The sequence below is a fragment of the Prionailurus viverrinus genome, chromosome A1 (assembly GCF_022837055.1).
Source record: "Prionailurus viverrinus isolate Anna chromosome A1, UM_Priviv_1.0, whole genome shotgun sequence".
Classification (NCBI taxonomy): domain Eukaryota; kingdom Metazoa; phylum Chordata; class Mammalia; order Carnivora; family Felidae; genus Prionailurus; species Prionailurus viverrinus.
Genome location: NC_062561.1, coordinates 86,471,674 through 86,615,852, shown reverse-complemented (window position 1 = coordinate 86,615,852; position 144,179 = coordinate 86,471,674). Strand labels below are relative to the sequence as shown.

Sequence of the window (144,179 nt, the reverse complement as noted above, 5' to 3'; positions counted from 1 at the left end):
GGTGTCCCCAGAGACTGGGTTCTGGACACTATGTTTGAATAGAAGTAATAACTACCAAGCACTTGCAAATCCACAGTTAATACTCCACTTGAGGAATCTCCTGATATAACTGGTATCTTCCTGGACTATGAGGCTGGAAGGGTGTCCTTTTATAATGTGACCAACCTGTCTCACATGTAAACCTATAGAAAGTTCTTCACAAAGCCCCTCAGGCCATCCTTTTGTCCTGGCCCCCTCTACAATGGTCAACAGGGACATCCACTCACCATTCTGCCACTAAGTAATATTGAAAATCCAGGAAGAAGATGTTCTTTGTGACTGAGGAAGAGTTGCTCTATTTTGAAAATTTGAGAATTTATATATGTAGTTTATAGTTTTATATATATATATATATATATAGTTATATGTATAGTTATATATATAGTTATATATATAATTATATATATAGTTATACACATAGTTATATACATAGTTATATATATATAGTTATATACAGTTTTATATATATAGTTATATAATATATAAATATTTTATTTTAGAATGACTAGAAGTATGAACTTCTTCCATCAAATAAATCTAAAAATCATTTTGGTGTCATAATTTATACATTTTTTATTATTCCAGTTCCCAATATGTCCATTTGCTAATAGACAGGAATTATTTGATTTGAATTACATGCTGTTGAATTTACTTGATGACAATTCAAGTTCATAGAACATAAATACAAAAGCAAAAGCAAGTATCTTACTTGTGCAATTGGTGAAAGAGAGTTAAAACTCAGGTGTTCCCTGATGGGTATGATTTCTCCTTCATTAATGTTTTGACATGGAAGAGGACATGGAGTCTATTCTGCATCATCAGGAAATTGGCTGGAGCCCATACCTTTTTAATTTTGCCTAAGCCTAGAAGAGCATGATGACTATGATAAGAGATTTATCAACCTGGCCTATTTACTCTTTACTACAAAAATATCTTCAAGTGAATATGACTTCCAGCCACTTTTTTCTTTACCTTTTCACCTCTACACTGTTTTGAAGTTTAAATGACCTCATCTCCAACTTAATTTGGTATAACAGTATCATTTATTTGTCTACTCAACAAATGCCTATTAGGTATTGCATATGTGTTTTAGATATCCACTGACTACAACAGTGTAAATTGTCTATCTGTAACTGTAACTATGTATCTGGTACTGACAATAAACAGATAAACACTGACAAATAGTTACTAATTTCAAAATAGTGTGTGGGAAAGGCTAAATGTATTCAGATACAGAATGATAGTGAGTGGGTTCACTTCAATCTTGTCATCAGGAAAACTCTCACTGAGAAAGTGATGCATAAAAAATGGACATTTCCACATGCACAGCTGGAAAGATTCAATTCAAGACAACATTCAAAATGCAGAAAGAGTGGGCCTGGGTGAGAGAGTAGAAGACCTATGGGGCTCAGATGATGTTGGGACAGAATGGTTTTAAATTAGGTAGAGGCAATTAGCTGAAGCAACACGACAGGCTGAACTGAGATAGATTTTCTTTCTACCACAGATTTTTTGGGTTTCTTATATTTAAATGTTATTTAAATATTTAACATATAAGTAAAGAAATGTTAAAATGAAAATGTTCAGCAAAAAATAAAATTTAGTAAAATACTCCAAAAGAATAGCAATCTTATTGTCAAAGGTTATTTAATTTATTATATATACACATATATTGAAACAGAGAGAGTGAATGGGGGAGAGTAAAGGAGAGACGGAGCAAGAGGAGATCCCAAGCAAGTTCCACACCAGCAACATGGACCCGATGTGGGGTTTGAACTCACAAACTCACAGATCATGACCTGAGCTGAAACCAAGTGTTGGACACTTAACTCACTGAGGCAACCAGGTGCCCCGTGTCATAGGTTATTTTAGAAGAGGTGCACTAAATCTAGTTACATGAATCTAACTGCTCATGGGCATGGAATATTTAATAGAGTCAAGAGAGAACATGGAAGTTTAGGGAAAGTTCTGTATGTATATTCTAAGTTATTGTCCCAGAAAATTGAGGGGATGGTATGGTTGCCTGCACCTCACTTAAAACATATGGGAAAAAGTTAAGAGGTTGATCTGCCTCGAGAAATGTAAAAAACTCAGTGGACCTATGCTTCCTTCTTTCTTAGATATTGAAAGTGAGAGAAGGGCCAGTAGTTACTCTGTAGTGTGATGGAGGAGTGCGGCATTGCATGACATGTGCACTTAGGGCCTTTCTGGGTGAAGATCTCTTGTTTTCTGAAGGCTAGACTATGGTTCATGCAAAAGAACTCCTCTGGGATGCTGCCTGCAGTAGAAAATACATATTAATGGAAATCAGATTGCATATCACAAGATGCCTGCTGGCTCAGAAAGGATCATGACAAGCCAAAATACAGACATGTTTCACCTTCAAGTTAACAGTAGGAAAAAGATCCTTAGCTATTTGAGGGCCTTTGAAGAACTAAGGAGGGGAAAATGAGCTTGAAATGCCTTCTCCATGTAGCTCATTTCAGTAATGATGAAGTAAAAACTTTCTCATTCTTGTTACAAAATAATTAATAATAATAATAATAATAATAATAATAATAATAAATGTAGCTCATAACAGTAATAACTAAGTAAGAATATTCTCATTCCTGTTATCTTCATTTCCTCCTTATTCAGACACTCCATAATTCTCTACAATGTATACTTTACCTTACTGCATTGAGTAACATACCAACTCATTCAATCACAAGTGTTTTCCTGGTAACTTTACATAGATGGTATTGATAAATGTTAAGGAGAATAGACATCTATCATATTGAGGCATCTTTCCACCTACATTAAACTTTCTTGTAGAATAAGGTTTAGAGAATGGATAATTTAGACCAAAGGGGACATTCATGACAAAAGTAATTTGCCAAACTACCTATTCCAGTTGCACAAGACACAATACAATCTCATCATACTGGAATGCCTGAAATTCTGCTTTAATTAAAAATAAGAGAATGAGAGAGGAGTGAATGGTGGAAGAGTAAGGAGACTTCTCTAAGTTTGCTTCAGCCTTCAAACACAGCAAGATAAATAACAAATCATTATGAACAATTAAGAAATAGATCTGAAGACTGAGAGAACAAAACTGCACATCTACAAGTAGAAACATGACCATATCATGGTAGGTAGGAACTGCAGAATTTTAATATGGGAGAGAAAAGAACTGTGAGTGCTTCAAAAGGGAAAGAGCCTTGATTACAGAGAGAAGAGTGAGCTATCAAGCAAGAGAGAGAGAGACAGAAAGAGTGAAGCAGCAGGCAGAGGATTACATCAGGAAAATTCTTCCTGTAATGTACTGATTGGAAAAAGGGGCTGACTGTTGCAAGTCATAAGCAGCAAACACAAGTCTGAAGTTTTAGAAAAATATGCCATTGACTGGGGTCATGGCTGGTGGGCTTAGTGGTGTTCCTGTTAGGAAGGAGAGTGAAGACATGGGATTGGGCAGCCAGGTGTGAGGATCACCGGGGTCACATAGGTGAAAGCACTTCCTCTTTTTGGAGTGCATTTGAGGGTGGTGGCGCAGCCTCTCTGGGTCAAAAGGACTGGTGGTGTCAAAGTGTTGCCCTCTGAGGGCAACAAATCTTTGTGTTGACCGTTTTCTGAGTTTTACCATAAACTCTAAATAAATGTGGGGTCATACAACTACTTTTCTGGGACAAACCAGAAAATTGCAAAAGCACAGTGAGACCCTTTACCCCAGAAGAGCTGTGTAAGTCTGTGCTGTGTGCGTTCATAAAATTTGAAGTTTTGAAACCAGACACATACCTGAGATAAAACACAGGAGTTCTGTCCCCCCTTGCAGGTAGGAAACTCAGACACAGACAAAGTTAAGGCAGGGATCCCACAAGAGTGCCATTCTGTAGCAGCCACCCTGTACCCTGAAACTACATGTTCACTACACCAGTTAACCTGAGAATCAGTGCAGCAGGACACTTGCCCAAAAGACCAGCAAAAAACCTCTAGCCCCAAGTCCACTGATCATAGAGTGCTCCAAAGCTTCAGCACTCTGGGACATAGGATCTAGCTTATTTTTTATTGTTTTGTTTTATTATTTTATTTTATTTTATTTTATTTTATTTTATTTTATGTTGATCTGGTTTATTTCACAAGCATACCAAAAGACACATAATGTTAAAACTTACCACAAAGTGTACAATGTCCAAACACCCCCCACTGTAGGCAAGGAGAAACTCTTCAGAGAACTGAAGTGAGGGTATAAACAACCAAAACACAACAGCAGAGTACATATAGGAGCTCCCCTTTTTTATGGACCTCTTCTTAGTTTAGGCATTACTCTCAGGAACAGGAATAACAGGCTTTCCTAACAATCACACACACACACACACACACACACACACAAAGTGAACTAGACAAAATGACAAGATGGAGGAATTCACCCCAAAAGAAAGACAGGAGATCTCTGAAACAGAATTAAAAAAAAACATTATAAGGATATGAACTGGGCTTCGGAAAAAGCATAGAAGGCAACTAAAGAATCCCTCACTGCAGAGATAAAAGAACTAAAAACTGGTGAGCCTTAAATTAAAAATGCTATAACCAAGATACGAACCTGACTAGATCCCATGACAGCAAGGATGGATGAAACAGAAAAAAAAATAATGATATAGAGGATAAAATTATGGAAAATAATGATTCTGAAAAGAAAAGGGAGAGAAAGGCATTGTATCAAAAGGCAGACTTAGCAAACTCACGACTCCATAAAGTGTAACAAAATCTGTGATAGGAGTCCTAGAAGAAGAGAGAGTAAAAGGGACAGGAGGTTTATTTTAGTATTTGGGATTTTTTGTGGTTCCATTCTAATATTAGGACTGTTTGATCTTGCTCTGCAAAGAATGCTGATGGTACTTTGGTGAGAATTGCATTATATGTGTAGATATCTTGGGTAGTATAGACATGTTAACAATGTTTATTCTTCCAATCTATGAGCATGGAATGCTTTTCTATTTCTTTGTGTCTTCTTCAATTTCTTTCATATACCCTCTATAGTTTTTTGTGTATAGTTCTTTTACTTCTTTAGTTAGGTTTATTCCTAGTATCTTATGGGTTTTGGTGCAATTATAAATGGGATTTATTCTCTGATCTTTTTCTGCTGCTTCATTATAGGTGCATGGGAATGTAACAGCAACAGGTTTCTGCACTTGATTTTATATCTTATGGCATTTCTGAATTCTGAGTATTAGTATTAGTTCTGAGAATTTCTTGGAGTCTTTTGGGTTTTCTACATAGAGTATCATGTCATCTGCACCAGTGAAGTTTTGACTTCTTCCTTACTGAATTGGATGCTCCTTATTTCCTTTTGTTGTGCCTGATTGCTGAGGCTAAGACTTTCAATGTGATATGAAATAGTAGTCGTAAGGGTGGGCATCCTTGTCTTCTTCCTGACCATAGGAAAAAGGATCTCAGTTTTTCCCCATTAAGGATGTTATTAACAGTGGGTCTTTCTTATATAACCTTTATGATGCTGAACTATGTTCCATATATCCCTATCTTGTTGATGATTTTTATCAAGAAAGGTTGCATTTTATCAAGAAAATGCTTTTTCTACATCTATTGACAGGATCATATTTTTATTATCCTTTTTTAAATATGGTTTATCACATTGATTGATTTGTGAATATTTAACTAGACTTGCATCCCAGTAAAAAATCCCACTTAGTTATGTTGAATAATTCTTTAATCTACTGTTGAATTAAATTGCTAGTATCTTGATGAGAATTTTGCATCCATATTCACCAGGGATATTGGCCTATAATTTCCCTTTTTAATGGGTTCTTTGTCTGGCTTTGGAATCTTTGAAAAAAGGAAAACAAAACTGGAGGCATTACAATTATGGATTCCAAGTTATACTACAAAAATGTAGTTATCAAGAAAATATGCTACTGGCACAAAAACAGACACACAAAGCAATAGAACAGAATAGGACACCCATAAATATACCCACAACTATATGGTCAAGTAATTTTCAACAAATCAAGAAAGAATATCCAATATATAAAAGACACTCTGTTCAGCAAATGGTGTTAGAAAAACTGGATGGTGACATGCAGAAGAATGAAACTGGGCCACCCTCTTGCACCAAACACAAAAATTAATTCAAAATGGAAGAGAGACATAAATGTGAGGCAGGAAACCATCAAAATCCTTGAGAATACAGGCAGCAACGTCTTTGACATCAGCCCTAGAAACTTCTTACTAGACACATTGCTGAAGGCAAGGGAAACAGAAGCCAACACTAACCATTGAGATAAAAACCTTCTTCACAGAGAAGGAAACAATCAAGAAAACTAAAAGGCAGCCTATGGAATGGGAAAATGTATCCTGCAATTGCACTACTAGGTATTTACCCAAAGGGTACAGAAAAAAAAGATTCAAAGGGGTACATGAACCCTGATGTTTATAGCTGTATTATCAACAATAGCCAAACTATCCAATATCCATAAAATAATGAATGGATAGAGGAGATGTTATTATATATAACGGAATATTGTTCACCATCAAAAAGAATGAATTTGTGCCCTTCACAATGACATGGATGGAGAATAAGTGTATCATGCTAAGCGAAATAAACCAGATAAATAAAAATCCTATATGATTTTCATGTGTGGAATTTAAGAAACAAACAGATGAATATATGAGAAAGGGGAAGAAAAGAGAGAGAGTGGAAAACATGAATAAACCTCTTATAAGAGACTATTAACTGTGGAGAACAAACTGAGGGTTGATAGACAGAGGTCAGTGGAATATTTGATAAAATATAAAATTTTCTTTGTTGCTTCATGGACTGGTGTATTTTTAAATAAAATATTTTAAAAAGGATCAAATTCATTGACAACAACAACAAAAGAGGATATAAAGGTTTTAGGCTCTCTAGGTCCTGAAGTCTGGGAAGATAGCACAGTTGGAGGATCTTAAGCTCACATCATTCCATGGGCACACTGAGATAACAGCCACATCACTGCACCTAACTAAAATAATAATAATAATACTGAAAAACTGGTATATTCCAGAGTTAATCATGGAGAAAAGCCACAAAAAAAAAAGACATGTGGAGATATGGTTGGGAGCCAAAACTTTTGCTAGACTAAAGATAAATGTGGGGAGGGGGGCACTACAAGCATGGAGAAGTGAAAGGATTGGACCCCACACCATGTACCCCAGTCACAGGGACTGACACTGGAAAGATAAGTCCTTATCACACTTTGCTTGGAAAAACAGTGGGACTTAACTTTGTGGGTTTTAACAGTCAGCAGAGATTAACTCTCGGCACCTTAAAACTCAGTGTCACTCTGGGTGAGTTGGAGGGCAATAGGAAACTGAGTCCCTGCTCTTAAGGAGACAGTATAACAAATAACACCCCCAATATATCACATAGAAGCAGCAGTGGGATAAGAGTGTGGGGTATTCATAAAGGAGATTTATTTACTAATCTCAGAATATGTACTGGAGATGCAGGAAGTTTTAGAAGATTTCTTCAAGAAGAAAAGACCTTATGGGTTACATTTATCTCCCTTTCCCTTCAGCTTAAATAGCCAGACACTTGTGGGAAAAAACATGAACACTCCCCACCTATCTTGCTACAACACATGCCCCACCCAATTAATTTTCTGTTTATTCACCCCATCCAACCTGCCCCACTCAATAACATCCCTCCAAAGAAACTCCAACCCCAAAACACACTGAAAGCAACATTGGCAGGTACCAGTGCCACTACAAAGTGATTCCTGTCAAATTGCCATGGCAGCTAAGGGAAGATGGCAGCTAGGAGGACGCTGGGTTCACCGTGAGTCCTGCTGATCACTTAGATTCCACCTACACCTGCCTAAATAACCCAGAAAATCGCCAGAGGATTAGCAGAACGGAGTCTCCAGAGCCAAGCACAGATGAGAGGCCCACAGAAGAGGGTAGGAAGGGCAGAGAGGCCGTGCATGCTCCACGGACTGGCGGGAGGGAGCCAGGGCGGAGGGGCGGCTGGCTGGCCAAGCAGAGCCCGCTGAGTCTGGCTGGCAAAAGCGGAGGGGCCTGACTGTGTTCCCACAGCAGTGCGACTTAGCGTCTGGAAGGTCATAAGTTAACAGCTCTGCTCGGAAAGCAGGAAGGCTGGAGGACAAAGGGAGGGAGAGCTGCTGAGCCCCCGGACGACAGAGCTCAGTTTGGTGGGGAACAAAGGCGCTTGCCAGCACAATCTCCCCTGCCCATCCCCCAGCCAAAATCCCAAAGAGAACCAGTTCCTGCCAGGGAACTTGCTTGCTCCCTGCAAACACCCAACTCTGTGCTTCTGCGGAGCCAAACCTCCCGCAGTGGATCTGACTCCCTCCTGCTGCCACAGGGCCCCTCCTGAAGTGGATCACCTAAGGAGAAGTAAGCTAAGCCTGCCCCTCGTGCCCCCATGCACCTTGCCTACCCACCCCAGCTAATACGCCAGATCCCCAGCATCACAAGCCTGGAAGTGTGCAAGTAGCCCAGACCCGCCACGCCACCCCACAGTGAATCCAGTCCCTAAGAGAGGGGAAGAGAAGGCACACACCAGTCTGACTGTGGCCCCAGCAGTGGGCTGGGGGCAGACATCAGGGCGGACTGCAGCCCTGCCCACCAACTCCAGTTATACACCACAGCACAGGGGAAGTGCCCTGCAGGTCCTCACCACTCCAGGGACTATCCAAAATGACCAAGCGGAAGAATTCCCCTCAGAAGAATCTCCAGGAAATAACAACAGCTAATGAACTGATCAAAAAGGATTTAAATAATATAACAGAAAGTGAATTTAGAATAATTGTCATAAAATTAATCGCTGGGCTTGAAAACAGTATAGAGGACAGCAGAGAATGTCTTGCTACAGACATCAAGGGACTAAGGAACAGTCACGAGGAGCTGAAAAGCGCTTTAAATGAAATGCAAAACAAAATGGAAACCACCACAGCTCGGCTTGAAGAGGCAGAGGAGAGAAAAGGTGAACTAGAAGATAAAGTTATGGAAAAAGAGGAAGCTAAGAAAAAGAGAGATAAAAAAATCCAGGAGTATGAGGGGAAAATTAGAGAACTAAGTGATACACTAAAAAGAAATAATATACGCATAATTGGTATCCCAGAAGAGGAAGAGAGAGGGAAAGGTGCTGAAGGGGTACTTGAAGAAATTATAGCTGAGAACTTCCCTGAACTGGGGAAGGAAAAAGGCATTGAAATCCAAGAGGCACAGAGAACTCCCTCCAGATGTAACTTGAATCGATCTTCTGCACGACATATCATAGTGAAACTGGCAAAATACAAGGATAAAGAGAAAATTCTGAAAGCAGCAAGGGATAAACATATAAAGGGAGACCTATAAGACTCGTGACTGATCTCTCTTTTGAAACTTGGCAGGCCAGAAAGAATTGGCACCATATCTTCAGTGTGCTAAACAGGAAAAATATGCAGCTGAGAATCCTTTATCCAGCAAGTCTGTCATTTAGAATAGAAGGAGAGATAAAGGTCTTCCCAAACAAACAAAAACTGAAGGAATTTGTCACCATTAAACCAGCCCTACAAGAGATCCTAAGGGGGATCCTGTGAGACAAAGTACCAGAGACATCACTACAAGCATAAAACATACAGACATCACAATGACTCTAAACCCGTATCTTTCTATAATAACACTGAATGTAAATGGATTAAAAGCACCAACCAAAAGACATAGGGTATCAGAATGGATAAAAAAACAAGACCCATCTATTTGCTGTCTACAAGAGACTCATTTTAGACCTGAGGACACCTTTAGATTGAGAGTGAGGGGATGGAGAACTATTTATCATGCGACTGGAAGCCAAAAGAAAGCTGGAGTAGCCATACTTATATCAGAAAACCTAGACTTCAAATTAAAGGCTGTAACAAGAGATGAAAAAGGGCATTATAGAATAATTACAGGGTCTATCCATCAGGAAGAGCTAACAATTATAAATGTCTATGCGCCGAATACCGGAGCCCCCAAATATATAAAACAATTACTCATAAACATAAGCAACCTTATTCATAAGAATGTGGTAATTGCAGGGGACTCTAACACCCCACTTACAGAAATGGATAGATCATCTAGACACACGGTCAATAAAGAAACAAGGTCCCTGAATGAGACATTGGATCAGATGGACTTGACAGATCTATTTAGAACTCTGCATCCCAAAGCAACAGAATATACTTTCTTCTCCAGTGCACATCAACATTCTCCAAGATAGATCATATACTGGGTAACAAAACACCCCTTCATAAGTTTACAAGAATTGAAATTATACCATGCATACATTCAGACCACAATGAATGGGTCAACCAGGCAATTAGAGAAGAAATTAAAAAATATATGGAAACAAACGAAAATGAAAATACAACAATCCAAACGCTTTGGGACGCAGCAAAGGCAGTCCTGAGAGGAAAATACATTGCAATCCAGGCCTATCTCAAGAAACAAGAAAAATCCCAAATACAAAATCTAACAGCACACCTAAAGGAAATAGAAGCAGAACAGCAAAGGCAGCCTAAACCCAGCAGCAGAAGAGAAATAATAAAGATCAGAGCAGAAATAAACAATATGGAATCTAAAAAAACTGTAGCGCAGATCAACAAAACCAAGAGTTGGTTTTTTGAAAAAATAAACAAAATTGACAAACCTCTAGCCAGGCTTCTCAAAAAGAAAAGGGAGATGACCCAAATAGATAAAATCATGATAGAAAATGGAATTATTACAACCAATCCCTCAGAGATACAAACAATTATCAGAGAATACTATGGAAAATTATATGCCAACAAATTGGACAACCTGGAAGAAATGGACAAATTCCTAAACACCCACACGCTTCCAAAACTCAATCAGGAGGAAATAGAAAGCTTGAACAGACCCATAACCAGCGAAGAAATTGAATCGGTTATCAAAAATCTCCCAACAAATAAGAGTCCAGGACCAGATGGCTTCCCAGGGGAGTTCCACCAGACGTTTAAAGCAGAGATAATACCTATCCTTCTCAAGCTATTCCAAGAAATAGAAAGGGAAGGAAAACTTCCAGACTCATTCTATGAAGCCAGTATTACTTTGATTCCTAAACCAGACAGAGACCCAGTAAAAAAAGAGAACTACAGGCCAATATCCCTGATGAAGATGGATGCAAAAATTCTCAATAAGATACTAGCAAATCGAATTCAACAGCATATAAAAAGAATTATTCACCATGATCAAGTGGGATTCATTCCTGGGATGCAGGGCTGGTTCAACATTCGCAAATCAATCAACGTGATACATCACATTAACAAAAAAAAAGAGAAGAACCATATGATCCTGTCAATCGATGCAGAAAAGGCCTTCGACAAAATCCAGCACCGTTTCTTCATAAAAACCCTTGAGAAAGTCGGGATAGAAGGAACATACTTAAACATCATAAAAGCCATTTATGAAAAGCCCACAGCGAACATCATCCTCAACGGGGAAAAACTGAGCGCTTTTCCCCTGAGATCAGGAACACGACAGGGATGCCCACTCTCACCACTGTTGTTTAACATAGTGCTGGAAGTTCTAGCATCAGAAACCAGACAATAAAAGGAAATCAAAGGCATCAAAATTGACAAAGATGAAGTCAAGCTTTCGCTTTGCAGATGACATGATATTATACATGGAAAATCCGATAGACTCCACCAAAAGTCTGCTAGAACTGATACATGAATTCAGCAAAGTTGCAGGATACAAAATCAATGTACAGAAATCAGTTGCATTCTTATACACTAACAATGAACAACAGAAAGACAAATAAAGAAACTGGTCCCTTTCACAATTGGACAAAGAACCATAAAATACCTAGGAATACATCTAACCAAAGATGTAAAAAATCTGTTTTCTGAAAACTATAGAAAACTTATGAAGGAAATTGAAGAAGTTTAAAGAAATGGAAAGACATTCCCTGCTCATGGATTGGAAAAATAAATATTGTCAAAATGTCAATACTACCCAAAGCTATCTACACATTCAATGCAATCCCAATCAAAATTGCACCAGCATTCTTCTCGAAACGAGAACAAGCAATCCTAAAATTCATATGGAACCACAAAAGTCCCCGAATAGCCAAAGGAATTTTGAAGAAGAAGACCAAAGCAGGAGGCATCACAATCCCAGACTTTAGCCTCTACTACAAAGCTGTAATCATCAGGACAGCATGGTATTGGCACAAAAACAGACACATAGACCAATGGAATAGAATAGAAACCCCAAAACTAGACCCACAAACGTATGGCCAACTCATCTTTGACAAAGCAGGAAAGAACATCCTATGGAAAAAAGACAGTCTCTTTAACAAATGGTGCTGGGAGAACTGGACAGCAACATGCAGAAGGTTGAAACTAGACCACTTTCTCACACCATTCACAAAAATAAACTCAAAATGGATAAAGGACCTGAGTGTGAGACAGGAAACCATCAAAACCCTAGAGGAGAAAGCAGGAAAAGACCTCTCTGACCTCAGCCGTAGCAATCTCTTACTCGACACATCCCCAAAAGCAAGGGAATTAAAAGCAAAAGTGAATTACTGGGACCTTATGAAGATAAAAAGCTTCTGCACAGCAAAGGAAACAACCAACAAAACTAAAAGTCAACCAATGGAATGGGAAAATATATTTGCAAATGACATATCGGACAAAGGGCTAGTATCCAAAATCTATAAAGAGCTCACCAAACTCCACAACTGAAAAACAAATAACCCAGTGAAGAAATGGGCAGAACACATGAATAGACACTTCTCTAAAGAAGACATCCGGATGGCCAACAGGCACATGAAAAGATGTTCAACGTCACTCCTTATCAGGGAAATACAAATCAAAACCACACTCAGATGTAACCTCATGCCAGTCAGAGTGGCCAAAATGAACAAATCAGGAGACTATAGATGCTGGAGAGGATGTGGAGAAACGGGAACCCTCTTGCACTGTTGGTGGGAATGCAAATTGGTGCAGCCGCTCTGGAAAGCAGTGTGGAGGTTCCTCAGAAAATTAAAAATAGACCTACCCTATGACCCAGCAATAGCACTGCTAGGAATTTACCCAAGGGATACAGGGGTACTGATGCATAGGGGCACTTTTACCCCAATGTTCATAGCAGCACTCTCAACAATATCCAAATTATGGAAAGAGCCTAAATGTCCATCAACTGATGAATGGATAAAGAAATTGTGGTTTATATATACAATGGAGTACTGCATGGCAATAAGAAAGAATGAAATATGGCCTTTTGTAGCAACGTGGATGGAACTGGAGAGTGTGATGCTAAGTGAAATAAGCCATACAGAGAAAGACAGGTACCATATGTTTTCACTCTTATGTGGATCCTGAGAAACTTAACAGAAACCCATGGGGGAGGGGAAGGGAAAAAAAAGAGGTTAGGTTGGGAGAGACCCAAAGCATAAGAGACTGTTAAAAACTGAGAACAAACTGAGGGTTGATGGGGGGTCGGAGGGAGGGGAAGGTGGGTGATGGGTATTGAGGAGGGCACCTTTTGGGATGAGCACTGGGTGTTGTATGGAAACCAATTTGATAATAAATTTCATATATTAAAAAAAAAGTGATTCCTGTCCTGGGGAGAGAAGAAAATAAGCCCCAGTGTGCTTGGAGTCCCACCAGACAAAAGTTCTAGCTGGCAGTGCTAAGAATTTCCTGCCAATCAAGGCAACTGGAGCTCCAGAAGACAGATGAGGGAGAGGGATCTAGTCTGGCTGCATGCCTGCTCAACAACAAAAACCTCTCAGAAGGCAGCACGGGATGTGGGGAACCCTGAAATTCACTATGACTACAGCTTCAACAGACAGATTAGGGGTAGGCATCTGTCTGATGACAGGCCCAGCCCACCAGTGAAAATTTCCCAGGAGACAGCACAGGTACAGAGCCCTGAGGCTAGCATGACTACAGTTCTAGCAGATGGCTTGAAGGCATTCATCTGGCCCCAGACTGTCTGTCTCCTTAATAGAACAGGGAAGAAACTTGGCTTGCTGCACCATACCAGACAAAGTGCACCAAATGGACCAAAACACAGACACTCACCTGTAGCTAAGTTGGGTGCATAGCACGTACAAGAGACACCTCTGAAACACCTCATTATGGAACACTAAAGTGCACCACAAGGTCTCTACATCATAATGGCACAACTTGCAAGATCCGGAGACATGCCTGACTTTCCTAAAGCATAGAAAAAAACACAGAGTTACGAAATGAGCAGAAAGAGTAACATGTCCCAAATAAATGATCAGAAGCAAAACATATCATATTAGCTACCTAAAACAGTGATGAACAATATGCTTGATAAAGAATCCAAAGTAATGGTCACACATTGGACTTCAAAAAAGAGTGGAGAATCTCAGACATTCAACAAAGGTACGTCTCCTTGTTGAATATCTAACTGAGATTCTCCACTCTTTTTTGATTCTCCACTAGCTGAGAGAGAGAGAAAGAGAGAGAAAGGGAGAGAGAGAGAGGGAGAAAATGGATCAACAACCTGAAAGAGATAGTAATAAAAAGCAACCAAACTGTACAACAGAAAGAATGAAAGAATAATACAAATGACAGCATGTTAGGGGAATTCAGTGACATCATCAGTGACATCATGAAGCCTAGTAGCATTCACATTATAGAGAATCCAGAGGGAGAAGGGTGTGTGGGGAGTGCTGGTGGTGTAGGAAATACTTTGATGAAATAACAGCTGAATTTTTTCTAATCTCAGCAAGAAAGCAGACATCCAGATACAAGAGACACAAAGATCCCCTAACGAAATTAACCCAAGGAAAGAACAAATTTTCACTGGTAAATGCCAACATAATATGAAAGCATTATAATTTATATTTGTAAAATTGGGCAAAATATTCACAGAATAAAAAGGATGTAAATGATGACATCATGTACATAAAATGTGAGGACAGAAGTAAAAATTTAATGATTTTAGAATGGTTTCAAATTTAAGTAACCATCAACTTGATACAATCTATTGCATGCTTATCCAAGATTTGAGAACCTCTCTTGACCAAGTACAGGGGATTGAGAAGTACTGAGTGTCCCAATTATTTTTTGCAAACAGCTTTCAGAGCACAAATTCTAAGCATTTGGAAGTGCATGGCTTTCTCAGGAGTAGAGCTGTTGTGTGTGCTCCTGGGGAGGAAGGTCCTGGTCTTGGGGTACATACTGTGGTGGAGTTATCTCTGGGGTGCACAGGGAGACAAGAGTCAACTTCCTGGAGTACTTTTGGAAGAGGGTTTATTGCCTCTCCAAGAACAAAAGGCCTTTTTGTGACAGCAAAGGACTTTCATCATTAGGGTGGAGAGTACTGTGGAGGAGGGGAACGGATACACACCTTGCTGGTCTATTAAGACTTTGGGTTTTGAACCCAAGAAATGTGCCAAGTGCTGGGTCTTTTAAGATTTTGGGTTTTGGGGGCGTCTGGGTGGCGCAGTCGGTTAAGCGTCCGACTTCAGCCAGGTCACGATCTCGCTGTCCGGGAGTTCGAGCCCGCGTCAGGCTCTGGGCTGATGGCTCAGAGCCTGGAGCCTGTTTCCGATTCTGTGTCTCCCTCTCTCTCTGCCCCTCCCCCGTTCATGCTCTGTCTCTCTCTGTCCCAAAAATAAATAAACGTTGAAAAAAAAAATTAAAAAAGATTTTGGGTTTTGAAACACCAAAGAAACAACACAGCAGAGTTTGGGGGCAGGGCAAGCTGGCTTCCCTTGCTATTCCACGAGGTCTGCCTGAACAGCAGGGGTTGAGATCCCTAGTCTTAGAATGAAAGATAGGGGTGGCACCATTTTCCCCTCAACATCAACATGGTAGGACTTCAGAGAGCAACACAGCAGCCTCCAATGGAGTCAAGACTTACCTACATAAAACCCTGCCCTTCGATACCTGCAATAAGTGGCAATTTGCTGAGGAAAGAGTGACCCTGAGCCAACATAACCGGCCTCTCTTCCAGACCAGCACAGCCACCAGCTAGCACCCAGCCACCAAATGACAACTTTTTTAACCTCTTTTTTTTTTCTTTTGAAATCAGGCTCATAGTGTCTGATTTGATTTTTGTCATTCCCTTTCTACTTCTTTTTTTTTTTTAAATCAGGCTTTTTCTATTCTTTTTTTCCCTCCTTTTCCCTTTTCTTCTGTTTTTTTTTTCCTTTTTGTTCCCCCTTTCTTTTTCCTTAAAAGCAGCCTTATAGTATTAGTGTTTTGATTCTCTGGTTTTTCTTTTTTTGTTGTTTTTAGGGTGTATGGTTTTCTTGTTTGTTTGTTTGCTTTGTCCCTATTCTTTTTCTTTTTTTATGGATCAAGCTATACCACTCTTTCTTTTCTTTTCTTTCTTTCTTGCTTTCTTCCTTTCTTTTCTTTCTTTTTTCTTTCTTTTTAAGGATCACATCAACAAATCCTAGTTAAAGGTCCAAAACATCACCACTGCAAGCAAGAGGAACTCTGCAGAGAACTGACAAGTGGGAAAGAGCAGCCCCAAATGAACATCATAGTTCACACAGCATATACCAGAAACACTTCCTGGAGTGCCAGGCCAGGAACAGTGTATGACCACTTTTTCATGTAGTAGTAACCTCAGGTGCAGGAGCAGAATAAGCTTTTAAAACATGCAAAAGACAGAATATTAGCCAATATAGCAACATGGAGGAATTCTCTCTGAAAGAAAGGTCAAATCACCGCCAGGAACGTGCTCAAAACAGATATAAACAATATATCTGAATAAGAATTTTTAACAGCAGTCATAAGGATACTAGCTTGGCTTGAAAAAAGCATAGAAGACACCAGATACACCTTTGCTGCAGAGATCAAAGACCTAAGAACTACTCAGGATGATTTTAAAACTTCTATAACTGTGATGCAAAACAAACTAGATACAAGGACAGTCAGGATTATATGAAGCCAACATTACCTTGGTTCTAAAACCAGACAATAACCCCAGTAAAAATGATAATTATAGGCCAATATTCCTGATGAACTTGGCTGCAAAAATTCTCAGTAAAATACTCGCAAATCTAATTCAGGAGTACATTATAAGAATTATTCACCATGGTCAAGCATAGTTTATTCCTGGACTGCAGATCCAGATCAATATTCACAAATCAACCAAAGTGATATATCACATTAATAAAAGAAAGGATAGGAAACATTTAATCCTTTCAGTAGATGCAGAATAAACATTTGACAAAACATAGCATCGTTTCTTGATAAGAAGACTAAAGGAAGTAGGGATAGAAGTAAAATACCTCAACATCATAAAAGCCATATATGAAAGGCCCACAAGAACTATCATCCTCAATGGGGAAAAACTGAGATGTTACCCTCTTAAGTCAGAAACACAACAGTGATGTACACTTTCACCACTGTTGTTCAACATAGTACTGGCAGTCCTAACCTCAGCAATCAGAAAACAAAAATAATTAAAGGCATACAAATTGGCAAAGAGGAAGTCAAATTTTCACTTTTTACATATGACAAGATACTTTGTATGCAAAACCAAAAGAACTGCATCAAAAAACAAAACAAAACAAAACAAAACACCCAAAAACTGTTAGAACTGATACATAAATTTATCAAAGTAACAGAATATAAAAATCAACATAGAGAAACCAGTTGCTATTCTATACACCAATAATTAAGCAACAGAAAGAGAAATCAAGGAATCGATCCCATTTACAACTACACCAAAAAACATAAGATACTTAGATATAAACCTAACCAAAGAGGCAAAAGATATGCATGCTGAAAATTATAAAAAGCTCATGAATTAAATTGAAGAAATCACAAAGAAATGAAAAAAAATCCATGTTCATGGATTGGAAGAATTAATACTGTTAAAATGTCATACTACCCAAAGCAATTTACATATTCAATGCAATCCCTATCAAAATAACATCAACATTCTTTACAGAGCCAGAAAAAACTATTCTTAAAAAAAGTATGGAACCAGAAAATACCTTAAAAAGCCAAAGCCATTTTGAAAAAGAAAAGAAAAGCTGAAGGCATCACAATTTCAGACTTTAAGCTGCATTACAATCTTGTAATCATCAAGAGAGTATGACATTGGTACAAAAAGGCACATAGATCAGTTGAACAGAATATAGAACCCAGAAATGGACCTGCAAATGTATGGCAGGTCTCAACTAATCTCAACAAAGCAGGCAAAAGTATCCAATGGAAAAGTCAGTCTCTTCAGCAAATGGTACTGGGAAAAATGGACAGCCACATGCCAAAGAATGAAACTGGACCACTTTATTACACCATACACAATAATTAATTCAAAATAGATGAAAAACCTACATTTAAGAAAGGAAACCACCAAAATCTTACAGGACAAAACAGGCAGAAACTTCCTTGACTTCGGCCACAATAACTTGTTAACAGACATGTCTCCAGAGGCAAGGGAAATAAAAATAAAAATGATCTGTTGGGACAACATGAAGATAAAAAAGATCTACACAGTGAAAGAATCAAGAAAACTAAAAGGCAACTGACAGAATTGGAGAAGATATTTGTAAATGACATAATTGATAAAGGGTTAGTATCCAAAATCTATAAATAACTTATCAAACTCAACACCCAAAAAAACCAAATAACCAGGGCTGAAGACATGAATAGACAGTGTTCCAAAGAATACATCCAGATGGCTAACAGACACATAAAAAAATTCTTAATATCGCTCTTCATCAAACTACAATGAGATACCACTTCACACCAGTTAGAATGGATAAAATTAACAACTCAGGCAACAACAGATGTTGGCGAGGATGCATAGAAAGACGATCTCTTTTGAACTGCTGGTGGAAATGAAAATTGGTGCAGACACTCTGGAAAACAGAATGGAGGTTCCTCACAAAGTTAGAAATAGAGCTACCTTACAACCCAGCAATTGCACTACTAGGTATATATCCAAGGGATACAGGTGTGTGGCTTCAAAGGGGCAGATGCACCCCGATATTTACAGCACTGCAATAGATAATAGCCTAAATATGGAAAGAGCCCAAATGTCCATCAAAAGATGAATGGATAAAGATACACACACACACACACACACACACACACACACACACACACATATATATACATATATACACACACAATGGAGTATTACACTGAAATCAAAAAGAATGAAAGCTTGTCATATGCAACAACATGGATGGAACTAGGGTGTATTATGCTAAGGAAAATTAGTCAGAGAAAAACAAATATCACAAGACTTCACTCATAAGTAAAATTCAAGATACAAATCAGATGAACATAAAGGAAGGGAAGCAAAAATAATATAAAAACAAGGAGGAGGACAAAACATAAGAGACAAATACAGAGGAACAAACTGAAAGTTGCTGGAGGGATTGTAGGTGGGGGATGCGCTAAATCAGTTAGGGGCATTAAGAAAGACACTTGTTGGAATGAGCACAGGGTGTTATACATAGGGGAGGAATCACTGGAGTCTATTACTGAAATCATTATTTCACTATATGCTAATTAACCTGGATGTAAATTAAAAATTAATTAATTAAGAAAAGAGAAAGAATATTGTTCAAATCTCTACACTACACAAACTCCTCTACAGATGTAAGCAATCCCTGTTAATATAGCAACAACATTCACAGAACTAAAACAAAATATTCTGAAATTTGTATGGAACCACAAAAGACCCTGAATAGCCACGGCAATATTGAAAAAGATAAACAATACTAAATGTGTCACAATTGATGAAATCAGATTATATTACAAAGCTATAGTAATCAAAACAGTATGGTACTGTAAAAAAATAGACACATAAATCAATGTGAAAGTGTAGAAAGCTCAGAAATAAATCCATGATTAATCGTCAATGAAAGTTGATTAATCTTCAATGAAAGAGGCAAAAAAGGCAATGGGAAAAGGAAAGTCCCTTCAACAAATGGTATTGGGAACACTGGACAGTTGCATGCAAAGGAATGAAACTGGATTTCTTTCTTACTCCATACATAAACATAAATTTAAGATGTACTAAGGACCTAAATATGACAAGTGAAACCATAAAATCCTGAATTAGAGAACAGGAAGTAATATCTTCATCATTGGCTGTAACAACAGGTTTCTAGATATGCCCCCCTAGGTAAGAGGAACAAAGAAAATATAAACTATTGGTACTTCATCAAAATGAAAGATTCTTCCACAGCAAAGAAAACAACCAACAATACTAAAAGGCAACCTACTGAATAGGAGGAGATATTTGCAAATGCCATATCTGATGAATGGTTATTTTCTAAAGTATATAAAGAACTTGTACAACACAACACCATAAATTCTAGCAATACAATTAAAAAACGGGCAGAGAACAAGAACAGGCATTTCTCCAAAGAAGACATCCAGGTGTCATATCAAAAGACATCCAGAGACATATCAAAAGATTCTCCACATCTTTCAGCGTGAGGGAAATGCAAATAAAAACTAAAATGAGATATCATCTCGTATCTCCCACAATGGCTAAAATGGAAAACACAAGAAACAAGTGTTGGCTAGCATGTGGAGAAAAAGAAACCCTTGTGCTAGTGCTGGTAGGATAGAAACTGGTTCGGCACCTGTGGAAGAGAGTATGGAGGTTCTTCAAAACATTAAAAGCTATCCAGTGGTTGCACTACTGGGTATTTACCCAAAGAATACAAAATGATTAATTTAGGAGGATATATGCACGCCTATGTTTATTGCAGAATTAATTACAATAGCCAAATTGTGGGAGCGGTCCAAATCCATCAATAGATAAATGGATTGCAGTAGGGTCCCCTCCCTAAGAAATGAAAAAAAAAAACAAAACAAAAAACTCAAGGCCACCTGGCCACATGACATCCCTCACAACCTTGTAATGTGAAACCACTTAATCAGACTGCATATTTGTGTGTTACCATATATGGGAAACAAAAAAGTAGAAAATATATAAAACACTATGTCACGTGGTTTTGGGCCTCAGTTCCTTGGGTAGAAACCAAACTGAGTGTGTTGAAAAAAACCAAAAAACAGAACAAAAGTTGCTTCCTGGAAAGAAAAACCATGGTGTCACTACTCTGTGTGCAAATCCTGCTACAGGATAAGGGAAGAATGGAATGCATATACAATGGAATATTATTTTTTCATAAAAAGAATAAAAGCTTTCTTTTTATAACATTGATGGATCTAGAGAATACAATACTAAGTGAAATATGACAGTCAGAGAAAGGAAATACCATACGATTTCAGTCCCATGTGGAATTTCAGAAACAAAACAAACACAGGATAAAAGGGACATACCCACCAACATATGTTTAGCTATAGAGAAGAAACTGATGGTTACCAGAAGGGAGGTGGGTGTGGGAAAGGGTGAAAGGGTGAAAGTGATTAAGAGTACACTTATGTTGGTGAGCACTGTGTAGTATACAGAACAGCTGCATCACTACATCATACAATGAACACTAATATAATACAGTATGTTAACTACACTGGAATTAACATATAATGAAATACAAAAAAAATAAAAATTGGAAAAAAATAATTCCATCTGCTAAAAGTACTACTTCATTTATTTCTTCATTATTTATTTCATTTATTTTCAAAAATCACATTGCATGGTAATATGTATTGAGTTTGGGAATTTACCTGATAATGATGTTAAATACATCAAAATCCTGATAAGTGGTAATACTGTGTTGCACCTGGTTTTAGTGGGAAAGCTGTGTTTACCCAGTACATATTGACACTACATGATTACTGAATACTTCTTAGAAAGATGCTTATTCTTTTATTTTAATACTTTATTTTTTTTTGAGAGAGAGAGAAAGAGAGTGAGCGACGGGGGGGGGGGGGGGGACAGAGAGAGAGGGAGACAGAATCTGAAGCAGCCTCCAGGGTCTGAGCTATCAAAACATTGCCAGATACGGGACTTGAACTCACAAACCTGATCATGATCTGAGCTGAAGTTGGTCGCTTAACAGTCTGAGCCACCCAGGTGCCCAGAAAGGTGCTCATTCTCTAAAACAATCCCATTAGATATACCTTAACAATTGTATTTTGCATATGAAGAAATTAAAAATAACTCCATTCTCCTTTATAATATGGAAGCTATGTAACCAAAAAAATTTTGACTCATATTCTGTCCATATAGTCCACAATCATTCACTGTGGTATTATAGCAGTCTTTATATCCCAGTTGGATAAATAATCATTTTTGTCAAGCCCCCATGCATCTTTTCCATTTACATTTTTCTTGCTATTATTATTCTATTTGGGTTAAAATTGCTTTATTTATATCCTTTATACTGACACATGATGATTCTTAGTACCAAGCTCTATGTACATTCTAGTCACAACATGTTGATTAACTTTCCATGATTGAGTGTGAAGAATTAGCAGCGGGTATTCATTCTGATTTTGTCTATTAATCATTATAAAGAGGCTTTACAGCCTTATCTGGAATGCTGATTGCTTTGGGTCAAATTCCACTGAATATCCTGATTAGGGAAATTTAGTTTTACTTCTGTGTAATTACACCCATTTCCATTAGCAGGAACCTCAGAGAAACTTTTCAGAGATGGATTTACTCAAGTAACATTCAAACCCTATCTAGTTAGAATACCAAGAATACCAAGATACCAAATATTAGCTCCAGTTTCCATTCTTTGTCAGTATTTACTGATTGAATGATTTGAAATAATCTCTAAGTAATAGGGTAAAAGTACTTTATAAAAATTTCAAGTTAAAATTGTGCAAGGACCAGAGATTGAATGTGATGGATTAGGACTTTTAGTCCCTGTGTTTTCACTATATGGGAGACCACAAATGTTATTAGCTTTTGATAGAATAAACTGGGTTTTTAGCATATCCAGAATACAAGAACTGTATTGCAGGGAATTTCTTCAGTATTAGAATTACCTTGATTCCTGAGTTAAAGCATTTTGAGAAATTGCAATTGATACTGAAGAATTCTCTCAAGAGTCATGATAAGATTAAAGGTGCAGTACTTACAGTATTTTTATGATCTTTATAAAACTCTAAAGCATAGTCAAATAACAATTCCTAAATTATACATCACAAAACACACATAATTAGAAGCAGGACACTTGCTTGCAAAAGGAACTTGTAAAATAATGAGTATGCCCAGATGGAGGGAAAAGAACAATGTAAGGCTTAATAATCACCGTGGAAATAAAATAATGAGATTTAAAAATAGTGAAGTCACCTAGAACTGGGTGGTAAGGGAAGGATTCTTGAGGAAGTCTTTTCAAATTACCCTCAACTTACTGTATATCTGGGAGCAGCCTGGGAGTCAGACACAAGACTTAACACAAATACAGAAACCAACAACAATTCTCTTCAGTGATTGGGGAGGCTAAGAGATGTATTTATTTGTTATCCCTCTGTCCTATTCCAGGCTGCCAGTATCTTACAGAAAAAACACCTTGTGCACACATCTTGCATCCCAGCATTTGTGGCTGCTTCCCAGGGGACACATCCCTTGATAGTCTAGCTCTGGATTCCGGTAGGGCTTGGTTCATAGGTTCAAAGGGGTGGAAGAAAGCAAAGAAACAGACTATGCCCTCATGACTCAGTGAAAAGCTAGTAAACAGAATTTCCCATTCCCATTTTCCTGAGAGAAGCTGATCTGCAGATCTTAAAAGCTGGAGGCTGAAATTGAGACTACTAACATAACACACATCAAGGAGCTGAATCAAATCTCTGGAAACTGGGGATGCTCATTTGTGCAGTAACTGTGTTATCCACCTGCTATACTCCAAGTTGCTGGCATCTCCCTGGGAAGATTTTGTGCATTCTCAGGTACCTCAGATATTGTGGCCATGAACCAAAGAGCACATTCTATGGTTGCCTAGCTCTGGTGACCCACAGGGTTACATTCCCAGATCCCAAGGGACTGTAACAACAACTTCAACAACAACAACAACAACAACAACAACAACAAGAATCTTAATTATCTATTATCTCAGGACTCAACAAATATGGAAAAGACAGAAACACCAATATCCCAGTCTTACCCTGAAAGAACCCTATTTTCATACTTTAAACCCTGCTACCCTAAGGTCTCACCTCCCTATTAGACTGCATCTCAACTAGTAATCTCTAGTGATGTTCAGATAACTAAGTACTTAATAAAGAACTCAGAAAAGGAGTTCAAGGAGATCCTAGGTGGCTCAGTCTGTTGAGCTTCTGACTTTGGCTCAGGTCATAATCTCACGGTTTGTGAGTTTGAGCCCTGCATTGGGCTTTGTGCTAACAGCTCAGAGCCTGGAGTCTGCTTCGGATTCTGTCTCTCCCTCTCCCTCTGCCCCTCCCCTGCTTTCTCTCTCTCTCTCTCTCTCTCTCTCTCTCTCTCTCTCTCTCTTTCTCTCTCAAAAAGAAATAAACGTAAAAAAAAGAGTTCAAAATAATAATCATAAGGATGCCTTCTGAGGTAAGAAACAAAATGCATGAGCAAAGAGAATTTCAACAGAGATAGAAAATATTACAGAATACTAAACTGAACTCACAGAGCTGAAGAATACAATAACTGAATTGCAAATCCTAATAGAGGGATTAAACAGTAGGAACAAAATGAAGCAGGAAAAAGTATCAACAGAATAGTTGACAGAGCAGTGGGATTCATTGAATAATTGGACCAAATTGCCTTCAGTATGATGAACAGCATTTGGGAAGCCATTGAGAAATAGAAAGTTCATTTTGGAAGATGGAATAATATGGGTTGAGACTGAAGAAAAATATGACATAGTATACATTGTCTCATATTTACTGAGTGTCTTGTATGGGCCACACATTGGGATATTTACTGGATTTACACACATAAATATGAAAAGATATTTTCAGTATAGAAAGAAAAAGTCAGGTACTGAGGGCATTTGCTGGGAAATGAGGATTCAGGCCTAAGTAGAATGGATAAAGCATTTTGGGAAACAGGAAGGAAGATAAAAAAGAAAAGAACATCCCTTAGTATCCACATGCTAATAGAACTTGGAAATTAGCATTGTGAAATAAAACTAAGATTTTATTAAGGGCTTTTGATACAGGAAGTGGTTTGCTAAGTGTTCTTTTAAAGAAATCCCTCTGGCTGAAATATCACTGATAAATTGTGCTGATTACTTAATACAAAAGATCAGCCAGAGTCTCCTCTGACAAACACACAAACAGAAAAAATAAAGACAACCACACTAGTTTATTCTCAATGGAAACTGGACAGAAAAGTTGGGCTCTGGGAACTATTTTAAGTAAATAAGTGAGGGGTAATAGGTGAGTAAATGGAAATGCTGAATGAATGCTGTTTAGCATCTTTCATTGCAGAAAATTTGGCTCTATTACATTTCATATTCAACCCCATAACCATAAAGTAGGTAGTGTTATTAAAAGAAAATTTGAAATACTAAATGCCAAAAGATAATTCTGATCCTAATTTCCTATGCTTCCATCTTTTACCCTGTTGCTCTCACTCTAGCAATTATTCTAATTAAACACTAACCAAGAAAATTCCTATCCCTTGACTCTTTGACTATGTCTACTGTCACATTCATTAAGCCATGAAATCCCTGTCACTTCAAACATGGTGTTATAAAAATTGTCAATCCCCCTTCAGTTTATTTAGAATGGAAGGCAAATCCCTAATCCTGTAATTATTTAAACCTGCTATTCTATTTTTATATGTTTATTTATTTATTTTGAAAGAGAGAGAGACACAGAGAGAGAGAGAGAGAGACAACAAGTGGGAGGGGAAAGAGGGCAAGATAAAGAGAGATTTCCAAGTGGACTGGATGCTTTCAGTATGGAACCCATTTGGGGTTCAATCCCATGAATTTTGAGACCATGATTTGAGCTGAAATCAAGAGTCCGATGCTTAAATGACTGAGCCACACGGACATCCCTTAATCTGCTGTTCTTTTTTCTCAAAAGTAGATGGTTATATACAAAAGACAAATGGTTACACTGCAGGGTTTTAATTTCAACAATATCTGTCTGGGTTGTCAGTTATTCCCATCAATAATCCAAAATTTTCTTTCCCAGCATTCTTTTCCGCCACTCACCACCTGAAACTATATCAAAGTTTGACTAATCTCCTCATTCCTTTATATCACTCTAACATTTAATATGGTGAGATAATTTCATCTGCTCCTTCAGACTCTGTGAAATGGATTACTGTCCTTTTGTATTTCATTTGTTCGTGGAATAGGTTGTGCACTTCCCACTGATCATTTTCCTATTCCTCCTTTGATACTATCTCATTCTACCTCTTCTTGTGGCAATATTTCATGTCATGGCTTACTTTCTTTCACTTGGCATTTGCCCCTCATATTATTAAATAAGCTCTCAAATCACACTTTCTTATCCATATATCCTTACAATATAATTCTAGAAAACCTCCTGGGTATGTCTTGCATACCACGACACCTTCCCTAGTTTACTGTAGTCCGGTCATAAGCAACCATTTTGTTGCCAAATCCAATCTGTATATCCAAGATAAAAATAAAAATCTTTGATTTTCATTATTTGTGCAGTGTGAGGGTTTCTAAACACAGAACCCAAGGTCGGAAACCCCATGACCAAATCTGAATGTGGGTCTTCTCTGTTTCTCATATTGACATAGGCTGTGCCTTTGGCCTATGGTGCCTTTTCAACCCCTTTCCTTGTGTTAAAATCACAATGCAAAGCTCTTACTGGGTTTTATGCAGTTTATTCATTTCTTCTTCACCTACTTATCCTACAGCGAGGCACTAAGTTGAGTGACTTTTATAGTAAGTTTTTCATGCTGTTTTTCAGGCTACTTTGCCTTCACTTCAGCTTCTATACATTTAATCCATATTTATGGTACAGAGCTTAGAAAACTCTCACATAATCATATTCTGTTTATGTTCTCTCACTAAATAGAAATACCCTTGATTGTACGTATATGTTTATATAGATAATGTCCATAGAATGTGTTTTATCGGTGAATTGACAAACATACCATGACTTAAAACAATCACGTTGACTAATGAAGGAGAAAAAAGAACCCAGAAATAAATCTACACATATGCAATCAATTAATTTTTATAAGGATGCCAACAACACATGATGGATAAATTATAGTTTCTTCAATAAATGTTGCTAGGAAAAGTGGATATTTACATGTAAACAATGGGGTATTGGGTTTAACATGGAGGTGATGCAAGATCTTCAACTCACTTCCTCCCACAGGCACAAAACACCTACAACTACACATGGAATAATATCTCCGATAGGAACCTGAAAATTGAAGGCACAGAGTCTCCACAAAGGATTAAATGACTCTTTGAGATGGGAAAGAGGGATGAGATATTGGCTTACGAGGGAAGAAAGTGCACCTTATTGTGATGTGTCACAATCAGGAGGGATGTCACACATATAGACCTTTTGTTGAGAGTGAGGGATTCAAGCTCCACATCACAACCCCCAATCCTTATATCCTGCACAGAAAAGATAAGAACCCCCCAAACCGCGTATTTAAAATTAATGGGGATTGAGACACCTGGGTGGCTTAGTCAGTTAAGCTTGGAGTCTCCTTTTCGCCTCAGGTCATGATCTCAAGGTTCATGAGACTGAGCCCCACATAGGGCTCTGTGCTGACAGCCTGGAGCCTGCTTGGAAATCACTGTCTTCCTCTTTCTCTGTCTTCCCTCCCTGTGTGCTTGCTCATTCTCTCTCTCTCCCTCTTGAAATAAATACATAAACTTTAACAAAATAAAATAAAATGGGGATTTCATTCAGGAAAACTGTATAACTATAGATTTTGGAAAACATGCCCTTAAGGGCCATGCATACAGCACTCAAATGAAAGCAAGCACAAAATCACTGCTTTGAACAGTGGATAGAGCATAGGTCAAGGAGACGCACTTGCTAACCTTAAAGTCCTGGAAATAGGAAACAGCAGGGACTCTCCTGGGAGCTGAGACAGCAGAAGGAACCATATTGTGATCTCGTTCAACCTTACTGATCCTGCCACTTGACTTCTGCCTCCCACCTGCTAACACCAGTGGTTATGCTCTGCTGAGAGCCCCAACCACCAATATAGCACAGCAGCCAGAGACATCCATCACACTAAGCAGTGAACCATCCCTACCCTCCCTGCAGAGTGGGAATCATGCAAATGTCCTATAGTCAGGCTGAGGCCATCCTTGCCCCCAACATGTCACAGCATCTGAAGCCTCATCCTGCAGCCAAACTGTGTTCCAATCCCACCACCATCATGTCACACCGCTCCCCTGCCTTAAGAAGAGTGTGCAAACATCCCACAAATGGACAACACCAACACCTGATTCTGGAGGCCAAGAGACATTGTGCTTCTGGGCCCCAGAGGACATCTCCTACATAACGCCACTGCTTGAAGACTGAGAAAGGGACCCCTTGGGAGACTCATTCAGTTGAGCATTAATTTCCTGTATAATAAAAGGTGTTTTTCATCCCTGATGGCTTATTTCAAGGTTTCTTTTTTTATTTGTCTTTATTTTCAGCAGTTTGAATGTCAAGTGCCTAGGTGCAATTTTTAAGACACTTATCTTTTCTATATTCTCTGAGTTTCTTTTATCTGTGGTTTGGTGTCTGCCATTAATTTTGGGATTCTCAGCCATTATTTCTACAAATGTTTCTTATATACTTTTACCTCTTCCTTCTCCTTCTGGTATTCTTATCACATGTATATAACACCTTTATGTAATTGTCTCATAGTCCTTAGCTATTCATAAGGTTTACATTAAGTTTCAGTTTTGAAAATTTCTATTAATTTTTTGTCAAATTCACTAGTATTTCCTCAGCCATGTCAAATTTATTGATGAGCCTATCAAAGGCATTTTATATTTGTGTTACTGTGTTTTTTTTTTATTTCTAGCATCTTTTTTTAATTCTTTCTTAGAGTTTCTATCTCTCTCCTTACATTATCCATTTCTTTTTGTGTGTTGTAGAATATTTCCGTTAGAAACTCTATCCCATTAATTTCATTTTTATTTCCTAGTCTTATAATTTATACACCTCTTCTTTTTTAACATGATTATATTAATTCTTAGTATATTTATATTTGCTTATATTAATATGTGTGATTTTTTTTGAAATCTGACACCATGCCTCCAGTTTTCTCTCCTAAGCATTAACATGTTTTTTCAATGAACTTTTCTTATTTTATTGATAACTTCTATTTTTTCTTACTATTTTAAATAATTCAAATTTATATAAAGCTAATTTATTGAATCACACCATACATTACAGTGTTTCTAATCATGTAACAACATTTCTTTTCTATATATAAATTCAACCTATTATTTAGTATCTTTGATTTTACTATGACTTTGTCTTTCTTAAATTTTACACTTTTTTTTAAATTTTTAAATAACTGTAGATTTAATGAAAAGGAGCAAACTTAATACAGAGAATTCCCTTCTCCTGTTTTTTTTTTTTAATTTTTTTTTCAACGTTTATTTATTTTTTTTGGGACAGAGAGAGACAGAGCATGAACGGGGGAGGGGCAGAGAGAGAGGGAGACACAGAATCTGGGCCATCAGCTGGCTGAAGTCGGATGCTTAACCGACTGCGCCACCCAGGCGCCCCATCCCTTCTCCTGTTTTGATATGACTATACTCCACAAAAATTATTCAGATGTTACAGTGTTACAGTTGTTACACACACTTCATGTGTGTGTTTGTGTGTGTGAGAGAGTAGTTTTATACAATTTTACTCCATGATTAAATATGGGTAACAACTTCAACCAAGAAGTAGAAAAGTATGATCACCACAAAGATCTCTTGCGTTACTCCTTTAGAGTCACATTTGCCTTTCGCCCCACACCTCAACCCTATTCTCAGTCTCTAACCCCTGTGAACCACTAATCTATTCTCCACTTATATAATTCCATAAAGAACATTATGTGAATAGACACATGCAATCTTTGTCACTGGTGTTTCACAGTGTAATTCCACTGAGATCCATTCAAGTTCATTTGTGTACCAATACTTCCTTTTTAATACGAGTAGTAAACCGCAGTACAGATGTGCCACAGTTTGTTTAACTACTCACCCACTGAAGGACATTTGGATTACTTCAAATTTTTGACTATTACCAAATAGCTTTATAAACATCTTTACACATTTTATATGAATAAAATTTTTATATTTCTGTGAATATGGTCAACACTTACAATTATTGTGTCATGTGGCATTTGGATATTTATTTTAATAGAAATTACAAAATTATTTTTTTAGAGTTTGTGTACCATTTCACATTCTCATTAGCATTGTACGATTGATCCATTTTATCTGTTATCTTTACAAGTATTGGCATTGTCACTTAAAAAAACAAAAAAAAATGTTAATTTGTTAAAATAATTGTGTAGTGATATCTCATCATGTTTTATTTCATATTTTTTATGGGTAATGATTTTGTACATATTTTTATAAAAATATTTATGCACCTATGTATACTCTATGACTAACATAGAGTAACCACGCCAGGCCTGTTTATGTTGTTTCACCCAGTTTTCTAACTAGATTATTTTTTTCATTTTTGCTCTTGATTTATGATGTTTGTGTATAAATTATAGCTAAAATATGTAGAACAGGTGCTCCCATGTTTACTCCCAAAAGTAAGATGAAAGAAGGAAAAGAATCCTTCTATAGAAACTCACCCTCTCTCTTGGGATATTGAGATCTAGGCATCTCACAACCTCTGTACCTGTACACAGAACTTCTCGCTGCTTTATGTGACACTGTTCATGCTTGCCTTCTGCCAATTAAGACGAGTTGAATGTCACTAATTTTGTTTTCCTTGAAAGAGTAAAAAAGTGGTTTAAATTCTAATTCAGAAAACCAATGTCCTTACTGAAATGAAGGGTTAAAGTTTTCTTCATTCTGTCAGGTGATTGTTTCATCCTATAATCAATAACCTTGCTTTAACTTTCTTCCTTAATTAGTCCTTTCCTGTATACAAGCAATAGTCAGTTTGTTTAGAGTCCACTTCCTGCTTTCACTCTTCCTTATGTGAGTGGCCTAACAAGTTAGTTTTTTGTGAATCATATTCACAGTGTTCTAGAAACAGTGTGAATGTAAGTGAACCAGATCTTAGGACTGTGACCCTTGATAGCTCAAGGGAGGACAGAGGTCTGACCTTCTAGCACTGAGACCACCAACTGGGATGCAGCTTTTCTGTGTGAGCATCAAGACCCTTCTTCTCTCAGTTCTGCTTCCCTGGCCAGGTGCAGGTAAGTAGGACAGAGGAACAGATGTGTTTTTCTTTACCTTGGAACTAAGCTTAGAAGTCATTTTTTTTTTTCCATAGAACACTCTCAGGGCTTCAGCTCTTTTCCCATTATCTGGACCTGAAGACCTGAGAATTGTTCTCATTTCAGTCTCTCTCCTCTCTCTCTCTCTCTCTCTCTCTCTCTCTCTCTCTCTCCCTCTGCCTTACTGTGTACCTTTCCTTTTCTGTACCTTTTGGGATAAAATCATGTAATTTTGTCAAAGCGACTTGTAAACTGTAAATAAGAGGAATATTTCAAAATGCTCTGTTTTTAATGTTCTACCTAGTTTATATGACACATTTTCTAAGCTTAGCCTAAAAGAGAAAAGTCAATTTTCAGCCCTAAGGGATGTTCTCTACCACTGCTGCCAGAACCTAGAGCCAAGAGCTTTGGGATTCCATTGTCATGTTGCACCCTTCTTCTGCATGCCCGTGGCAGGGTTATTAAATACTTTGGCTGTAATAAATCCCCTTATGTTAATGTGAGTGCTCTTGAGCTAAGACTGAATATTATTTCCAATAAGTAAAGTTTATGTTTAAATAAGGTTGTGAGGAAATTGGTTCAATTAAGAAAACATGCAATTGCCAGACAGCAGGTTAATTGAAAGAAGTACACAATATACCATTTCCTAGCAAATGTAAATAGTGAAATATCAACAAATTTTGATAGAGCTAGTTCATATTGATTTTAATGAAAGATTTTGTATTAAACAGTAAGGCAAATACACATACTTTTCAAAGAAATATAAAGGAAAATTTCAAGTTCTAAAATGTATCTGAATCCCCTACCTCAGAAACATAATCTAATAAAAATATAAGAAATCAATTAGTAAAGGGGCACCTGGGTGGCACAGTCTATTAAGTGTCTGCCCCGTGATTTCAGGTCAGGTCTTGATCTCATGGTTATTGAGATTGAGCCTTGTGACAGGCTCTGTACTGACAGCATGGATCCTGCTTGAAATTCTCTTTCTCCCTCTCTCTCCCCCCCTCATGCTCTCTCTCTCAAAATAAATAAATACACTTCAAAAATAAATCAATGAGTACATTAGAAAATAAATTTGGTAAATAAATACATAAATAAATAAATACATTTGAGATATAACTATAAAACATAACTTATATCTCTGAAGTTTTATTTTTAAATTTAGTTTTATTGAGGTAAAATTTATATACAAAAATGCACATACTTAATATATACAATTTGTGAATTTGGAGATTTGCTGTTTTGTTTTGTTTCATTAGATGATCAATCAGGCGCAACTGCCAGAGGGAATACAAGAGAGGGTCAGGAAAACACAACTTGTTTCTCTCCAATGTCCTAGGGAAACAGTGATATTCCATGAAGGGGGTTACATGGAGAAAGACAAAGGAAGTGCCAGGAGGGGTGGTCAGCTAAGCGGTTTGAGAGTCTAGACAGTGGAAGGCTCATGGGCAAGTATCTTATTGGGGTGAGGTGGGATACATAAATAAAAGGCACAAATAAATTTCTTCATTTGAATGTCAAAAGAACTCATATTCTGTAACTTTTCCAACCTGCAAACTGATGGGGGTTGTATAGATGTCCCTATATGGACTTCAATTGGTCACTATCTGTCCTACAAGTAACTATTACAGAAGGTCATTGTTGTAGGGTCCTGAGTGGTCATCAGGGTCAATTTGTTTCAAGTAAAAGGACCAGATGTTGACCGGGCAAAGGACACAGGAAATAGTTGCATGTGTCTCAACCAAAGGAAATAAATAATGTGAAAGGGACAATATATCAGGATTATTACTATAATAAAAATAAAAGGTGTGATAAGAATACCTTTTAGCATGGACCATAGTCCACCTCCCAACCATGATCTCAGCCAATCTTTAAGTGACAATGTAGGGTCTTTAAGAGCACCAATTTGGTTATTTGTATCAGTATGTAATCCTGTTATAGTTTTGTTATAGTGTGTATTGTAGATGCAACATTCCACTTTAATAATGGCATAGGTTCCTCTTGTGCTGCTATTATCTAAGTTATCTAATGCCATTCTGTTGTGTAGAATTTGTTTATTCATGTGAGTTACTTTAGTGTTTAACAATGTAAAGCTGTTTTGTGAGTTAAGGCATTAATTTTGTATTTATCAAGGAGCTCCGTGTGCTACATGACATCTCCTAAACCTGCTGAAATGAGAAAAATACATGTCAGATGGTCATACCAGTGAAACATGGATCTTATGTATGATTGTTTTAGATATAGAAAGTAAGATGGACTTGTGATACACTCAGTGCTACAACCATATATCCAGGCATAACCTATAGTGCATCTTCTAGTTCAGCTGGGTGAAAGTCATGACCATTAATTTGCCCCACATAGCAATTGTATTCCATTAGAAGTTAGCCATATGATGTCTCTGGTACCCTTGTCCAGGAAGTAGCAAACCAATTGGTTGCCTGTAAAATAATGGTATGGTCACAGGCTTCCTGGGGGGAGACATTTCTTTGGTGAGTACTATAGTGTCATGAATCAAGTGTATGGTTTCTCTGTTCCCAGCAGAAAAGACCCTATTGACTTAGTTGTGTTATTGTAGGAGTAAGCCACATATATCCATCCCATATTTGATATAATCCTTCCTGAGTGTATTGATAAGAAGGACTATGTAGATGGGGAAGGTGTGGTAATGAGCCTATCTATTGGTTGGCATATTCAGTTAAAATTTTGATAATTCAAAGGCAAGAGAAAGGCCCCCTATGTCCTGGAGTGTTTGTTTCATGTAATATTTAGCATAGATCAGTAAGAAATATTATATTTAGTGATATAAATATTCCTATGTGTGCTGGTATTGGGGTGACTTTGTGTTGGGTTTGGTTAAAGGTGGCCACTGTATACGTGGCTAAGCCTTTACTTGCAATTTTACATTAAAAGAGGTGGGTCCTATAATAAATATGACTAAGGGATAAAAGTATTAAGAAGGCTTCTTTGCCTGATGTCTAGCCTTAACCATATCATACTTGCAAGGAATCACTGGTAAGTAGGACATGAATTGTTCTGGGAGATAAGGGCATCCCCAAGTTCATTCTCCAATCAAATGATAAGGAATGTGGGGCCATCCATTATATTCACAAGTTCAAAACTAAACCTATAGAGTGGGATATGCTCTGACTTTTAAGGAGATATTTTATTATCCAAGTCACATGAATTGATCAAGGTGACAACTGAGTTACACAGTTGTTTTGGGAGTCCAAACCATTGTCCAGATGTTTAAATAAGCATGTGTCCATGGGGCTCCTTTCATTAGCTATAGAGTAATAAGCATGAAGATTGTCTATATGTGGGGTCTTATGACAGTCTCTCTGAAGTTTACCGCAAGTTGTCCATCTTAGGCAAATAACCAATTCTTAAACACAATTAACCAAAATTAGAATTTAACATCAAAAAAGATATATTATTGAAACATATAATATTTCTCTACATTCACCTTTATTTCCAGAGATGGTCAAACCAGGACGAATTTGTTTGTAAAATAAGTATAATTTTAACAGAATTGGCATAATTATTTACATAAACTCACCAAGAATAGTGATTGATCTTATGGATCCTTTAAAATCTTCTTGCTGGAACTTCTTATAAAGAATCACTAGATTGAACTTTTATTAGCTTCTTGAGACCAGAGACAAGCAAATATTTGTCATCAGGCTTGTCTGCAATAGCTGTAGATTTGGGTGTATTCCTCTTCTCAATGTCTCCAATATATCTGGGAAATATATTTCCTCCAACATCTGCAGAAATCCTACACCCGCCAGTAAGATACATTGTCAGCTGGTAAGGCTGCTGGGAACTCTGTAAGCAACGTATCAGGCCAACATTCTCAAGGGGTTTATTGCTTTCCAAAACTCAACCTTAATTCCTTAAAGCTATCTGGTCATGTCTGAGTCTATGAATGTTTCTTTCAAATATGACATTCCATTCAAAGCCTTGGTAATGTAACCAATGTTTCCAATGGTGCCCTGTTACAAGGAGAACAGGTTCTCATGGAACTTATGCAAATAATTATAAATACCATGGAAGAAAGAACACTTACTGAGAGTTTCTGAATTCTGGAGATTTCAGGTAGGGAGAAATTTTAAATGCTTCCATTGGTTCACAAAGTAATATTCTATCATTGTCCTCAATACATTTAGTTCTATGTATTTAATTTTGTTCATCTTAAGTGCAACTTTCCCATTAGTTAAATTCTTACCCAGGTTGATTTTATGTTTTTAAAGATACAGAAAACTATTTTCCCAAAAATCATTTTTATGAATCTCCTTGAAGATGAAATACATTTTGCAAGAGCATTAGAATAGTAACTATAAATGACAATAATAATAATAATAAGTAAAAAAATAAAATTAAAAAAATCCTCAGAAATGGTTAAAGATCTGATATGAGAGTTTATTATAATGCAATTGATAAGGAATTCTGATTATTTCTGTGACATACAACATTTCAATAATTCAAGTAATGACTCTCTATGAGGACATATTATAAATTTTGTTAATTTCATATATTTTCTAGATACTTATAGATTTACCTGTAAAATACAACCTAAACATTTCATTCTTGGTTTGACATTGTTGTCCAGGTAACTTCACATACAAAATAAGGAACATAATTATTAAAAATAATATTTCATTTATGATTTAAAACTTGTAAATCTTGTTAAAACACTCAGAAAGCTTGAAAACACATGCCTAAAACATATTATAGGTTATTATAAGTGTAATATTTATATTTAACCAAGATGACAGTAAGGGATTCCACAGGAAATTACATATTGTTTAGCAATATTTAGCTCCTTCAACATCGAGAAGTTTTAAGTTTCACTCTTTTTCATTTTTTCTTTTTTTTTTCATTTTAATAGGCTCCACACCAAATGTGGCTTCTGAACTCACAACCTTGAGTTAAGAGTCCCATGTCCTATCTCCTGACCCAACCAGGCACTTTCTTAAGTAATCAAAGTCCTGATAAAGACAAAACACACAAGCTATGGTTTTCTGGGAAGATAAAGTAAAACACTGGTTTTCTGGTTGGTAAAAAGAGAAAAAAAAACAACTTTGATTGCATTTTATTATAAAGAGCAAACAAAATAAAAAAAAAAAACTTTGTCTTTTTAACAAAGATGAAAATAAAGTTTCAAACTTAATGCCGTGTACTTTCAAATCCCATTCATTTCAAACTTACTACTAACCACATATAAAATTATTTTCCAAGGATTCCCCTTCACAAACCTTCCACAGCTTTCTTTTCATTCAGATTTTGTCCTAAGCCTATCCTCTTCAAACAATATGTCTCATTTTAGGACAAAATTACTTCGTTTTTCCTTCAACAATATGCATTCACATTCCTTATACCTTTTGTATTAAAAACAAATATTTTCTTGTATGCAGAGTTGCTTCCCTTATTTCCATCAGTTTTAATTATATTTAGCATAATTTTAACTCTTAGAAACTTTATTCTCCAGTGAAAATTAAGTAGTGAAAAAATGTGAACTGCTTCCTACACCAGAATTCTTGAGATATGAATACAGTGTATATGAATACATTGCATAATTCTAAAACCATGTTTTTCTGCCGTACAGTCTTTCAATAAAGCATAACACATGTTTACCAACAGACCCAAGTATCTTCAGCTTCTCTTCAATAAAAAACCAAAGGCATGAAACTATGTTCAGCCATCAATGCTTCACTACTTTACTCTTTTGACAAAACTTAGATATCCAATGTATCCATTCCAATTTATCATTTACCTTAACAAGACTTCCAAGTTTGAGGTGACCAAAGATTTTGAAACCTATGAAAACATTTATATATAAACCTCTTAATTTATTTAGCCTACTTGTTTTTTCTATTTTTTTATTTTTATTTTCTACTTTTTTAATATGAAATTTATTGTCAAATTGGTTTCCATACAACACCCAGTGCTCATCCCAAAATGTGCACTCCTCAATACCCATCACCCACTTGTTTTTTTAAAACTACCCATGAAAAGTTTGAAGGAAATGAAAGTGGTATCATTTTAGGTCATCTTTTTGCTGACAAATGACAACAGAGATAGCATGGGCTTATTTCACCTTTAGTAAACCTTGGTAGAAGAAACGTTTTATATTTAATGCTGATAACTCTAAAGACAAGTCTTCCTTAATTAAACTAACAAACTTAAATTAGCTTAAATACTGAATGTGTTGCACTTCGGTTGACTTAAGAGACAATCCACTTATTCCCACTGTCCATGTTGACCTGGGGCACTTGTAGGGAAAGAAATTGGGCAGTTTAAGTCCAAGAGAACCCTTGGGCCCTTTCGTATTGATTAGGGAAGGGTCCAGTTTGAACCTCATAAGAAGGTGTTGCAACAGCTGGAGGTGCTCTTTGCTCCTAGATACCAAGAATAGAAGGAGCAGGAGCCACTGGCAGTGGAGGCATGAAGACTGGTGCAGGAGCCAGTTATGCTTGCTGCACCCATGGTGGTGCAGAAACAGAAGGAGGGGTAGGTAGAGGCAGAAGAGGTGAGGTACAGCCAGGAAGTCTGGATGGAGAAAAAAAGCCCAGAGTGAAGACAAACAAGACTCCCAGTTCTAAAGCTCATCAGTTTGGACAGAGGAACAGACGCACATTTCTTTCCTCCAACAAAAAGCAAAAATAGGCAGTCCATGTGGAGCTGGAGAAGTCAGGGAACTGTCTGAAACAAAAGAAGTTTTGGCCATTGCTTGGGAATATTTCTTACAGTCCCTGTGCAGAGGTAGCTGAACCAGATAATTGGCTCCAATTAGGATATCCATTAACCTTGTTAATATATGAGGGAGAAAAATTCACATAGAACAATACTCAGGCAATATTCCTCCAGGACTCTCAAAATCTATACCAGAACCAACACACAAAGAAGAAACAAGGGGCGCCTGTGTGGCTCAGTTGGTTAAGTGTCCAACTTGGGCTTAGGTCATTATCTCAGGGTTTGTGGGTTCGAGTCCCACGTCAGTCTATGTGCTGACAGTTCTGAGCCTGGAGCCTGCTTCGATTTCTATATCTCCCTCTCTCTGCCCCTCCGTTGTGCGCTCTCTCTCTCTCTCTCTCTCTCTCTCTCAAAAATAAATAAGCATTAAAAAAAAAGAAAAAGAGGAAACAAACAAACAGGGGACCAGTGACTCAGAAAAGATACAGGAGGCATGCATATTATCTTGGCAGTCAAGTGTTTATAACAGAGATAAGGGGAGCTCATAAGCTTAAAACTACACTAAAATTGTTGTGGGCCCCTGCATTAATCTACTCTCTCACCATCAGTGCAGAAATATGCCAGTTGCTTCTCAACCTCCCAATTTTTATGTTTGTGGGTTTTGTTTTTAGTTTTGGGGGGATAGAAACAAACTTGTGCATGCAAAGTTATATCACATTTCCCTAATTACCAGTGTGATCGTCCTCTTTTATGTTGGGGTGTCCTTTTCTATGTTGTGTCTCTATGCCTTCTGATAGTTTGTCTATTAGCCTGCTTGCATTTTTCTTTGTTTATAGACATTTTAAAACCTGAATACTTGAATAATACCCCTATGCTAGTTACATGTGCTGTAAGTCTCATCAACCAAATGAGTTCTTGACTCTTCCTTTACTTATTTTGAGAAAGAGATGGATTGAGAGACCAAGAGAGCAGGAGAAAGAGAATCAGTGTTGACAGCATGGATCCTGACACAGGGTTGTATCTCATGAACCTTGAACACACCAAAATTTCATAGCAAGCTAATCATTGCCCCTAAACTGAAAACTTTCATCATCCATTTTAGAAAAGTTTCTTCAAGATGAGACTCATCCACAAATGAGAAAATTCCACATAACTACTGTTTTTGATAACTTCTATTTTTGCCTTCCTTTCCCATATGGATTGTCTGCGGCATTCCTCTTGTCCCAGAATATTTGGAGTAGGGTTTGAGGCTAATAAAAAATGTCAGACTAAATTCTGAGTTTATTCCAGCATCAAGTTCTGACCTACCATTATTTTTAATTTCAGTAGCTATTGCAAAAACAAATTGATTACATATTTTGCTTTTTTCCTAATTGATTTCCACATCTTTAAGTGCCCAGTGAACCAATTCCCAGAAGTAAGATTCATCATTTCTTAATTCCTTTTATGCCTTTTATCCTTTATATTTTCAAACCACGTGTTTCTAATCAATTTTCCAATGCCAGTGGGTTGTCTAATAATTTAATAAAATTCTTACACTATTTACTCCAAACTATGTTGCTCCCTGAAGTTAAGACTTAGTCCCACAAGACTATCCCCACTTCAGACACCAGCCACCAATGAGACCTTGAGGCTATTCACATTCTGCGAGGAAGACTAAAAGTTCAGGGGTTCCCCAAACTCCCCTCATTTGTGGTAATTGTTGAGAATGACTCAAAAAACTCAGGAAGGGAATATATGTACGCTCACAGTTTTATTACAAAGGTTACAACTCAGGAATAGTTAAATGGAAAAGATAAGTGGAGCATAGAGTAGAGTAGGGATATAGAGCTTTCATGTATCTCTAAGCAGGTCATTTTCCTATCACTTCAGTATGTGCACTGACATGAGGTTCTCTTAGCTTCATTGTTTTATAAGGTTTGTGGAAGTTTCAAAATATAGGCATGAGTGGTTATATCATTGGTAACTGATAATTGGACAACTCTATCCCACTCATCTCCATGGGGTAAGGTACATAGTTTTAATCCTCCAATAACATTTTTTGTTCTTTTAGGGACAAATCCCTACCCTGTAGCTATCTAGGGGCCCCACCTTGAGTGACCTCAATAGCAAAAACTCAGGTATAGTAAAAAGGGCTTGTATAAATATCAAGATATTTGTATCACTCAGAAAATCCTAAAGTTTTAGGAGTCTGTTGTATTTCTATACTCAAATAATAAAGCAGAAGAAAGAGAAATTAAGAAATCAATCCCACTTACAATTGCATCAAAACCCATAGGATACTGAAGGATAAACCTAACTAAAGATGTAAAACAAACAAACAAAAACCTTTATTCTGAAAACTATATTTCAGTGATGCAAGTAATTGAAGATGACACAAAAATAGAACAACAGTCCCTGTTTGTGGATTGGAAGAACAAATATTGTTATTTAATCTTTGCCAGGTATATTTCCAAGCAGATTTCATTAAACTATCTCCTGAATTGTTAGGAAGGTAGGAAGATTAGGTCCTCTCAATAGATGCAGAGAAAGCATTTGACAAAATACAGCATCCTTTCTTGATAAAAACCCTCAAGAAAGTAGGGATAGAAGGAGCAAACCTCGAGATCATAAAAGCCATCTATGAATGACCCAATGATAATATCACCTTCAGTGGGGAAACACTGAGAGCTTTCCCCCTAAGGTCAGGAACAAGACAGGCATGTCCACTCTTTCCACTGTTATTCAACATAGTATTGGAAAGCTTAGCCTCTGCAATCAGACAACACAAAGAAATAAAAGGCATGAAAATCTGCCAGGAGGAGGTCAAACTTTCACTCTTCACAGATTACATGATAGTCTATATGGTACACCCAAAAGAGTCCACTAAAAAATTGCTAGAACTGATTCATGAATTCAGCAAAGGTGCAGGATATAAAATCAATGCACAGAAATCAATTGCATTCCTATACACCAACAATGAAACAAGAAAAAGAGAAAGCAAGGAATTGATCCCATTTGCAATTACATACACATACACAAAAACCCATAAAATACCTAGGAATAAGTCTAACCAAAGAGGTGAAAAATCTATGTACCGAAAACTATACAAACCTTATGAAAGAAATTGAAGAAGACACAACAAATGGAAAAAGATTCCATGCTCCTGGATAGGAAGAACAAATATTGTTAAAATGTTAATAGCACCAAAAGGAATCTACATATTCAATACAATACCTATCAACATAACAACAGCATTCTTCACAGAGCTAGAACAAACAATCCTCAAATTTGTATGGAACCACAAAAGACCCCATATAGCCAAAGAAATCTTGAAAAAGAAAACCAAAGCTGGAGGCATCACAATCACAGACTGCAAGCTATACTACAAAGCTGTAATCATCAAGACAGTATGGTACTGGCACAAGAACAGACACTCAGATCAATGGAACAGAATAAAGAACCCCCAAATGGACCCACAAATGTATGGCCAACAAATCTTTGACAAAGCAGGCAAGACTATCCAATGGAATAAAGACAGTCTTTTCAGCAGGTGGTGCTGGGAAAACTGGACAGCAACATGCAGAACAATGAACCTGGATCACTTTCTCAAACCATACACAAAAAGAAACTCAAAATGGATGAAAGACCTAAATATAAGACAGGAAGCCATCAAAATCCTCGAGGAGAAAGCAGGCAAAAACCTCTTTGATCTTGGCCACAGCAATTTCTTACTCAACACGTCTCTGGAGACAAGGGAAACCAAAAGAAAAATGAACTATTGGAACATCATCAAAGTAAAAAGCTTCTGCAGAGCAAAGAAAACAATCAGTAAAACTAAAAGGCAGCTGACGGAATGGGAGAAGATATTTGCACACAACATATCAGATAAAGAGTTAGTATCCAAAATTTATAAAGAACTTATCAAACTCAACACCCAAAAAACAAATAACCCTGTGAAAAAGTGGGCAAAAGACATGAAGAGACACTTCTCCAAAGAAGACATCCAGATGGCCAACTGATGCATGAAAAAATGCTCCACATCACTCATCATCAGGGAAATACAAATCAAAACCACAGGGAGATACCATCTCACACCTGTCAGAATGGCTAAAATTAACAACTCAGGCAACAACAGTTGTTGGTGAGGATGCGGAGAAAGAGGATCTCTTTTGCTCTTTTGGTGGAAATGCAAGCTGGTGCAGCCACTCAGGAAAACAATATGTAGGCTCCTCAAAAAAATTAAATATAGACTACGTTACAACCCAGCGATTTCACTACTAGGTATTTATCCAAGGGATACAGATATGCTGCTTCAAAAGGTCACATGCACCCCAATATTTATAGCAGCACTATCAACAATAGCCAAAGTATTGAAAGAGCCCAAATGTCCATCAATGGATGAATGGATAAAGAAGATATGGTGTGTGTGTGTGTGTGTGTGTGTGTGTGTACACATAATATGATATATGTATACACACACACACAATGGAGTATTACTCAGAAATCAAAAAGAATGAAATCTTGCCATTTGCAATTACGTGGATGGAACTAGAGAGTATTATGCTAAGTGAAATTAGTCAGAGAATGATACATTTCATATGACTTCACTCATATGAGGGCTTTAAGATACAAAACAGAAGAACATAAAGGGAGGGAAGCATAAATAGCAAATAGCATAAAAACAGGAAGGGGGGACAAAACATAGGAGACTCTTAATTATAGAGAACAGAGGATTGCTGAAGGGGTTGTGGGAAGAAGATAGGCTAAATTGGTCACGGCATTAAGGAATCTACTCCTGAAATCTCTGTTGCACTCTATGTTAACTAACTTGGATGTAAATTAAAAATAAAAAGTAGAATAAAATAAAACAAAACAAAACAAAACAAAACAAGAAAAAAATATGGTAGAGGACTAACTGTTGGAACTCTAACATCTAGTGATGGGACAGTATGGTTGGTTGAAGAAAATTTCCATATTGTGGTTTTTTAAATTCTTAGTTTAGCAACCAATTACCTTATTGGTCTTAATAAGTGGTTTTGCGAAGTTCTTTGAGCATATAGGCTTATTTTTACATTGTTAGGTGCTCTATGGATTTGGAAAATAATGAATAATACATCCGCTGAAGGCTTTGTAGAACAAAAAACATATTTTAGAAAATGTTTATTTATTTATTTTGAGAGAGAGGGAGAGACAGTGTGAGAGGGGCAGGGGCAAAAGAGAGTGAGGCAGAGAATCCCAAGCAGGCTCCATACTGTCAATACAGAGCCTGACATGACTTGTGCTAAAATGAAGAGTTGGATGCTTGACCAACTGAGCCAACTAGGCACCCTGAGAACACAAAGCTTTTGATTAAAGAGGTGGTCATACAGGATAATATGCTTGTAGCTACCTGTATTAACACAGGATATTATATCTTCTAGTTCTTTTTCTGAAGTAATCACACTGAATAATCACATTGAGTCCAACTGAATATTTCTTCTTTTGATAATTATTAACTATTTTAGTCTATTTTTACTTATGCAAACATTTTTAATTTTTTTAATGTTTTTATTTATTTTTTTAGATAGAGAGCGAGAGAGCCAGAGCATGAGCAGGGGAGTGGCAGAGAGGGAGACACAGAAGCCAAAGTAGGCTCTAGACTCTGAGCTGTCAGCACAGAGATGATGCAGGACTCGAACTCACAGACTGAGAGGTAATGACCTGAGCAGAAGCTGAACGCTTAACCGACTGAGCCACCAAGTTGCCCCATATGCAAACATTTTTAAATTAACTTATGGCTTAAAGTCTTAAGCTTCCTCAAGTAATTTCCTTAGCCCCATTATCATTAAATGACACAAATTTTTACACTGACTGAATGACAATTCATCCATTTGTGTGTGTCACAGTGGTTAATTAGGAAATAACAGTTGGATAAATCGATATATGTATGTTACCACCTCATCTTCGACATGGAAGATTACCAGATAGTTCCATCCCCTCAGCAGAAATTCATTTGCTTATAACTGTGAAGAGATTATAAGCAAGAAGTGCAGAATGTCAGAGTACAGTTAGTTGTCTTTACTGCCATATTATCACACGATAGCTGCTGAATCCTCCACCAACAGTGAAAGAAAGACAACCCACTCAGCACATGGGACAGTGCATTGAAAGTGTACCATTCTTCACCTCCCTTTCTTAAAGATTCTGCTGAGATGGTGCTTGCCCTTATTATTATGTAATAAACTCAGCTTTTCTCCATCAATCAATTATTTCAGGGATCCTTCTGAGGACTTACAGATTGTCACCTGACTAAAATCACATGCAATTTCATAATATCTGAATCAGAAATTCCAGCTCCAAATGGTACATGCGCCAAGTGCCCAAGTCTATGTGGATAGTCTAACAATCTCTTGTCATTTCCGATATAAATTGGTAAAAAACATGTACCACTGAACTCTGAGCCTTCTGTACCATTTAATTAGTAGTCTCCTGACTATCTGAAGTGCTACAATGCCCATGATTTACGTTATGTTTCATGCAGATTTACATGCTAATTATATACAAAAAAATGTGTCCATAGTTTGTTTGACAACTTGTGCTCCATACCTACCCTACTTAGTTCTTCTCAGATTTACCTTGCCTAGTCTGTTTTCACTTCCTGTTCTTGCTTTCAACTATCAAGCTGCCCAGTCATCCATTGTTTATGCAGTACTAACAGTATGGGTTGACAATGTGGAGAAACTCATATAGGAAGCTGAGTAAGGCTTAGACAAAAATGAGAATAACTTATTAACAGATTTATAGTTAATAGAGTCTTGGCTATGGAAATATGAAAGGAAATTATATTTGTATTAAGGAAATACAAAGAAATATTTCCTGACTCTGGAGTGATCAGGTGCCCACCAAACCAAAGATGTGACTATTCCTGGGTTCAGCTCCCATGACAATTTCTGACATACACAGCTCATGCTGTTCTTTCTGGTGCATCTCATCCTTTTCAAGAAGACTTTCCCCTTTCATCTATCAGATCCCTCTGTTAGCTTTCCCAATGTGTGGCATCAGAATCTTTTCTGATGTAATACATACAGCCATAAAAGGAATATGCTGTAGAGTTCTGAAAAGAGACAAGGGAATCCTTGACTGCTAGTTTCTTACCATTTATCAGCTTTTTTCATAGTCTTGATTATAATGTGACACACTAAATACATAACAATTAAGTTGGAATGGATGAATGTTGAAAGAGAAGACATTCTTTTGTTATATGCTTGATGCCCAATTTGTTTTCTGATGAATCATATGAATTACTACATAGTGTCTGCAAAGAAAGAGACTGCATTAGAATTAATTATTCATTGAGCAAAAAAATGCAAGTCCTGCAAAAATGGAATTAAATTTTTCTTTTACTTTGATCAGATAAATGTTTTTGTTACTATCTTTGTATTTCTGACTGTATAAAAGTAGATGCATTATTTCTATAAATAAGATCTTGAACTACAAATAAGAAGTAAAAAAAAGGGGCGCCTGGGTGGCGCAGTCGGTTAAGCGTCCGACTTCAGCCAGGTCACGATCTCGCGGTCCGTGGGTTCGAGCCCCGCGTCGGGCTCTAGGCTGATGGCTCGGAGCCTGGGGCCTGTTTCCAATTCTGTGTCTCCCTCTCTTTGCCCCTCCCCCATTCATGCTCTGTCTCTCTCTGTCCCAGAAATAAATAAACGTTAAAAAAAAAAGTAAAAAAAAATTCAATTAGTCCAAATGGGAATAATGTATGATCAATAATAATCTTAATTCTCTTGATGAATTTGAGACATTTTATGTATATATTTTACTTGCATTCAAAAATAGTAGAGGAAAGTTTGATTACTCTTGGAGGAATAATTAAAAAATAAATTTGCCTGCCAACACAGAACATTTTATCCACAAACATAGAAAAGAACTAACAAGAAAGTAATTCAGTGGCAAAGGATGATCTTGAACTCACTTCCTCCTATAGATACAACACATCTACAACTACATATGGAATAACTCCTTCTAAAGGAGACCTAGAAACTGGTTGACAAAGCCTTCACATGGGATACCACTGAGCTAGGTAGAAGAAGGAAAGATACAGTCTTGAAAAAAGAGAGAGACTGAGAGAGAGAGAGAAAGAGACAGAGACATAGACAGAGAAAAGGAAAAGTAAAACACCCCAGGCATGACATTCCATAGTCAGGACGTATCTCAAATGTAAGAAACTTCCAAGAGAAGCAAGAATTTTGAGCTCCACATTAGGCATCCTAACCCTTAAATTCTGCACAGGACAGATAAGCCCCCCAAGCCCCTGTATTTGAAAACCAATAGGGACTACATCCAGGAAAATGATAAAACTATAGGGAAAGGAAAACCTTCTTTTAAAGGGTTTTCACATAGGCTCATCTGACATGGAAACCAGAACAAAAATTCCATATCAGAAAGTGTATAGACCATATATGTGGAGAGCCAGTTTCTCATCTTGTAGTGCCTACCAAAAAGGCAGAAGACTGTCATTAGGGACTCAGACATTGGAAGCAGCCATTTTTGCTTTCTCCTCCAGCCCTAGAGCTCCCAAGCCTGCCAGGCGACATTTGGGAATTCTCTCTCCAGTCTGCTAATGCCAGAGGGCACACCCTGCCAAGAGCTGTGACAAGTAATCTAACTGAAAAGAGTTCAAAATAAAGGTTGTAAAGATGCTTAACAAACTCAGGAGATGAAGGGATGAATACAGTAAGAACTTTAACAAATATATAGAAAATATAAGAAAACACTAATCAGAACCAAATAATAAAATAGCAAAAATGAAAAAAAAAAGAAATACACAAGAGTTTATAAACCGCAGATTACATGGTATAGAAGAATGCTTCAGCATTCTGGAGGACAGGAGAGTGGAATTCACCAAAACTGAGAAATAAACAGAAATAAACAATAAAGATAGCTTAAGAGACCTCAGGGATGACATCAAACATGCTAATACTCACATTCTATATGTTCCAAAAGGAGACAAAAGAAAGAAAAAGGGGCAGAAAAGTTACTGGAAGAAATAATAGCTGAAAACTTCTATAACCTGGGGAAAGAAAAAAGGACATTGAGGCCCAGGTTACACACAAAATTCCAGAAATGATAAAGAGGCAAAGAGATATGCATCAAAACACATTATAATTAAAATGTCAAAAATGAAACATAAAGACAGAATACTAAAAGCAGTAAGAGAATAGTGATTAGTTACATGTAAAGGAATCACTATAACACTATCAGCTACCTTTTTAGTAGACTTTGTAGACCAGAAAAGAGTGTCATGATATATGAAAATGCTAAAAGGAAAAAAGAAAAATAATACAACCAAGTATACTCTATCTAGCAAAATTATCATTAAGAATTTGAGAGATAGTATTCCAGATAAACGAGCTTCATAAGAATTATTCAAAAGAAATCTTTAAACAAATAAATAAAGATAATAACTAGAAAGGAGACATTGCAGGAAACAAAATTTTTTGTGGGAAAAGCAATGAGGTAAAAAAGCAGTGACTTTCAGGGGCGCCTGGGTGGCGCAGTTGGTTAAGCGTCCGACTTCAGCCAGGTCACGATCTCATGGTCCATGAGTTCGAGCCCCGCGTCAGGCTCTGGGCTGATGGCTCAGAGCCTGGAGCCTGTTTCCGATTCTGTGTCTCCCTCTCTCTCTGCCCCTCCCCCGTTCATGCTCTGTCTCTCTCTGTCCCAAAATTAAATAAACGTTGAAAAAAAAAATTTTTTAAAAAGCAGTGACTTTCACTTAACGAATTTGGATGCCTTTTATTTCTTGTTTCATTTTGTTGTCTGATTGTTGAGGTTAGGACTTCCAACACTATGTTGAAGAAATGTAGTGAGAGTGGACATCCCTATTGGGTTCTGGATCTTAGGGGAAAACCCTCAGTTTTTCCCCATTGAAGATTATATTACCAGTGGCCAATTCATATATAGTTTTTAGTATTTTAAGGAATGTTCTTTCTATCCAGATTTTCTTGAGGTTTTTTTTTCTTTCACGAAACGATGCTGTATTTTGTCAAATGCTTTCTCTGAATCTATTGACAGGATGTATCACGTTGATTGATTTGCAGATAGTGAACCAACCCTGCAGCCCAGAAATGAGTCCTACCTGATCATGGTGAATAATACTTTCAATATACGGTTGAATTTGATTTGCTAGTATATATTTGAGAATTTTTGCAAATGTTGTGTGCACTCTGTTGTTGCATTTTTGGCTGCTCTATCCCACTGGTCAGTCATCTGCAGAGCACCTCCTTGCTTGTAGTGGTAGAGTGTTTGGGCCTGTAACCAGGTGTGCTGTGATTTGTTTGTTGAAGTAGCCTTGGAGAAAAGGAAAATAGGTGCAAAACCTGATTCTAAAAAGAAAAAAAAAATATATATATATATATAAATAAAAGGTGAGAAAAGAATACCAGAGAATTAAAACAAGCAAACAAACAAACAAAACAAAACAAAAAAACAACAACTATAAGGCTAAATCTGAAAAAGAGAGTGGAAAATGAAGAAGAAAGAGAAAAGGTGGAAAAATAAGAGAATAAAAACTGCCAAATCAAATAAATATGCATATGCATATATGCCATATATATATATATATATGCCTAAATCATACATGCCTAAATCATATGCCTATATATATATATATATATATATATATATAAATCAAAAAGAATCACAAAGAAAAGAACAGAAAAGAAATAGAAAGAAAAAGAAAAAGAAAACAACAACAACAAAAACAGTTATCAGTTGGTGACTGGAACAGGTGGCTGTGCTCTTCTGGAAGAGGTCCTCTGGTTGGATTAGTGTCAGTCTTGCTCCAGAAGATAGGCAGTTGCCAGGCACAGAAGGGTACGGTTTGGTGTAGGTAGTCCCTCCTACAAGGGATGAAGGGAAGTGGGGTGTGCTGTGCTACTCTACGAAGTCCCAAGGTATTGGTGATGGGGAGAAAATTGGCAATAACCCAATCTCTCCTCCCCAGACCAGGTGTCTCAAACCATGCTTTTTAGGCAGCCCTCACAGAGTAGTGAGGGAGGTCAGTTTGCCCTGCTCCACAGTTCTCCCATGCCTTCTAGGTGCTTGGCTGGGATTCAGAACCCACAATCTTATGGGAACGGGCACTGCATGGACCCTGTTTTGCGGTAGAGCTACTCTGCCCTGCTGATGAAAGGCCTTTGCCTGGCATCTGGCAGGGTCTTGTCCTTGGGGAGGCAATAAACCCTCTTCTTGCAGTGCTCAAGGAGGGGGACTGTGATTGTCCATTGGGTCTTTGAGATCTGTGCTAGTGCTCTGGTGCCAGCTCCCTCCTCCCCAGAGTGCACACCAGGACTCCCAGCTTCAGTCTGGAGAAAATCATGCACTTTTGAAACCTCTGAGTTTCAGCTCCTAAGACTGTTTGCAAAATAGAAACTGACACTCTCCTTATTTCTTATTCCCTAGTCTGTAGTCCAGAGAGGTTTTCCTCATGTGCTAACTTGATGTTGACTTTTTCCAGTTATCTCTTTCTCTCCCTTTTGTCTCTACACAGAAAGGTTCCCCTCCCTTCCTTTGCTGTGCTGTTTTATCTCCTCCAAATCACATATACACACCTCAATCCTGCCAAGCTGTCTTCCTCCAACTGTGGATATCCTTTTGCCATTACAAAGATTGATTCCCTGGGTGTTCCAAGTGACATGATCTCAATACAGCTGTGTTTGAGGGTCAAGGAAAATCCCAGCACTCCTACTTCTCAGCCATCTTAATGCCCTCAAATTTATTTTTTAATGATGTAATTTTCTAGAAAATTTATGTTGTACACAGGATGTCATACTTATGTTTTAAAATGGGAGATATTATAAATATTGTTCTATTTTTTTCTAAACATAATTTTAATAGCTTCATATTGTATTTCATTATTAGTTATATTATGTAGTACATAGTTTATTTTTATTTTTTAATTTTTGTTATTAAAATTTTTTTAACGTTTATTTATTTTTGAGACAGAGAGAGACAGAGCATGAACAGGGGAGGGGAAGAGAGAGAGGGAGACACAGAATCAGAAGCAGGCTCCAGGCTCTGAGCCGTCAGCACAGAGCCCGACGCAGGCTCGAACTCACGGACCGTGAGATCGTGACCTGAGCCAAAGTCGGATGCTTAACAGACTGAGCCACCCAAGTGTCCCTATTTTTTAATTTTTTAACCTTTGTTTATTTTTGAGAGACAGAGAGAGAGTGATGAGGGGAGGGGCAGAGAGAGAGGGAGACATAGAATCTGAAGCAGGCTCCAGGCTCTGAGCTCTCAACACAGAGCCTGACGTGGGGTTCAAACTCATGGAGCATGAGATCATGACCTGAGCTAAAGTCGGATGTTAAACCAACTGAGCCACCCAGGCACCCCATATATAGTACATAATTTAAAGCAAGGAAACATTTGGATGTTACTATTAGCATTCTTAAATAATTCCTTTGTAATTAAGTATTTAGTGACAATTTATCATTCACTCTCTCAATTCATTAATCACAGACTCAGTTAGTAGTTATTGACCAACTCAATATTCTCATCTGTAAAATGAGGATAATATTCTCTAACACATGTAATTTTTATGACATAAACAATGCGATTTATATAATTTGAATTTCAATCCTAGGAAAAGGGAAAACACAATTAAATTGTTGTTAAGATCATATGATTGTTCTACATTGTCATCATGTCCTGTATTATCCCTTATGCTGACAGTGTATTTGGGCATCTTTATTTTAAATCTGTTCATTAATTAACTACAGCTTGCTATGTTAATTAAACTGATGTAACTTTTTACTGATTAGATGACCACTACCATGCTATCACTGTCTAAGTGATGATTCTCTTGTTTTAAAAATTACTTCCAGGGCAATTTCATGTGATAGGACCAAGAGCACCAGTCATTGCTGTGGTTGGGGAGGAGGCTGTATTGTCCTGTCACCTCAGCCCATCAATGGATGCTCAAGACATGGAGGTGACATGGTACCGAAATGATCTTTCAGGCCTGGTACACCAATATAGGACTTCCCAGGATCATTTGGAGCACCAGATACCAGAGTACCAAGGGAGGACAGAGTTCCTGAAGGACAATATTACCAAAGGGCATGTTGCCCTAAGGATCCACCCCATCCGACCTTCAGATGGAGGGGAGTATGGGTGTTTCTTTGAAAGCTCCACATTCTACAGTGAAGTACAATTTGAAATGTTGGTCACAGGTAAGTCACTGCAATGAAAACTCCTACACAAATTGTATTATTTTTTTCATCAGCAGTCTAAAGTATTGGTGTATATGGATAGAGGTAGCTAAATCTATACAAACACTATGATTGAATGTCAAGAAAGTTAAATATGTAAAACAAATCTAATCAGTGTGCCCCATCATTCTTGGGTAGTAGTGAAAATCCATTTTTATCTTTGTCAACATAATTACTTTTAAGAAAAGAAAGAGTAGGGATTATTGTATGTTCTATCTCAGAAGAACCCCAGAAATGTAACTTAGTCTGTCTTCTAAGTCTCAGAAGGAAGTAAAAAGAAGCAGAAAATATTTGACCAGTCTGCCATCCAGTCTAGGTTTTCTGCACTTCACTGCTGCCCACTCTGGGAAAAGCCCAGTGAAATGTGGTCTTGCCTATTCTTAATATGACATCATTGTTTATTCAGATCCTGCATAATTTATCCCCTTATATCTCACTCCTGTTCTGTTATTATACACACACACACACACACACACACACACACGCGCGCACACACACACACACACACACACACACACAAAATTGTACTGCAAGAGTGAAAGTGTAAGGAAAGACTGTAATTCAACAATATGCTGAGACTGAAACAACATTTTTTCTATAAACAATTTAGGACCTTGCACTGAGCTCAGATGAAGAGTTTTTGCATCATCTCTCTTACAATGGACTTAAGAGAAATTAACCGAATCTAACGAATGAGCCAATGATATTGACCTTCCTCCAAAAGGAAGGAAATTTGCTTTCCTCCAGAACTCCCTGACCTGTGTGCAAATGCTCCTGCCTCCTATTTAGTAACAATTCTTCATATGCATAAGTAACCCTGATTCCGTATTTTTACAATAAAGGGTGTGCTCTTATATAATTCTTCAGATATTGAAGGGGGTAAATTGCAAAGACACTTGCCTGCAAGCTTTAAATACCTCTCTGAGTCAACATTTTTGTAACCAGACACTTTGATCCACACATCCTCTGGTAATGTTTCTGCTGAGTCATGGTAAGAATAGTAACCTCCTTCTGATATTCCTTCCTGAGTTTGGAGTATATCTGCTTTTTATGTAACTATACTGGGGATCCTTGCTGCAAGGGTCTATTGTATGCAAACGAGTGTAACTCCACTGGAAGCATTTAATCAGAACCTAAGAGGCATGAGACCTATTATATTCATCCATTCATTAATTTTTGCCTTTTGAGCAGGGATCTTTCATTCTATTGTAACTTGTGAAGTATTCCAGTTGTTAGACAACTACTTCTAGAATCCTACAAACATTTCCTAAAACTTGAATAAACCTTTATCAAGGGCTTTGAATCTGGGAGTTGCTTGCTACTTTGCTACTTCAATAAAAATATGTCATAACTCAGGATCATCTCAATTTTCTTTATCTCTGACTTACTTGTTCTTTGTGCAGAGTAATTCTACCACTAAATAGAAATCACCTTTCCACTATTCTTCTATTTTACCCCAGAGTCTTTAGAAGAATGCATTTCATATCTTGAAGCTCTTGACACAAAATTCTAACATCGTGCTTCTGCTTGAAATTTTTTTGAGCTTCAAAAATGGTAATTTGTTGACACAATTTTTAGAATCTACATCGCAAACTCCTGTGCTTCGTAGATGAGATTTTCTGATACAGATTTTCTGATATGATTTTTCCAAGTCATATATGCAAGATAACTTTTATTTCCTACCCAAGGATATATTTTTTAATTAAACTACTATAAACCCTGTGTCAAGCTCTTTAATTTGCATTGTGGACATATATTACAAGCAATACCCTTGAATTCTACACATCTTTTTATGAAGTCCAGAAGCCCTCAAGCCATCCAAAGAAATTTGTTTTCCCTTCTCTTTTTCCTGTGGGAGGTAGAAATATCTGGATTTTATATTCCAACCAAGTCCAATATTTGTAGATACAACCTTTCACATTTGAAATTAATGAAAAAAAGATGTACTTCTAAATTCTTAAGAAATTGTATCACCTTGTGGCCTATTATAATATAAACTTGTATATAAATATTGACATAATAAGTGATCACAAATATGTTTGAAGAATCTAGACTTTCCCCCCAAAATGTCTTTGTGCTCCCTAATTGTAGGTGAGCTGCTTTTTTTGCAACATTTTGTTGATCAAAATGGGACCCATCTCATCTTTGAACCTGCTATCCTAATTCATGATACATCAGAAAAATAAAGTGCTATGTTGATTCAGTGCTCTTACTGCCTCCAGATGAATTATCCATGACCTTCTGTACTTCTTCCTAGGATGGATCCTTTTACATTCAGTCCTGTAACTACTGCAGTGTAGTGTCTAGTGCTGTGTAGCATTATAGTTTTCATTTGTGCCAGATTTTTATACCAAGCCCTTGATTTTCTCTAGCCGAATAACTCATATTTTCCTGTGATTTGCTTAGACACTGCGACTTGTGGCATGAATTTCTTTAATCTGTCTCTCCTTCCTGGAGGAGTGACATTTTCCCCAGTGTCAGTAATCACTTTGTGATAAAAATGCAGTCTCTGCCGGCAAATCCATAGTACTGTACCCTCTTCTAGAGAAAAGATTCTTCTATACCTTGAGTCAAAACAACCAACTCATTCCCTTTACTGTTTCAATATCCAGGAGGTTGTAGTGAACAAGAACCCCTACATTAAATTCTACTTACAATCAATAAGCATCACTGTCTTCTACTATCAAGCTAGTTTGACACTTGTAGGGTACAGGTGAGCAAATCCATCAGTTAATTATTATCAAAACCACAAGTATAGGTTGCAAACTTAACCAAAATATTTTCTAAAAGATAAGAAATAAAATTGAAGGCCCTTATATTAGGTAACATAATCATATGGTCTCATAATGGTGAAAAACATAGGTTTTCTCTCCCTGTCATGGTCATAAGACAATAAAAAATACCAGACTCTCGAAATAGGTAAAAAATGTTTTAAAGTCAGCTTGTGCTATGTCAGAAACTATGTAGGCCTCACCTATGCCAGTTAGAAACCCACGATGGTAGGAGAACAATGGTGACCTGGTTTCCTCTCCTGCTGACAATCTTTTCTCCACTTTGACTCCTCTGTCTTGACTTGATCATTCATAAGAGAACATTAATGGCTAAGACAACACTTGGAATACATGTTTCAAGCCTGTGAAATTATCCATACCCACCACCCCTAATTTCCACTCCTATTTTTAATTGATGCTGGACTCAGACGTTGTTCTACCCTTAACCCCCACATTTAATAAGGCAAACAGAATGATGTAATTCGAAGTACAACTTTACTCTTCTCTCTCCAGAAAATCAGAATCAAATTAAGCATTTATTGTGTTTCTACAAAGACCTGATAAATATAATCTTGTTTTTATAAACTACCCATCCTCAACCACATTTCCCTCCAACTCTTAGCAAGTAGTCTGAATACAAGAAATACAATGGGATGATGGCCTTTCAATTGGAAGGATCCCAGCAAGGAAAAACATCTTTTCTTTGTACTCTTAGTTAATTAACTCTTTAAGATGAATAATATTTATTCAATACAACCCCGTAAGCACTTTATATGAAGGAATTTGTAGACCATTCATATGAGTTGACACTCTCTTAATCCTGGTTTTACAAAACAAGAATGGAAGCACAGAGAGATTGAGTTGTTAGACATATTGGTTCAGTTGTGCCAGCTAGTACAAGTGTAACTCTTTGACTCTATAGCTTATCCTCACAACTATTCTTCTCTACTGATTTTCAAAGCCACTGTATTCTGAAAATTCCATGTATGAGTACCAGCACTGGATGGTACCATAGTGCCAGCTAAGTCATCACTGGTTTGAAACACTATATGCTAGTCACCTCATGGTACTTCTTCAGGGTATGGCCATCCATGCAATATCATATGACATTAGATAATTTTCCTTCATCAACTTCACAGAAGGACTGTCAAAAATCAACAAAAATTGGATGGCCCCAAAACAATAGAAATTTATATTTTCACAATTCTGGAGGCCAGAGTCCACAATCAAAGCGTCATCAGGGTTATTGTCCCAGGGAATAATATAAGGAAAATACTTCCTTGCCTCTTCCAGTTTCTTGCGGTGCTAGGCATTTCTTGGATTTGATAGGATCTTTCCCATCTCTGCCTCCATCTTCACAGGGACCTTTTCCCTGTGTTTCTGTTTCCAAATTTCTTTCTGTTTACATAGGCCACAGTCATTTTGAATTAGGACCCTCCTATTCCCGTATAATTTCATCTTTACTAATACATGTACAGAATGGTTTCCAAATAAATGCATAGATTTTGAAGTTTAGGGGTTTAACATATCTATCAGAAGACAAAATTAAACCCAAATCAAACCCAAAACCCAAAATTAAACCCAAGTTGTATCCCAGGAAATTTGATTCTTTGTTTTGTTATAGACTGCATTGGTTATTGTACATAATACTGTACAATGCTACACTACTATACAATGAACTTCAACACATAGTAGATTAAACCAGTTTCTATTCTTCTGAGTTATAGGAAGAAAGGATCTAGAACCGGAGGAGTGAGTATAAACCGTGAAATTCACGTATTTCTCTTATATTGATGTTTTTTTCCATATCCAGAAAATTCACTTTTGACAATGACCCAAAGCCATTCTACTCCAGCCCTTGAGAGAGAGAAAGAATGAAGGAAAAAGTATATCTCCTTCCTTTGAGTGAAATATTCTAGAAGGCACACACATCATCTCCCTTTTACAACACTTACACCAGCATATCAAGGCTACTCCTAAATGTAAGTGGGAGTTAGAACATGCAGTTGTAACATGAACTGGCATATGTATAATTAAAACACTATTCCCCAAATTGTTCTATCCAAAATGGTAGCTACCAGCTGCATGTGGTATTTGAATTTACATTTGCTTATATAAATTTAATTGATTAAAATAAGAAATCCATTTTCTAACAATATTTCAGGTTCTCTGTAGCCACCTATAACTAGTTTGTTTGGACTACATTGATGTTGATAGCATTTCCAAACTTAAAGGAAGTTCTTATTAAAAATAACTTCTTTAGAATTAGAGATTAAAAGATATTTGTAAAATGACTACCAATTTGCTACAGAAAACCACAAACTGTTGTGTTCCTTTAAATTTAGAGTCTGCAAATGAAATCATAGAGTGTTTGTCTACTCAACTTTAAGAATCATCAGATAAAATACTAGGTAATGTTTCAAATGTGAGGGAGGAAAAGAAAAGAATACAGACATGTTTTGTATGTGGGTACTTTTAAAATGTTGATACAGCTGATTTTTTTCTCTAAAGTTCTTTGCAGTTATTTTTCTAACTCCTGTTTTATAAATAAGAAAACTGAGTTTCATAGAAGTTAATTAAAATGTAAACTGGCAAGAAAACTTTTGGAGATACATACTTTCTCTATCTCTCTTTGGCTCTCCTAGTCTCAGGTATGGCTCCTCATATTCACATTGAGCCTGGCAATAACAGAGACATTAAGATGACCTGCATATCCACTGGGTGGTTTCCAGAGCCTGAGATACAATGGAAGGACCCTCAAGGATTGCACTTGGCACCAGCCTCTGAGACAAAGAGAATAGAAGAAAATGGACTGTTTCATGTGGAATCATCTATCACAATGGATAGAAGTTCAAGAACAGAAGTATCTTGTGTTATAAGGAACCTAATACTCAGTGTGGAGAAGGTGGTGCTTGTCTCCATGGCAGGTCAGTTTCCTCCAAAGTTGATATATTGAGATATCACTGCTGATCAGGAAGGTCTTAATGGCAAAGACCTATGACTGACAGACCTAGAAGGATATTCTAGTTTATCCATTTCTAACTCTTAATGTGGAGAACTTGGAAAAAGTCACATTTTGTCTTGTTTTGTATTTCTTATTTCAATATAAATGTCATTGTGCTACTTCATGAAAATGAATACCTGAGTGCACAAAAGTATTCAAAAGGTAATAATGTCTTTGTGGAATCTTTTGAAGTTGCTCCTAAGCTTCACCTAATCCTATTGCCGAGGGAAAGCCTGTTTTAACAATTTGGTGTTTTCTCCCATCTTTCAAATTGGATTTGTATCCTGGCAGTGCCATTTAGCAGCATCATGTTCTTGGGCAAGTATTGACCTTCTTGTGCTCAGTTCCCATCAGTTAAATTGGGATAATTATGGTGTCTACCTCATAAAATTAATATCACAGGTAGAGAAGAGCTCAGACATTCCAATAACTACTGAAAATGATTGTTCAAAGAATTAGTTTGCCCACATGATCTCCCCCAACTTCTTGGATATACAAATGTCCTTATTTGAAGTATTGCAGCTTGTCAACAACAGTCTTTAGTTCTTGTCCCTTCTTATCTCTCCAGCTTCATCTTTCATCCCTCTCTTTGTCTCCAAATCTTTCTACCCCTCATTAATTCTTTAAACATATTCTTGTAATACCTCATGTAGCCTGTTATTGACACATTTCTTCTATTTTCCTATAACTAAGAGTTTTCTAAAGTCCCTCAATATTTAATCTTAACCTCTCAGGAAGCTATCTTCAATCTATTCTGTGTTAAGTTCCCTCTTTACTCACACATAATTTTGATTATATGTTTCACTATTTCCCAGAAATAATATAAACTCCTGATGACATTATATGTATTTTTAAATATCCCCATTACTAAAAAAAATACCAAGCCACAATATATATTTTTTCTATAGTGGATAAACATTTGTATGACCTTTTATCAATAAGTAAAGTGTCATTTCTATTGTGCTTTAGTTTGGGAAGTCACATTGGTTTAAGATAATTAGAATAAGAACTTGAGGTTGAAAATTTGAAGGAAGCAAACACATATACCAAAATAGAGATAAAATATATATACAAACACTTACATATATGTTTTAGATCATCAATTAAAAATTACACAGTCATTTTGGAGCACCTGAGTGGCTAGGTCAGTACCTCTTTTGAAATAACAATATTAAATAGAAAACTATCAGGAGCGCCTGGCTGGTTCAGTCAGTTACGTGTCTGACTTCAGCTGAGGTCATGATCTCACAGTTTGTGAGTTTGAGCCTCACATCAGGCTCTGTGCTGACAGTTCAGAGCCTGGAGCCTTCCTCAGATTCTGTGTGTCCCTCTCTCTCTGCCCCTCCCCAATTCGTACTCTGTGTCTCTGTCTCAAAAATAAATAAAACATTTAAAAATTTAAAAAAAAAATAGAAAATTATCAAAAACAAGAGTTATTTTTACTGATTTCAGTTGCTAGCTGACAGATATCTCACAAGAAATGGTGAATTGAAATAATGTCTGTCTCTAGAACCTAGACCATGAATCCCATTTGGTTTATCATCCAAGGTATCACAGTTTCTCCTTGTGCTTGTCACTCCTCAGAATGTTGCCAATCTCACATATATATGCTTATGTAGAAAATAAATGGATAGAAAGGACACATGGTAGGGTGCCTGGGTGGCTCAGTCAGTTCAGCATCTGACTTCAGCACATGTCATGAGACCCCAAATCACGGTTCAGGCCCCACATCAGGCTCTGTGCTGACAGCTCAGAGCCTGGAGCCTTTTTTAGATTCTGTGTGTCCCTCTCCCTCTGCCCCTCCTCTGTTCATGCTCTTTCTCCCTCTCTCTCAAAAAATAAACATTTAAAAATTTTAAAGAAAGGATACATGGCAAAGTCAGTGTGGGGATCTGTAGGACAAAAAGAGGAGAAAATGATGAAAATAAATATTGTATCTGAAGATTTTTATTTATTATAAGAGAATTATTTGTCACAAGTATAGTAATGTTAATGTGTGTTTTTTTTTAATATGATTTATTGTCATGATAGCTAACATACAGTGTATACAATGTGCTCTTGGTTTCAGGAGTAGATTCCCATGATTCATCTCTTGCATACAACACCCAGTGCTCATCCCAACAAGTATCCCCTCTCAATGCCCATCACCTATTTCCCCTTCTCCCCTGCAACCACATCAACCCTCAGTGTTCTCTATATTTAAGAGACTCTTATGGTTTGCCTCCCTCTCTGTTTGAAATTATATTTTTCCTTCCCTTCCCCTATGGTCTTTAGTTATGTTTCTCAAATTCCACATATGAATGGAAACATATAATATCTGTCTTTCTCAGACTGACTTATTTCACTTTACATAATTACCACCAGTTCCATCCATGTTGTAACAAATGGCAGGATTTCATTCTTTCTCATTTCCAATAGTATCCCATTGTATATATAATGCACATCTTTATCCATTCATCAGTTGATGGACATTTGGGCTCTTTCCATTATTTGGCAATTGTTGATAGTGTTATAAACATTGGAGTACATGTGCCCCTATAGATCAGACATTCTGTATCCTTTGGATAAATTCTTAGTAGTGCTATTACTCAGTCGTAGGGTAACTCTACTTTTAATTTTTTGAGGAACCTCCACACTATTTTCCAGAGCAGCTGCACAAGATTTCATTCCCCCCAACAGTGTAAGAGGGTTCCTGTTTTTCTACATCCTTGCCAATATCTTTTGATACTGAGTTTTTAATTTTAGCCAATCTAACCAGTATGAGGTGGTTTCTCAGTGTGGTTTTTATTTATATTTCCCTGATGATGAGAGATTTTGCCCATCTTTTCATGTTTCTGTTGGTCATCTGGATGACTTCCTAGGAAAAGTGTATATTCATGTCTTCTGCCTATTACTTCACTGGATTATTTGTTTTTGTGGGTGTTGAGTTTGGTAAATTCTTTATAGCTTTTTGGGTACTAAACCCTTATTTAATATGTCATTTGCAAATATCTTATCCCATTCCATCAGTTTCCTTTTAGTTTGTTGATTGTTTCCTTTGCAGGAAAGAAGCTTTTTATCTTGATGAGGTCCCAATAGCTAATTTTTGCTTTTAATTCCCTTGCCTTCAGAGACGTGCCGAGCAAGAAGTTTCTGCAACTGAGGTTGAAGTGATTGTTGTCTGCTTTCTCCTCTGGGGTTTTGATGTTTTCCTGTCTCACATTTAGGTCTTTCATCCATTTTGAGTTTATTTTTGTGTATGATATATAAAAGTGGTCCAGTTTCATTCTTCTGCATATTGCTGTCCAATTCTTCCAGCACCATTTGCTAAAGAGACTGTCTTTTTTTCCACTGGATATTCTTTCCTGATTTATCAAAGTTTAGTTGGCCATAAATCTGTGGGTCCAGTACTGGGTTCTCTATTTTATTCCATTGGTCTATGTGTCTGCTTTTGTGCCAATAGCATATTGTCTTGATAATTTCAGTTTTGGAGTAGAGGCTAAAGTATGGAATTGTGATGCCTCCCACTTGTTTTCCTTTTTCAACATTACTTTGGCTAGTCAGAATCTTTTCTGGTTCCATACAAATTTTAGAATTGTTTGTTCTAGCTCTGAGAAGAATGCAGGTGCAATTCTAATTGGGATTGCATTGAATGTGTAGATTAATTTGGGTAGTATTGATATTTTAACAGTATCTGTTCTTCCAATTCATGAGCATGGAATGTTTTTCCATTTCTTTGCATCTTCTTTAATTTACTTCATAAGTTTGTTTGTTTGTTTGTTTGTTTTAATGGTTTTCAGCATACAGCCGTTTTACTTCTTAGCTTAGGTTTATTCCTAGGTATTTTATAGTTCTTGGTGCAATGGTGAATGGGATCAATTTCTTGATTTTTCTTTATATTGCCTCACCATTGATTTACAGAAATTCAAACATTTTCTGCATATTTATTTTATACCTTGTGACTTTGCTAAATTCCTGTATCAGTTCTAACAGATTATTGGTAGAGTCAGGTTTTTCATGTAGAGTATCATGTCATCTGAGAAAAGTGACAGTTTGACTTCTTCTTTGACAATTTGGATGACTTTTATTTCATTTTGTTGTCTCATTGCTGAGGCTAGGACTTCCAACACTATGCTAAACAACAGTGGTGAGAGTGCACATCCTTGTCATGTTCCTAACCTCAGGGGAAAGCTCTCAGTTTTTACAAATTGAGGATGATATTAGCTGTCGGCTTTTCCTATATGGCTTTTATGAAGTTAGGGTATGTTTCTTCTATCCTGACTTTCCTGAGTGTGTTTATTAAGAAAGGACGCTGTAAACAAAAAGGATGAAATCTTGCAATGTGCAACAATGTGGATGGAACTAGAGAGTATTATGCTAAGTGAAATAAGTCACCTAGAGAAAGAAAAATATCATATGACCTCAATCATATGAGGAATTTAAGATACAAAACAGATGGACATAAGGAAAAAGAACCAAAAAAGAATATAAAAACAAGGAGGGAGGCAAAACATAAGAGACTTTTAAATACAGATAACAAACTGAGGGTTGTTGAGGGGCTGTGGGTGGGTGAATAACCAAAATAGGTAAGAGACATTAAGGAAGATACTTTTTGGAATGAGCCCTGAGTGTTATACCTAAGGGATGAATCACTGCAATCTACTCCTGAAAACATTATTGCACTATATGCTAACTAACATGGATGTAAGTTAAAAATTAATTAATTAATTAATAATGATCAATTAATTAATAAAACCCTTTTTGGGAAAAAAGGGTGCTCTATTTTCTCAGATTTTTTTTCTGTATCTATTGACAGGATCATATGTTTTTTATCTTTTCTTCTATCATATTGTTTTCTTGTATCATATTGTTGATTTCTGAATATTGAACCAGCCCTGCAGCCAAGGAATGAATCCCAATTGATCATGGTGAATAATTGTTTTAATATACTGTTGAATTCAATTTTTAGGTATCTTGTTGAGAATGTTTGCATCCATTTTTATCAGGGATATTGGCCTATAATTCTCATTTTTGGTATGGTCTGTCTGATTTGGGAATCAAGGTAATGCTGACTTTATAGAATGAGTTTGGAAGCTTTCCTTCCATTTATATTTTTTGAACCAGGCTTATAAGAATAAGTATTAACTTTAAAGTCTGGCAGAGTTCTCCTTGGAAACCATCTGGACAGGACTCTAATTTGTTGGGAGATTTTTGATAAATGATTCAATTTTTTCACTGGTTTTGGATATGTTATAATTGTCTATTTCTTCCCATTTGAGTTTTGGTAGTGTGTGGGTATCATGTTTGTCCAGTTTGTTGGCATATAATTTTCCCTACTATTCTCTAATAATTATTTGTATTTATTTGGTGTTAATTGTGATCTCTCCTATTTCATTCATGATTTTAACTATTTGAGTTCTCTCTCTTTTCTGTTTGAGAAGTCTGGCTAGAGTTTATCAATTTTGTTTTTTCTTTAAAAAACCCAGCTCTTAGATTAAGTGATTTCTTTTTCTCTTTCTTTTTTCTTTTTTTTCATCCTGTATTGTTTATATCTGCAATAATATTTATTACTTCTATTCTTTTCTGGCTTTAGGGATTCTTTTTTTTTTCTGCTTCTAGTTCCTTTAGGTGTGCTGTTAGATTTTGTATTTGGGATTTTTTTTTGTTTCTTGAGATAGGACAGATTGCAATGTATTTTCCTCTTGGGACTGCCTTTGCTGCATCCCAAACAGTTTGGACTGTTGTGTTTTCATATTCATTTGTTTCCATATATATTTTTTTAAAAAATTCTTTAATTGCCTGGTTGACCCATTAGTTCTTTAGTAGGATGTTTGCTATCCTCCATGCATTTGGAGGTTTTCCAAATTTTTCCTGTGGTTGATTTCAGGTTTCATAGTGGTATGCTCTGAAAGCATGGGTGGTATGATCTCAATTCTTCTATATTTATTTAGAGCTGTTTTGTGCCCCAGTATGTGATCCATCTCAGAGAATATTCCATGTGCACTCAAAAGGAATGTTTTATTCTGCTGATTTTGGATGAAAAGTTCTGAATATATCTGTCAAGTCCATGTGGTCCAGTGTATCATTCAAGGCCATTGTTTTTTTATAGATTTTCTGCCTAGATGATCTCCCCATTGCTCTAAGTGGAGTATTAAAGCCCCCTGAAATTAATGTTTTCTTATCAATAAGGTTCCTTCTATTTGTGATTGTTTTAGTTATATATTTGGATTTAATCAAGTTGGGGGCATAAACATTTATAATTGTTAGCTCTTCTTGATGGGTAGACTCTGTAATTATGATAATACCCTTCGTTATCTCTTGTTACAGCCTTTAATTTAAAATCTAGTTTGTCTGACATAACTATGGCTGCTACAGATTTGTTTTGACTTCCAGTAGCATAATAGATAGTTCTCTATCCCCTCATTTTCAATCTTAAACTGTTCTCAGGTCTAAAATTGATATCTTGTAGACCACATATAGATGGGTCCTGGTTTTTTATCCATTATAATAGTCCATGCCTTTTTATTGGAGCATTTATTGCATTTACATTCAGTTATTATTGGAAGACTGGTATTTAGTGTCATTGTGTTATCTGTAAGTTTCATGCTTGTGATGACGTCTCTGCTCGTTTGTAGCATTGTAGCATTCCACTCACAGAGTTCCCCTTAAGATCTCTTACAGGGCTGGTTCAGTGGTCATGAACTCCTTCAACTTTGTTTGCCTGGGAAAGCATTTATCTCTCCTATTCTGAATGAAAGCCTTGCTGGATAAATGACTCTTGGCTGCATATTTTTCCTATTTACCACATTGAATTTTTCTGCCATTCACTTCTGGTCTGCCAAATTTCATTGGACAGGTCTTCTACTAAACTTATGTGTCTACCACTGTAGGCTAAGGACCTTTTTTCCCCTACTGCTTTCAGAATTCTCCCTTTATCTTTGCATTTTGCCAGTTTCATTGTTATATACTGTGGTGAAGACATATTCTTTTTGAATCTGAAGGGAGTTCTCTGTACCTCCTGGATTTAAATTCCAGATTAGGGAAGTTCTCAGATATAATTTGTTCAAGTAAACCTTCTGCTCCTTTTTCTCTATCTTCTTCTGAAACTCCTATGACATGGATATTATGTTTCATTGAATAACTTAGTTCTCTAATTCTCTCCTTATGGTCTAGTGTTTTTTGATCTGTCTTTTTTTTTTCTCAGCTTCATCATTTCCATAATTTTGTCTTCTATTTCACTTATTCTCCCCTCTCCTTCCTCCATCCTCACTGTCACAGCATCTAGTTAATTTTGCACCTCAATTACAACATTTCTTAATCATGACTATTTCTTAATTCCTTTATCTCTGTGGCAATAGATCCTCTTCTGTCTTCTATGTTTTTTTCAAGCCCAGCTACTAATATTATGATAATTACTCTAAATTCTTGATCAGATATATTATTTTTATCTGTTTTGAGCAATTATCTAGCTGTCATTTCTTCCTGGCATTTCTTTGGATGACATTTCTTCCATTTCATCATTTTGGCTAGTTTTCTGTCCTTTATATGTTTTAATAACTTGCTATGTTCCCTGCACCTGATAGCACTATACTAAAAAGGAGTCATACACTCTTCAGGTCCTGGCCCTTCAGGAGATGTTTTCAGAGTGTGTCATACGCTCTCTGTTGTTGTGACTTTGGTTGCTTTATCTCCCTACTCGTAGTGATGGTTTGGACCTTCCACAAGGTGTGCTTTGATTTTTTCATTAAAGAAACCCTGGGAAAAATTAAAAAATGGGAAGATAGTGGAAGAAGACTTATCCTGTACAAAGAGAAATGACAGGGATGGGAGGAAATAAATGGAAAAAAAAATTCCAGGCAGAAAATTAGAGAAACTATACAGCTTAATCCAGAAAGAGAGAGAGAGAGAGAGAGAGAGAGAGAGAGACAGAGACAGAGAGAGAGAGAGAGAGAGAGAGAGAAGAAATAAAGGAGATACAGAAAAACATAGGTTAAAAATGGTCACTTAAACAAACCAACATACAGAGTAGAGAAAGGAAGAAATAAGAGGAAGAAAAGAAACAAAGTGTTATATATATATATATCACTTACACAAACATGTGTATAAAAAATTGACCAAGAATCAGTTAGAAAATGCAAAACTGTGGGACTGATATCTGATGGTGCCTTGGAACCAGTGGCTGTGCTGTTCTGGAGGAGGGGCTATCTGGTTAGGTCAGTGTCAATATTGTAGTTACCAGGCACCAAGGGGCATGGTTTTTGGTGGGCCACTCCTGCCTCCACTTTGGGCCTGCTGTCCTGTTCCCTGAAGCTCCACCTTGTTGATAATGGGGATAAAAATGGTGACACCCCAGTCTGTCCTTCCCTGACTAGGTGTCCCAAACCACTCTGTTCATATTGTACTCACAGTGACACATGGACATGAGCAGGCTGGTTTGTCCCACTATACAGTCTCCCATGCTTCCTAGGCATTTGGATGGGATTCAAATCCAATGTCTTACAAGATCCCACCCTGTGTGCCCCAGTACACCCTCTGCACCACTCTGCCCAGTCACCTGACAAAGGGTCTCTGGCTGAAAGGCACCCTCAAGGTCTTTTCTTCTTGGACAGGCTATATGCCTTCTTGCCATAGCACTCAAGGGAGTGGACTGCTCTGTCCAACTGCACCTCTGATCTCGCTAAAAAGCCTGGGGTAGGCTCTCTCTACCATGCTGGGGTGGCAGGCCTCAGTCTGGAGAAAGTCCCACAACCCTTGTTTGTGATAGAAATTGTTTCCTTCTCTGTTTGTTCATTTTCCTGTCTGTGGTCCAGAGAGGGATTGCTCTTGTCCAAATACAATTCTACACTTCTACAGCTTCTCTTTTTCTTCCTTTTGTCTCTCTACAGAAGGGGATCCCTCCCCTCCATGCTTATGCTGCCTATTTTATCACTCCCAACTAGCAACCATCCACCTATGACCCTACAGGTTGTCCCTGTGGTCCCCTGGAGATGTTTTTTGTCATTCGGTAGCCTGAATTCCTGGAATTCCAAGACTTCTGGCTTTAATACTGCTGTGTTTGAGGGACAAAGCAACTTAGGGTCTCCCTACTTCTCATAATGTTAATGTTGGTAAATCTTGATTGTGTTTATATAGATATCTGATGAATTATTTGTATGTTTTCAGCATATTAAAACATTATGATAATTTATAAAATAAACCTGTGAGTCTCCATACCTTAGGAACAAAAAAAGAAGCTGAAGCCCATTTAAGATTAAAAAATTCCTTAGATTTGCTGGGAGGGGTAGGTGAGGCTTAGAATATATGCAATTGCTAATAATCTCACATAATAGAAAATATATTGGAATTTGTTCCCAGAACTCAAATCCACTGATGCCACGCTGGATGCTAAGTGAGACAATTTCTATTTTTCAGATGCCTTGTTCCCCAAGGATTCTCTTTGGGCAATGTGGCTTACTCTTGTCCTGTTTCTCCTAGCTGTTGGTGCAACCATCTGTCTTCTACTTGTGCGTGCTAGAAAATCCAAAGGTAAGTGAAAAAACAAGGGGGGGGGCGATTGCCTTTATTTTGTGAACAATTTGGGTATATATGTATACCTCTTTAGGTTGCTTCATTACTGGGATATAGAAATGCAACTGATTTACATACATTGATTTTATATCCTGTGACTTTGCTGAATTAATATATCAGTTCTAGCAGGTTTTTGGTGGAATCTTTCAGGTTTTCCATGTAGAGTATAATGTCATCTGTGAAGAATGAAAGTTTGATTTCTTTGTCAATTTGTATGCCTTTTATGTTGTTTTGTTCTCTGCTGATACTAGGACTTCCAGTACTATGCTGAAAAGCATTGGTGAGAGTGGACATCTCTGGGGTGTTCCAGATCTTAGGCAGGGACAGGCTTTCAATTTTTCCCCATTGAGGATGATATTAGCTGTGGTCCTTTCATATATGGTTTTTAAGATGTTAAGGTATTTTCTCTCTATCCTAAAATTCTTGACGATTTTTATCAAAAAAGATGGTGTATTTTGTGAAATGCCTTTTTCTGCATCTACTGGCAGGATCATATGGTTCTTATACTTTCTTGTATTAATGTGGTATATAACATTGATTGATTTGCAAATATTGAACCAGTCCTGCAGCCAAGGAATGAATCCCACCTGATCATGTTGAATGATTCTTTTAATGTACTGTTGAATTTGACTTGCTAATGTCATGTTGAGAATTTTTGCATCCAGGTTCATCAGGAATATTGGCCAGTAATTCTGCTTTTTTATCGTTATCTTTGGTTTTGAAATAAAGGGAATGCTGGCTTCATGGAATGAGTTTGGAAGCTTTCCTTCAGTTTCTATTTTTTTGGAACAGTTTGAGAAGAATAGGTATTAACCCTGTTTAAGTACCTGGTATAATTCCCCTGGGAAGCCATATGGCCAAGGACTCTTATTTGTTGGGAGATTTTTCATAACTGATTCCATTTATTTGCTGATTATGGGTCTGCTCAAATTTTTAATTTCTTCCTATTACAGTTTTTGTATGATGTGAGTGTCTAGACACTTGTCCATTCTTCTAGATTGTACACTTTATTGACATATCATTTTTTAAAGGATTCCTTTATAACTGTTTGTATTTCTGTGGTGTTTGTACTTTTTGCTCTTCCATTCGTGATTCCATTTGTAATTTCATGAGTCCTATCTCTTTTTCTTTTTGAGAAGTCTGGCTAGAGGGTTATCAATTTTGTTTATTCTTTCCAAAAACCTGTACTTAGTTTCATTGGTCTTTTCTATTTTTATAAATTCTATATCATTTATATCTGCTCTAATCTTTATTATTTCCCTTCTTCTGCTAGCTTTGGGCTGTATTTTTTGCTCTTTTTATTTCTCCCTTAGGTGGAAAGTTAATTTCTGTATTTGGGACCTTTCTTGCCTCTTGAGGTAGGCCTGAATTGCAATGGATTTTCCTCTTAGGACTGCCTTTGCTGCATCCCAAAGGGTTTGGACTTATGTGTTTTTGTTGTCATATGCTTCCATGTGTTTGTTATTTTATTATTATTTTTTTACAAAAGCAAATGATATTCTATGTATTTTTTTTTATTTTGTATTTAATTTATTTGTTAACCCATTTATTCATTAGTAGGATGTTCATTATCCTCCATATATTTGGGGCACTCCAAATTTTTCTTGCAGTTGATTTCAACTTTCACAGCGTTCTGGTCTAATAATTTCATGGTATGGTCTCAGTCTTCTTGTACCTGTTGAGGGCTGTTTTGTGACTCAATATGTGATCTGTTTTGGAGAATGTTCTATGTGCACTCAATAAGAATGTGTATTCTTCTTAGGATGGTATGTTTTGAATATACCTGTTAAGTCTATCTAGTCCAATATATCATTCAGAGACATAGTTTCATTATCAACTTTCAGAATTATTTTCTTTGTATTTTATCATTTTTACAATGATATATTGTGGTGTTGATGTGTTTTGTTGATTTTGAAGGGAGATCTCTGTATGTCTGGGACTTGAATGCCTATTCCCATCCTCAGATTTAGGATGTTCTCAGCTATAAATTGTTCAAATAAACTTTCTTCCCCTTTCACTTTTCTTCTCCTGGGACTCTTATGATACAGATATTGTTTCATTTTATGGAAACACTTGTAGTTTAATTCTCCCCTGTGATCTAGTAATTTCCTTTCCCACTTCTTTTCAGCTCCATTATTTTACAAGATTTTTTCTTCTATGTCACCTATTATCTTCTTTGTTTCTTGCATCTCATTGTCACTGTATCTAATTTACTTTGCATCTCAGATATCATTTTTTAATTCATTGTGAATAGTTCTTAGGTCTGTGATCTCTGCAGCAAGAGTTTATCTTGTGTCTTCTATGCTTTTTTTCAAGCCAGGTATTAGTCTTGTGACTGTTATTCTAAATTGTTGTTCAGAAATATTGTTTATATACGTTTTGAGCTATTCGCAGCATGTGATTTCTTCTTGAACTTTCTTGGGGAGACTTCCTCGTTTTGTCATTTTTGGTTAAGTTTCTGTCTTTTTCATGTTTAAAAGCTTGTTATATGTCCTGTACCTGAGAGTACAACTATATTAAAAAGTAGTAATACATTGTCAAGGGCCTGGCCCTTCAGAGAGTGTTTTTGGTGTATGTTGCATGCACTCTGTTGTTGCATTTTGGCTGTTCTATCCAACTTGTCTGCCCTCTGCAGAGCTCCTCCTCGTTTTTTTTTTTTGTTTTTTTTGTTTTTGTTTTTGTTTTTGTTTTTTAATAGTGGTGGAGTTTTTGGAATGTAAATCTGCTGTGCTTTGATTTGTTTCTTCAAGTAACACTATGCAGGTGGGGGAGAAAAGGGATGGAAGGAGCCTGATGCTATAAAAAGAGAAAATTGAAAGAAGGAAAAAGCTAACCAACAGAGAATAAAAAACTACAAGCCTAAGGTTAGAAAATGAGAATGGAAAATAAAGAAGATGATGAAAGATAAAAAAAGTGGAATAAGAATAGAATAAAAATGCCTGATCTCACTATCATCTATCTATCTATCTACCTATGAATTGTCCAAAAATAAATTAGAAACTATAAGCCTGTTTCCAAAAGGGGAACAAAAAATAAAAGAAGAGGGAAGAAAGAAAAATAATAAAATAAAATAAAATAATATAAAATAAAATAAAATAAAATATAAGAAAATAAAAGAAAGAAAAAAACTGTTACCTGTTGGCGTCTGGAAACAGTGGCTGTGCTGGTCTGGAGGAGAGGCCAGGTGCATTGGATCAGTCAGTCTTGCTGCAGTAGATAAGCAATTGCCAGGTGCTGAGGGGTGGAGTTTGTTGTAAGTGGGTTCAATCTACACTGGGGGCTGCTGTGCTGCTCTCTGAAGCCCACCGGGTTGGTGTTGGAAGGTAAAATGGCAATACCTCAATCTCCTATCCCCAGACAGGGTACTTCAACCCACACTGTTCAGGAAGCCCTTATAGAATAGTATGGACTGTCAGCTTGCCCTCCTCCACAGTCCTCCTGCATATCCTCAGGACTGGGCTGGGAATCAAAACTCGAAGTCTTAAAGAACCCAATCAGTGTGGCTCCCCTTCCCTGTTCCAGAATTGAACCACCCAACCTACTGATAAAAGACCTTTGGTAGGCACCTGCAGGGAATTTTGTCCTTAGGGAGGCAATAAACACTCTTTCCAAAGTATTCCATGACAGAGATTATTCTCTCCCAGTATGTTCCTGAAATCACTATCCCTTGCCATGCACTCTGGGGTCGACTCCCTCCTCCCCAGGAGCATATACCAAGGATCTTTGCTTTGCTCTGGAGAATGTCATGCACTTAGGAACCTACTTCTGAGTTTCAGCTACTAAGGCTGTTTGCAAAAAGTAAACTGGAACTCTCCCTATCCCAAATCCCAAATCCCAAATCCCTGGTCCAGAGAGGTTTTCTACTTATGCTAATTCAATGCTGCACTTACAAAACCTCTCTCTTTTTTTCTCCCATTTTTCTCTGCACACACAGTCTTCCCTCCCCTTGGTGCCTATGCCATTTTTTCTCCCCCAATTTATATACAAGCACCCCAATCTTGCCAAGCTGTCTCCCTCCAACGTTAGAGATCCTTCTGCCACTCCATGGATGGATTTCCTGGGTGTTCCATGTGATCTGACCTCAAACAGCTATGTTTGAGGGATGAGGGAAATCCCAGTCCCCCTACTCTTCCACCATCTTAACTCCCTCACACGATCTCACCATGATCTCATTCTTTTGTTGGCTGAATAATAATCCATTGTGTATACACACACACACACACACACACACACACACACAATGTATTATTCATTCATCTCTCTGAAGGTGCTTAGGTTGTTTCCATATCTTGGGTGTTGTAAATAATATTGCAATAAGCATAGTGGAGCATATATGTTTTTGAATCAGCGTTTACATTTCTGGGAGGCTACATAGCCAGTAGTAGAATTACTGGATTGTACAGTATTTCTATTTTTGATACCCTAAAGTAACTCCCAGCTACTTTCCACAGTGGTTGCCCTAATTTAGATTCTCACCGACTCTGTTTGAGGGTTATCTTTTCTCCACTACTTGCCAACAATTATTATTTATTATCTTTTTGATACTATCCATCATGATAGGTGTCAGATGATATCTCACGCTCTTTATTTGCATTTCACTGATGACTGGAGATTTTGACCATAATTATATGCGTCTGGTGGCCATCTGTATGACATTTTGGTAAATGTCTAATCAGATCCTCTGTGTCAAACACAATAGCACTACTAGATCCAGAGCCCCATGATCCTCCAGCTGCCAGTTAAAGAGGAGACCCACTATAATGGCCTAGCAGTTCTTGAAACTGCACATCTTCCCTGCCTGCTTTCACATAAGCACCAGAGGTGTGTTTGGTCTATGTCTGGAGACTCTGTGTTTTCTTCCCATGCTTTGACATTCTTTGATGTTTATACCTGGAAAACATGAAATGTAGCCTTGCTGCTACCACTGTTTCTCTGGCTGAGGCACCCCTGCATGTCTGCTCAGTCTAAGTATATGAGAACTTTTTCTTCAGTGAGAGGCTACAGTATACATGTACATATCCAATTTATTGCTTGAAGTTAGTATCCATGTTAGTGAATCCTTTTAGGTTATCATAAAAGTTAGAATAGAATGTTTTCAGGAATGTTTGAGTACAAATATGTATATTTGTTCCTTGAGTCTGATTCACAGATACAATTCATGATTTCTCATCAGATTAGGTTAACCACCAAGGCAGGGACAGCAGCTTTGACACCTCAGAATGCAACAACACCCAAACAGTGTCTTACAGTACAAGTCATGGCCAGAACCCTGGATCTTTTCTGAAGAAGTTTTTAAGCAAGTCTGGGGTTGGGTATCTAGCACATCACATAGGTGGGAATGAGAGGATATGGGCACACTTTTCAATGAGGGGAATGTGTGTTCAGCCAACGACTCTGCAAACACTCCACCTGTATTTGTTGTGTATTTGTTAACTCTTGTGGTTGGTTATTTGTATCTCTCTTTTGGTTTTTTTCTGCTCCATCTTGCAATCGGTTTCTCAAACTATAATAGATTTTTAAAAATAAACAGCTTTTAGGGGCGCCTGGGTGGCGCAGTCGGTTAAGCGTCCGACTTCAGCCAGGTCACGATCTCGCTGTCCGTGAGTTCGAGGCCCGGGTCAGGCTCTGGGCTGATGGCTCAGAGCCTGGAGCCTGTTTCCGATTCTGTGTCTCCCTCTCTCTCTGCCCCTCCCCCGTTCATGCTCTGTCTCTCTCTGTCCCAAAAATAAATAAACGTTGAAAAAAAATTTTTAAAAATAAACAGCTTTTATTTTAGTGAATTAGTATTTGTTCTCAATAACCCTCTTGCCATTTATTATTTATTATAATTTATTCATTTATTATATATTTACAAATATTATATATATGAGCAGAATACATAGTTGTAACTACATATTTTCTTTTACATTTAAATAGTTTGTATAACATATACAATTGTATGATTTTTGATTACTCAACTGCTCTTTTTCTTATGGAGTAATATGATCCAATATAGTAGCCTCTGGCTATGTGTGGTTACTGGGCACCTGAAATGTGGCCAGTTTTATAATGATATGTTTAAGTATAAACTAATTCACATTGGATTTAGAAGATGCATTCATTCTATTTGAATTACTTTTATTTTTTTCCGAGTTTATTGAGATTACAAACAAAATTTATTTACATTTTAAGTGTACACAATGGTAATTTAACATAATTTTATGATATACTTTTATCACTTTCTTTGTTAAGAAACCAAATTCATGTATTTTTTGAATGATAGTTTATAAAAATTTTTTTGTTGTTAAGTCTCATATGTACAAAGTGACGTATGTAAAAGTGGCATATGTAGGAAGAGAAAGACAGACATAGAAAGATAGAGAGATGCTCTTTGGTGTAAATTATTAAATTATAATTAAATATATTAAACATAGCATTTATGTATTTCAAATTTTGTACTTCATTGTCAACATTTTCCTGTTTAATGTTTCTTTTTTACATGTGAACATTTTATGTTATAGAGCAATATACTTTTCTTATAACCTACATATGATTGCTTATTAATAACTAAATACTGGAAAATTAATATTAATTGCATTTATTTTTTTCTTCTTAAAATTTAATTTTAAATTTAAATGCAAGTTAACATACAGTGTGATATTGGTTTCAGGAGTAGAATTCAATGATTCATCACTTACTTAAACACCCATTGATCCTCATAAGTGGCCTCCTTAGTAAACATCACCCATCTAGTCAATCCCCAACTCACCTCCCTCCATCAACATGTAGTTTGTTCTCTATCGCTTAGAGTCTATTGTGGCTTGTTTCCCTCTCTTCACTTCCACCCTTCCTATATGTTCATCTATTTTGTTTCCTAAATTCCACATGTGAGTGAAATAATATAGTATTTTTCTTTTATCTTTCTCTAACTGACTTATTTTCCTTAGCATAATATAGTCTAGCTCCATCCACACTATGCAAATGACAAGATTTCATTCTTTATGGTAGCTGAGTGATGCTCCATTGTATATATATATGCCACATATTCTTTATTCATTCATCAGTCAATGAACATTTGGGCTCTCTCCATAGTTTGCCTATTATTGATAATGCTGCTATAAACTTTGGGGTGCATGTACCCTTTTGAATCTGTATTTTTGTATCCTTTGGCTAAATACCTAGTAGTGCACTTGTCTCACATTTAGGTTTTTCATCCATTTTGAATTTTTTTTCTATGATGTAAGAAAGTGGTCCAATTTCATTCTGCATGATGCTGTCCACTTTTCTTAGCACCATTTGCTGAAGTGGTTGTCTTTTTTCCATTGGATATTCTTTTCTGCTTTATCAAATATTAGTTGACAATATGTCTGTGGGTTAATTTCTGGCTTCGCTAGTCTGTTCCATTGATCGATGTGTCTGACTTCATGCCAGTACCATAGTGTCTTGGTGATTACAGCTTTGTGATACAACTTGAGGTCCGGAATTGTGATGGCTCAAAGTTTGGTTGTCTTTTTTAACATTACTTTGGCCATTTGGTGTCTTTCCTGGTTCCATACACATTTTAGAATTGTATGTTCTAGCTCTCAGAAGAATGTTGGTGTTATTTTGATAGGGATCACATTGAGTATGTAGATTGATTTGGATAGTATAGACATTTTGACAATATTTGTACTTCCAATCCATGAGTATGGAATAATTTTCTCTTTTTTTTGTGACTACCTCAATTTGTTTCATAAGCTTTCTATAGTTTTCAATGGATACATTTTTCACCTCTGATTATGCTTATTCCTATGTATTTTATGTTGTTTGGTTTAATTGTAAATGGGATCAATTTCTCTTTCTGCTGCTTCATTATTTGTGTGTATAAATGCAACTGAGTTCTGTACATTGATTTTATATCATGCAACTTCGCTGAATTCATGCATCAGTTTTAGCAGTTTTTTTTAGGTAGAGAGTTTCGGTTTTTCACGTAGAGTATCATGTCCTCTGTGAAATTTTTACTTCCTTCTTGCTGATTGGGATTATTTTTATTTCTTTTTGTTGTCTGACTGCTTGTCTAGGAGTTCCAACACTATATTTAATAACAGTGATGATAATGGACATGCTTGTCATGTTCCTGAATTCATGGGGAAAGTTCTCACTCTTTCTCCAATGTGGATGATATTAGCTATGGGACTTTCATATGTGGCCTTTATGATCTTGAGATATGTTCCTTCTATCTCTGCTTTCTTGAGGGTTTTTACTTTTTATCAAGACAGGGTGCTGTATTTTGTCAAAAGCTTTTTTCTGCATCTATTGAGAGGATCATGTAGTTCTTATCCTTTCTTTTATTAATTTGGTGTATCACATTTTTTGATTGGTAGATACTGAACCAGTCCTGGATCCCAGGAATAAATCCCATCTGATTGTGGTGAATAATTCTTTTAATGTATTGTCCAGTTTGCTAGTATCTTGTTGAGTATTTTTGTATCCATCTTCATCATGGAAATTGGTCTGTAGTTCTTTTTAGTGGGGTCTTTGTGTAGTTTTGGAAGAAAGGTAATGCTGGCCTCATAGAAAGAGTTTGGAAGTTTCTTTCCATTTCTAGTTTTTGGAATAGCTTCGAAAGAATTAGGTGTTAAGTCTTCCCTTAAATGTTTGGTTGAATTTACCTGGAAATCCATCTGGCCCTAGAGTCTTGTTTGCTGGGAGATTTTTGATTACTGATTCAATATCATTATTTCTTATGGGTTCTTTCAAATTTCCTATTTCTTCCTGTTTCAGTTTCAGTAGTTTGTATGTTTCTAGGAATTTGTCCATTTCTTCCATATTGCCCATAATTGTTTGTATTTATATGATGTTAGTTGTGATTTCTTGCCTTTTATTCATGATTTTACTTATTTGCGTCCTTTACTTTGTAAAGAAAGTGCTTGTCTCCCTACACCAGTTATGGTCTGGGTTGTGGAGCCAAGAGGAATCTTATATGGCCAAACATGTTTTGATAACTGTAATATGGACCCCAATGTCAATTAGACAAACCATTGATTGTCTGGTTTGCAAATTTTATTTGTAAAGTAGGTCTTGCAGTAGGTTTATGGGCTTTGACCAGAATGCCTCATTTTTAGGATTAGTGCTACCAAAATGTTTAGAGCCATGCATAGTATTGGCAGTTGCCTGCATCCAATAAGGTAATATAAGCAAATGTGCTATAGGGACATTTGTGGGAGTGTTTGAGTAAACAGAGGAAACAAGCATGATATGAATTTCTTCAGTAAAGTCAGAGTCAATAACGCCAGGTAAAACAAAATTTCCTTTAATGTAGTGCCGGATCTTCCTAATAGAAGTCCTATGTAACCGGGAGAAAGGGGGTCAAAAATGTCTGTAGGCATTTTCTTGAATTCCCCTACAATGCTATGGGTTAAGTTAGCTGTAAGGGCCAGATCAAGTCCCACACTGACAGATGTGACAGCCAGGAGATCTAAGATTAGTCTAGGTATTGATTGAGGGTTTTTTTTCTTGTTGTTGTTGTTGTTGTTGTTGATTTGTGGATCCATTCCTTGGCATCCATGTTTCAAATTTGGGATATCTGACTCCTGTTTTGTTCTGCAGTGCAGAAGTTGTCCCCCCTTTTTAAGTTCTTCTAACGAAGGTTACCTTGGAAATCTAGTTTTGATTATTATTGATAAACCCACTGATATACTCCTTATAATTTGGGCATTTTGAGTAGGGCATTTTTGTTCCTGTGGATGACATTGTTTTTGAAAATGTCCCTCATTTCCACATTAATTTTGTTGTTGTTGTTGTTGTTGTTTTAATGCTTAGGCTAATAACAGCTTTATAGGATTCAATTCCCACATTTTGGCAAGCTTTTAATAATTTCAGCAATACTATGGTTCCATCCCTTTAGGGGAGCAAGGATCTTTTAGCAATCCTGGTTAACATTTTTATATGCCAATTGAACAGTTAAAACATTTTGGTCATCCACATTATTAACTAGTCTTAAGATAGCAGTTGGTAATCTTTCAATAAAAGATATATAGGGTTCATTTCCACCTTGCCAGATGGTGGTGAAAGAACCCATGAGTGTCAGAGTGTCAAGAATATGGTACCAAGCTTTAGATGCTGCATCTGAGATTTGGGAGAAAGCTCTGGGGTCCATGTTATATGAGCCTATTCAGTCATTTACAGTTCCACTCCCAAAAGCATGTCTTTTCCAATAGGAATTCCATTAATTAAATTTTCTAATGCTGTAACATGTAAGGCATAATTAAATTCTTGGAATCAGAAGGAGTATTGGGCAATATTGAGAACTAGTTTAATTAAAGTTTTCCAGTTACAAGGGTCATGTTCGTTAGTTATAAACATCAAAGAAAATCAAAGAGTGGGAGGAAACCACAAAGAACCTCCAGAAATAGACCAAACTCACATCTTGTATTTACCTGAAAGCATGGGAGGAAGTTGTGCAATTTCAAGGACTACTAGGCAATTACAGTGGGTCTGTTCCCTAACTGGCTCCTAGGGTATCATGGGGCTCTGTTCTCACAGTGCTGTCATATTAAACAGCCTTGAAACCAGAACTTCATTGGTTTTTCAGCAATTACCCCATTCACTTTCCCAGGGCTTACAATACACTCTCTAAAAATAACTCCACAATTGATTTTTAATTTCATATTGTTTGGGTTCAAAAAAATTCTTCACATACTAGCAATCTTCTTAAATTTATTGAGAGGTTTTGTTTTGGTTTGGTTTTGTTTTTGGTTTTTCTGTTGTTTTATTTGTTGTTGCTTTTTGTTTATTTATTTGTTTCTCTTTATTTAATTTTTTTATTTTTTAAAATTTACATCCCAGTTGGTTAGTATATAGTGAAACAATGATTTCAGGAGTAGATTCCTTAATGCCATTTACACATTCAGCCCATCCCCCCTCCCTCAACCCCTCCAGTAACCCTCAGTTTGTTCTCCATATTTATGAGTCCTTTCTGTTTTGTCCCCCTCCCTGTTTTGATATTATTTTTAGTTCCCTTCTGTGTCTTAAAGTCCTCATATGAGTTGTATAATATTTGTGTTTCTTTGAACTTTTTTAAAAAGCATGAAAGAAGTAATATGGGCAAATTTTTATCACCTTGATTTAACAATGTATTCTTAAGTAGGAGACCAAAAATACAAGCAACAAAGAAAAAGCACATAAACTGAACTTTGCGACGTTTTAAAATAAATTAGTTTTTAAAAATAGTTTACTTTTAAGTAATCTCTACACCCAATGTGGGACTCTAATTTATAGTCCCGAGATGGAGTTCCGGACACCACAAACTGAGCTAGCCAGGTGCCTGGAAGATCATTGACCTTTAAAACTGTTTTGCATCAAAGGTCATCCTCAAGAGAATTAAAAGACAAACTACAGAATGGGAAAATATTTGCAAAACATATACAAAATAAGGGTTTTATATCAAGGGAACATAAAGAACTTTTAAAAATCAACAAGAAGACAAACAGCTCAATTTGAAAATTTGAATAGATATTTTTTCTAAAGAAGATATATAAGTGACAAATAAGTACATAAAAGTTTGCTCAACACTGTTAGTCATTAGGGAAATGAAAACTAAAACTACAATGAGATATCAATTCACAACTTTTAGGAGGCTATATATTTTTTTAAAAAAAGTGAAAATAACACATGTTGGTGAGAATATGGAGAAATTGGAATGCTTGGACGTTGCTGGTGGGAATTTTAAATGGTGCAGCCATTGTGGAAACCATTTGACACTTCCTCAAAAAGCTATAAGTATAATTACCGTATGATCAAGCAATACCATTCCTAGATATATACTCCAAATAATTAAAAACAGCAGTTGAAGAGTTACTTTATGCCAACGTTCATTTCAGCATTATTCAGAGTAGCCAAAATGTGGAAAAAACACAAATGATCATCGTCACACGAATGTGTAAATTAACTATGGTAAATGACAACAGTGAAATATTATTCATCATTCATAATAGGGAATCAATTTTAGTATATGGTCCAACATGAATGAATCTTTAAAACATTATACCAAGTAAAATAACCTGACACAAAAGGGAAATATTGCATGTTTAACTGACATTAAATAGGTAGACTAATCAAATGTTATAGAAACAGAAAGTAGAGTCAAGGAGAGTTGGCAAGTGGAGACAGAGGAAAGCTACTGTTTAATAGTCACAGATAATCCATTTATTGTGATAAAAAATATTTGCAACAGATTATACACTTGATAATGATTAAAATGTCACATTCTATGTTTATGAATCTTTCTACCATCTAAATATCCTCTTATATACCTATCTATCTGTTGTTATTATATATTTATATAACTTATGTCCATGGTATATGTCTACAAAAATAAAGTATTTTATCTCTATATATTTCTATATACTTATAATTTTTTCTGCATAATGATGACATTGCAGGTAGAAATATTTAGCACCAGGCTATTGATTTAAAGCCTTTTAAAGTTTTACCTTTATCCCCACACCCTGTATTCCACCCTGTATTCTGTTATCTTTAGGTTGAATCTAAATGATACAGATTAGAGATAGATATAGATATAGATACATATATATCTGTATAATTTATTATATATATACAATCTCTCTCTCTATCTATCTACCTAAATACACACACACACACACACACACACACACACTTCATGACATCTTCAAACAACAGCAGGGAGCTCTCTGAAAACCTGAATCCATCAAATTTGACTAATAGTGAAAATTCTTGTGAGTAAAAAGAGAACCTCAACCAGGCCCTAGATGAGTTCTACTAATAAATACATTTTTGTCTGTTCTTTTTTTCCTTTTTTCCTTTTATGTTCACTCAAGAAGAAGCATGGTGAGTTGGTTTACTTCTAAGTCAGAGCAGTTCATATGTCCATTTAGAAGATAGAGTCATAGGGGCGCCTGGGTGGCGCAGTCGGTTAAGCGTCCGACTTCAGCCAGGTCACGATCTCGCGGTCCGTGAGTTCGAGCCCCGCGTGGGCTCTGGGCTGATGGCTCAGAGCCTGGAGCCTGTTTCCGATTCTGTGTCTCCCTCTCTCTCTGCCCCTCCCCCGTTCATGCTCTGTCTCTCTCTGTCCCAAAAATAAAAACGTTGAAAAAAAAAAAAAAGATAGAGTCATAGATTCAAGTTGTGGCTGACAAACACGATCGAAAGAAAAGATTGCAGGAATTGTGTAGGCTTAGAAAGTTCCCATAGTAGAACTAGTCTTTTCCATATTAAAATAGAGACCAGGGTGAGAAATTAAGTAAAGGCTCGTGAACTGTTTATTACATATGAGCATTGTTCTAGCCAAAATGCTGAGGAGTCACTGTGTTTTGTCACTTTTAGAAATCTAGGAGAGAAACACTGTACCATTCTGGCATTAGGTTATTTCTAAGGACCAAATAGAGAAAATTCTCTCAAACCCAACATCCATAAGAATCCCAGGGAGAGCACATTTTGCTGGGACATAGCTCAAAATTTTTGATTCAATATTTCTGAATTGGGCTCAGATATTGGCATTTCTACCAAGATCTCAGGTTAGAATTGCTGATGATGCTGAACCAGGAGCTACACCAGGAAGAATGATGCTGTATCAAAATTTATTTCATGATTTACAAAAGTATTAAGAACTGGGGTGCCTGGGTGTCTCAGATGGTTAAGCATCTGACTCTTGATTTCTGCTCAGGTCATGATCTCATGGTTTGTGAATTTGAGCCCCATTTCAGGCTTCATGCTGGTGGTGCAGAGCCTGCATGGGATCTTTCTTCCTCTCTCCCTGCACCTCCCCCTCTCTCACTCTCAAAAATAAATAAACTTAAAAAACAATAAGAATCATTAAACATTAGAATTTAAATTTTATTTATAATTACCTGATGGGGGCGCCTGGGTGGTGCAGTCGGTTAAGCGTCCGACTTCAGCCAGGTCATGATCTCGCGGTCCGTGAGTTCGAGCCCGGCGTTGGGCTCTGGGCTGATGGCTCAGAGCCTGGAGCCTGTTTCTGATACTGTGTCTCCCTCTCTCTCTGCCCCTCCCCCGTTCATGCTCTGTCTCTCTCTGTCCCCCAAAAAAAAAAATAAATAAACGTTGAAAAAAAAATTTATAATTACCTGATGGATTAAAATAATACCAAGTATTAATGCACAAGAAATACATCAAATCCAGGAAGAAGACATGCAGGCTAGCTGCGTGGAACTTGATGCCATTTAACACTTGGTATTACAATTTGAGAATAATAGGTAAGAAACAAGAATAGCCCAAGACTTCTTTGTAATTTTAGCATTTTTCCGCTTTAAGTATCAGTGAAAAAAACAATGATTAAGTACTGCAAAATGTTAAATCATTAAGAAAGACCAGAGTACTTTTGAAAACTGAAATTGTACCCTCTTGTTCACTTTGGATTGTGATAGATGCATTTACTTGCACTTAGGTACAATGACTACAATACTGTAAGATGTAGATATTGACCATTATTCCTAGTCTTATGCCCAGGACATGGTGTAGCTGAATGAGTCCAGGCCCTTAGTGAGACAGAGCCCTGGAGCTGAAAAGACAATGCAACTCTGGGGAAGTCAGATATTGGAGACAAAAAGTAGTGCCCTATTGCAGGAATTTTGAAGAGGGTGTTCTGGGTTTAATCATGTACACAGGTGTCTGGGGGAGTAGGAGATTCTAGACACAATGGAAATTTAATTGCCTTCTCTGGAGACAGGTTTCCAGATAGAAAGAATATCCGGGTATTTGTAATGTATTTTTTAATATTTATTTATTTATTTATTTATTTATTTATTATTTTTAACATTTATTTAATATTTTTGAGAGACACAGACACATGAGTTGGGGAGGAACAGAGAGAGAGGGAGACACAGAATCTGAAGCAGGCTCCAGGCTCTGAGCTGGGAGCACAGAGCCCAACAGGGCCCTCAAACCCATGAACTGTGAGATCATGACCTGAGCTGAAGACAGATGCTTAACCCACTGAGTCACCTGGGCAGCCCTTTAATGTATTTTTTAATTAAATTAAAGTTAACATACACTGTTGAACTTGTCAGGTGTATATTTGTTATGCAATTCAATACATTATGCAATATTTACCACAATAAGTGTAGTAACCATCTTTCACTATATATTATTACAATATCACTGCCTATATCCCTTATGCTGTACTTTTCATTTTGTGACTTATTTATTTTATAAGTACAAGTTTGAATACTTAGTCCTCCTTTTTTTGCCCATCCAACCACCCACTACCTCTCTGGCAACAATAATTTGTTCTCTGTATTTAAGAGTTTGCCTTTTGTCTGTTTCACAGTTTTTGTTTTTCTGGGTTTGTTTATTTATTTATTTATTTATTTATTTGTGTGTGTGTGTGCACGCTTTGGAATCCACATATAAGTGAAATCATATGGTATGTCTCTGTATGACATATTTCACTTATAAAATACCCTCTAGAACTATGCATGTTCTGGAAAATGGCAAGATCTCATTATTTCTTAAAGCTAAGTAAGTGTGTATATATATATATATATATATATCTCACATATTTCCTACTCATTTATTTTTCTATTAATACTTGTTTTGTCTTCATATGTTGGCTATTATAAGTAATGCAGCAATAAACAGAAAGGTGTGTATATCCTTTAAAGTTAGTGTTTTAAGGGGAAGAGCTATGATGACCAATATTAGGAGGACCCTAAGCTTGTCTTGTCCCTTAAACACAGCCAGATATGTATCAAATCATTCTGAATACCCAGCAAATCAACCTGAGGACTGACAGAACTAATTGCACTACTAGAGGGAGAGAGGAGGCCACATTGTGGAAATAGGAGGTGAGGAGACTTGTTTTGGTGGAGAAACTGATCACTGGTGTTTTGGAACTGAGGGCAACCTGTTCCTGGAGAGAGGGGAGAGAGAAGAGTACACAGGGGAATCACAAATGAAAACATATCTCTAAAGCAATTGGGAAAATAAAAGGCTGATTTTGATGAGTATTTGTACCAGCAGGTTGCAAAAATTAGAGTGTTGGAGTTCTGTGGCCTGGCTGGTGTGGAGCTCTGAGGGTGCTGCAGTGCTCCAGTAGAGAAAACAGGCTGGTAACCTGGGAACAGATGACATGAACTGTAGACCAACTGAGACACACTAGGAGAAACAGTTTTCCTTTCTTGGAGTGCATCTGAATGAGGTGGCATGGTGGCATTGTATCTCCAGGGACAAAAAAAAAATTGAGAAACACTTCCCTCTTCCACCCTTCAGCATAGGCTCAGAGACACTGGCCAAGGGTGCCTAATCTGGACACTGACTCTTCAGTGCATTTTTCTCCAAAGCCCACATACCTGCAATATGCTGATACCACCCTTCTAGGTCAAATCTGTATCAAATATAGTGCAGTTGGACCCTCCCCTAAAATCCTGGCTCTCATCCTCACCACACCAGGTCCCTAATGTTTGCAGTTTTAAAACAGCCAGTTTGGCTCGGGTAGAATCCAAAGTGCACTGTGTTTCTCCAGTCACACAATAAAACCAGACACACTGTGAAAACTGCAATCTGAAAACAAAAATGACACAAAAAGGGAAATTATCTGCTCTTCTGGTAGGGGTTCCCTGACAGCCTCCAAACAAGAATCCCCAGTCTGGGGACAAAGGAGCTGGAGGTGTAATTTCCCTTCCCTTCCCTTTCCTTCAGCATAAACTACCTTCAGTAAATAGCACAGTGCCAACATGGGCTGCTTCAATTACTTAAATCCAGCCCTGCTGTCCTACACTATGCTGGTACTGCTTTTCTCCAGCAAGTGTGCTGAAGGACTAGCACATGATGTACCCTCCCCAGAAGACCAGCAGAATTCCTCACATGCACCACTTCAACCAATCACAGACTTGTACAAAGCTTCAAGTATAATGGGAATAGAACCAGGTCTTTATTAACAAGCTGATTAGAGCACACCTAGTTAAAAGTATGCCAGGATCCATACACACTGCACACCAGGCAAGGAGAAACTCAGCAGGGATAGAGCATCCATAACATAGCAGCAGATTGTCTTCTGCACACACCATAGACATACCCTGAAGCTACAGGCTCTGGATATTATATGAGCTGTTCTTCATAAAGCCATTACTCTTAGGAGCACCCATCATAAAGTCTTTACAAACACACAGAAGACAGACAAAATGTCAAGATGGAGCAATTTATCCCCCCATCCCCCAAAAAGAAGAACAATAAAAGGTCATGGTAAATTAGCTACTTGAAACAGATATAAGCAATATGCTTGATTCAGAATTTAAAGAAACTATAAGAATACTAGCTGTAATTGAGAAAAACATTGAAGACACCAAAGAGTCCATTACCCAAAGTGATAAAAGGGCTTAAAACCAATCAGGCCAAAATTATAAATGTAATACCCAATATTCAAAACTAACTGGATTCAATGACCAGAAGAATAGAAGAAACAGGAACAAATAAGTGACAGAGAAGATAGAATTATGGAAAATAAAAAGCTGATCAAAAGTTGGAAAGCAAAATCTTGGATCATGAAAGTAGACTTATGGAACTCAATGATTCCATGAAATGAAATAATTTGTATCATAGGAGTCCCAGAAGAAGAGAGAGAAAATGTGGAAGAAGGTTTATTTGAGGCAATTACTGCTCAAGATTTCCTCAATCAAGGAAATAGATTTTCTAATTGAGGACACACAGAGAACTCCCATCAAAATCAACAAAAGCAGGTGAACACCATGACATATTTTATCTAAACTTGCAAAACATAGAGATAAAGAAAAATCCTGAAAGCAGCAAGATAAAGAAGCCCCTAACTCACAAGAGAAGATGTTTAATGTTAGTAGCAGTTCTTTCCACAGAAACTTGGAAAGGGAAAAAAGGTTACAAAATATATTCAATTTGATGAATGGGAAAAATCTGAAGATAATAGTTTGCTATCCAGCAAGAATATTATTCAGAAGACAAAAAGAGATAAAGAGTTTCCCAGAAAAACAAAACCTAAAGGAGTTCTTGCCCACTAAATCATCTGCAAGAATTATTAAAGGGGACTCTTTGAGTAGGAATAGGACTAGAAAAGAACAGAGAAAATTTCCCAAAACAATGGGAAATGGCATTTAAAAGGCATTAAATTCCTTTCTATCGATAATTACTCTGAAAAAAATTAATCAGACTGTAATCAAAAGGTGATGATCCAATCAAAAGACATAGTGTGTCAAAGTGGATTAAAAAAAAAGACACATTTATGGTGCCTACAAGAGACTCATTTTATATGTCAAGATACCAGCAGATTGAAAGTGAGGGGATGCAGAAACATGTACCACATAAATGGATGTCAAAAGAAATCTGGAATAGTGATACTATTAACAGACACACTATGTTTTGAACCAAAGACTATAACATGAGATGAGGAAGAGCATTATATCAAAATAAAGGAGACTATCTAATAAGAAGATCTGACAATTGTAAATATTCATGTCCCCCAAATGAGGGAACCAAATATACAAAACAATTAACACATATAAAGGAATTATTTGATAATAATCCAATAAGAGTAGAGAACTTTAACACCCCACTTACAGGAGCAGACAGGTCAACTAAGCATAAAATCAAGAAGTAAACAATGACTATGAATGACACACTGGACCAGATGGACTTAACAGATATATGCAGAGCATTTCATCCTAAAGGAACAAAATATCTTTCATTTCAAGTGCACATGGGCATTCTCCAGAATAGATCACAAACTAGGTAAAAGAAAGAAAGAAAGAAAGAAAGAAAGAAAGAAAGAAAGAAAGAAAAAACAGCTTCCACATTTAGGAAAAGGTTGAGATTATAACATGCTTATTGTCTGATGACAATGTTATGAAACTTGAGGTCATCCACAAGAAAACATTTGGAAACACCAAAAATACATGGAGGGTAAAGGACACCCTACTAAGGAATGAATGGTTCAACCAGGAATTAAATAAGATATATAAAAAAAAATACATGAAAACAAATGGTAATGAAAAGACAATGGTCCAAAACCTTTGGGATGAAGAAAAATCAGTCATAAGGGGGAAGTATAGAGTAATAGAGGCCTGCTTCAAGAAGCAAGCGAAATCTCAAATATGCAAACTAAATTTACAAATGAAGAAGCTAGAAAAAGAACAACAAATGAAGCCTAAAGCCAGCAGAAAGAGGGAATAATAAAGATTAGAGCAGAAATAAATGACAGAGAAACAAAAAAAAAGTAAAGAAAGAAACAAATACATAAAAAATACTGTAGAACAGATGAGCTGGTTGAAAAATTAATAAAATTGATAAACCCCTAGCCAGACATATCAAAGAGAAATATTTACTTATCAATAAATAAAATCACAAATAAGAGAGGAGAAATCACAACCAACAGTACAGAAACACAAACAATCATAAGAGAATGTTATGAAAAATTGTATGCCAACACACTGGGAAATTTGGAAGAAACTGATAAATTCGTATAAACATATAAACTACCAAAACTTATAAAGAAATAGAAATCTTGAATAGATCAATAATCAGCAAAGAAATTGAATCTTTAGTCAAAAATCTCCAAACAAACCAAAGCCCAGGTCAAGAGGCTTCACAGAGGAATTACACCAAACATGTAAAAACGACTTAATATCTACTAATCTCAAGCTGTTTCAAAAAAAAAAAAAGAAAAGAAAAAAAGAAATGGAAGGAAAACTTCCAAACTCATTCTATGATGCCAGTATTTTTTTTAATACCAAAAGAAGACAATGATCTCACAACAAAGGACAATTACAAACCAATACACCTCAACAAGATACTAACAAACTGAATCCAACCGTACATTAAAATAATTATTCACCAAGATATTTTCCTGGGAAAAGAGTGGTTCAATGTTTGCAAAATCCATCAACAGGATACACAACATTGTAATAAATAAAGATATGAACCATACATTACCCTAAATAGATGCAGAAAAAGTATTTTTGAAGGTACAGCCTCCATTCTTAAAAAACAAACAAAAAATAAAGTATAGATGTTGGAAACATGCCTCAACATCATAAAGGCCATAAACAAAAGACAGTTAATGCCATGTGATATAGGGCAAAACTGAGAGTTTTTCCTCCATGGTGAGGAGGAAGACAGAAACATCCACTTTCACCACTCTTATTTAACATGCTACTGGAAATTCCAGCCTAACATATTAGACAACAAATAGACATATAAGGCCTCCAAATTGACAATGAAGAAGTCAAACTTTCACTATTGTCAGACAACATAATGCTATATGTAGAAAATCCAAAATATTCCATCAAAAATATCTAAACTGGTATACAAATTCAGTAAAGTTGCAGAGTGCAAAATCAACATAAAGAATTGTGTTCTAATTCTATACACCAATAATGAAACAGCAGAAAGAGAAATCATGGAACCGATCCCATTTACAATGGGATCCCAAAAGATCTAGGCACTAAAACCCAAAAGATACCTAGGAATAAACCTAACCAAAGAGGTAAAATATCTGTACTCTGAAAACTATAATACACTTATAAAATAAAATGAAGGTCGCATGCAATGACACACACACACACACACACACACACACACACACACAAAGGGAAAAACATTTATTGATCCTGAATTGGAAGAACAAATATTGTAAAAATATCTACACTACCCAAAGCAATCACCATATTTAATGCAAATACTATCAAATACCACCATAATTTTTCAGAGAGAAAGAACAAACATTCCTAAAATTTTATGGAACCACAAAAGACCTGGAATAGCAAAAACAATCTTGAAAATAAAAAGAAAATCTGGAGACGTCACAATTTGAGATGTCAAGTGATATTGCAAAGCTGTAATGATCAAGACTCTATGGTATTGTCATAAAAACAGACACATAGAACAATGGAACATAAAAGGAAACACAGAAATGGACCCACAATTTATATGGCCAACTCAACTTCAACAAAGCAGGAAAGAATACCCAATGGGGAAAAAAAGACAGTCTCTTGTACGAATGTTGTTGGGAAAATTGGAAAGCAACTGGCAAAAGAAGAAAACTGCCTACTCTGTTACAGCATACACAAAAATAAATTCAAAATGGATGAAAGACTTAAATATTAGAGAGGAAATCATTAAAATCCTATAGGAGGGGGCGCCTGGGTGGCTCAGTCAGTTGAGCTTCCGACTTCAGCTCAGGTCATGATCTCATGGTCTGTGAGTTCGAGCCCCACATCGGGCTCTGTGCTGACAGCTCAGAGCCTGGAGCCTGCTTCAGATTCTGTGTCTCCCTCTCTCTCTGACCCTCCCCCGTTCATTCTCTGTCTCTCTCTCTCTCAAAAATAAATAAACTTTAAAAAAAAATCCTATAGGAGAACACAGGCAGTAGCATCTTTGACATTAGCCATTGCAACTTCTTACTAGATATGTCTTCAGAGACAAGGGAAACAAAAGTAAAAAAAAAAAAAACTATTGGAACATTATCAAGTTAAAAAAAAACTTCTGCTCAATGAAGAAAAATGAAGAAAACAAAAAGGCAACCTTCAGACATGGGGGAAATATTTGCAAATGACATATCCGGTAAAGGGTTAGCATCTAAAATAGATAAAGAACTTATCAACCTCAACAACCAAAAAAATAATAATAATTCTGTTAAAAATGGGCAAACAATACAAATATATATATTTTTTTTCCAAAAAATACAAATCAAAACTACAATGAGTAGTCAGACCAGTCAGAATGACAAAAGTAACACAGGAAACAACAGATGTTCACAAGGATGTAAAGAAAGGGGAACACTCTTACACTGTTAGTGGAATGCAAACTTGTGAAAGCACTCTGGAGGATAGTGTGGAGCTTTGTCAGAAAGTTGAAAATAGAACTAGCATACAATCCAGCCATTGCATTACTACGTATTTACCCAACAGATACAAAAATACTGACTTGAAGGGATTCATGCAGCTGATATGTATATAAACATTATTTACAACAACCAAATTATGCAAACAGCTCAAATTCCCATTGACTGATGAATGGATAATGAGATGTGAAATATATCTATATCTATATCTATATCTATATCTATATATATATATATATAATGGAATATTACTTGGCAGTAAAAAAGAATGAAATCTTTGCCATTTGGAAAGTGGCAGATGTAGCTATAGATCCTTATGCAATGTGAAATAAGTCAGAGAGAGACAAAAACCATATGATTTCACTCATATGTGGAATTTAAGAAATAAAACAAATGAATATAGAGTGTGGGGGAGAGAAAGACAAATCATAAAACAGACCTTTAAGTAGAGAACAAACTAAGGGTTCCTGGAAGGGAGATCAGAGGGCAGATGAATTAAATGAGTGGTGGTATTAAGGAGGGCACTGGTTGCGATGAGGAATAAGTGATCATTCACTAAATTCTACTCCTGAAACCAATATTACACTGTATTTCAACTAACTGGAATCTAAATAAAGATGTGAAATAAATTAAAAAAAAATAGTGTTTTCATCTTGGGAGGTAAATACCCAGTGGTGCATTTCTGGATCATATTGATTTTCAATTTTTACATTTTTGCAAAAACTCCATACTGTTTTCTACAGTGATTACACCAATTGACATTTCCACCAACAATGCATGAGAGTCCCCTTTCCTCTACATCCTCATCACTATGTGTTATTTCTCGTCTTTTGGAAACTTGCTATTCCAACAGGTGCAGGTGATATCTCATTGTGTTTTTGATTTGCAATTTGTTTATGATTAATGATTTTGACCATATTGTCATGTGTATGTAGACCAACTGTTTTTTTTTTTCCTTTGGAAAAATGTCTATTCAGGTCCTCTGCCCATTTTTTAATAAGTTTTTTATTCGTTTTGTTGGTGTTATATAAATTCTTCACGTATTTGCATATTAACCCCTTATTGGATATATTATTTGCAAATATCTTCTCCCACTTATAGGTTTGCCTTTATATTTTGTTAATGGGTTCCTTTTCTGTTGAAAAGTTTTATATCTTAGTGTAGCCCCAATAGTTTATTTTTGTTATTGTTTCTCTTGCCTGAGGCGACAAGTTCATAAATATGATGCTAATAGTAGTATCCTAGAGATTACCAAGTATGTTTTCTTTTAGAATTTTATGATTTCAGGTCTCACATTTAGGTCTTCAATCCATGTGTATTGTATTTTTGTGTGTAGTGAAAGAAAGTGGCTCAGCTTCATTCTTTCCCATGTACCTGTCCAGTTTTCTCAATGCCACTTATTGGAAAGATTTGTTTTCCCATTATATATTCTCACCTTATTTGTCATAATTTGACTATGTAAATGTGGGTTTATTTCTGTGTTCTGTATCCTATTCCACTGAGCTGTCTATTTTTGTGTCATTACTATACTGTCGTGATTACTACAGTTTGTAGTCTATCATTAAATCTGTGATTATGATTCCATCAACTTTGTTCTTCTTTACCAAGTTTCATTAGCTAATCAAGGTTGTGTGTGTGTGTGTGTGTGTGATTACATATAAGTTTTAGTATTATTTGTTCAAGTTCTCTTAAAAGGTGTTATTGGTATTTTGATAGAATTGTACTGAACCTGTGGGTTGTGGGTTGCTTTACGTAGGATGGACATTTAAAGATGTAAATTCTTCCAAAAAATGATATTGGCATATTTTTCCATTTGTTTGTGTCATTTGCAGTTTGAATGTCCTTTGTTAATTTTCTTTCTCTTTCCTCCTTTCTCTCTCTCTCTCTCTCTCTCTCTCTCTTTTCTTCTTTCTTTTGCTTGCTCTTGCTTTCTTTCTCTTGCTTTCTTGCTTTCTTGTCTAATTGTGGCAGCTAGGATTTCAGTAATACTATATTGAATGAAAGTGGTGACACTGGATATCCTTGTCTTCTTCCTGATCTTAGAGGGAAAGCTTTCAATTTTTGATATTTATGTATGATGCTAGATTGAATTTTTAATATATCACAATTATTAGGTTGAGTTATTTTCCCTCTAAACCCATTTGTTGAGAGTTATCAGGATGGAATGTTGTAATTGGACAAATCCTTTTCTGCCTCATTGAGATAATCATGTTTTTTTTATCCTTTCTCTTATTGATGGAATTTATCAAATTGATTGGTTTGTGAACAGTGAAATACCTTTACCTCCATGGAATAAATCCTACTTGATCAGGATTAGTAATAATTTTTAATGTATTTTTGAATTTGGTTTGCTAATATTTTTGTTTTGAAGTTTTTCATGCATGTTCATCAGATATTTGCCTGTAGTTTCCTCTCTGTCTCTTTTCTCTCTCTCTCTCTCTCCCCTCTCTCTCTCTCTCTCTCTCTGTCTCTCTCTCTGTCTCTCTTTTTGGTCATATCTTTGGTTTTGGTATTGTGGTAATGCTGTCCTCATAGAATGAATTTGGAAGTTTTCCTTCCTATTCTATTTTTTTGGAATACTTGGAGAAGAATAAGTATTAATGCTTCTTTAGATGTCCGGTAGAATTTACCTGTGAAGCAATTTAGTCTTGCACGTTTGTTTGTTAAAAGTTTTTAAATTACTAATTCAATTTCAGTATTACTCAGTAGATTGTTCACATTTTCTATTTTTTTCCTGGTTGCGTTTTGGAAGATTGTATTTTTCTAGGAATTTAGCTATTTTTTAAAGTTGTCTAATGTTTGCATATTATTTTTTAAAATATTTTCTTATAATTCTTTGTATACCTGTTGTGTTGATTTTTCGTCTTTTATTTTTATGTATTTATCTTCTATTTTTTTTCCTTGATGATCCTGGCTATAGATTTACGAATTTTGTTTACCTTTTCAAAGAATTAGCTCTTGGTTTCATTATTACCAATTTTTGTCTCTATTTCATTTCTTTCTGCTCTAATCTTTATTTCTTTTTTTCTAGTAGAATTTTGTCATGCTTTCCTTTTCTAGCTCATTTAGAAGTTAGGTAACTTTGTTTATTTGAGAATGCACAGCTAGCATCACAATTGGGAAAGGCTGGAAATTCTTCCTTTAAGATCGGAACAAGACAAGTATGTCCATTCTCCAGATTTTTAGAATATAATATTGGAAATTCTATGCAGAGATTTAAAGAAGAAAAATCAATAACATCTAAATTAGAAAAAAAAGGAAAATCATCATTATTTGACAATGAAATAAAACTACATAGACGACCCTAAAGCCTACACACACACACACACACACACACACACACACACACACAGACAAATCAACCAACCAAACATAAACAATTAGAAGTATCAATTAAATTCAGTAAAGATAGAAGGTATAAAACAAATATAAATAAACAAGTCTCATTTCTATACACTAATCATTAACTATCAGAAAGAAAAATTAAGAAAACAATCATTTAGAATTGAATCAAAAAGAGTAAAATGCCAAAAAAATGTAAATACCTAGAAATAAATTTAACCAAGGACATGAAATACCTGTATTCTGAAAACTATAAGACGTTGATGAAAGAAGTTGAAGGAGACACAAATAAATATAAATATGTATATAGTGCTCTTGAATTGGAAGTATTAATGTTGTTAAATGTCCATTGTATATAACAATCTAGGGATTCAATGTAGTCCCAAAGTAGCAATATTTTTATTCACAGAACTAGAAAAAAACATTCTTAAAAATTTTTTGGGGGGCGCCTGGGTGGCGCAGTCGGTTAAGCGTCAGACTTCAGCCAGGTCACGATCTCGCGGTCTGTGAGTTCGAGCCCCGCGTCAGGCTCTGGGCTTATGGCTCAGAGCCTGGAGCCTGTTTCCGATTCTGTGTCTCCCTCTCTCTCTGCCCCTCCCCCGTTCATGCTCTGTCTCTCTCTGTCCCAAAAAAAATAAAATAAAACGTTGAAAAAAAAAATTAAAAAAAAAATTTTTGGAACCACACACACACACACACACACACCAAAAAACAAAAACAAAAACAAAAAATGAATAGCTAAAGCAATTTTTTCTTTTCTTTCCACGTTTTCTGTTAAATACAAATTAGTGAACATACAGAGTAAATTTAGTTCACAAGTGAAGTTTAGTGACTGAACATTTACACTCAACACGCTATAATCATCACAACTAGTGCCCTCCTAAATCCCCATCATCTATTGTTGCCCACCATTGGATGTTTTTAACAGGCAAGAGTCTGTTTCTTGGTGTTTTTCTCTTTACGCCTTCTTATTCATTTGTTATTTCTTAAATTCCACATATGAGTGAATTCATATGATATTTGTCTTTCACAGAGAGAGATATAGATAGATATAGATTATATAGATATAGATATAGATGTAGATATAGATGATATAGATATAGATATAGATACAGATATATGCATTTTTATACTCTTTGGGTAAATACCTAGTAGTGCAATTGCTGGATGTTAAGGTAGGGTAGTTCTCTTTTAACTTTTTCAGGAATCTCCATATTGTTTTCCAGAGTGACTGGTCCAGTTTGAAGAACCACGAAAGTGTAAGAGACTTCCCCTTTCTCCTCATCCTCACCAACACCTGTTGTTTCCTGTGTTGTTAAGTTTAGTTACTCTGACTGTTATGAGGAGATATCTCATTGTTTTGAATTGTATTTCCCTGATGATGAGTGATGTTGAGCATCTTTTCATGTATCATTTGGTCGTCTGTATGTGTTCTTTGGAAAAATGTCTTTTAATACCTTGTGCCCATATTCTAAATGAATTTTTGATTTGTGAGTTTGAGCTTTATAGACTCTTTATACATATTTTTGATACTAACCCTTTAGAAGATATGTTATTTCCAAAGAGGTTACTGCCCATTTCCTCCTCCAGGATTTTAATGATTTCCTCCCTAACATTTATGTCTTTCATCCATTTTTAATTTACTTTCAAATGGATGGTGTATGGTGGAACAAAGTGGACCACTTTCCTTCTTTGCTCATTGTTTTACAGTTTTTCAAACACCATTTGTACAAGTGATTGTCTTTAATTCACTGGATATTCTTTCCTGCTTTGTCTAAGTTTAGTTCATCATATAGTTGCGGGTCTATTACTGGGTTATCTGTTCTGTTCTATTGATCTATTGGCTTCTGTTGGTGCCAGTACCATACTGTATTGATCACCACAGCTTTGTAAGATAACTTGAAACCTGGAATTGCAATGCCTCCAGCTTTGCTTTTCTCTTTCAAGATTGCTTAGTCTATTGGGGCCCTTTGTGGTTCGATACAAATGCTAGGACTATTTGTTCTAGCTCTATGAAAAATGTGGGTAGTATTTTGATAGGGATTGCTTTACATGTGCAGATTGCTTTGGGTGGATAGACATTTTAACATTATTTTTCCTTCAATCTATGAGCATAGATTTTTATTTCCATCTCCTCTCTGTGTTCTCTTCAATTTATTTCATCAGCATTTTATACTTTTCAGTGTACAGATGATTTACCTCTTTAGCAGATTTATTTCTAGGTATTTTATAATGTTGGGTGCAATAGAAATAGGATTGATTCTTTAATTTGTCTTTAGCTGCTTCATTTTTGTTATGTTAATAATACAACTGATTTCTATACATTGTGTATCCTTTGACTTTACAGGATTACTGTATTAGTTATAGTAATATTTTGGTGGAGAATTTTGAAATTTCTGTAACATGAAATCTGCAAATAATGTAAGTTTGACATCTGCCTTATGTATTTGGATTCATTTTTTTTTTGTTTGTCTGATTGCTGAGGCTAGGACTTCCAGTATTATGTTAAGTAGCAGTGATGAGAGTCAATATCCTTGTCTTGTTCTTGACCATAGATAATATATGTCTTTTTTGTTATTTTTGTTGTTGCTTATGTATGTTCTCTCTATACCTATCTTGTTAGGGTTTTTTAAATCAAGAATTGACTCTATACTTTGATAAATGTTTTTTTTTCCAAATCCATTGAGAGAATCATATATGTAATTCCTTTCTTTTATTGAGGTACTGTATCACATTGATTGATTTGTGAATATTGTAGCATCCTTGTACCACAGGAATAAATACGACTTGGTCTCTGTTAATGATTGTTTGATATAGTGTTTGATTCCATTTTCTGGTGTTTTCTTGAGAATTTTTGCATCCATGTTCATTAGGGATATTTGCCTGTAGTTCTCCCTTTTTTTTTAGTGGATACTTCATCTGATTTTGGTGTCAGTGTAATGCTGACCTCATAGAATGAATTTGAGAGGTTTTTTTTTTTCAAATTAGTAATTTTTGGAATAGTATGAGAAGAATGGGTATTAATTATTCTTTAACTGTTTAAGCCATCTGCCCCTGTCAAGCCATCTGCCCTTGGGCTTTTGTTTGTGGGTAGAATTTTTATTAGGAATTTAATGTCTTTGATGGTTATTCATCTGTTCAAGTTTTCTCTTTCTTCCTGTTTCTGTCTTAGTAGGTTATATGTTTTTTGGGTTTTATCCACTTCTTCCTAGTTGTCCAATTCACTGGAATATATATTTTTCATAATATGCTGTCATACTTGTTTGTGTTTCTGTAGTGTTGGTTGATATCTCTCTTCTCTCATTTATCATTTCATTTACTTGCATTCTTTCTCTTATCTTTTTGATACGTCTGGCTATGTGTTTATCAATATTATTATTATTATTATTATTATTATTATTATTATTTGTAGATCCATCCCCTGGTTTCATTGATCTCTTCTACTGTTTTGTTTGTTTGTTTCTGTATCATTTATTTCCGTTTAAATTTTCATTACTACTTTCCTTCTGTTGGCTTTAGGCTTTGTTTTCCTTTTTTTTCTTTTTTTCTTTTTGGCTACTTTAAGTGTAAGGTTAGGTTTTTTATTTGAGATGTTTCTTCCTTCTTGAGGTAGGTATTGTTCTACACTTCCTTTGGAACCATATTTGCCATATCCTTAAAGTTGCGGAGCATTGTGTTTTTATTTTCATTTCTTTCCACGTATTTTTTCTTTTTTCTTTCTATTTTTATTTCCTTTTGGACCCATTCATTCTTTAAAACCACGTTCTTCAACCTCCATATGTTTGTGGTCTTTCCAGTGTGTGTGTGTGTGTGTGTGTGTGTGTGTGTGTGTGTGTGTGTTTACTTCAAGTCTCATAGCATTGGGGTCAGAAAAGATGCACAGGAGTGATCTCAATCATGTTGTCCTCCTGATGCCTGATTTGTGAACTATTCTGGGGAATATCCCATGTGCACTTAAAAAAAATGTATATTGTGCTCCTCTAGGATGAAATGCTCTGCATATATCTGTTAAGTCCATCTGGTCCAGTGTGTCATTCAAAACCATTGTTTCCTTATTGATTGTCTGCTTGGGTGTTTTGTCCCTTGAAGTAAGTGGGGTGTTAAAGGCTCCTACTATTACTGTTTTTTTTTTTAACTAAGAGGTTCCTTTATGTTTCTTTTTTTTTACAAATATAATTTATTCTCAAATTGGCTTACATACAACACCAAGTGCTCATCCCAACAAGTGCCATCCTCAATGTCCATTACCCATTTACCCTCTCCCCACCTTCTCATCTGCCCTCAGTTTGTTCTGTGTATTTAAGAGTCTCTTGTGGTTTGCTTACCTCCCTCTCTGTAACTATTTTTCCCCATTACATCCCCCATAGTCTTCTGTTAAAGTTCCCAAGATCCACATATGAGTGAAAACATGTGATATCTGTCCTTCTATGAGTGACTTATTTCACTCAGTATAATACCTTCCAGTTCCATGCATATTGCTGAAAATGGCATGACTTCATTCTTTATCATTGCGAAGTAGTATTCCATTTTATACATAAACCACATTCTGTTTATCCATTCATCTGGTGGATATTTATGCTCTTTCCATAATTTGGCCACAAACATTAGGGTATGCGTGGCCCTATGCATCAGCACTCCTGTATCCCTTGGGTAAATTCCTAGTAGTGATATTTCTGGGTCATAGAATAGATCTATTTTTAATTTTTTGAGGAACCTCCACACTGTTTTTCAGAGCAGCTGCACAAGTTTACATTCTCTCTTACAATTCAAGAGGATTCCCATTTCTCCACACCCTCACAAACATCTGTAGCTTCCTGCTTTGTTCATTTTAGCCACTCTGACCCATGTGAGGTGATATCTCAGTGTGGCTTTAATTTGTATTTCCCTGATGATGAGTGACGTTGAGCAGCTTTTCATGTGTGTGCTAGCCATCTGGATGTCTTCTTTGGAAAAGTATCTATTCATGTCTTCTGCCCATTTATTCACTGGATTATTGTTTTTTGGGTGTGGAGTTTGATAAGTTCCTTATAGATTTTGTATATTAGCCCTTTATCTGATATACCTTTGCAAATATCTTTTCCTATTTCGTAGTTTCCCTTTTACTTTTTGAATTGATCCTTTTGCAGTGCAGAATCTTTTTTATCTTCATGAGGTCCCAATAGTTCATTTTTACATTTAATCCCCTCATCTTTGGAGATGTGTCAAGTAAGAAATTGCTGTTGCTGCGGTCAAAGAGGTTGTTGCCTGTTTTCTTTTCTTGGATATTTATGGTTTCTTGTCTCACATTTAGGTCTTTGTTCCAATTTGAGTTTGTTTGTGTATGGTGTAAGAAAGTGGTCCAGTTTCATCCTTCTGTGTGTTGCTGTCCAGTTCTCACAGCACCATTTGCTAAAAAGACTCTATTTCTTCCCATTGGATGCTCTTTCCTGCTTTGGCAAGATTAGTTAGTCATACATTTTTGGGTCCAATTCTGGGATCTCTATTCTATTCCATTGGTCTATGTGTTTTTGTGCCAATATCATACTACCTTGATGATTGCAACTTTGTAGTCAAGGTTAAAGTCTGGGATTGTTATGCCTCCTTCTTTGGTTTTCTTCTTCAATATTACTTTGGCTATCTGGGTCTTTTGTGGTTCCATACAAATTTTAGGAGTGTTCATTCTAGCTTTGAGAAGAATGCTGGTGCAATTTTGATTGGGATTGTATTGAATGTGTAGATTTCTTAGGTAGTATTGAAATTTTAATAATATTTATTCTTCTAACCCATGAGCATGAAATTTTCATCAATTTCTTGTGGTTCTCTTCTATTTTATTCATAAGATTTAAAAAGTTTTCAGCATACAGGACTTTTAAATTTTTGTTTAGGTTTCTTCCTAGGTATTTTATGGTTCTTGATTCAATTGCAAATAAGATCAGTTTCTTTAATTCTCTTTCTATTGCTTCATTATTGATGTATAAAAATGCAACCGATTTCTATACATTGATTTTGTATCCTGAGACTTTGCTGAATTCCTGTATCAGTTCCTGGTGTAGAGTATAATGTGGTCTGCAAGAAGTGAAAGTTTTACATCATCTTTGCCAATTTTTAGGCCTTTATTTTCTTTTGTTTTCTGATTGTTGATGATCGGACTTCTCACACTGTGTTAAGCAACAGTGATTACAGTGGACATCCCTGACGTGTTCCTGATCTCAGGGTAAGCTCTCAGTTTTTTCCCAATAAGGATAACATTATCTGTGGGATTTTCATATTTTTTAATGTTTAAGTATGTTTCTTCTATTCTGATTTTTTGAGGGTTTTTATTAAGAAGGGATGTTGTATTTTGCCAAAAATTTTTTCTGCATCTATTAACAGGATTATATGGTTCTTATCCTTTCTTTTATTAATGTGGTCTATCACATTGATTGATTTTTGAATATTAAACCAAACCTGCAGCCCAGGAATGCAACCCATTTTATCATGGTGAATAATTCTTTTTTTATACTGTTGACTTTGATTTGCTAGTATCTTGTTGAGAATTTTTGCATGTATGTTCATTAGAGATATTGGTCTGTATTTCTCTTTTTATGTGTGGTGTCTGTCTGGTTGAGGAATCAAGATAATGCTGGCTTCATAGAATGAGTCCAGAAGTTTTCTTTCCATTTCTGTTTTTTGAAACAACTTGAGTAGGATAGGAATAATTTGCTTTAAATTTCTCGTAGAATTCCCCAGGGAAAGCCATCTGGCCCAGGATTCTTCTTTGTTGGGAAATTTTTTGACAACTCATTCAATTTCTTCACTAGGTATGGGTCTGTTCAAATTTTCTATTTCTTCCCGTTTAAGTTTTGATAGTGTGTGGGTGTCTCAGAATTTGTCCATTTCTTTCAGGTTGTCCTGTTTGTTGGCATATGATTTTTCATAGTATTCTCTGATAAATGCTTATATTCATGAGAAATTGGTTGTGATAAATTCATAATTTTATCTATTTAGGTCCTCTCTCTCCTTTTTGAGAAGGCTGGCTAGGGGTTTATCAATTTTCTTTATTATTTAAAAAAAACACAACTCTTTAGTTTCATTGATCTGTTCTACTGTTTTTGTTTGTTTTTGTTTTGTTTTGTTTTGTTTGGGGTTGGGGGAATTCTATATTGTTTATTTCTGCTCTGATCTTTATTATTTCTCTTCTTCTGCTGGCTTTGGGGCTCTTTGTTGTTCTGCTTCTAGTTCTTTTATGTGTGCTGTTAGATTTTGCTTTTGGGATTTTTCTTATTTCTTGAGATAGGCCTGGATTGAAATATATTTTTCTGTTAGGAATGCCTTTGCTGCATCCCAGAGGGTTTGGCTTGTTGTGTTTTCATTTTCATTTGTTTCCATATATTTTTTAAATTTCTTCTTTAATTTCCAAATTTTGACTTCTTTAATTCCAAACTTTTTCCTGTGGTTGGTTTCAAGTTTGATAGCATTGTGATCTGAAGTGTCCACAGTATGATATCAATTCTTTTGTATTTATGAGGGCTGTTTTGTGACCCAGTATGTGATGTATCTTGGAGAATGTTCCGTGTGCACTGGAGAAGAATGTATATTCTGATGTTTTAGAAAGAAAATACTAAATATATCTGTAAAGTCCATCTGGCCCAGTGTATCATTCAGGGATATTGTTTCTTTACGGATTTTCTGTCTAAATAATCTGTCCATTGTTGTAAGTGGAGTATTACAGTCCCCTGCAACTGCCACATTCTTACCAATAAGATTGTTTATGTTTGTGATTGTTTTATATATTTGGGTGTTCCTGAATTTTGTGCATAGACATTTATACTTTTAGCCCCTCTTCATGGCTAGGCCCTGTGATGATTATATAATGCCCTTCTTCATCTCTTTTTACACTTTTCAGTTTAAATGTATTTTGTATGATATAAATATGGCTACTCCAGCTTTCTTTAGACTTCCAGTAGCTTGATAGATGGTCTCTATCCCATCACTTTCAATCTCATGGTGTCCTCAGGTCTTAAAACGGGTCTCTTGTAGACAGCAAATAGATGAGTCTGTTTTTTTTTAATCCATTCTCATACCCTGTGTCTTTTGATTCAAGCATTTAATTCATTTACATTCAGTGTTATTATAGAAAAATATGGGTTTAGATTCATTGTATTATTTGTAGGTTTCATGCTTGTAGTGATATCTCTGGTCCTTTGTAGTCTTTGCAACACTCAGAGAATCCCCCTTATTATCTTTTGTAGGGCTGGTTTAGTGGTGATGGGTTCCTTCAGTTTTTGTTTGGGAAATCCTTTATATCTCCTTCTATTCTGAATGACATGCTTGCTGAATAAAGGATTCTTGGTTACATATTTTTCCTATTCATCACATTGAAAATTTCCTGCCACTCTTTTCTGGATTGCCAAATTTCAGTAGATAGGTCTGCTACTATCCTTATGTGTCTACTCTTGTAGGTTAAGGCCTGTTTATCCCTAACTGCTTTCAGAATATTCTGTCTTTGTATTTTTCCTGTTTCACTATGATACATCATGCAGAAGATCGATTCAGGTTACTTCTGAAGGTAATTCTCTGTGCCTCCTGGATTTCAATGTCTGTGTCTTTACCCAGATTTGGGAAGTTCTCAGCTATGATTTCTTCAGGCAAACCTTTGGCCCCTTTCTTTCTCTTCTTCTGGAATTCCTATGATATGGATATTGTTCTGTTTCTTTCTTTCAACTTCAACTTTTTTTTCCATAATTTTATCTTATTTTTCACCTATTCTTCCCTCTGTCTCTTCAATTTTCACTGTGACCCCCTCTAGTTTATTTTTACCTCATTACATTATTTTTAAATTTGTCATGACTATGTTTTTTAGTTCCTTGATCTTTGCAGCAATAGATTCTTTGTTGTCTTCTATGCTTTTTTCAAGCCTAGCGATTAATCTTATGACTATTATTCTAACTTATTGATCAGTTATATTGTGTATATATTTAGCTTTCATTTCTTCCTGGAATTTCTTTTGAGGATAATTCTTCCGTTTCATCATTTTGGCTAGTTTTCTGTCTCTTTTGTGTTTGAAAACTTTGTTATATGTCCTGCACCTGTGAGCACTACTACATTAAAGTGTGGTCATATACTGTTCAGGTCATGGCCCTTCAGGAGATGTTTTTTGAAGTGTGTTACTTGCTCTCTGTTGTGACTCTGGTTGCATTATCTCCCTAGTTGTTTTGATGTTTTGTATCTTCCACCAGGTGTGCTTTGATTTGTTCCTTGAAGTAGACCTGGAAAGGAAAACAAACAAACAAACAAAAAAACAACAGAAAAAAAATAAGCAAAGACACAAACACCCCAAAACAAACAAACAAACAAAAACACAAGAAACACAAGCTACAAGTAAACAACAGAGTGGAGGTGGTGCTGATGGAAGAGGCTTTATCCCATACAAAGAGAGAAGTGACAGGGTGGGGAAAAAGAAAAAAAAAGTGACCAGACAGAGAAACCATACAGCTTAATACAGAGAGAGAGAGAAAGGAAAATAAAGATGAAGGCAGGGAAAAATAAAAGAAAAGAAAATTGTCCAGACAGGGAAACTATATGGCTTAATCCAGAGAGAAGAAAGGAGAATAAAGAAGGAGGTGTGGAACATGTATCAAGAGAATGTATTAAATATTTCTGCTTAAACAAACCAGCAACCTGAGTAAGCAACTAGAGGAAGGAAGAGATAAGTAGGAGAAAAGGAAGGAAGAATATATCTATATAATAAGAATTGTCCAAGAATTAAACCAGGCAATGCAACAGCACTGGTCTGGAAGAGGGGCTGGGTGGTTCCTCAATGTCAATCCCTCTCCAGTAGATATGCAGTTACCAGATGCTGAGGAGGTTGATTTGGTGTAGGTGGGTCCTGCCACCACTGTGAGCTCTGAGGTCCCACCTTGGTGGTGGGGGGAGACAAATGCATCACCCCAGTCTCTCCTCCATGGACCAGGTGTCCCAAACCACTCTTATCAAGCCATCTTCCCTGTGCCTGGGTGCAAACAAGGTGGTTTTTCTTGCTACACTGACTCCCGTCCTCTGGTGTAAGCCTAGAATTCAAATTCTCACTCCATGTGCCCAATGTATTGGGGGAGTGCCACCTCATGCTTCCTGATATATGGTCCCTGGATAACAGAAACAGGCAGACTTTGTCCTATCCCACAGCACACCAGGGAAGGGATCACTTTCTCTTTCTGTAGACTGTACTCCTGACTTAGCCACAAAGCCCAGGGCTGGCTCCTCCCCTCCCCAGGTGAGCTATCCGGGATGCCCACCCCAGTCTGGAGAAAGCTCTGTAGTTAGAGACTGGATCTTTGTGTATCCCAGTCTGTGATCTTTGTCTTGTGCATATACAGTCTTATGCTTCTCCAGCCTTTCTTTCTCTTCCCTTTGTCTCTCCACAGAAGGAGATCACTCCTGACATTCGTTTTATCTCTCCCAGTTCTCAACCACCCCCCTATGGCCCATCAGGTTGTCTCAGTGAGTCCCTGAAAGTGACTGTCTCTTTGACTCCTGGACTCTCAGAGTTCAAAGTACTTTAACTTCTATACAGCTTTGTTTGAGAGATGCGGGAACATCAGGTCCCCCTATATCCCCACCATATTGACCAACCCCTCTTATGTTTGTTATTAATTATTTCATATATTCAGGTGCTTCCATGTTGGTGGCATAAATATTTATAAGTTTGAGATCTACTTGTTGGATAGGCCATTTTATTTTGATATAGTATCGTTTTTCATCTCCTGTTACTGTCTTTGGTTTAAAGTCTACTGTTTGAGATAAGTATTGCTATTCTGGCTTTCTTTTGACATCGATTTGCATGATAAATGTTTCTCTCTATTCTTTGCCATTCAATCTGCAGACGTTGTGAGGTCTAGAATGAGTCTCTTATAGGCAGCATATAGAAGGGTCTTGTTTTTGTTTTATTTTGTTTTTGTTTTTGTTCTTTTCTGATACTGTACATCTTCTGATAGAAGCATTTAGCTTACTTCCATTCAGAGTAAGTATATATACATGTATTTAGTGTTATTATATTACTTGTTTTGTTGTCATGCTGGTATGTTTTCTCCTTTCTTTTTTATCTTTGTCAGTTTTGTCTTTCCTTCCCACTCAAACAGTCCCCTTCATATTGCATGCAGGACTGGTTTAGTGGACATAAGATCCTTTAGGTTTTTGTTTCTCTTGAAAAGTTTTTATCCCATATGTTATATGTGATAGCCTAGTTGGACACAGTATTCTAGCTGAAGATTTTCCCCTTTCAGGACATTGACTATATCAAACCATTCTGTCTGACCAAGTTTCTGTGTAGAGATCTGCAGTGAACCTTGTAGCTCTTCCCTTGTAATGCCGGGAATTATTTTCTTTCTTGCTTTTGGATCTTTGCTCATTATCAGAATATTTTGCCCACTGAACTACAATATTTTTGGTTTTGGCCAGCTTTTGTTGATTTCTACGCTAGTATTCTATACCTCCTATATTTAGATGGCTGTTTCTCTCACCAAATTTGGGAAGCTTTTGTCTATTATTTACTCAAACAAACCTTATATCCCCTTTTAGTCTCTTATTCTGTGGCTCCTCTGATAAAAATTTTGTGTTTCATGGATTCATTGAGTATCCTAAGTCTATTCTCGTGACTCATAATTCTTTTTCTCTCTCTTGTTGAAGTCCATAGTTTCCCTTATTCTACATTGTTAATCACTTATTTGTTAATCTGCTTCTTCTATTCTTGTGTCCATTGCATTCAGAATGTTTCAAATCTCAATTATTGCATTTTTCACTTCTGACTAATTTTTTGTTTGTTTACCTCTTTTATCTCTTTAAAGATATAAAGGGTCTCTTTTATCTCTTTAATGAGATAAAGACTTTATGGGCCTCCTTTAAATCTTCCAATTTTTTTCAAGCCCACCTAGAATCTTATGATGGCTGCTTTAAATTATCCTTCAGGAATAGTACCTTTATAGGTTTTACTTAGATCTCTGATTTGATATTATATTTTTGTGTCATACTAGATGATTTCTCAGTCCTGGAATTTTCTCTAAATCTCTGACTTTCAGTGGTTCTAGGAATGCCTGTTACATTTCCTGCTACTGAGAGTAGTTGCTTTATGAGGGGTCATATAGTGTCCAGGACCTGATGCTTTAGGGAGTCTCTCTGGAGTGACCTACATATACTCTGCTCCTGTATTTTGGCTGCACTATCATTTATGCCATTCAGCTTGAGAGGTAGACTTTGCCTGACTTGGAAGTATTTGGACCTTTGCCAGAGTGTGTCTAATTTTATCTAGGTATGCTCTGGTCTGCTTGTTAAATAAGAACTGATGTGACTTCAACTACGACTGAAGCTTTGCATAACACTGATTGTGAGACATGGTTGGGCAGCATTTCTGCTTGTCCTCTGAAGAAGAAGCTTGTCTAGCTGGGACTGAGGCACACTTGACAGATGAGGGGAATAGTGGCTGAACACAGCGGGAAGGACTTGGTGTAAGCAGGGTAGGCAGCCAGTCTCAGCACTGTGGATTTACTAAATGTTGTTCTGTGTTTATGCTGAAAGGTGGGGGATTGAAACATCAACAACCAAATCCTTTATCTCCAGTGAGGGGTTATTGCATTGTTGCTCTCAGAGAAGCACTGTCAGAAAAGCAAAGAAGCTTCCCCTGTGTGTCTCCAGTGTTGGTGTGTTTCAGATCCTCATCTTCATGCTGTTTGCCTCTAAGTTGTTTGCCTGACTTTTAGCCAGGAGCATTGCAGTGCTCTCTGGCCTCTTTCTCAACCAGGCCACTGACCTTTAAATCTCCAGATGTTAAACCTGTTGAAAACAACAAAACAAAACAAAACAAAACAAAACAAAACAAAACAAAAACACCTCAAGGATATCAGTCCCTCTGTTTGTCCCAGCCAATGGCTTTGAGGAAGTCTCCTCCTTGTGCATTCCCCTGTGTTTTCCTTGCTCTCATGTCTTTCTCTGCAGCCAGGACTCTCTCCCCTCCCCAGCACCTAGGGTCCATGTGTCTCCAAACCATATCTCTTCATTTGCTACTTTCCTTGATGTGTCCTCTTTTCTCCGTCAAGGGTGGGCTTTTTCTATCAGTCCTCAGTTTGATTTCTTGGGTATTCAGAATGATTTGACAGTTCTCTAGTGTGTTTGAGGAAGGAGAAAAGCCTGGGAACCTCCTATTATGCAGCCTTCTTAGCTCTGAAGCAGGCAAACTTGATAAGGAAGGAAAAGCTGAAGGTATCACTCTCCTGGTTTTAAAGTATAATATAAAGCTACCATAATGAAAACAGTACTTTTATTGGCACTAAAGTAGACAAATAGATCAATACAACAAAATAGAAAACCCAAAAACAATTCCACACTTATACGATCAATTATTCAATGACAAAGAAGGCAAGAATATACAATGGGGAAAATACCCTTTCAATACCTGATGTTGAGAAGACTATACACAGATACTTACAAAATAATGAAATTTGACCATTTTCATACCATAGACTAAAGTAAACTGATAAATGGTGAAACATGTAAATGTAAGATCTAAATCATAATCCTCTTAGAAGAAAACATAAGCAGTAAATTCCTTGACAACAGTCTGAACAATAATTATTTAAACTGATTCTTCAGGAAAGGAGAGAAAAAAAAAAACTGTTAAGACTGTCCCAAAATAAATGTTTTTTTCCCAAGCAAAGGAAACAACTAACAGAACGAAAACCTAGTGAATGGGAATAGATATTCCAATCATATATCTGATAAGAGACTAATATCCAAAATATATAATAAAATCATGTGATTCAATAACAAAAACTCAAAGAGCCCAGTTAAGAAATGTGCAAAATATATGACTAGAATTTTACAAAGAAAGACATACATATGGCCCACAGTCACAGGAAAATATGCTAAACATCACTAACCATTGAGTAAGTATGTATCAAAACCACATACTGATATAATCCAACACCTGTCTCAATGGCAAGTATCAAAAAGGAAACAATACATGGCAAAGACATGGAAAGGGAATACTGTGAACTCAGTGGCAATATAAATTATTGCACCAATTATTGAAAACAGTTTGGGTTTACCTAAAAAAATAAAAATAGAATTACTGTATTGTCTGGTACCTCCAGTACTAGGCATTTATCTGAAGAAAATGAAAACACTAACTCAAAAAGGCATTCACTCTCTTATGTTTATCACATCATTGCTTACATAACAAAGATATGGAAGTAACATATTATCCAATGAGACTTGAATGGATAAAGATAACATAGTAATTTTGTGTACATATATAATGGAAATTTACTTAACCATAAAAAAGAATAAGACCTTGCCATTTAAGACAGCATGGGTATGTTTAGATGGTACTATGCTAAATGAAGTAAATCAGAAGAAGAAAATCAAATAACCTATGGTTTCACTTACATGTGAAATATAAATATCAAAACAAACTATTAAACAAAACAAAGCAGAAACCATTATTAAATACGGAAAGCAAACTGATAGTTGTTATAGGGGATGTGGTGGGGATGAAACAGGTAAAGGCAATTAAAAGTTTTCATTCTCCATGTACAAAAGAAATAAAGCATGGTTATGTAATATACCCCATATGGAATGTACTCAATTGTACTGTATAAATTTTGGATGGCAATATATAATAAATAGACTCATTTTGCCTATGATTTAATAAAATATATAAGCATAGAAACACTGTGTTTTATACCAGAAACTGATAAAGTACATCATATCAATTATTCTTCCATTAAAAAATAAAAATATTCCTCGGTGAATAAAGGTTTAAGATATTCACATTTTGTACTCTCCTAAGCATAGGTATGAGATACAGAAATATATACTTTACTCTCATTCTCTTTGAGTGACTTCATATGTTGTAGACTCTAAGTCTAAACACTTCTCTCTTGGCCAGCAAGAGAGTGGTACACAGGATGAAAAGCAAGAGATGGCTAATGTCGGGAAAAGATGGGACCCCCAAATAAGGGTCCTTGCTCCATTTTCATTAGGATCAGAAGGCTTACAAACATGGTGATGGACGTGCACAAAGAGACAATGAAACTGTGAACATTAACTTAGGGACATGCGGGAAAGGGAGTCTTGAAGATATTCTGGGCTAGGGGTTTGCATTAATACAAAACAAAATCTTGGTGCCGGTCAGTCAGGAAGAAGGTTATTTACAGAGGACAGGAGGACCACCCCTGTTTATCCTAGCTAGCCTAGGGGATGAGACAGTAGGACACATGATCTCAAGGTTAATAAGTGCACCTTTTCTTTTCTTAAGCATCTCCACTCGGGAAAGCTTCATCTGCAGTGCAGTGCAGCTGTGTATAGCACAATTTCCCTGTTTACTTAAGTTGGTCCTTCCCTCCTGTGGAAGCAGCTTTCTGCTATCATACTACATTGGGGGGAGTTTTTGCCCTGAATGCTTAACCTTGCTTACCTTATATACCTTTGTATTGTGGGCTTTTGTCCCTCACTCTATTCTGGGTGTTTTTGCATCTGCCTCTCTATCCTCGCATCCTAATCTTGTTTACCCAAACTCGGGTGTGAGCACCCTCTGGCTTTGTATTTCTTTATGCCTTGTTAACCCATGGGTATAAGCCCAGGGAGTTTCTAAGCTTATTCCCCACAGTTCCTGTTTTTGTTTCTTTGTTTGTTTTTCTTGGTTCTTCTAGTTTTGTATTTGGGAACCATCATAATAAGCTCCTGGTTCTTCCTTTGCTTTTGGGTGGCCTGAAGAGTAATTCTGCAAAGACATAAAAGGAGGCATAGTAAAAGCATTCTACTTCTCAGAGTTATTCAGAATTTGAGATGGGTGCTAGCCATAAGTGAGAAAGGATTTAGGTCACACCACATTTCCCAGGAATAAGCCCATTCATTTTTAAGCTGATCCTCTGCATATTGTAGCTGTTGGCTCAATGTCATATCTAAATTTCTATATTGTCAAGAGGTGGGAAGAAAAGACACTGCGAAGGTGTGTCTGGACAGCATCCCAAGACTGGGAATGATTATAAGGAATTCCAGTCATGCAAATATGCTGGTAGTTAGGGTCACAGGGCAGTTTAGAGTGGGGAAACAAAGCCTCCTGTTCCTTTCTCATAAATTACACTGTAGCCTCAAGAGCCTTGAGGGCGGTCAAGACTTGTTTATCAATGGAGATCTGGCTTAATAAATTCTGTGGTAGTGTTGACCATAAATTTATTAAGGACATTGGCTGTCTGGATAGTATGATGTAAGCTGACACAAGATGCAGGGGCAGAGGCGATAATGCCTACTGCTGCTGCTAGGATGCCCATGATTAACAGGCCAATTTTTTTTTCCATACAGCAGAGCACCAGTGTTGAATAAGCTTGGAATGAGCACCTAGTCCTGATGGATGCATATAGATATCAGAGCTATTAAAAGGAACCCAGGCTGAGACGCGCTAAGTACTAATAAGGAGGAGATATTTAATTGGATGACATTATTATTACTTACACAAGACACAAACCAGCCTTGGGAAGTAGAGATATTATAATTATTTCCAAGTTGCCATATCTGTAAGGTGGAGGTAGCAAAGAGAATGTAGAGAGAAGAGACACAAATAGTGGTCCATTGTACAGGGAGGCCCAAGTTAGGTTAACATGCTGTTTTACGTAAATTTCACAGTGGCTAATAGTACAAGTGAAGAGGGGAAGACCTAGCGTCCAAAGATTAACAAGACAAGATTCTTTAATTTTACTTTATAAGCAGAAATTATAGGGTCAGACAAACCTCCATCTTTTCAAAAAATACTCTCCTTACTAAACTGGTAAAAGGATATGGTCTTATTAGAATATATTGTTTCAAGATGTCCTCTAGGACCCATGTCAATAATAGTCCAATTTCCCCAGTAAAGATTATGATCAGTCTCTCCATAGCAGTTTGTCCGAGGAATAATGTTCCAGGGGTGGTCTGAATATTTGAGACTAGAGCAAGCTACAACATTAGGAGTGTGAGATATGTTTTTTGTTGAGGTATACCAAAACTTGCAGCTGAGAAAAAAGTAATATTGTCTGGGCTTGTAGAGGTTTAGGGCTGTACATGTAAAAGCTAGTTGGTTTTTAGTTTAAGGAAAGCATATAAGTTGTTGAGTTTAGAAACACACATAGGAGGTGCTGAAGTAAGCCACCATTGAGGTCTTAGCATATAAAGCCAATGCTTTTGTTCAGGTTGGAAGGGAGGGTTAAGATTGGCTCCTCCCATGAACTCAGTGTCATTTTTGCTAATAGGAATATCCTGGTCTAGGAGTGTTAAGCTATCAAATATAGGTGGGTTAAGGAGATGAGCCCAATATGAATATGGAGCTTGGAATGGACAAAAGAGGGCAAGGAGTATCATCAGAGTTACCCATATTGAATTTCTGTCAATGATGGAGATCATGGCTATCAGGTGCGAGTCAGAGGTGTATGCAGTACCATTGTGTTGTAAGAGGATGCTGGCCTGTTTAGACAGGTGTTTAAGGCTGCCCCATATTATATCAGGAGGAAGGACTTGCTTTTGTGGAGTGGTTTCAGGATGAGGAGTCCATGAAGAGGCTTCTTCCATCTTGAAGAAGAGGGCCAGTGACTGCTCACTCAGAGTCATTCTCTGGAAGTCTTGGTTCATTGGAACATATCCTAGGGGTCTCCACCCTGCCACAGTATGGCTTCACCAACTGACAGGGGATCCACAGTGGTTCGGAATCTGAAAGAACACAAACATACCCTCAACTCCAGGTGAGAAGTTTAGTGGGCCCAGACCATGTGCACCCCCCTTCAGGGGTCTTGTACAACACCATAGGGTGAGAGGGCTTATCTTATTTTGAAGAATATCACTCAGCTACAGTTAGTCTTTGAGGATTAAGATTTTTAAAGTTAAGAGTAATCATAGTATAATTAAGAAGGAGCTGAGGTTTTAATGCAAACAACCAGGGGTATCTCCCCCTTTTTGTTTTATGTAACATGTTTTTGAGCATAATATATGCTCATTTTAAAATTGTTTCGCTTTGTGGATTATAAGGAATAGGTAATTCTAACCAAGGTTTAAGTAAAGCAATTTAAAAGGATGTGTTGTCTTGTTGTTTTACCCTTTTAATTAAAATTATATTCATTTTCTTATTTACTTATTTATCGCCATTAACAAAAATGTATTTTTTCTCTGGTTGTCATAGGATGCATTAATTTTATTTAAGCTCAACAGTAACTTACTTATTGATCATTGGCAATTGAAGGAGGGGGCTAAAGGGCCAAAGTCAAGGTCTATCCCCCTGTTTTCTCAACAATGCCCACATAAATATGTTTCATCCATGTGGACATCCATTTGTGGCATACAATGGACTAAGTTTAGTAAAATGGCTCCCATGTATCTTAGTAAAAACTCTTCATATATCATCCATCTCTCACATGCCATAGGCACCCATTTCTCTGCTAAACAGGAACAACACAAATGTGGAAGACTGAGGCTGGCAACCTCATTTTGATGAGTATTGTCATTATTTTACCATGACATTTTTCTCCTTTGGAAAAAAAGGAGGCGGAATTATAATTGTAACCCTGTGTACTTTTAAAATCCATTTGTTTATGGGGCGCCTGGGTGGCGCAGTCGGTTAAGCGTCTGACTTCAGCCAGGTCACGATCTTGCGGTCCGTGAGTTCGAGCCCCGCGTCAGGCTCTGGGCTGATGGCTCAGAGCCTGGAGCCTGTTTCCGATTCTGTGTCTCCCTCTCTCTCTGCCCCTCCCCCGTTCATGCTCTGTCTCTCTCTGTCCCAAAAATAAATAAACGTTGAAAAAAAAATTTAATAAAATCCATTTGTTTTAACCTTAGTCCTTCCTGTCCATACATAAAATTTATTTTTAAAGATTTTTCTTTACAAACATTCTACAACTTTTCTTTGCATTTAGATTTTGTCCCAAGACATTTTTCTCCAAGTAACCAGTCTCGTTTAGGACAAAATTACTTTCTTTTACCTTCAACAAAAATATAGTTCCATTTCTTATATTTTTCTTTCATATCTCCTTCTTTTCTAGATACAGAGTTGCTTTTCTTATTTTTATCAGTTTTAACTACATTTAGCAGAATTTTAACTGTTAGAAACCTTAGTCTCTACTGAAAACTAAGAAGTGATCAATTGTGAATTGTCTGTTACATCAGAAAAAAAAATAGGTGGTAAACTTATGAATCCTTTAAACATAAAGCATGAATTTAAACATTTATTTATTTATTTATTTATTTATTTATTTATTTATTTTAAGAAGTCAGAAACATAAATCCATGTTTAGTAGGCAAAGCTTTATCATTCCATTTGATTTGAAAGAGATCTACATGTCCAATGAACTCAATTCAATTTATCATTTATTTAAAATGTTAAAGGTTTAGGTCACCAAAGACACTGAAAGCTATCTTAACAATTACCTATGAAAACTATGAGGCGAACAAAGTTAACCATTATTTTAAGTTATCCTTTTGTTAATAAATTGGAAGAGAGATAACATGAGCTTATTTGAACTTAAGTAAACCTTAGTAGAATAAAGTTTTATAATTTGAAAGACATGCCTATATTAATAATATTTCATCTATGTCCCCTTAAAAGTTTACCACTGTTAATATTTTCCTATGGAACCAGTGAAGAAATCTAAAATTTAAGGGAGTATTTTTTTTTTTTTTTTTTTTTTGCTTTTTGATAGCCTGGGGAGAAGGAGTTGATGACCTCTGAGGTATTGAAGAGATGAGCAGATACCAATTTTTGTTTTGTTTTGTTTTGTTTTGTTTTGTTTTCCACTAGTGGAATTAGGCAGTATATGTCAGGCCAGAGAAGACTGGGAAGTTCCCAGAAACAAAAGGAGTTTTGGCAGCTGCTTAGGAATATTCCTTAAAATCTCCATTCCAAGGTACACTAGGCAGAGACAATTGGCTCTATTCATCATAGTCTTTAATTCAGGAAATGAATGAGAGAGAGGCCCTTAGATATAATTAGAGTAACCAGAGAGCATAGGGAGAAACGGTGAGAGAGAGGGAAAGAGTTAGAGTCTCCTATATTAGGGATAGCCTGTGTAAAATACACTGCACTATTTCAGCGCATTGCTTTACTGACAATAATTGGAGCTGGGCTTGCTACCTTGGTTGGGAATACTGCCTCGTGTCAGACAATTGTTCAAAAGACACCAGAATAGCAGCAGCAAAGTTCTGCATAGCACAAGCCACACAAGCATCATGAAATTCCTGAGCAAAGACAGCATATTGGGCTGGAATCAGGATGATTTTCACGAGACAGCCCCAGCAACAGACACACTTGGAATAAGTGCCACAAATAGTTTCCAAAATACCTATCGTAAAAGGGATATAAAGGCAGTAGAGTTGAACTGCTTCCTGTAATTCCTTTACTGTTTGGAAGGGCAAACTTTCATGGACATATTGTCCATTTTGCCTCACAACAGGAAACAGCCGGGATTCACAGGCCTTATGGACTTCTTTAAGGCACTTTTGCATTGGGGTAAGGACCTTATCAGAGTCGGTTGATGAAGTTTTTTGAGGCTTGATGTCGTCCCACCTTTTGGGGGGAGGAGGAGTATCTGTTGGCTGTAAAAGTGCCAGAGGCACAGCCTGATTATAGGTGGACCAAGGTTTTCCATTCATCTTAGATAACTCTCTATCTTCATATACGGTGTCTGAGCTCAAGGGGAGAAGGCAGTGCAGATGATGGACCAAGTGAGGTTTACTTCAGGGGGGCATTAGCCCCTTAAGAATGCCTGGCCTTTAATATTTTCCCTACTCATTCCCACACATCAAAATCATAAGTTCCTGGTTTGTGGAACCAAGGGCAATTTTGTTGGACACCCAGCAACAATTTAAGGAGAGCCTTATAGTTTGAGTCATCCTTGCTGTCTCTCCTAGTGACTGAAGAATTCAAATATAGAGCTTTTGTTCAGGGGCTAGAGAGTCAAGAGCTAGGGAGTTTCCTATGGGAGATCTTTCAGAGAGTTCTGCAACAGAGAATCCTAATATAGTTTCACTTTATCTCTTACCTCAGCAGGTAGAGACTATACCAGACGTGTTTTTTTTTTCTTGGAGCTTCTTTTTTTTTTAATTTTTAATGTTTCTTTATTTTTGAGAGAGAGAGAGAGAGAGAGAGAGAGCAGTGGAGGGGCATAGAGAGAGGGAGACACAGAATCCCAAGCAGTCTCCAGGCTCTGAGATGTCAGCACAGAGCCTAATGTGGGACTTGAACCACAAACTGTGAGATCATGAACTGATATGAAGTCTGATGCTTAACTGACTGAGCCACCCAGGTTCCCCTTTTTCTTGGAGCTTCTTACCTGTTTCATGGCATCCTACACTCCTTGTGTCTCACCTCCTGACCATGTTGGCTCATTGCCCACATTGGCCAGTAGTCCCCCTTTCCTTCTATCATGTTGGGATCACCATCTGTCATAGGTTCTAAGTGTAACGTTCTCTCTTAGCCAGCAAGAGAGCGGGGTGAAGGATGAAAACCGAGAGATAGAGAATGTCCTGGAAAAGACAAGAGCCCCAAATAAGGGTCCTTGCTCCATTTTCATTAGGATCAAGAGGCTTACAAACATGTTGATGGACGTGCACAAAGAGACAAGGAAACTGTGAGCATTAACTTGGGGACGTGAGGGAAAGGGACTGAAAGGTATTCAGGGTTAGGGGTTTGGGTTAATACAAAACAAAATCCTGGTTTCAGGAAGTCAGGTGGTTGGTTGTTTACAGCAGACATGAGGCACCACCTCTGTTTATCTTAGTTAGCTTAGGGGATGAGACAGGTAGGACATGTGATCTCAGGGTTAACAAGGCACCTTTTCTCTTGTTAATCACCTATGCTCTGGGTAGCTTCATCCACAGTGCAGCGCAGTGGTCTATAGCCCAATTTACCTGTTTACCTAACTTGGTGCTTCCCTGCTGTGGAAGCAGCTTTCTGCTACAGTACTAAAGGGGAGTGTTTTTGCTCTGAACACCTAATCTTACTTACCTCATATATCTTTGTATTGTGGGCCTTTGCCCCCCTCTCTATTCTGGGTGTTTTTGCACCCCCTGTCTATTATGGATGCCTTTGCACACCACTCTCTCTCTTGGGGACCTAATCCTGTTTATCCAAACTCGGGTGTGAGAATCCTATGGCTTTGTACTTCTTTATGCCTTTTTTACCCATTGGTGTAAGCCCAGGGAATTTCTAAGCTTATTCCCCACATTCCTACAATGGTCATATCTATAATATTTAATGTAAGAGAAATAATGATTGAAACTGTTTCAAAATTTTGAAATGAGATGGTAATACTTGTTACAGAGTTGTGCTTTGGAGACACTTGATGGAGGGCAGCTCAGAACTACTAAATACCCAAGAGATCACACTCTTCTCTGGAGAATATCACCCTCGGTGGTGCTGGAGGGTCATGACTCAGACCTCTCTGAATCATGGTACAGGTTCTCAAACTCTGTCAAGTATCTCTACTGGGTCAAAGTTGTATTTATTTATTATCCAGCTGCATAGCACTTGGATCACACACACAAAATACATAGTTTCCAAATTCCATCTGTCATGTGCTGAACCACCTTCACAGAGCAATGAAATGTCAGAATTTTTAGTTTCACTCTCTAACTTACTTGTGTTTCCTTCTTAAAGGTAAACTCCAGGAAGAATGTGGTAAGTCATTAATTACTTCCTTGTGTTTATTGGATCGATCTCGATATCAAAAGATAAGATTTGTTAGAAAGAATATTTAGGAGAAAAACATTTGGTAAAGATAGAAGGAAATAAATACTGATTACAAATTTGGGGTTGTGCATTTCCTTATCTTTGTCTTCATTAGGTTAAGTTTCCATGAGCTCTGTTGGATCATTGGGTGTATAATACCAAGGAGTTTGCAAGTATTGCTTTGATTCTACAGAGAGGAGAAGCTGGTTAATACCTGGGCAAAATAGAAAAGGAAGGTCTGCAGTAACCCACCAGAAATCCTGAACAGGCACATGGTGCTACATTTCAATGCAGAGCACAGCCTGGTCCACCATCCAAATCTCTACTAATGTTACCTATTCTCATTTTTTGTTGGCTAGTTTCCAGCATACGTTGAACTTGCCAATCCATGTCATTGAAACCGAGAAAAGCAAGCTTGTGTCAAATGCAAGTGTAGAATCTTTTTTTCTCTTCTGCATTTTGAAAACATCCTCATGTTTTGAGGATTCTTTCTAGCCTCCTCTGACCCCCTCACATTTTAAATCTTTCCTCATGTGCTACAGACGAGTTTCCAAGGTATGAATGGGTGTTTGTATTATCATCAGTGTATGCTCTCTCTGAAGTGTCAGGGAAAATTCATGTCTTTCAATGCAAGGAATTCTTCTTGGAATGAGTGATGAAGACTGATTCACTGTAACAGGTTATTCCTGACTCTGGATATATTCCTCTCTCAAAGGCTCGCTCATCCTGTCCCAGTCTCTTGAAGTACAGATCCCATGTGTAATCTGGATGAACTTTTCTTAGGGAATATCCTATCATGAGCTCCACACAATCAACAGATGGAGGGACATAGACCGACTTAGTTCTTGTAGAAAGGAAACTGTAGACAATGGAATTATGAGCATATTTCATGATACTCCAGAGTCCCTTAGAAAAAGTCTGTTTGAGATGATTGACACAAGTCCTGCTTCTTTTTCCTCTTCTCCAGCTCTTATTTTTACATATTGCTTAATATTGTACCAAGTCAGAGGTTGAAAGATTTTAGTAAAGTCTATTTCTTTGGAAATTCTTCTATATATACTTTGCTGAATATTATATATTTTGTTTTTACACAGACCTCTTAATTGAACAGAAAGGTGAGTAGTATTTGTATATATTTTAGAGGCAAACATCATAGAAAAATATACTCGATCAACTAAAATTTAGCAAACGATTTCTATATCATAAACTATCAATTCTTTCAATTGGTCTCCCTGTATAACATTTAGTTAGTTATCAGTTGAAACTAATTTGTTTCTGGTAATGTTATAAATCATAGGTTGTGTAACCAATTTTCATTTAAATACAGTCACACTGTGGCATTTTTGTTGAAATATTTTATCTGTTTATTACATATTTGTTTTTAAGGGCTGAAGAAAGTATTCAGATATTCCTTTATGATTTTTTCTACTATGACTTCCAAAATGCATAACCATACCTGAATTTTGGTCGTCAACTTGGTTTATAATTCCTAACTTCTTTATAATTAAATATTTATAGATGCTAATTTGTACTTTATGTGATAAGACAACAACCAAATATATAACAATCAAGTTTTCATTCTTTAAAAAAGATTTACATTTTTCTGTGTTATATGTAAAATTGTTAAATATGATCTTCATATGTTTTGATATTCTGTATCCAGGTTGTTTTGTTTGTTTTGATTTTTTTTTGTAACACTTGGCCTTTTTACTTAAGAGAAACTCGACTTTGTTACTTAAAAAAATAATTTTTAATGTTCATTTTATTTATTTTGAGAGAAAGATTGAAAGAGCAGGGGAGGGGCAGAGAAAGAGGGATAGGAAGGATCTCAAGCAGGCTCTGTGCTGTCAGTGCAGAGCTATGGGAACTCTAACTCACAGACCGTGAGATCATGTCCTGAGCTGAAGTCCAGAGTCAGATGCTCAAGTGACTGAGCTGCCAAGGTGCCCTAGGGGCATGTTTCTTAGTGATTTTATCTCTGTGCCTTTGCACTTGTTTTTCTCTATTCCTGAAATACTTTATTTCTGTGCTCATGTCACAATTAACTGTGCTTTCCCTGTCGGAACTTGGTGAATGATCACGACCACAGAGAGGGATCTGAGTACTCTATGGAATCCCACAGCCATGCAGTCTCTCATTATTGCTTAGCATGGTGCTTTGTGCATGTGACAGGTCAGAGTTCTGTGTCCTCCTTTACTGAGGGAGCCTGATCCATGCAGAGCTGAGGGCGGCCAGTCCACAAATATCTATTGAGTGGAAGAAATGATTTTTATTCATATTTTTTGTCGTTTTCTGTTTGTTTTCCTCCTTGTTTTTCTAGATTATGTAGGAAAAGAGAACAATATTTCCATTGCTATCCTGTTCGATGGCTTAAAGATCACATAACACCTAAATTACAGAATCACATAGGTGAAAATTAATCTCTTACATTGGCTTCATCTCATAGTGGTCTGAAACTCATGTCTTTGGACATACAACTCTGGGTGAGGTGAGGCAAGGTGAAGAATCTTTTCTTCACATTTCTGGCAGCTATGCCAGAAATGGGCTTGCCCAGGAGACTTCCAGTTAGGATCTATGTGACCTCAGGACAACCATGTGGAGTGTGGATTTCATACCCCATGTGTGGATATAAATGGGGTGGGAGTTGGGAGGTAGCAACTTGATGAATACAGCAAAATCCTCCTTAAATGAAAGAGTCAGTATTTGAGCATTTAAACACACAGATGACCCTCATGTGAGACCAATTTTTCTCCTTCGCGCCACCAACCCACACTCCTATACTCAGTTATCTTTCTTGGAGAATCCACAAGCTTCATGGGAAGTGAGAGGCAGTAGCAGACCTGAGGCAGAAGTGGCAAGGGACATTGCATGGCCTGGACAGTTAAATATTCAAAATATGCATCAGAAAAATAATTTGGCATAGTTTATTTGCAAGGATAATGGTGACATTTAATGAGATTTGTACCTTGCATGAACTTAATGATTTCCAAGTTATTCTACCAACCAGTTTTAAAGGCACATAGAACTATGTGTAGTATAGTCATATTTGGTCAAATGTTTAATAAATATCTATTGTGAAATTGCACTTATTTCAATGAATGAGGTACTTTCCAGGAAACATACTATACTATTGCTTACTTAAGACACTTCCTGGGGCACCTGGGTGGCTCAAATCCCTTGGGCGTCTAACATCGGCTCAGGTCCTGATCACAGGGTTTGTGAGTGGGAGCCCTGATTCAAGCTCTGTACTGACAGGTTGGACCCTGTAGCCTGCTTCAGATTCTGTCTCCCTCTCACTCTGCTCCTTTGCTCTCTCTCTCTCTCTCTCTGTCTCTTTCTCTCAAAAATAAATAAACATTAATTATAAAAAATAAAGAAACTTCTCAAAACAAGGCTAAGGAAGACATTTGCTAACTCTTTGAAATAATAAAAAAAAAGAGAGAGAGAGTGTGTTATGATGTGTTTGAGGGTAAAATCCATAGGAATTGCATTTCATCTTAAGTATGCTGCCATGTAGAGTTTATTCTGGAGGACAAATCAGCAATAATTTAATAATTTCAGATTAATTTAAGATACAGTTGGTAGGTTTCCACGACTGTATGACTAAACAGCCTGTGGTTTGGAACATTTTAAGATGTGTATCAGGAAACCACCTACTTATTGTCAAAACTCCAAAACAGATGTCTTGAGTTTATTTGGTTCGCATTAAGGATTCCTTACTTGAGCTGAGTATGCTAAAGACTCCGCCTTCTTAATGCAAGGTAAGTAAAACATACCGTCATTCTGAGGAAATCCTCCGTTCTCACTTATTTTTTTTCTTTTTTGTTTTTTACTTTTTTTTATTCTTCATTTTCTGCTTATCAGCTTCCCGATACTAGAAATGATCTCGTGCTAAAATGCGGTCCGTAAGGCCACTTTAACACTACCCTCTTATCTTGGAAAGGATGGATGCAATTTTTAGGTCCTTAGCACCTATTTTCTCAAATTTCAGACCTCATCCAAAAGAGACTTTTTTTAATATCCTCTCTTGTATCTATATAAATGCATTTACAAGTCAAATAATATATTTTTAAATTTTGTGTTATTTTAGTATTGTTATCAATTATTATTATTATTCAGTAAATACATATCTCTTTCTATGTCAGAGAAATATACTGGATCGTCAAGTTTCTGGGTGTCTGTTTTCAAATGTGGACCAAGTTCTGGGACTGATTTTCCATGAATAGGGATAGGAAGGCACTTTCTAACATACTTTTTTGTTTGTTTCTTTCTTTATGTATGGAAAATAGAAGAAGAGAATGGTAAGTTGATATTTAGTTTTCAACATTCCACACTTGAAGTTTTTTTTCATTTTAATAAAACAACAAAATTCAGACATTCCATTTATGGCCCAGACATGTTTCAAAGCAACTAAAATGTATTTCTGCTACTTTTTTAAAAGTGAACATAAGTATTCGTAAGACAAGGAATGATGTAGGCCTAAATGGAAAAGAACAAGATGCATCACCTGGTGGTGCTGAGGGCCGGGACTCAGGTCTTATATCTGCCTCATTCAGTGAGGACAGTCAGCTTTTGTGCATATAATAATTAACCATCTATTGTATACTCAGTGCTTGAGAAACACTGAGGAGAAAAGATTCTCTTCATTATTGAAGTTGCTGTCTTACAACAGATGCAAATTCCACATTCAAATAATAAAGGAAAAACAAATATTCTAAGAGTGTTGTGGAAGAGGATTCATGATGCTCTGAACACATACAATGGTGAGATTGGACTTATTCATGGGGTTGTGGATTTGCTGAAAAGCAACAATGAGGATGAGACTAATTATATTGAAAGGGACAGGTAGGTAGGTCAAAGAGAAAACTGGTACGTGTAAAGCACAAAGCACAATATGCTTATACTTTTCAGAGTAGAAATCATGTACCTTTTTGGTTAGGTTAATTCCTAGTTATCTAATGGTTTCTGGTGTAATTATAAATAAGACTGATCCGTTACTTTCTTTTTCTCCTGGTTCATTGTTTGTATATGAGGAATCTAAATAGAATTCTGCACATTGATTGTGTATCCTGTGACTGTACTAGATTTCTGTATAATTTCTAGAAATTCTTTTGTGAAATCTTTTGGATTCTCTATAACATGTCATTTGCAAGTAGTAGAAGTTTGACTTCTTCTCTATCCATGTGGATGCTTTTTATTTCTTTGTATTGTCTGTTTGCTGAGGCTCAGGTTTCCAGTATGATGTCAAGTAACAGGGGTGAGAATGGATATCTATGTTTGTCTGTCTGTCTGTTTTTTTTTTTTTTCTGACAAATCTTTCAGCGGTTCCCCATTGAGGATGATATTAAGTGTTGGTCTTTCACATATGGTTATTATTTTGTTGATGTATATTCTATCCCTATTTTGTGGAGGACTTTTAATTATTATTATTTATTAGTAGTAGTAGTACTTTTTAAATCAAGAATTGACACCTGGGTTGCCTGAGTGGCTCAGTCACCTGACAGTCTGTATTTTGGTTTCGGGATGTTTTATGATCCCAGGGTCCTAAGATCAAGACCCACATCAGACTCAGTGCTGAAGATGGAGTTGTTTAAGATTATCTCTCTTGCCCTCTTTCTCTATATCCCCCTTGCTTATGCTTGTGCTCTCTATCAATTAAGTAAATGTAAAAAAAGAAAAAGAATTGATGCTGTACTTTGTTAAATGCTTTATCTGCAGGTATTGACAGAATCATATAGTTTTTTTTCATTCTTTTTTTGAGGTGATGTAACACATTGACTGATTTGGGAATATTGCACCACCCTTGCAGCACAGGAATAAATCCCACTTGGGCTTGGATAATGACTGTATGAATGTACTGTTTGATTCAGTTTGCTGGTGTTCCCTTGAGAATTTTTGCATTCATGTTCATTAGGGATATTGGCCTGTAGTTCTCTCTTTTTATTGGATTCTTTGTCTGATTTTGGTATCAGGGTAATGCTGACCTCATAGAATGAATTTGAAAGTCTTCCTTCAACTTCCGATTTTTGGAATAGTCTGAAAAGAATAGGTATTAACTCTTCTTTAACCGATTTATAGATTTTCCCTGTCAAGCAGTCAGGTCCTGGAGTTTTGTTTGTGGGAAGAGTTTTGATTAGGAATTTAATGTCATTGCTGGTTATTGGTCTGCTCAAGTTTTCTCTTTCTTTCTGTTTCTGTTTCGGTACGTTATATGTTTCTAGAAGTTTTTCCATTTCTTCCTTTTTGTCCAATTTGTTGTCATATATTTTTAATACTATGTTCTTTTCATTGTTTATATTTCTGTGGTGTTGTTTGATGTTTCTCATCTCTCCTTTGTCATTTCATTTACTTGTGTCCTTTCTCTTACCTTTCTGATAAGTCTGGCAGGTGTTTATCAATTTTATTCTTATTTTTTTACATCCTGCTCCTGGTTTCATTGATCATTTCTACTATTTTGTTTGTTTGCTTGTTTCAATATCTTTTATTTCTGTTTGAATCTTCATTGTAACTTTCCTTCGGTAGGTTTTAGGCTTTGTTTTTTATTCTTTCTCTGGCTTTCATGTAAGGTTAGGTTTTTTATTTGAGGTGTTTCCTGCTTCTTGAGGTAGGATTGTTCTCTACTTCCTTTGGGACCACTTCTGCTGTATTCCTAAAGCTGTGGACCATTGTGTTTTCATTTTCATTTCTTTGCATGTATTTTTCTTTCTCTTCATTTCCCATGCATTCTTTAAAACCACGTTCTTTACCCTCCTTATATTTGTGCTCTTTCTAATGTGTGTGTGTGTGTGTGTGTGTGTGTGTGTGTGTTTACTTAAGTTTCATAGCATTGGGGTGATAAAAGATGCACAGAGTGATCTGACTCATTTCATCTCAGTGAGGCCTGAGATGTTATCTATTCTGGAGAATGTCCCTAGTGCACTTGAAAAAAAATGGACTATCTCAAAATAAAGGCTTTTTTCTTTCCCCCAAGCAAAGAACACCATTAAAAGAATGAAAACCTAGTGACAGGGAATAGAAAATTGCAATCATAAATGCGTTAAGGGACTAACATCTAAAAAATATAATCAAATCATTCAATTCAATATCAAAACCTCAAACAGCCCAATTTAAAAATGTAGAAAATCTATGATTAGATTTTTCAAAAAAATAAATAAATAAACATACATATGGCCCACAGTCCCTTGAAAATATTTTAACCTGTAGAAGTTTTAGTTTGACTCTGTAACTTATTTGTGTTTTTTCTTCTTAAAGGTAAACTCCAGGAAAAATATGGTAAGTCATTTATTACCTCCTTATATTTACCAGATTTATCACAGTATCTAGAGCTCAGGGGTTTCTTCTTTTTTAAGCATAGATTTCCAAGGAAAACAGTCAGTAAAAATAGAAGGAAATAAATACCAATTAGGAATCTGGGATTGTGTATTCCCTTCCCCTTTGTCTTCATTAGCTTGTTCAAGTGTCCATGACCTCTGTTGGGTCATTGTGCTTATAAACCCTTGAGGTTTGCCAATGTATCTTTGATTCTACAGAGAGGACACGCTGGTTAATACCTGGGCAAAGTAGAAAAGCAAGGTCTGCAGTAAACCCACCAGGAATCCCGAACAAGCACATGGCACTACATTTCAAAGCAGAGCACAGCCTGGTCCACCATCCAAATGTCTACTAAAGTTAGCTATTCTCACTTTTTGTTGGTTACATTGCAGTGTACCTTTTACTTGCTAATCTGCTTTCATTGGAATTGAGAACAGGGAGCTTTTGTCAAATGCACCTGTGGAACCTTTTTTCTCTTCTGCATTTTCAAAACATCCTCATGTATTGAGGATTCTTTCTAGCCTCCTGACCCCTCACATTTTAAAATCTTTTCTCATGTGCTGCAGATGAGTTTCCAAGGTATGAATTGGTGTTTGTATTGCCGTCAGTGTATGCCCCCTTTAAAGTGTCAGGGAAAAAGTACGTCTCTCTATGCAAAGAATTCTTCTTGGCATGAGTGATGAAGACTGATTCACTGTTTCAGGTTATTCCTGACTCTGGATATATTCCGCACCCAAAGGCTCATGGATCCTGTCCCAGTCTCTTGAAGCACAGATCCCATGTGTAATCTCGATGAACTTTTTTGGGGGAATATCCTATCATGAGCTCCACACAATCAACAGGTGGAGGGGCATGGACTGATTTATTTCTTATACACAAGACCTGCTTCTTTTCCCCTCTTCTCTAGCTCTTATTTTCACCTATTGCTAAATATCATACCAAGTCAGGCAAGAAAGACTTGAGTAAAATCTGTTTCTTTAGAAATTCTTCCATACATGCTTTATTGAATGCATGATTATTTATTTTGGTTTTACACAGAACTCTTATTTAAACAGAAAGGAGAGTAGTTTTTGTTTCTATTTAGAGGCAAACATCATAGAAAAATATACTCGATCAACTAAAATTTAGCAAACGATTTCCATATCATAAACATTTTGTTCAACTGGCCTACTTCTATAAGATTAGCTATCCGTTGAAACTATGTTGTATTTGGCAACACTATAAATTATAGGCTGTGAAACCAATTGTCATTTAAACAAAGTCACACTGTGGCATCTTTGTTGAAAGATTTCACCTGTGTTTAAATATTTGTTTTTAAGGTCCCAGGAAAGTATTCAGATATTCCTTTATGATGTTTTCTACTATGACTTCTATAATGCATGTCCATATCTCAATTTTGAACTTCTCCTGGGTTTCTGCTAATTCTTGACTTCTTTGTTATTAAATAGTTATTAATGATAACTTGTACATTCTATGGTAAGATGACAACCAAAATATCACAGTCTAGTTTTGGTCCGTTGAAAGTCTTTACATTTTTCTGCATTATATGTCAAACTGTTAAATATGATTTGCATAAGCTTTGATATTCTGTATCCATATTTTATGGTTTTGTTTTTATTTTTTTATTTTGTTTTACCTTTTGACCTTGTTACTTAAGAGAGCGTCAGTTTTTTTTTTATTTTTTTTAACGTTTATTTATTTTTGAGACAGAGAGAGAGCATGAATGGGGGAGGGTCAGAGAGAGAGGGAGACACAGAATCTGAACAGGCTCCAGGCTCTGAGTGGTCAGCACAGAGCCCGATGCGGGGCTCGAACTCATGGACCACGAGATCATGACCTGAGCTGAAGTCGGACGCTTAACCGACTGAGCCACCCAGGCGCCCCAATTTTTTAATATTCATTTAATTTCATTTGAGAGAAATCATAAGAGAGAAGGGGAGGGGCAGAGAAAGAGGGATAGAACGGATCTCAAGCAGGCTCTGTGTTGTGAGTGCAGAGCTATGGGAACTCTAACTCACAGACCGTGAGATCATGTCCTGAGCTGAAGTCCAGAGTCAGATGCTCAAGTGACTGAGCTGCCAAGGTGCCCTAGGCGCATGCTTCTTAGTGATTTTATCTCTGTGTCTTTGTACTTGTTTTTCTCTATTCCTGAAATACCTTGTTTCTGTGCTCATGTCACAATTAACTCTGCTTTCCCTGTGGGAACTTGGTGAACGATCACGACCACAGAGAGGGATCTGAGTACTTTATGGAATCCCACAGCCATGAGATCTCTCATCACTGCTTTACATGGTGCTTTGTGCATGTGACAGGTCAGAGTTCTGTGTCCTCCTTTACTGAGGGAGCCTGATCCCTGCAGAGCTGAGGGCGTCCAGTCCACAAATATCTGTTGAGTGGAAGAAATGATTTTTATTCATATTTTTTGTCATTTTCTGTTTGTTTTCCTCCTTGTTTATCTATATTATATAAGAAAAGAGAACAATATTTCCATTGCTATCCTGTTCGATGGCTTAAAGATCACATAATACCTAACTTGTACAGAATCACATAGGTGAAAATTAATCTCTTACATTGGCTTCATCTCCTAGTGGTCTGAAACTCATGTCTTTGGACATTCACCTCTGGACCAGGTGAAGCAAAGTGAAGAATCCTGTCCTGGAGCTGCCAGTAATGGGCTTGCCCAGGAGACTTCCAGTTAGGCTCTACGTGACATCAAGACAACCATGTGGAGGGTGGATTTCTTATCCCATGCAAGGATACAAATGGGGTGGGAGTTGGGAGGGAGGACCTTGACAAACATAGCAAATCCCCCCCCCATTAAAAAAGAGTCAGTATGTGAGCATCTAAGCACACAGATGACCCTAATGTGAGACCAGTTTTTCTCCTTCACTTCCATTAACCCACATCCTGTTCTATACTCAGTTTTCTTCAATGGGGGAACCACAAGCTTCATGGGAAATAAGAGGCAGTAGCAGACTGAGGCAGAAATGGCAAGGGACATTTCATAGCCTGGAGAGTTTAGTATTCAAAATATACACGGGAAAAATAATTCTGCAAAGTTTATTTTAAAGGATAATGGTGAGATTTAATGAGGTTTGTACCTTGCATGAACTTAATGATTTCCAAGTTATTCTACAAACCAGTTGTAAAGGCACATAGAACTGTGTGTATTATAGTCAGATTTGGTCAAATGTTTGATAAATATCTATTTTGAAGTTGTACTTATTTCGATGAATGAGGTACTGTCCAGGAAACATACTATATTATTGCTTACTTAAGACACTTCTCGGGGCACCTGGGTGGCTCAAGTCCCTTGGGCATCTGACATCGACTCAGGTCCTGATCACAGGGTTTGTGAGTGGGAGCCCTGATTCAGGCTCTGTGCTGACAGGTTGGAGCCTGTAGCCTGCTTCAGATTCTGTGTCCCTCTCACTCTGCCCTTTCCTCGCTTGCACTCTCTCCTCTGCCTCTCTCTCTCCAAAATAAATAAACTTTTTTTTTTAATAATGTAACTTCTCAAAACAGGCCTAGGGAAATCATTTGCTGACTCCTTGAAATACCAAAAAAAAAGTTACTGTTTTGTGTTTGAGGGTAAAATCCATGAGGCATTCCATTTCACCCTATGTCTGCTGCCATGTAGAGTTTATTCTGGAGGACAAATCAGCATAAGTTCAGATTAATTTAAGATACAGTTGGGAGGTTTCCACCACTGATAACTAAACAGCCTATGGTTAGGACATTTTAAGGTGTGTATCAGGAAACCACCTACCTATTGCTAAAACTCCAAAACATACGTATTGAATTTTTTTGGTTGTTCACATTAAGGATTCATTACTTGAGCTGAGTATGGTAAAGATACCACCTTCTCAATGCAAGGTCAGTAAAACATACTGTCATTCTGAGAAAATCCTCCGTTCTCAGTATTTTTTTTCCTTTTCCTTTTCTACTTATCAGTTTCCAGATATTATAAATGATCTTGTGCTAAAATAAGGTACTCAAGGACAGTTTCAGACTACCTTCTTATCTTGGAAATAATGGGTAAAATTTGTGGGTATTTGCACCTATTTTCCCTAATTTTTGGACCTCACCCAAAAGAGACCTTTTGTAATATTCTGTTTTATGTCTATATAAACACATATAAAAGCCAGATAGCTTTTTAGATTGTGTTATTTATTATTATTATTAATATTCAGTAAATAAATTGCTCTTTCTATGTCAGAGAAATATACTGGATCGTCAGCTTTCTGGGTCTCAGTTTTCAAATGAGAACCAAGTTCCAGGACAGATTTTCCATTGATAGTGATAGGAGGACACTTTCTAACATACTTTTGTTTTGTTTGTGTCTTTATATAGCAAAACTAGAAGAAGAGAAAGGTATGTCCTATTTAGTTTTCAACATTCCACCCTTGATGTTCTTTCATTTTAATAAAACAACAAAATACAGACATTGCATTTATGACCCAAACGCGTTTAGAAGCAGGTAATGTATCCTTCTGCTATTTTTAAAAACGTAACCTAAGTATTCATAAGACAAGGAATGACGTAGGCCTAAATGGAGAAGAATGCGATGCATCATGTGGTGAGTTCAGGGCTGGGACTCAGGTGTTAAATCTGCCCCATTCGGTGAGGGCAGTCATCTTTCCTGCATATAGTAATTATCTACCTATTTCATAATCAGTTCTTTAGAAACACTGAGGAAAAAAGACTCTCTTTTGCCATGGAACTTGCTACCTTACGACAGATGCAAATTCCACATTCAAATAATAAAGGTAAAACAAATATGGAATATGTTATAGAAAAGGATTCATGATGCTATGAACACATAAAATAGAGTGGACTTATTCATGGGATTGTGGATTTGCTGAAAAACAGCAATGAAGATGAGGCAAGTGATATTTCTTTAATATGAAATTTATTATCAAATTGGTTCCCATACAACACCCAGTGTTCATCCCAACAAGTACCCTCCTCAATGCCCATCACCCACTTTCACTGCCCTCCTACCCCCCATCAACCCTCAGTTTATCCTCAGTTTTTAACAGCCTCTTATGGCTTGCCTTCCTCCCTTTCTAACATTTTTCCCCTTCCCCTCACCCCCCCCCCATAGTCTTCTAAGTTTCTCAGGAACCACATAAGAGTGAAAACATATGGTATCTGTCTTTCTCTGTATGACTTACTTCACTTAGCCTAACAGTATCCAGTTCCATCCACATTGCTACAAAAGGCCATATTTCATTCTTTCTCATTGCCATGTAGTATTCCATTGTATATATAAACCACAACTTCTTTATCCATTCATCAGTTGATGGACAACTTCTTTATCCATTCATCAGTTGATGGACGTTTAGTCTCTTTCCATAATTTGGCTATTGTTGAAAGTGATGCTATAAACATGGGGGTAGAAGTGCCCCTATGCATCAGCACCCCTGTGTCCCTTGGATAAATTCCTAGGAATGCTATTGCTGGGTATAGGGTAGATCTATTATTAATGTTTTGAGGAACCTCCACACTGTTTTCCAGAGTGGTTGTACCAGTTTGCATTTCCACCAACAGTGCAAGAGGGTTCCCGTTTCTCCACATCGTCTCCAGCATCTATAGTCTCCTGATTTGTTCATTTAGGCCACTCTGGCAGGCATGAGGTGATATCTCACTGTAGTTTTGATTTGTATTTAAATGATGATTACTGACTTTGAGCATCTTTTCATGTGCCTGTTGGCCATCTGGAAGTCTTTTTTAGAGAAGTGTGTAATCATGTCTTCTGCCTATTTCCTCACTGGATTATTTGCTTCTCAGGTGTGGAATTCAGTGATTTTTTTAAATAGATTTTAGATACTAGCCCTTTATCCTATAAGTCATTTGCAAATATCTTTTTCCCACTCCATAGGTTGCCCTTTGTGGTTTTGATTTGTATTTCCCTGATGAGGAGTGACATTGAACATCTTTTCATGTGCCTGCTGGCCATCTGGATGTCTTTTTTAGAGAAGTGTCTATTAATGTCTTCTTCCCATTTCTTCACTGGATTATTTGTTTTTCGGGTGTGGAGTATGGTGAGTTCTTTATATATATTGGATACTAGCCCTTTGTCCGATATGTCATTTGGAAATATCTTTTCCCGTTCCGTTGGTTGCCTTTTAGTTTTGCTGATTGTCTCCTTTGCAGTGCAGAAGGTATTCGTCTTCCTGAGGTCCCAATAGTCATTTTTGCTTTTAATTCCCTTGCCTTTGGAGATGTGTCAAGTAAGAAATTGTCGAGGCTGAGGTCGGAGAAGTTTTTTCCTGCTTTCTCCTCTAGGGGTTTGATGGTTTCCTGCTGCACATTCAGGTCCTTCATCCATTTTCAATTTATTATTGTGAATAGTGTAAGAAAGTGTTCAGTTTCATCCTTCTGTATGTTGCTGTCCAGTTTTCCCAACACCATTTGTTAAAGAGACTGCCTTTCTTTAATTGGATATTCCTTCCTGCTTTGTCAAAGATTAGTTGGCCATACTTTTGTGGGTCCAATTCTGGAGTCTCTAATCTATTCCATTGGTGTATGTGTCTGTTATTGTGCCAATACCATGCTGTCTTGATGATTACAGCTTTGCATTGGAGGCTAAAGTCTGGGATTGTGATGCCTCCCACTTTGGTCTGCTTCTTAAATATTACTTAGGTTATTCCAGGTCTCTTGTGGTTCCCTACAAATTTTAGGATTCCTTGTTCTAGCTTAGAGAACAATGTTGGCGTAATTTTCATTGGGATTGCATTGAATGTGTGGATTGATTTGGGTAGTATCGACATTTTAACAATATTTATTCTTCCAAACCATGAACACGGAATGTTTTTCCATTTCTTTGTATATTCTTCAATTTCCTTCAAGAGCTTTCTACACTTTTCAGTATACAGATCTTTCACATTTTTTGGTGAGGTTTATTCCTAGGTATTTTACGATTCTTGTAATTTTGAATGGGATAAGTTTCATTCTTTGTCTTTCCGTTACTTCATTTTTAATCTATAATAATGCAACTTATTTCTGTACATTGATTTTTTATCCTGCGACTTTGCTGAATTAATGTATCAGTTCTAGCAGACTTTTGGTGGAGTCTATTAGGTTTTCCATGTCATCTGCAAAAAGTGAAAGCTTGACTTCATCTTTGCCTTTTTTTATGACTTTGATTCCTTTTGTTGTCTGGTTGCTGATGCTAGAACTTCCAACACCATATTAAACAACAGCGGTGAGAGTAGATATCCCTGACGTGTTCCTGATCTCAGGGAGGAAGCTCTCAGTTTTCCCCCATTGAGGATGTTATTAGCTCTGGGTTTTTCGTAAATGCCTTTTATGATGTTTAAGTATGTTCCTTCTATCCGACTTTCTCGAGGGTTTTTATTAAGAAAGGATGCTGAATTTTGTCAAATGCTTTTTCTGCGTTGATTGACAGGATCATATGGTTCTTTTCTTTTCATTTATTAATGTGATGTATCACATTGATTGACTTGAGAATGTTGAGCCAGCCCTGCAGTCCAGGAATGAATCCCACTTTGATCATGGTGAATAATATTTTTTATATGCTGTTGAATTTGGTTTGCTAGTATCTTGTTGAGAATTTTTGCATGCATATTCAATAGGAATTTTGGCCTCTAGTTCTCTTTTATTGCTGGGTCTCAGTCTGTTTTGGGGATCAAAGTAATGCTGGCTTCATAGAATGAGTCTGGGAGTTTTCTTTCTCTTTCTATATTTTTGAAAATCTTGAGAAGGATAGGTATTATCTCTACTTTAAATGTCTTGTAGAATTCCCCAGGGAAGACTTCTGGCCCTGGACTCTTATTTGTTGGGAGATTTTAGATAACTGATTCAATTTATTCGCTGGTTATGGGTCTTTTCAAGTTTTCTAGTTCATCCTGTTTGAGTTTTGGAAGTGTGTGGGTGCGTAGGAATTTGTCTGTTTCTTCCAGCTTGTCCAGTTTGTTGGCATATAGTTTTTTGTAGTATTCCCTGATAATTGCTTGTATTTCTGAGGGATTGGTTATAATAGTTCAATTTTAATTAATGATTTTATCTATTTGGGTCTTCTCCCTTTTCTTTTTGAGATGTGTGGCTAGAGGTTTATCAATTGCTCATTTTTCAGAAAATAAACTCTTGGTTTCATTGATCTACTACAGTTGTTTTTTTTTTTTTTTAGATTCTATATAGTTTATTTCTGCTCTGATTTTTATTTCTCTTCTTCTTCTGGGTTTGGGTGTCTTTGCTGTTCTGCTTCTATTTCCTTTAGGTCTGCTGTTAGATTTTGTATTTGGGATTTTTCTTGTTTCTTGGGAAAGGCCTGGATTGCAATGTGTTTTCCTATCAGGACTGCCTTTGCTGTATCCCAAAAACTGTTGGATTGTTGTATTTTCATTTTAATTTGTTTCCATACATTTTTAATTCCTTCTCTAATTGCCTGGTTGACACATTCATTCTTTAGTAGGGTGTTCTTTAACCACCATGATTTTAGAGGTTTTCCAGGCTTTTTCCTGTAGTCGATTTCAAGTTTCATAGCATTGTGGTCTGAAAGTGTGCATGGTATGTTCTCAATTCTTTTATACTTATTAAGGGCTGTTTTGTGTCCCGGTATGTGATCTATCTTGGAAAATGTTCCATGTGCACTGGAGAAGAAAGTATATTTTGTCACTTTGGGATGCAGAGTTGTAAATATATGTGTCAAGTGCATCTGACCCAATGTATCATTCAGGGCCCTTGTTTCTTTATTGATCCTGGTAGAGATGATCTATTCATTGTTGTATGTGGGGTATTAAAGACCCTGAAGTTACCACATTCTTATCATTAAAGTTGCTTATGTTTGTGATTAATTGTTTTATATATTTGGGGGGTCCTGTATTCGGCACATAGACATTTATGATTGTTAGCTCTTCCTGATGGATAGACTCTGTAATAATTATATAATGACCTTCTTCATTCCTTGTTACAGCCTTTAATTTAAAGTCTAGTTTGTCTGATATAATTATGGCTACTCCAGCTTTCTTTTGACTTCCAGTGGCATGATAAATAGTTCTACATCACCCACTTTCAATCTGAAAGTGTTCCCAGGTCTGAAATTAGTCTCTTATAGACAGCAAATAGATGAGTCTTGTTTTTTATCCATTCTGATACCCTATGACTTTTGACGGGAGCATTCATTCCATTTACATGAAGTGTTATTATTCAGTGTTAAAGATATGGGTTTGGAGTCATTGTGATGTCTGTAGGTTTCATGCTTGCGGTGATGTTTCTGGTACCGTGTGGTGCTTACAACATTTCACTCACAGAGTCCCCCATAGAATCTCTTGTAGGGCTGGTTTAGTGTGATGAATTCTTTCAGTTTTTGTTTGTTTGGTAAAACCTTTATCTCTCCTATTCTGAATGACAGCCTTGTTGAATAAAGGATTCTGGGTTGCATTTTTTTTTTCTACTGATCACATTGTAGAATTCATGTTGGTGGCATAAATATTTACAACTGTGAGATCTACTTGTTGGATAGACCACTTCACTTTGATATAGTATCCTTTGTCATTTCTTGTTACTGTCTTTGGTTTAAAGTCTACTCTGCCTGAGATAAGTATTGCTACTCTGGCTTTCTTTCCACAGGCATTGGCGTGATAAGTATTTATCCCTCTATCCCTTCCCATTCAATCTGCAGGCATTGTGAGGTCTTAAATGAGTCAGTTATAGACAGCATGTAGAAAGGTCTTGTTCGTTTTTTTTTTTCCTCTATTGTTTTTGTTTTTATTCTTTACTGATACTATATGTCTTTTGATTGGAGCACATCCTACACTTACATTCAGAATAAATCTATATACAGGTATATACATGTATTTAGTGTCATTTTAATACGTGTTTTGTTGTCTCACCTGGATGTTTTCTCTTATCCTTTTTGTTTGTCACTTTTTTTTTTTCCTTCCCACTTAAACAGTCCCCTTTAATATTGCACACAGGGCTGGTGTAGTGGACATAAAGGTTTAGCTCCTTTAGTTTTTGTTTCTCTTGGAAAGTCTTTATCTGCTTCTGTTCTATATGATAACCTTGTTGTATAGAGTATACTAGGTGATGATTTTCCCCTTCAGGACATTGAATATATCATGGCTTACCAAGTTTCTGTCGAGAGATCTGCAGCCAACCTTGTGGTTCTTCCCTTGTAATGTAGGCAATTCTTTTCTTTCTTGCTAATTGGATGTTTGTTCTTTGTCAGAATATTTTACACATTTAACTACAATATTTTGGGTTTAGGTCTGCTTTGGTGGATTTCTGTGGGAGTTTTCTGTGCCTCCTGGATTCGGATGGCTGTTTCACTCCCCAGATTTGGGAAGTGTTAGCCTATTATTTATGCAAACTACCCTTATGTTCCCTTTTATGTCTCTTCTTCTGCAACTCTGATGATACAAATTTAAGTTTCATAGATACACTGAGTTTCCTAAGTCTATTTTCAGGCTTCCCTGAAGACTTCTTTTATTTTTTCAAGCAGAGCAGGAATCTTATGATGGCTGCTTTAAATTCTCCATCTGGTATAGTACTTTTGTTGGTTTTACATAAACCTCTGGCTTTTATCTTATATTCTTTCATTTCGGAGGGTTCCTCAGTCCTGGCATTGTCTATACATCCTTCTGTCTTCTTATTGGCGTTAGGAAAGCCTGTTTCATTTCCTGCTCCTTAGAGTAGTTGCGTTATGAAGAAGAGGTCAAATGGTGTCCAGGTCCTGATGCTTTAAAGAGGGTCTCTCGAGTGACCTACATACACTAGGCTCCTGTGTTTTGGCTGCACTGCCTTTCAGGCCAGGCATCTTCAAAGGTTGTCCTTGCCTGCTGGTGCAGTGCTTGAACCTTGGTGAGAGTGTGGCAAATTTTATGTAGGTGTGCTCTGGTGTACAATTCAATGAGACTCATGTGGTTTCCACTAGAACTGAAGCCTTGCAGAACAAAGAGTTTGGGAGACGTGGTTGACAGCATTTCTGCTCATCATCTGAGGAAGAAGACTGCCTGGCTGGGACTGAGACACACTTGACAGAGAAGGGGAATAGTCATTGAACACAGGGCTGTGGACTTGCTGTAAGCAGGAGAGGCAGCCAGTCTCAGCACTGTGTACTTCCTAAACATCCTTCTCTGTCTTTTCTGAAAGTATGGGGGAGTGTAGTGTCACCAACCAACTTCTTTGTCTCCAGTTGAGGGGTTATTGCATCTTTTGAGAAGCACTCTCAGAGGAGCATTGAAGGTCCCCCTTTGTGCCTCCAGTGTTGGTGTGTTTCAGATCCTCATCTTCATGCTGTCTGTGTCTAAGTTGTTTGCCTGACTTTCAGCCAGGAGCATTGCAGTGCCTGCTGGCCTCTATCCCAGCCAGGCACGCTGACCTTTAAACCTCCAGACTTTAAGCCCTGTTCATCAAAAAGCCTCAAGGAAATCAACCCCTCTGCTTGTCCCAGCCAATGGATTTTAAGAAGTGTCCATCTCATTCATTCCACTGTGTACTCCTAGAACTCTTTGTGTTTCTCTGCAACCAAGATTGTCTCCCCTCCATAGCACCTAGGAAACATGTGGCCCCAAACCACATCTCTGCATTTCCTACTATCCTTGATGTGTCCTCTTTCCTCCCTCAAGGATGAGCTTGTTCTACCAGTACTCAAGATTAGTTCTTGGGTACTCAGAATGATTTGACAGTTTTCTAGTGTGTTTGAGGAAGGAGAAAGACCTAGGGTCCTCCTACTATGCAACCACCTCAGCTCTGAAGCAGTTGACCTTGACAAGGAAGGAAAAGTTTGTTATCAGCTTCTTGGATTTATAGCATAATATTTCATAGTATAATATTCTTGTATTGTATAAATAGGGTAATAGTATAATCTGTCATAGTAGAACATAAAGCTATGGCAAGGAAATGGTACTTTTACTGGGACTAAAGTAGACAGATGGATCGATACAAGAGAAATGAAACTGCAAAAAGAGTTCTACATTTGTACGGTCAATAAATCAATGACAAAGGAAGCAGGAAAATGCAATGGGAAAAATGCTCCTTCATTAAATGATGTTGAGAACACTGGACACAGATATTTACAAAATACTGATATTTGACCACTTTCCCACCATATGCTATAGTAAACTCATAATGGGTGAAAACATAAATCTAAGATATGAAGCATCAAAACTTTAAATAAAACCTAAGAAGTAAGTTCTTTGGCAACCTCCTGAGCAATATTTACTTGAAACCGGTTCCTCAGACAAGGATAGCAAAAACAGTAACAAATATTCAGACTATCTCAAAATAAAGGCTTTTTTCTTTCCCCCAAGCAAAGAACACCATTAAAAGAATGAAAACCTAGTGACAGGGAATAGAAAATTGCAATCATAAATGCGTTAAGGGACTAACATCTAAAAAATGTAATCAAATCATTCCATTCAATATCAAAACCTCAAGCAGCCCAATTTAAAAATGTAGAAAATCTATGATTAGATTTTTCAAAAAAATAAATAAATAAACATACATATGGCCCACAGTCCCATGAAAATATTTTAACCTGTAGAAGTTTTAGTTTGACTCTGTAACTTATTTGTGTTTTTTCTTCTTAAAGGTAAACTCCAGGAAAAATATGGTAAGTCATTTATTACCTCCTTATATTTACCAGATTTATCACAGTATCTAGAGCTCAGGGGTTTCTTCTTTTTTAAGTATAGATTTCCAAGGAAAACAGTCAGTAAAAATAGAAGGAAATAAATACCAATTAGGAATCTGGGATTGTGTATTCCCTTCCCCTTTGTCTTCATTAGCTTGTTCAAGTGTCCATGACCTCTGTTGGGTCATTGTGCTTATAAACCCTTGAGGTTTGCCAATGTATCTTTGATTCTACAGAGAGGACACGCTGGTTAGTACCTGGGCAAAGTAGAAAAGCAAGGTCTGTAGTAAACCCACCAGGAATCCCGAACAAGCACATGACACTACATTTCAAAGCAGAGCACAGCCTGGTCCACCATCCAAATGTCTACTAAAGTTAGCTATTCTCACTTTTTGTTGGTTACATTGCAGTGTACCTTTTACTTGCTAATCTGCTTTCATTGGAATTGAGAACAGGGAGCTTTTGTCAAATGCACCTGTGGAACCTTTTTTCTCTTCTGCATTTTCAAAACATCCTCATGTATTGAGGATTCTTTCTAGCCTCCTGACCCCTCACATTTTAAAATCTTTTCTCATGTGCTGCAGATGAGTTTCCAAGGTATGAATTGGTGTTTGTATTGCCGTCAGTGTATGCCCCCTTTAAAGTGTCAGGGAAAAAGTACGTCTCTCTATGCAAAGAATTCTTCTTGGCATGAGTGATGAAGACTGATTCACTGTTTCAGGTTATTCCTGACTCTGGATATATTCCGCACCCAAAGGCTCATGGATCCTGTCCCAGTCTCTTGAAGCACAGATCCCATGTGTAATCTCGATGAACTTTTTTGGGGGAATATCCTATCATGAGCTCCACACAATCAACAGGTGGAGGGGCATGGACTGATTTATTTCTTATACACAAGACCTGCTTCTTTTCCCCTCTTCTCTAGCTCTTATTTTCACCTATTGCTAAATATCATACCAAGTCAGGCAAGAAAGACTTGAGTAAAATCTGTTTCTTTAGAAATTCTTCCATACATGCTTTATTGAATGCATGATTATTTATTTTGGTTTTACACAGAACTCTTATTTAAACAGAAAGGAGAGTAGTTTTTGTTTCTATTTAGAGGCAAACATCATAGAAAAATATACTCGATCAACTAAAATTTAGCAAACGATTTCCATATCATAAACATTTTGTTCAACTGGCCTACTTCTATAAGATTAGCTATCCGTTGAAACTATGTTGTATTTGGCAACACTATAAATTATAGGCTGTGAAACCAATTGTCATTTAAACAAAGTCACACTGTGGCATCTTTGTTGAAAGATTTCACCTGTGTTTAAATATTTGTTTTTAAGGTCCCAGGAAAGTATTCAGATATTCCTTTATGATGTTTTCTACTATGACTTCTATAATGCATGTCCATATCTCAATTTTGAACTTCTCCTGGGTTTCTGCTAATTCTTGACTTCTTTGTTATTAAATAGTTATTAATGATAACTTGTACATTCTATGGTAAGATGACAACCAAAATATCACAGTCTAGTTTTGGTCCGTTGAAAGTCTTTACATTTTTCTGCATTATATGTCAAACTGTTAAATATGATTTGCATAAGCTTTGATATTCTGTATCCATATTTTATGGTTTTGTTTTTATTTTTTTATTTTGTTTTACCTTTTGACCTTGTTACTTAAGAGAGCGTCAGTTTTTTTTTTATTTTTTTTAACGTTTATTTATTTTTGAGACAGAGAGAGAGCATGAATGGGGGAGGGTCAGAGAGAGAGGGAGACACAGAATCTGAACAGGCTCCAGGCTCTGAGTGGTCAGCACAGAGCCCGATGCGGGGCTCGAACTCATGGACCACGAGATCATGACCTGAGCTGAAGTCGGACGCTTAACCGACTGAGCCACCCAGGCGCCCCAATTTTTTAATATTCATTTAATTTCATTTGAGAGAAATCATAAGAGAGAAGGGGAGGGGCAGAGAAAGAGGGATAGAACGGATCTCAAGCAGGCTCTGTGTTGTGAGTGCAGAGCTATGGGAACTCTAACTCACAGACCGTGAGATCATGTCCTGAGCTGAAGTCCAGAGTCAGATGCTCAAGTGACTGAGCTGCCAAGGTGCCCTAGGCGCATGCTTCTTAGTGATTTTATCTCTGTGTCTTTGTACTTGTTTTTCTCTATTCCTGAAATACCTTGTTTCTGTGCTCATGTCACAATTAACTCTGCTTTCCCTGTGGGAACTTGGTGAACGATCACGACCACAGAGAGGGATCTGAGTACTTTATGGAATCCCACAGCCATGAGATCTCTCATCACTGCTTTACATGGTGCTTTGTGCATGTGACAGGTCAGAGTTCTGTGTCCTCCTTTACTGAGGGAGCCTGATCCCTGCAGAGCTGAGGGCGTCCAGTCCACAAATATCTGTTGAGTGGAAGAAATGATTTTTATTCATATTTTTTGTCATTTTCTGTTTGTTTTCCTCCTTGTTTATCTATATTATATAAGAAAAGAGAACAAGAGTTCTATTGCTATCCTGTTCGATGGCTTAAAGATCACATAATACCTAACTTGTACAGAATCACATAGGTGAAAATTAATCTCTTACATTGGCTTCATCTCCTAGTGGTCTGAAACTCATGTCTTTGGACATTCACCTCTGGACCAGGTGAAGCAAAGTGAAGAATCCTGTCCTGGAGCTGCCAGTAATGGGCTTGCCCAGGAGACTTCCAGTTAGGCTCTACGTGACATCAAGACAACCATGTGGAGGGTGGATTTCTTATCCCATGCAAGGATACAAATGGGGTGGGAGTTGGGACGGAGGACCTTGATTCCTTCTCAGCTATGATTAGTTCAAATACACCTTCAGTCCCTTTCTCTCTCTTCTTCTTCTTCTGGAATTCCTATGATACAGATATTGTTCTGTTTGCTTCACATAGTTCTCTAATCCTCCCCTCATACTCCTGGATTTTTTTTATCTGTCTTTTTCTCTGCTTCTTCTTTTTCCATAATTTTATCTTGTAGTTCACCTATTCTCTCCTCTGCCTCTTCAATCCAGGCTGCGGTTGCTTCCATTTTATTTTGCATCTCATTATTGCATGTTTTAGCTCCTCATGACTGTTTCTTAGTCCCTTGATCTCTGTAGTAATAGATTCTCTGCTGTCCTGCATGCTTTTTTCAAGCCCAGCAATTAATTTTATGACTATTATTCTAAATTCTTTGTCTGTTATATTGCTTAAATCATCTTTGATCAATACGTTAGCTGTTACTAATCCTTGAGTTTCTTTTCAGGAAAATTCTTCTGTTTCATCATTTTGGGGTCCCTGTGGTAGCTCCAAACTACAGGGCACTTCCCCTGTGCTGTTCTAAGAAACTTGTGTTGGTGGGTGGGGCCACAACAAGACCTGATGCCTGCCCACAGACCACCGCTGGGGCCACAGTCAGACTGGTGTGTAGTTTATCTTCCTGTCTCCTAAGGCCCGGACTCAGTGTGAAGTGATGTGGCCCCTGCCTGGGGTGCTTGCACAGTGCCAGGCATGTGGTGCTGCTTCCATGGGATCTGGCCAAGGGCATATTGGACGGTGGATCTGCTGGTGCCCTGGGGTGAGAGGGGTCGGCTTAGGTAGATTTGCCTTAGGTGGTCCCCTGCGGGAGGGGCCTTGCAGCACAGGGAAGGAGGCAGGCCTGTTGGTTGGAGCGATGGATCCACAGAAGCACAGCTTTGGGCATTTGCGAGGTGCAAGCAAATTCAGTGATGGGAGCAAGTTCCCTTTGGAATTTCACCTGGGGGATGGGAGAGGGAAATGGCGCTTGCCAACACCTTCGTTCCCCCACTGAGCTCTGTCCTTCTGGAGTTCAACAACTCTCCCTCCCAGCATCCTCTCGACCTCCCTACTCTCTAAGAGCAGAGCTATTGACTTTTCACAATACAGATGTTAAGTCCCGCTGGCTGTCAGAACTCATGGAGTCTGGCCCCTCTGATTTTGCAAGCCAGACTTCGGGGGCTCTGCCTTGCATGATGGGCTGCCCCTCCACCACCTGTATCCCTCCCACCAGTCCATGTAGCATGCATTGTCTCTCTGCCTTTCCTATTCTCTTCAGTGGGCCTCTCGTCTAAGCTTGGCTCTGGAGTGTCCATTCTGTTAGTGTCCTAGCAGTGTTGTGTGTTATTTAGGCAGATGTGGGTGGAATCTTAGCGATCAGCAGGAAAAGATGAGTCCAGTGTCCTCCTATGTTGCCATCTTCCGAAGATGTCCCTAGATCTTCAAGGCTAGAGGTATTAAAGAGGGGTGGTATAGAGGTATACCTTCAAGGCTAGAGGTATATTTCAAGGGGACGAATATTATGTGCAAAGCACAAAGCACAACATGCATTAAACTCTGGGGGGGGGGGGGATGAGCCCAGGATACTATTAGAGGACACACTATTATCCAGGTGACTCTGGTTCAGACAACCCATACAAGGCTATATGTAGGCAATGGCTGGGAAATACAGTGTCATTTTCCCTTCTAAGAATTATGAATGCTGTCCAGGAAACATAATTTTGAACATTATCCAAGAAAATCAGCAAAACATAGAAATGTTAAATAATAAAGTGGTGCAGTGACAATATTTTCTTTTCAAAAATGTTATTCTTTTTTTAAATTAACATTTATTTATTTTTGAGAGGCAGAGAGAGAGTTTGAGCATGGGTTGGAGGCAGAGAGAGGAATAGAATCCAAACCAGACTCTAGGCTCTGAGCTGTCAGCACAGAGCCCAACTTGGGACTCAAATGCACGAACCGCAAGGTCATGATCTGAGCTAAAGTTGGATGCTTAACTGACTGAGCCACACAGGCACCACCCAAAATGTTATTTTTTGTTATTTACTTGGTAAGTAAAGTTTCTCTGTGAGGATAAAAATGTACATATATTAAAAAGAAAAGAAATGTAAACATATTTTAAATCAATCTCTCACTACATCCCATTCTTTCAGAAAGAATAAAACTCCTGGGAGAAGAAGGTGAGTAATGAAAATGACCACCTCCAACCCTGACTCATGCACTTTCCTTTTGATCACACATCTCCTTGTTGTTTTATTCACTGTTAAATCTTGTATTCAAATCTATACTAATTTATTTATTTATTTATTATTTATATTTAGGATTGAAGTTTCTTCGACTGTATGCAGGTAACTAAAGACTAGTATTTGGATATTGATTTTTACTTTTAGCAAGCACACTGTGTCACTGGAGCCTTAACACACTCACCAACTCACACAACACATACAAACTCATCCCTGTTTTTTTTTTTCTTCTATAAAATTTCTATTTTGTCATGCTTATTCTTGGGTAGTTCATAGCTACAACTCTTTACATATAGCAAATGGTGTTGCTCTCTGAGGTACAGTGATGGAAGGAAACAGAATATTAAAGCCCAAAATGATACTACCAAACATGCTGTTTGGAACCAGAAGTGAGTTGGGGGGCGTTACCAGGTATGTGACAGGGAATGGGGTAAGGACAGGCTGTCATTTAACTATGTTAGAATGGACGCTAGTAACACAATGACACTAATTGCCTATGGACCACAATCAGTTGTCCTTCATGTAATTTGTTAAATGGAAAACTCCTACTTACCTAGGATATCTTTTGACTTCTAACAAATTGTCAAACTTATGAACCTTATTGAATATTAGGAACAATAGCATTTTCATTACATTTTACATATTTGTATTATTTCAAATAAAATATTTTTATTTCATTTCCACACATACACTGTGAAGAAGAAAAGTCAGATATTTATACACTATTCCACGAAGAAATGTATAAGTATTCTTAAGAGATTTCTCCAGTCTATATAACTAATTGACATAATCTTCACATTAATTAGACAACTTTAGAAGTACATTTACCCATTGGAAAAAGTACAGTCTAGATATCCAATGCTACTTTGTAAAAATGTCCATTAACAATTGAGTTGCAATATCTTTAAATGCACATAATACTATATTTACAGTGCTAATATGAGTCTTTAGTGATTTTTATATTATATGAATACTGGTAGAACTTTATTTGTGGTTATAGTAAATAAGTAAAATTTATTTTTGCCTACTGCTATGGCAATTCTTTCATAGCAAAAGTACTTTTAGCCTGTATTAACAGAATACAGGGTAATTGGGTAAATATCTGGATCATTTTACCTCCGACTTGTGTCCTTATATGCTTTCACCATTTTACAAATTATTTTTAGATTCATGTATCTGAAAACTTGTACTCATGTGAAGGTACTTTTAGGAAAAGTAATTCATTAAATCTGCTTAAATTCCAAAGAATTATTTAGGGAAAATTTTAAATTGTCAAAGCATTTAGATTTCAAGCAAAAATATATAATTGTTTCTCATGAATTCATTAACTGAAAAAGACAGACCTGGGTGTGAATCCAAACATTGATGGATATTAGTAACCATAGTTGGACAAACTTCTCTAAATCTTTGTTGTCTCAACTACAAAATGAAAAAAAAAATTCTACAGCTCATTGATGTGTTATGAAAATTATTTATAAATGTGCTTCAAAGAGCCTGAGGCACATAATAAGTGTTTTGTGAAACACTGGTCATATTCATAAATTATTTGACTAGAATATATCTGCATTTTTATATATTTATTTTTTTCCCATTCTGCATAAATCCTCATTTGAAAATGAGTTAAAATTTTTAACTTGAAAGTTAACTGTGTGATTTGATAAATGGAGGTGATATAAAGAGCATGAGTTGAAGGAATGTAGCAGCTACATTTGAAGAAATTAGAGAAAAATCCTAGATAGAGGAAAGACCCTTCTATATTGTGTTAATTATTCTTGATTATTATTGACTATAGCCAAGACTGACAACATGTTCTTCCATAGAAAATGTTACCCTGGATCAAGACACAGCTCACTCAAATCTCCAAATTACTGAAGACAAGAGAAGGGTGAAAAGAGTCGATATCTCTTGGAAACTACCCAGAGAAAGGAATCCATTAAATAAGCTATTCCGGGTTTTAGGTCAGCAATGTTTTTTCAAAGGTAGACACTACTGGGAAGTGAGTGTGAAGAATAAATTAAACTGGACTCTAGGCATTTGTAAAGCTTCTGTCTGCAGACAGGGAGAAATCATGCTGTCCCCAAAGACCGGATTCTGGACACTATGCTTTAAGAGAAGCAATTGCTACCAAGCTCTTGAAAATCCACAGATAACACTTGACCTTGAGGAATCTCCTGAGATTATTGGTATCTTTCTTGATTATGAGGCTGGGAGAGTCTCCTTTTATAATGTTACAAACCTGTCTCATATCTACACTTATAAAAACTGCTTCAGTGACCCCCTGAGACCATATTTCTGTCCTGGCCCCAACGACCAAGGTGAAAATGAATATTCTCTGACCATCCTGCCATTAGGTAATATTAAAAAACCCAGAAGAAGATGTTCTATTTGACTGAGGAAAAAGTGCCTTATTTTAAATCAACTGAAATTTGGATTTATATATCTAATGTATAAATATTATATGCAATATAATATATATAATTTTAGAATTCAAATGGTGTTCTTCCTTCAAATAAATCTAAAAAAACACTTTGATGTTATAAATTACACTTCTAAAAAATTTTCTTTGTCTTTTTTTTTTTAATTTTTTAACATTCATATATTTTTGAGACAGAGAAAGAGAGAGCCAAGAAGCAGCAGAGAGAGAGAGGGAAACACAAAATCTGAAACAGGCTCCAGGCTCTGATCTGTCAGCACAGAACCCAACATGGGGTTCAAACCCATGAACCGTGAGATCATGACCTGAGCCAAAGTCTGGCCCTTAACCGACTGAGCCACCCAGACACCCCAATATACTTTTTATAATTTCAATCCCCTATATGCCTATTTGTTAATGGACAATAATTACTTGATTTGAATTATATGCTGTAGAATTTACTAGATGACAATTCAAATCTACAGAACATAAATACAATACCCAAATGAAATACATACTTGTGTAAGTGGTGAAGGAAAGTCAATTTTCAGTTGATCCCTGATGAGTATGATTTCATCTTCATTCATAGTTTGAGATAGAAGAAGATATGGGCTTTACTCTATCATCAGGAAATTTGCTGGAACTCATACTCTATTAATTTTGCCCAAACCTAAAGGACCATGATGGTTTTGAAAAAGAGAGTTTTAACCTGTACTATGTATGGTACAGTCCAAAAAAATATCTTCAAGTGGATATGTATTTCAGTCACTAATTTCTTAACCATTTTGCCTTCATGTTGTTTTGAAGTTTCAATGACCATAATCTCCAAATTAATTTAATATTACAGTATTACAGTTTCTTTGACTCATCTACTCAATAAATGCTTATTAGGTTCTCTCTCTCTCTCTCTCTCTCTCTATATATATATATATATATTCTAGATATCCATTATCTACAACACTGCAGATTGTTTACCTGTAACTGTAACTATGTTATCTGTTACTGACAATAAACAGGAAAACACTGACAAACAGTTATTAATTTCAAAATGTTGTGTAGTAAATCAAGGTATCCAGATATGGAATGATGGTGAGTGGATTCACCTTAATCTCATCATCAGGAAAACTTTCACTGAGAAAGTGATGCATAAAAGAGGAAATTTTGCACATGCATAGCTGGAAATTATTCAATTCAAACAATAGGCAAAATACAGAGAGAATGGGCCTGGGTGAGAAGGTAGAAGAAGATATATGGAGCTCAGATGAAGTTGGGACAGAATAGTTTGAAATTAGGCTGCAGAAGTAAGTAGCTGAAGCAACATGATCAGGCTGAGCTGAAATTGATTTTCTTTCTACTTGTAAGAGATTATTTGGGTTTATTATAATAAAATATTTAATATATAAGTAAAGAAATGTTAAAATGAAATATTTGAGCAAAAACAAAATAAGAGAACTGTTCCAAATGAATACCAAATCTATCGTCATACAGTATTTTAAAGGAGGTGGCCTAAATTTGGTTACATGAATGTAACTGCTCATGGCTTGGAACATTTATGGAGTCAAGAGAGAATGTGAAGATTTTAAGAACAATGTGTGGTTGTATTTTTAATTTCTGTCCCCTCAAAATATGGTTTTCTAACCCTCAATTAAAGCACATGGAAAAAAATTAAGAGATTAGTCTGTCTCATGAAATTTAAAGAACACAGTGGACCTATATTTACCTTCTGCCTGGGATACCGAGAGTGAGAGAAGGGCCAGGAGCTATTCTATAACATGATGGAGGAGTTCTGTGTTGTTTGACATGTACACTGACCATACGTGGGTGAGAGTCTCATGTTTCCTAAAGTCTAGAATATGGTCCATGCATCCTCAGGGATGCTGTCTGCGAAAGTGAATACATATCAGTGGAAATTAAATTATGTATCACAGGATGCTTGGTGCCTGAGGTGGGAATATTGAAAAGCTGGGGGTGCCTGGGTGGCTCAGTGGGTTGAGCGTCTGACTTCAGCTCAGTTCATGATCTCACAGTTAATGAGTTTGAGCCCCGCGTCGGGTTCTGTTCTGACAGCTCAAAGACTGGAGCCTGCTTCAGATTCTGTGTCTCCCTCTCTTTCTGTCTCTCCCCTGCTCCTGCTTTGTCTCTCTCTGTCTCAAAAATAAAGATAAACATAAAAAAAGAAAAAGAAAAAGAAAAGCCAAAAAAACAGGCTTATTTCACTTTCCTCAAGTTAGCAGCAGGAAAAAGTTTCTCAGATATTTGGTGTGTTTTGAAGAATTAAGGAGGGAAAAATGAGCTTGAAATGCCTTCTAAATGTAACTAATTACAACAATGATCAAGAAAAACTTTCTCACTCTTGTTATAAACTAATAATAATAGTAATAGTTATAATAATAAGTGTACCTC

At 36.8% G+C, this 144,179-nt stretch overlaps 1 protein-coding gene across 3 annotated transcripts; it reads left to right on the top strand.

Annotated features, from left to right (window-relative positions):
• The first annotated feature begins 31,104 nt into the window (after positions 1-31,104).
• Positions 31,105-142,006, top strand: LOC125164301 (butyrophilin subfamily 1 member A1-like). Of its 3 annotated transcripts, none has more exons than XM_047857110.1 (13): positions 31,105-31,269; positions 50,838-51,185; positions 56,641-56,922; positions 66,453-66,503; positions 114,332-114,352; positions 115,498-115,518; positions 118,693-118,704; positions 121,655-121,675; positions 126,068-126,088; positions 134,277-134,297; positions 139,274-139,300; positions 139,442-139,468; positions 141,184-142,006. In XM_047857110.1, the coding sequence occupies exons 1-13, from the start codon at positions 31,203-31,205 to the stop codon at positions 141,750-141,752; spliced, it is 1,488 nt and encodes a 495-aa protein (XP_047713066.1). In that variant the 5' UTR covers positions 31,105-31,202; the 3' UTR covers positions 141,753-142,006. The 3 variants fall into 3 exon arrangements, with proteins under 3 accessions (XP_047713066.1, XP_047712925.1, XP_047712992.1); XM_047856969.1 differs by having other exon boundaries at positions 66,390-66,503; XM_047857036.1 differs by lacking the exons at positions 126,068-126,088; positions 134,277-134,297 and having other exon boundaries at positions 66,390-66,503.
• Positions 142,007-144,179: the final 2,173 nt, after the last annotated feature.

Bases quoted from the DNA above. Each gene is read 5' to 3' on its own strand.
- LOC125164301 (XM_047856969.1), top strand. From the start codon at position 31,203: ATGCAGCTTTTCTGTGTGAGCATCAAGACCCTTCTTCTCTCAGTTCTG. The intron at 51,186-56,640 runs GTAAGTCACTGC...TGGCTCTCCTAG, and splicing joins ATTTGAAATGTTGGTCACAG to TCTCAGGTATGGCTCCTCAT. The intron at 126,089-134,276 runs GTATGTCCTATT...TTCTTCTTAAAG, and splicing joins AAAACTAGAAGAAGAGAAAG to GTAAACTCCAGGAAAAATAT.